The following is a 140,845-nucleotide window of genomic DNA, read 5'->3' as shown; positions in this document are numbered from 1 at the left end:
AGGACTATTTAATAGAACAGAAAAAATATTTTTCTTAAAGTATCTTTTAAAGATTTCTGAAAGATTTCATTGTTGTGCTTCAAGAAGACGAAGATGCAATGCTCACCTACTTTCACACGCACACACACACAACCTGGAATACACGTATATATATATTTTAAACCTGGGTGCTTCACATCTAGAAAAATTTTTTTAACTGGAAAAATTTTCCTAAATTAAAGGCTAAGTGTTGGCCTTAATTTTTTTACATATAGACTTTATATTTTAGAACAGTTTTAAGTTCACAGCAAAATTGAGTGGAGGTTACAGAGATTTTCCCTATACTCACTGGCCACACACATGCACAGCCTCCACCCCCAGCATCAGCATCCCCCACCAGGGGGGAACATTTGTTAAAACTGATGAACCTACAGACACATCACTGTCATTCAAAGTCCATAGCTTACATTAAGGTTCACTCCTGGTGGTGTACATTCCATGGGTCTGACAAATGTCTAATGACAGGTATCTAGCATTACAGTATCATACACATTAGATTCACTGCCTTAAAAATCTGCTGGGCTCTGCCTATTCATTCTTCCCTCCACCCTAGCCTCTGGCAACCACTGATCTTTTACTGTCTCCATAGTTTCGCCTTTTCCAGAATGTCATATAGCTGGAATCATACAATACATACGCATACAATACGTATACAGATACTTTTCAGATTAGCTTCTTTCACTTCGTAATATGTATTTAAGATTCCTCCATGTCTTTTCATGGCTTGATAGCTCATTTCTTTTCGACACTGAATAATATTCCATTGTCTGGATGTACCACAGTTTACTTATCGATTCACCTACTGAAGGACATCTTGGTTGCTTCCAAGTTTTTGGCAGTTGTGAATAAAGCTGCTGGAACCATCCATGTGCAGGTTTTTGTGTGGACACAAGTTTTCAACTCCTTTGGGTAAATACCAAGGAACGCTATTGCTTGCTCATATGCTAAGAATGTATTCAGTTTTGTAAGAAATCACCAAATTGTCTTCCAGAGTGGCTGTACCATTTTGCATTCCCACCAACAATGTATGACAGGTCCTGTTGCTCTGCATCCTCACCAGGACTTGATGTATCAGTGTTTTGGATTTTGGTCATTCTATTAGGTATGTAATGGGATCTCACTGTTGTTTAAATTTGCAATTCCCTGATGACATACGATGTGGAGCATCTTTTCATATGATTATTCGCCATCTGTATGTCTTCTTTGGTGAAGTATCTAGTCAGATCTCTTGCTCCTTTTTTAATCGGGTTGTTCATTTTCTTATAGTTGAGTTTTAAGAGTTCTTTGCATATTTTGCGCAACGGTCCTTCACCAGATACATCTTTTGCAAATATTTTCTCCCAGTCTGTGGCTCATTGGCCTTAATCTTTCAAACAATTAAAACCGTTTCCAGAATTCCCATCATAACAGTAAAAGTGCAGCCCAAATAATTCAATCCTAAAATATAAAATATACAATTAAATTTATTGCCAGTTAGGGTTGAGTCAGCTTCAGAGGGTGGGAGCCCATAGCCAGTCTCTTCATATCTGAATCTGAATTATCTCGGGGTTTTGTTGTATAGCTGCCTGGAGCTTGATGCAATCTCAAGGGTAATAAAATCAGAATCCTACACCTTTCTAAAAACTAATCTTGGGGGAGGGCTTCTTTTGAAGGGAGATCAGGAAAAGATTTTGAGAAAGGAGGGAATGCCCACTAACTTCTATTTGTTCCTTCTGCCTCATGATTTCCCAGACAGAGTTATCAACTGGCTTAGATATTTGAATACACTTACTTAATACCATACTCATTAAAAATCCAAAACTACTTTCCAATCCTACCCCATCTTTTCCATTTATGGTAAAGTAATATATAACAGTGCATAAAAAATTTTTTAAATAATTGCAAATAATATAGGCTTGATACAGACAGCTTGGAATACACAGAAATGCACAGAAGAAAAAGAAACTTACTTAAACCTCCCTTAGGGGCCGGCCCTGTGGCCGAGTGGTTAAGTTCTCGCACTCCGCTTCGGTGGCCCAGGGTTTTGCTGGTTCGGATCCTGGGCACGGACATGGCACCACTCGTCAGGCCACGTTGAGGCGGTGTCCCACATGCCACAACTAGAAGGACCTGCAACTAAGATATACAACTCTGTACCAGGGGAGATTTTGGGGGATAAAAAAGAAAAAAAAAAAAAAAAAAAAGATTGGCCACAGTTGTTAGCTCAGGCGCCAATCTTTAAGGAAAAAAAAAAACCCTTAATGTTGCCGTGTAAAATAACTACTGCTGACGCACTAATAGTGTCATTCCTTCCAGTATTTTATATACTTATATGTACAGTTTTTCTTTAAAAATAGTATAATACTGTACATAGTATTTTATAGTCGACTTGTTAACATAGCACTTTTCTAAGTAAAATTTGAGGTGACCCAAATGTAAGTACTCGAACTGGCTTCATGCCAGATGCTGGAGTTGAAAACTTTGGGAAAAGACACTTAACTCCCAAGACCTTGGTCTCCTTGTCCAAAAAGTGAAGAATTTCTGCATTCTCCTGCCTATTTTTGGTTGAAATCTTGTCTCCATATTTCATCCTAAGGACTCTGTGGAACAGCCCCTCGTTCCACATCCCGTTAGTTTATATGTATTTTTATTTCTTGTTAGTATATTTTTTCCAGGTCCCTATGCAAATCACTTGAATCTGTCTCATTATTTTGGCTAGCAATTTTTGTGATTCAGCTGACTAGACTTTAAAAATAAAGACTAAAAAGTAAATACCCATCTTTTCAGTAAAAAAGGAGCACAAAAGAGAAGCTAAAAAAATCACCAATTGTTGGACTTTACTTTTAATATTTAAAGAAATAAATGTACAAAAGCATAGGATGGAAATTACCATATTTCAATTCAATTCAAACAATTATGATTTAGCAGGAAGAAAAGGTAACAAACTTAGGGACCAAAATAAAGCGACCTCAATAGAAGACAAGAAATGTCTCAAAAGGATGGAACAGGATTTGGAAACACTAAGGAAATCAAACTAGACAGAAAATGACTTTGTCCAACGAAGGGACTTAGAAGTGGTTTTCACTATTTTCAATTATATAAAAGACAGAAGTCCATCACGAGGCTTCTCTAACAAGAACCAACAGAAAATTGGTTTCGTTTGTTTTTAGATTAATTCAGACATTTAAAAAAACTGTTGCTTAAGGGATGGGAAACCAGAAGACAAAATGTACCAAAAACGGAAAATGTGCTTACCTTTCGTACAGAGACTCCTCTTGTATCCTGCTATCTGTTCTTGCCTTCTTATATAGTAATACAATCCCTATTTTTTAGCTGGACACACGGCCCTCTGAAATACTTCCCAGTTAGGAGTAAATGTGATACTAAGTTCCGGCCAAATCCATGTCAAAGGAAGGGTCCGGAGGAAGTTCCTTCTCCCCCCCTTTCCTCCTTCCTGCTGGCTGAAATGTGAATATAACATCTTGAGCTCAAGCAGCCATCTTGGGCTGAAAGGTGGAAGCCACAGGTTGAGGACATGGAGCAACAAGAGAGAAGGAGCCTGGGGTCCAGATGACGGTGGAGCTGCCACACCAGCCCTGGTTGCTCATCTCTGGATTTTGTTTATGTGAGAAAAATAAACTTTATCTTGTTTAAGCTACTGTAGTTTGGAGTTTTCTGTCACTTGAAGCCTATCCTAATTTTAAGTGATACATTCTTAAAACCAGAAATTTACTTTAAAAACTTTATCCTAAGATGAAAAGTGCTCCTTGCAGCATTAAGTAGCAAAAAATTGGAAACAACTCAACGATGTAAAACTAATTAAACAAATTTGTATATCTTTATAGTGAAGCACTACATAACTAGTAAAAAGAACAATATAGATCCGTATTTATTGGCCAAGAAAAATCCCATTAGGAAGAAAACGTCACAAAGTATTATCAGGGATTACCTCCAGATAGAAAGATTATGCTGATTTTTCAGGGGGATGGGAAGAGGGATTTGTGTATATTTTAACGTCTTTCTGCAGTGAACATTGATTTCTTGTGGGGATATTGACACTTTTTTGTAACTGTATGTTGTTGGAATCAAAGGACTTTATGGAATATCCTTCCTCAGAAGTTTTTACAGAATGTTCAAGGCAACCACCTGTTTTTGAATAATTTAGGGCAGCTCTCCTCCTATTCTGGAATTCAGGGATGAAGATTTTTTTTTTTTTTTTTGAGGAAGATTAGCCCTGAGCTAACATCTGCTGCCAATCCTCCTCTTTTTGCTGAGGAAGACTGGCCCTGAGCTAACATCCGCGCCCACTTCCTCTACTTTATATGTGGGACGCCTACCAGAGCATGGCTTGCCAAGCAGTGCCATGTCCACACCCGGGATCTGAACCAGCAAACCCCATTCCGCCCAAGTGGAATGTGCACACTTAACCGCTGCACCACCGGGTCGGCCCCTGAAGATATAATTTTATCGCTATGGCGGCAGTCAAAGGTAAAGGGAATGCTATTCAAGACTTTCATGACATAAACTAATAGACAAATGCTCATTTTATTAAGTAGTAAATAATTGCAAGTGATCTTCCTGCCCACACGTGGCACATTCGAGAGTCAGTTTATATTTGGATCCTTGCAAAATTCTATCAACTAAAACACCACCAATACCACCTAGGTTTGTGTGGGCATGCATGGGGAGGGGGACGCGGGTGCAGCAGGGGCATTGATAAAAATACCAAGTTAACTAACTCATCTCTAATTTGAGACTCCATTGTTAGTGACTTCAAAGAGTTCACAAACTCACAGGATAAGGAAACCTGTATATAAGGAACCACAGTTCAAGGCAGAATGAAGAACCCATAGAGAGGTACCAGCAAAGGATGAAAAAGGTTTAAAAGAAGAAAAACATTTTTCATTATAGGGATTTTAAAAGTTTGAAGACTCTTAGAGGAGGTGGCCTGTGACATGGCCTAAGTAAGTATATCTCAAACTTGACTGTGGATTTTGTTTACATGCAGATTCCGATTCAGCAGGTCTGGGGCGGGGTGTGAGTTTCTGCATTTCTCACAAGCTCTCAGGTCATGTTGCTGGTCCAGGGACCTCTTTTCCAGAAACAAGGGCCTAAAGGCTATCTTAGGATGTCAAAAGGTGGAGTCTGAAGAGAAAACTTTCTGAGCAGAGAAATCAGTGTGAACACCACCACCAGGGTGACAGCATGGGGTTCCATTTTGGGGAAATAAGGAGAGTTTGGGACATAAGCCTGGAGAAATAAAATTTGGCCACACTGAAGCAGGCCTTGAAGGCCAAGTTGGGAAGCTTTTATTTGATTAGAGGTAATGGGGAGCTACTGAAGGCTTTTGGGCAAAGGAATGATATAATGGGTAATCAAAATTCTCATATAAATCTCTATAAACAAAACAAGCTTAATAAATCAACAAATATTTGAAGTTAGTGAATTCGGAGTCCATCAGCAAATATGTCTTCAATTTTCACTTGCTGTTATGAATACAAATTAAGTACGGGGCCTTGGAAGGGGCCATGCCAGTAAGGAGGCCCTGAAGCTTAGGTTTCTGGAGGCTCATGATAGATCCATCTGTGTATCTGTCCTTCTTCCGTACGTGAAGCATTTAAAAGAGATACAAGGCATCTTAAGGAGTTCACAGGAGGGAAAGCGTATTTATTGAAGAAACAAGCTTCATGCAGGGTGTGTGTGAATCTTAAAGTGGGTCCTGGAGGAAGATTTAGAAAGGAAGGAAGTCATTTTTGATGGAAGTTTCAGCACAAAGAGGTGGGGGTAAAAGAGGAAACACTCCCCCTACCTCTTATTCCTCCTCCCCCTCATCCCCACTGGAGTAGCGCGTTTGTTTCCTTAAGAAGGAACAGAATACGTATTAGTCCAGGTTGGGTGCTTACGACCAGGAGCCACCAGAAGGCAGAGCCTGCACTTGCACTGCAGTTAACACTGGGCCGGCAGCAAATAGGCATGGATCAAATCTAACAAATGAACAAGCAAATGGGGGAGAAATAGAGGACACTGAAGAAATGGCAGAGTGACTTGAGTTTGATGTGGCTGGAAAGGCAAAGTCACCGTAGGCCCTGAGATGGAAAATTACAAGGTGGACCCCCAGTACTTCTACCTAAACTGAATCGCTAATCCAGCGGACCCCTGCAGTACTCATGCGACAGACACATTGCCGAACTCAGCAGCACACGGCACAGCCCTCATTCTTGAAGCCCGCTCCTCATTCTTGAAGCACTGCGTTTCAGGCTTCTGTGAGTCCATACTCTGCTGGTTTTTTCCAGTTTAATACATTAGATACTTCTTTTCAATCTCCTTTGAGAACTTATCCTCCTTTTCCCAATCTCTGAATGTTGATATTCCTCTAATATAGAAAACTCTTAAATTTCTATCTCCAGCCCAGAGCATTTCCTCCAACCTCCAGATTTATACATTTGACTGCCTCCTTGACATCTCCACTTGGGTGTGTCATAGACATATCAAACTTACTATCTGCAAAATTAAACTCTTAATTCTCCACTAGAAAAACTCCTCCCCACTTGCATATCTCAATAAATGAGATTGACATCCACCCACTTATTAAACTCAGAAGCTTGGGACTCATGCCCATCTCCTTCCTTTCCCTCCAAGCCCCATATACAATCTATCAGCAAATTCAGTTACTTCTATCCTCAAAATATATCTCCAACCTCTGTCTCCAGGGCCACCACGCTAGTCCTGCAACAACAGCCTAACAGACCTTACCTCTTCCACTCCCACCCGCCTCATTCATTCTCCACATAAAAGCCAGAGCAATCTTGAAATAATGTAAATCAGCTCATATCACTCTTTGTTTGAAACTCCTTGATGATGTTCCAAGGCACTTTGAATAATATCTAAACTTCTCACCACTTAGGAACTTTGTATCCATTAGGCACTCCTGGCCCACTGCCTAGGAGCTGAGCCCTTGTCAGAGACCTATAAGAAATGTTTGAGAAGGGGGAAAAAAGAACTGGCTCCAAAAAATTTCAGTCAAAATTAATAAATGTTTGTGACTCCATAATATAACATGTCAACTAATCCAAAGTTTCAATTCAACTTTTATGTAGTTATTTATATATTTTATTTAATGAAGGATGTGGGTACATATTAATTTGTCAGATATAATGTGGAGTTGGTTTCCAAAAGCTGGAGTATATAAGCCCTCCAGGGGTTCTAAAATGGTCCCTTTTTAGGGCCTAAAAGGTCCTGCATATTCCCATCTGTGTCACCTCTTCACGTTCTCTCTGATGCCACTGTCCTACTTGCTCACTAAACTCAGCCAGCCGGGCTTGCAAATTCCTAGGATGTACCAAAATCTTCCCTGCTGTTCCCCTTCCCCTCAGGCCTCCATCTGACTCCTTCTCCTCCATCAGTACTCAAATTAAATGTCACCTCCTCAAAGGGACCTTCCTGACCAGCCCCTCGGAAGCAGGCACACACAGCCCTCAATATCCTATCTTCCTCCATAACACTACTCTCCATCTGTGGCGCTTTTATTTTGTCTCTATCCTATCTTTCCCGTTAGACTCATAAACTCCATTAAGGCAGGAAACTTAAGTGTCGTGCTCTCTGTTGCATCCTTAGGGCCTACTCCAGTGACTGGCGCAGAACACGTTTCAATAAATAGCTACTGAATGAATGAGAACTCAATCTTCAGCGGAGGAGGGCCAAGCTAGAAAGATGAGTCTTGGATTCCATCTTGAGAAGCTTGAGGCGCTCATGCTCCTTTGATTCTAGGCACGGAAATAGGTTTAAAAAGGAATGTTTAGAGAGTTTTTCCAACAGAAGTTTTGATGAAAGCCCTTGTCACTTACCCTACTGGGGTGGAGGTGGGGAAATCAAATATTGGTTCAAAACGAGGTTGAAGGGAAAGGAAGTGGTTTGGAGCAGACTTGAGGCGCATCAGCCTTGGGCTCCTCCTTTGCACCCTCCCCTCCCCCAGACCCTAACGGCTCCACCCCTTCCTGTCTTCAGCCAGAAGCAAAGGGTGCCTTTGGCCTCGGTGCAGACTCAGAGGACCTCATCTCGTTAATTATTCATCACGTAGGCGGGCCCTATGGGGTGGCACCGGGAATTTTACTATTCATAAGGGGGCGGAGTCTCCCTCCCCGGGGAGCTCTCCAGAGAGGGTTCTAAATATTCATGAGGGAGGAGGGCACCATGGGAGCCGGGGTTCTTGCTATTCATGAGGGGGCGGGGCTTCCCTCCCGCTGGGGCTCCTGGGAGGATTCTAAGCTCTCCGGGAGGCCACGGGGGGCGCCTGGGAACCCGGAACGCGGTACCAGAGCCGGCGGGCGCCGGACCCTCCGTCTTCTCGGCGGGAAAATCTTGAGGAGATATTTTCTTTTTGAAAGATTAAGAAATTGGAGGATGGTGGGGCAAAACGACTAAATCCCATTTTTCCTGTGATTCTTTAGGCGGCAAACTATCCAAATCTGTGGTAAAAAGAGATTTTTTTGCCCCAGTACTTTCTTGAGATAGTTTCATCTTTTCATGGACTGGAGGGGGCGGAAAAGAGACCACAGTGTGGTTTGATTCTTAGATTGGCCAGTTTCGCTGTTCTGGCCTCCCGTAGGTTACCGCTCTGGAGGCGTTCGGGGCTAATACCCGGGCGACGGCGTGGGTCCCTTGAGGGGGCTTTCTTAGGTTCCAGCAGGATAGAAGCCCCGGGGAATTGCTGTTAGACGGTTTTCTCTGGAAGGGGGAAAAAGTTCATCCCGAGGGTCCCAAAGCCTTTCACACAGAGTCAGGAATGAGTGGGGTGGAACGGGGCAGTGAACAGTCATTCTATTACTATTATTTTGGTCTGTGATTCTCACTCTCTAATGGGGGGTGAGAGGAAACCAGCAATCAATTGGGATTACACCTTTAGGATTTTCAGAAAAGTCTGCTGTCTCCCCCCAAAATGTTGAGGTCTCAGTGAGGAAAATAAGGAATTGTTAAGAGGAGATTCCAGTTTGCAAAGAATTTGGGCCACTGTGTTTTAATCCTCTCAGAGGGTTGAAAATATATGTACTCAGTGGTTGACACACTAAAGTGTCCCCAGGTATCAGGGGACAGGGAGTGAAGACCCCACAGACCCCACCCAGGCCCACTTTACACTTTCCTCAGAGAAACAGGACAAATCCTACGCCAGATTTCTATTTGTTATAATGAAAAAGCTTTAAAAACAACCTCGTGGAGGTTTAAATTAAGGATTTAGATTCCTCTGCTTGGGGGTATTACATGCATGTGCTTGTAGAAGTATATCTAATTGCAGGGAGAGAAATTACCATTTTAATAACAAATTACAATGGAAAAAGCAGATTACAAAATGCTGTGAACAGCGAGCCTCCTCTTTTGTTAAAAAGAAATATTTGTATATAGGTAAAATTCTGGCATGATGTAAACCCAAGTATTTACGAGTGAATTTAATTTTCTTCTTCTTTCTGTGTTTTGTAAACTTTTTGACAATGCACGTACATTACTTGCGTAATTTTAACGATTGTTTAAAAATGCCTACTAATTTTAAGTGCTCCGCGAGTGCTGAAGCGCAGTGCTGCGGGATGGTTTGAAAGGAGGTTCACAGTATGCTTTTCGCTCAGCACTAAATTTCTTGGGCATGTTTTCAAATATCTAACTGATTTTAAATTGATGTAAGTCGGAATGTAACCTTTTAGATGAATAAGTAACAATGTGATTTTAGCAATTTTGTGACAAGAGGAGAAAGTGCACTTTGGTCGGATGTATTTGTAGCTCTGATGAAATGTCTTAGTTGCTACTTCAGAAACAGGGAGCCTAGATTGGAGTCGTAGTTATGGTTACGTCCGTGTATCTTTTCTGAATTGGAGCAACAGTGACTCGAAGTCACTGTGTGTGATGAGGAATGTTCTTTTGAAGAATTATTTAAAGAATAATAATTATTATTATTTAAAGAGTAATATTTTTTTAAAGAATTATTTTTTAGTGTAAGTAAATGATCAGTGATTTTGATAAATTCCCTCCAGGAAATGTTCATTTTGAAATCGAGTTGTGTAGGCCCTTTCAAAGACTTATCAGTTACTATTATTAATCAAAAGTAGAATTGAAGGAAAAATTATTATTCATGTATTTATTCTGGTCTTAGTAATTTTACAAAACTTTAACTTCCCTGTTTATTTGTGTATTATACCGCACATAATTGGTAATAGTAATGCAACCTTCGTAATCTGTTAGGGCTAGTAAATTTCAAAAGCTCTAACCTTAAAGTCTATTTTTTATCTCTTTGTTTTATTGTTTCTAACAAAAGAACATGTCAGTATTCAGTTTGAAACAAATAGAAAAACATTACTACAAATTTTTGAGGCTATATTAATACTTTGATTTTTTTTAGAATGTAAAGATTGTAAAAGCAACATACTAATTGTCAGATATTGAATTTGTTATATTGTTTTTTTGTGTTAAATCTTTTACTTTTTAAAATTTTGCATATTTCTCTTCTTAGAATATATCTCAGGGGCTGGCTTGGTGACGCAGCAGTTAAGTGCCCGCATTCCGCCTTGGTAGCCCGGGGTTCATCGGTTCAGATCCCAGGTGCGGACATGGCACCACTTGGCACACCATGCTGTGGTAGGCGTCCCACATAGAAAGTAGAGGAAGATGGGCACAGATGTTAGCTCAGGGCCAGTCTTCCTCAAAAAAAAAAAACCCCAAAACAAAAAAGCAAAACAAAAAGAATATATCTCAGCCAAATATATGTCTCATTTTCTACTAAAACTCTTAATCTAACTAGAATATTTGCCTAAGAGGGAAAATCTTTTTTGGGGAAGGGGGATTGGAACTTTTATTTTTCATTTATCTGTCTTTTTTTTTTTTTTTTTTTTTGGTGAGGAAGATTGGCCCTCAGTTAACATCTGTGCCAATCTTCCTCTATTTTTTTGTATGTGGGTTGTCACCACAGCACGGCTGATGAGTGGTGTAGGTCCATACCCAGGATCCAAACCGTGAATCTGGGCCACTGAAGTGGAGCATGCCAAACTTAACAACTAGGCCACAGGGACGGCCCCAGAGGGAAAAGCTTTTTTAATATTTCATTTCATGCTGAGGCGAATGGATTCTACTGGTGGGAACTCCATAAACTGGACATCATACTGAAAGTTTTGTAAATATAGAGAGACAATTATTGCCCACCCAAATATCAACCTCTTCATTTAAAAAAAACAACAGCTCTTCATTGCTATAATTTCCTTTCTTTTTTGTCTCTTGCACTTTGTTTTTCTAACCAGGATAAATTCATGAGATAAGAAAAAAGGATGGCATCTAGAAGAAATACCAGTTTCACTTTGATTCCCAACCAGAAATATAGACGTAGTAATCGTCGATCCAGCTATTTTTCCAACACCCATGACTCAGATTTTCAGCCTTTATCAACACTTGGAAATTTTAAAGCCTTGCCGTTGGAAATATTCCTAATAATCTTAAGATATTTGTCAGGTGAGGTTTGGGGACTCTGAGTAGGCTACATAGACACTGAAATATTTTAATTTTTCCCAAGAACTAGTTTGCCATCTTAGGGCCTGCTAGGATGTTAATGGTGTTCACATGAAGTTTATTTTCTAAAATTTCGTCATTCTTAGGTAGGGGGTCCAACGAGAAACTATGATACTCAAATTCTTTAAAGCATGTCTTTGATTATAATGACATGGTAACTTGTCTGTTACATCCCAAAATGTTTCTAATTCCTTGAGCACTGGATTTAAAACGATTTTAAGATTTTCCCCTTTTTTATTCACTTACAATGTTTATTTTTATTATTTCGTATTATTCTTAATGAGCTAACTTATAAGTTAACGTGTTGTACTAATAGTAGTGTTCTTGTATTTAAGCCGCTCATTTCATGTGTGTATATATTTCTTTTGGTAGTGAAGGATATCAGCATGCTAAGCATGGTGTCCAAAGCAGTCAGCCAGCGTATTATTAATTACATCTCAACCTCATCGGGAAGCAAAAGACTTTTACTACAAGACTTTCACAACCTTGAGCTGCCTGGCGGAAGACAAGACTCCACGATATTGGAACACTACAGATCTCTAGGTGATTTATAATGAGAGTTCTAACAAGAACTATACTGAATTAAGGGGATTTTATTATACAATTCTGTAAGGCCCATGAGAAATGGACTATTTCCTAAAATGTGCCTATTTCAATGATACTCTTACTCTTCAGTATGAGGACTTTCCCTTAACAACAGTCCCTTACGCTTATCTTTGATGATGAGAGAATGCACTTTAAGGTAAAGTGTCAGTTCTTGTGATTTCACGTGGATATGTCATCAATGCTTATTGTCGAGGTGGCTTAACAGTTTAGGAAATTGATATATTTTCTATACTTTGCTTCCTAGGGATCTAACGAGTTTTATCTCTATACCTCTTTTCCCTTTCAACCATAATCTAGTCCTTAAAATAAAAAAGAAATTTAGATACATTATTATAGAAGATCACTTATTCTTTTATCAGAAAAAACGGTTTTCTTTTCTTTAAGCACTCTACACACTAATAAATCATTATGCTATGATTAAATTAACCTTCTCAAAGGAAATTCTGTATAATCTTTCTTCCCTTGATTTGTAGTCATTTGAGTCTTTCACCCCATTCGTTGATTTCATTCTCTCTAAGAGTGCTGAAATAAAACTCTAATTTTGACTGTCTAATGACACGAATTTAATTATGAAAACACCTTATAATTAACCAAGCATGGCAGTAAAATCAAAGTGACGTTGAGATTTAAATAAAGGCATAATAGTGAGTTAAGTGATTGTTACCTTTTAGTGGCCCAAGGGTGCCTAGCTTTAAGACAATAAGATCATATAGGTGTGTAAATACTCAAAGTGCATTTGACAAGTATATTTAATAAGATTAAATGAATGATATGTAATCTTATTACAATGTTATTGGTTTCAGTATTTATGATCAGGCTTAGTAAATCTGTAACAGAATATGGCAATTACTTTTTGCTACTTGTCATTGTAAACATCTTTTTTCAAACATCATTAGTTGCAGAGAAAACGGTACCTGGGTAAAAGAGATTATTGTTTGGTTTTGATCTGAAAGCATTTTTTCTCCCTAACCAAGGCTCAGTTATTTAAACAAACAAAAAAAGCATTAAGACAATTATGTGGATAATTCAGTTAAAAAATACAAGTATATATTGATCTTAATAGCTAGCTTTCTAAAACGGTTTTATTTGTGTAATGATTTCAACCTTCCATTTAATTTTGCTGCAGACATCTGGCTTATGACTGATTCTTTAGGTAAATGTTTGATGTACTCACCGTTTTCTCGTACTGCCATTCCTATCTGATCTGTTCTTGTTTTCAGACATAAAATAACATTTTCAGAATCCTGCACTCTGAAGATTATAAATTTTAATTTGCTTCTTCATACAAAACAGAGCAGATGGCCAGTGTGGAAAGCACATTACATCTGACTCTGTTTTAGTGGGAACAAAGTTAAAAAGTTGGTCTCTAAAGGGTATAGCAGAGCACCTGTGTTAAAAAAATAAATAAGTCAGCCAATATTGGTTTTTATGGTAAATTGCAACCCTTAAAAATAGGAGTTTTACTTTAGAAAAGGCAACCAGCTTACAATTATAGCTTACAGTTCCCCAGCTATGATATGCCATGGGAATGGATGCCAAAACAGGAAAGGAAAAGAACTCAGCTAAAAACCAAACACTGAAAATGGCTTTTTATGTACAAAAATAAGGAGGGTTTATGTTTAAAACTCAATTCTGGTCGTATGTTACCCAAACATAGCAGCTTCTAAAAATAAGTTAGATTCCCATAGATTCTACAGAGTTATATAAAGTAGTTATTATGTTACATTAAAAAGTAAATGCAGAGAATATAAAAACTGAAGAAAGTCATGATATTCAGGTATTTATTTTCCTACCACATATCTTATTTTTAGTTTGAGGACATTTGCCCTTATAGAAATGTTAACAGTGTATTGCCATTTTAGGAAAACCCAACACTTAAAGTTAGAGGAAACAAGCCTTACACTTCCTGTCACTGTAGTTCAAGTTACGCATCTCACGGGGAAGCTGAAGGGGGTTTTTTTCCTTTCTTAAATATTTGAACACAAAATTCTATACATTCTTAACATGCAAGCTCCATAAAAGGACATATTTGAAGGAAGGAATGGATATTTCATCCAAACTGGCTGCTTTCTGCTAGCAAAAATGACTTCTAACCTCTGAATTTTAAGTATTTATGACGTTAAGGTTTTTTATTGGAGAAAGGAATACAAAATCCCTTTTCCCATTCTTTCCATGTTTTACATTAACAATTCAAAATATTTTCCTTCATGGACATAAGGTTAATTTCTAGAGACATTGGAATATGTTTTCTGTGGAATAAAGACAATGTGAGGGGCCGGCCCCGTGACCGAGTGGTTAAGTTCACACGCTCCGCTTAGGAGGCCCAGGGTTTCAACTGCCTGGATCCTGGGTGCAGACACGGCACCGCTGGTCAGGCCACATTGAGGCAGTGTCCTGCATGCCACAACTAGAAGGACCTGCAACTAAAATATACAACTGTGTACTGGGGGGATTGGGGGAGAAAAAGCAGGGGAAAAAAAAAGACACTGTGAAGTTTCCCTAGTGTATTTTTTGTCTTGTTACTGTATCTTTTTAGATCTAAATACTTTTCCATATTTGTCCTGTTGTATCAATTTCACAATTTTTTTAGAGATTTTATGTCAGTGGCTCTTAGGTGGGCGTCAGAGTCACTTGGTAAACATCATATATTATAAGTGTTTTGCACCCTTCCTCCCAAACTTCCTCTTAAAAATCATATCAGCTCACAGTCCACTATGGTATACCATACTTGACCCTCAGGAAACATTATGCTGTGTTTTATAGATATTCTTAAATTAGTTGCATTGTGGTTCTCATTTTTTCATGTGTCTCTTGCTTTCTCAGGTCTACTGTTTAAAAGATGTACGTTGCTGCTACCCACAAAGGAAAGACTAAAGTACATTCACAAGATACTTGCAGAAGTAAGATCATACTTCTGAATTAGTTCACAATCTTGATTTCCAGTAAAGATATTTTATTATTAATTTCTTATACTCATTTAAAATCTATCTTTAATTAGTATAACCATGAATTAGTACTGAAAAATTGACTGATGATAATCTAATACTTTCCAAGTACTTAAAGATTATAAAACACCAAAATGTAGTATAGTAGTCTTTTACTTATTATAAAACAATTTTTATATATAACTAAGTGCATCATTTAAGTTATTAAGTTTATCAGAGTATAAAAATATTTTTGCCCCACATGGGAATCCTGAGGATGTTTTAAAGTGATGATTTAGATACTTTATTAAAATGAAATAATTTCAAATCTTAAAATCTTACTGTTTAAATATACAAAAACTTAGGAAAGCATTCTTAATATAAAAAGTGACAAACCTTTTATGATAATTTATGACTTGGAAATGTATGTCAGTGTGTTTGGGCATAATCTCTACATAAGACATTGAGTTTTACTATAAAAACTCAAACACACATACAGTGCTGGCTACTCAGTTCTACACTCAATAGTATGCAAACTGTTTCTGCTGCACTGGCTTTTTTCATGTCAGTATTTGCATTGAGTTCAGGTCTGTATTACTGCAGCAGCTTTCCAGATATCTTTCTGCCATCCATTTCTCCACTCCCCCAGACATTCTGTATGCTGAATCAAGGTTGTTCTTCTGAAAGCATCACTTTCATCAGATTAATTTTCTTGCTTACAAATCTTTCAGTGGCTACTCAATTTCAGCAAGATAAGGTCCAAAGTCCACAGCTGGTATTTAGGGTTCTCTTTTACAATGCAACCTTACTTCCTACTGCTTTGAGCCTAATTAAGCTGGTTATATCTTTCTTCCCAAAGAAATCTTTTTTATTCCTGCCTCTGTACAACTTTGTGCATGTTGTTTCCCTCACCAATCCTTTCCATGTGTTATATCTGAATCCTACTTTAAGACGTTGCTTGTTTCACATCCTTCGTAAGCTTTTTTGACCATTCCCAAATTTATCTTTTCCCTGCTTTCATAGTGTCTGATGTAGTGCTTATTCAGTCATTTTAGCATTTATACATATTCTAACCTGAATTATCAAAACAATTTCACGTGTGTATATCTTATTATCCTAAATAACTTGTGAGCTCCTTGAAGGCAGAGAGAATTTGTTTTATTTTTCTTTCATAATTCCCTCCTATATAACACAATGCTAATCAGTTATTTAGTGTATTAGTTATTTTCAGTTAATACTGAAAAAATTCTTGCATATCTCCATTAAATTTGAATGTCAAATCATTGTACAGTTCCATTGAAAAGGAGGAATTAATAGTTATTTTATTTACAGGTTTCCTGTTTTAAATTCAATGGCTGTGCAGCTCCTATGCAATGTTTAGGATTACCATGTTATGGCATGTTTTTACAGGTACATTGTTTTAATAAAAGAAGGAAAGAAATGTTTTGAACTGTTAACAAGTAGAGCATGTAATCTATGTTTCCATAGGTTAATAAAAGTAATGATAATCTAAAAAGAGAACAAAATAAAATTGTAAAAATTTGAGAATGTATGAATCTAATAGTGTGTTGCCACCTCAGATTTTCTTCTCGGATTTCTCCTTGGTAGCACATGTTTAACCTTTATTTGCTCTATACCAATGTCCTCAAAGTTTTCAGCCAATTGTAAAGACTGGAAATAGTGTGGGGTTGTGTGTGTGTGTGTATGTGTGTGTGTATAATTAGTTTTAAATCTTGGGCTAGTATTTAAGATGTTATTTTAGGAATCAACTGTATGAAAAAATATTTGTAACTCTGGGAGGTGATAGATATAACTAACCTTATTGTGGTAATCATTTTGCAATATATATATATATTATATATATATAATATATATATAAAATCACAATGTTGTATATCTTTAACTTATACAATATTATATGTCAATTATATCTCAATAAAGCTGGAAAAAAGAAATCAACCATATGATTTTAAGAACATTTTTGGCAATCTTTTATTGTAAACAAAGAAGATAGCATAATTTAACGTTATTCAATATTAATAATATATTATTAGTATATTACACTATTCTAAGCAGTTTACATGTATTAACTTATTTAAAACTTACAACAACCTTATGAGATTTATAACAGTTTTACAACAATCTTGCTTATATCCCAGCCTGCCAGCCACCATCTGCACGCCCAGGTTCCAGGGGTATAGACTCTTCTACTTGCCATTTTCCAAGATAGATTTTTGCTTTTTGTTTGTTTGTTTTAGGACAGGTAATATGAGCACGTGTATTCATGTAAAATTCAAAACGTACAAAATGACATAAAGTGAAAAGTAAGTCTCCCTCCCAGGCCTGTCCCTCGCCCACTGAGTTCCCCTCAACAGAAGTAGCCAATGTTAGCAGTTTCCTGTATGTCCATCCAGAGAGAATAAGATTAATTTTTAAACTACTGAAGTCCAGTTCAACTATTCTAAGAAAGATTTATGTGATTAATCAACCTTTTCAACATCTAATTATAGTGATATACCATTTGAATTTCCTTTTCATATATGTTTAACTGTACATTCTGGTTTGCCCAAAGATAATTATTAAATTTTGTCCTAAGAAAAAGTTTTTGCTTGTTCACATCCAAATATTATAAATCAATGCTCATAACTGTCACGTTAAAATGAGATCATTATTATTTGTAAGCACTATCATAAATGATAGCTAGAGGGGATCAGAGGGATTCTACTGTAGTCGGAAACTAAGCCCAAGTGTGGCTGTGAGTCAGATGTCTAAAGCTGTCCCCCAGGGTTTGGGCTTTTATTGTTCTCCTCATACTAACAGAGTTCAGGATTCAGTACCATGTGGCAGTTCTCTGAAGATACACCGTTTACAACCAAAGACAAACTGGATTTTGAAGGATTTCTAGATTTTGTTTATGTAAAATTTCTTACTAATTTCGACAGTTCTATAGAGATAAAAATTGCACATCACTTCGCTCATGTGCTATAACAGTTATGCACATAAGGCCATAGTGACTTACATTTTGATTCGATGGTCTGAACATCTGCAATGTTTCCTTTATTTTATCATCCTTAGACTTTAACAGCAGGTTGGGATGAACTTGAGTGCCATCGTGTTTACAACTTCTTATGTGAGCTGAGTAATCTGTCCCGCAAGATGCAGACTGTTGTCTGCAGCAAACCAGGTAAAGAACTACAATTCAGAAATGACATTATACTGAGATTAAAACGGAAAAAAAGCAGAGTTCAAAAGTGTGTTTAAAAATAGGTTGTGGCATCCATTTGTAGTCAAAGGACAAAGAAATGTAAGGGAATGATGAAGATTGAGTTGGATAGTGAGACAAAAGTGGCATGTGATTAGAGAAAGAGAAGCACTCAGAGGGCTTCAACTGTATGCATAATATTTTATTCCTTAACCTGGGTGGAGGATACAAAGGTATTCATTACAGTATTCTTTGATCCTTTATATATACCTGAAATGTTTCATATTTTTAATATTATGGAATCCTATAATCTAGCAGTTTCACTCTGAGAAATTCCCACAGTGTGCACCAGGAGACATGTATCAGAATGAGCATTGCAGCATGTAACCATGACAAGCTGCAAACAACCTAAATGCCCATTGTCAGGAGAACGGATAAGTGAATTGTGGCATAATCATACAATTAAAACTATTAGTAGTTAAAATGAATATCTAGAGCCATGTGTATTAATAGGGATACATCTCAAAATATAACTTGAGAAAACAGATTACCAAATGATACTTTCAATATGTTACTATTTATATACATGTTAAAAACATGAAAAATAATTCTATATATTCTTTATGGTTACATACATATGTAAAAAAGTATAAGAACGTAGTTGAGAGATGTGATAGTTAATTTTGTGTATCAACTTGAGTAGGCCATGGTACCCAGATATTTGGTCAAATGTTATCCTGGATGTTTCTCTGAAGTTACGTTTTAGATTAACATTTAAATCAGTAGACTTTGAGTAAAGTAGATTACCCTCAGTAATGTGGGTGGGCCTCATCCAATCACTTGAAGGCCTTAATAAAAAAAGACTGACCTTCCCAAACAAGAAAGAATTCTGCCAGGAGACTGCCTTTGGACTTGAGCCACAACTCTTCCCTGGTCTCCAGCCTATCGTCTACCCTGCAGATTTTTGGCTTGCCAAGCCTCCACAGTTGTGTGAGCAAATTCCTCAAAATAAATTCTTCTCTATGCATGTACTCTATACACATCCTATTAGTTCTGTTTCTCTAGAGAACCCTGACTGATACAGGAAAGACAAAACCCAATTTAAGATGGTGATTACCTCTGGGGAGGAAGGGGAAGAAGATTGGGAGCGAGATACAAGAAGCTTTAACTGTATCTATAATGTTTTATTTATTTTTAAAAATCTGAAGCACATATAGCAAAAAGTAAAGCTTTGATAAAGCTAGGTGATTGGTATACAGTATTTGTTATGGTAACTCTGCCTTTCTGTCATCTTGAAATATTTCATTGTAAAACAAATTATAGATTAAAAAGACAGATTTAGAAGACCAATGAAACAATAACAAAAGTAATTCATGTCCCTCCTTGATCAAAAATTTTTATTAGCTCCCTGATAGCTTCAAAATAAAGTTCAAACTATTTATACTGGCCTTCACATTCTGATCCCAACCTGCTTTTTCAAACTTATTGTCCATTATTCTGTATATCAGTTTGATATAGACTAGGCATATTGCTCTACCCACTGTGTCTCAGATACCTCTTCTACCTCATACCTTTCATTCATTGTCTTTTTTCCTGAAGTGCTCTCTCTCCTCATCCGTTAGGATCCCATTTGCCTGGCCTCCTCTATAAAGCCTTTTCTGATCTCCCCAGGCCTGCAGTAATCTGTCTTCTCTAAATTTCTGTGTTACTTGGCTTAACAAATCAGGGGTACTTGCTTATATATGGCCTTAGATCATTGGCAGACTTTCCATTTACATTTGTCTTATCTATAAATAATTTGAACATAAACGGTATAAAAATGTAAAATAGTGCCACCATTATGGAAAACAGTCTGGCCATTCCTCAAAAAATTAAATGTAGAATTATCATATGACCCAGAAATTCCACTCTTAGGTATATACCTAAGGGAATGAGAACAGGGGCTTGGACAGATGCTTGGACGCCAATGTTCGTTGCAGCATTATTTGCAATAGCCCAAAAGTGGAAACAACCCAAGTGTTCGTCAGCAGATGAATGGGCCAACAAAAAGTGGTGGATACACACAATGGACTATTGTTCAGCCATAAAAATGAGTGAAGTTTTGATACAGGCTACAACATGCATAAGCTTTGAAAACATGCTGAGTGAAATGTCAGACACAAAAGGAGAAATATTGTATGATTCCACTTATATGAGGTACCTAGAACAGGCAAATTCATAAAAGCAGAAAGTAGATTAGAGATTACCAGGAACTAGGGGGAAGAGGGAGTTACTGTTTAATGGTTACAGTTTCTGTTTGAGGTGATGAAAAGTTTTGGAAATAGACAATAGTGATGGTTGAACAACATTGTGAATGTAATTGATGCCATGGAATTGTACACTTTAAAAATGGCTAAAATAGCAAATTTTCTGTTATATACCTTTTACCACAATTTAAAAAAATGAATAATGTATTTAAAAATATCAAATTATATACTTTAAATGGGTAAATTGTATGGTGTGTAAATTATACGTATTTCAATAAAGCTGTTAAAAAAACACAAGATAGTACTTCATACTCAATAAGATGGTTGAAATTAAAAAATTAGATAACAACAGTGTTGGTGAGAATGTGGAGAAATGAGAACCCTTGTACACTGCTGGTGGGAATGTAAAATGGTGCAGCCACTTTGGAAAACAGTCTGGCAGTTCCTAAAATGATGAAATATTGACTTACCATGTGATTCAGCAATTCCACTCCTAGATATATCTCCAAGAGAAATGAAAACATATGTCCACGCAGAAATTTGTACATGAATGTTAATATCGGCATTATTCATAATAGCCAAAATGTGGAGATAACCCAAATGTCTATCAATGGGTAAATGAATAAACAAAATGTGGTATAGCTATACAATGGAATATTATTTGGCCATAAAAATGAAGTACTGATACACGCCTTATGGATGAACCTTGAAAACATTATGCTAAGTGAAAGAAGCCAGTCACAAAAGACCACATACTGTATGATTTCATTCATGTGAAAGTCCAGAATAAGGAAATCTATAGAGACGGAAAGTAGATTATTTGGTCACTTAGGGCTGGAGGTGGTAAAGGATGGAGCAATAGGATAGTAATAGCCAAAAGAGCAAGGTTCCTTTTTGCGGTGATCGAATGTTCTAAAACTGACTTGATGACAGCTGCACATGTCTAAATATACTAAAAATCATTGAATTGTACGCTTTAAATGGGTAAATTGTATGATAAGTAAATTGTATCTTAATAGAGCTGTTTAAACAAAACAGTCCCTTGATAATCTAACATTTTTACAGAGGAAAATGAAGTAACGTGTCTTTGACCTATCTAATATGCACACCAACCTTTCTAGAAAGAATGGTTTACAATTCTTTTGTCTTCATAGGAGGTGCCCGAAAACTGGAGTTAAGGATCAGACTGTTCTGTAGGAACGTTCTGCTTGATCACTGGACACATCGAAGTGATTCTGCCTTTTGGTTGACGCGTATATTAAAACCATGGCCAATGGTGAATCAGGCAAGATTACTGTATATCATCTTTGGACCAATATCTCCTCAAGATGGTGAGCATCCAGTTTTTAAGGGTGTATGTTACAAAACTGGTTAATTGCTTTTACTTCAGGAAGCGTATCTTTTTGTACCTGCTCGGTTTCATCATTCCTAGTGACTAAACTGTGGCTCATGACTTCATAGATGTATACTACATGAACTTGTATGTAACTTAAGTTTCAACACAGAAACTGTTCTCCTGCAAGCCATTACCAAATATATTCTCATCATCTCTACGGAAATAGCTGCTTTTCATTTTTAAACATTATCTTAAATTTAAACATTTAAGATTAAACATTAACTTCAGATTATGTTTGCTTCTAGAGGGGACTAGTAGTGCCACTGAAGCAAAGTAGTAGTCAGAATTGATGTATTACTTAATTTGGGGTGTGTAATATGATTTTTTGCAATTTTTTGCCTTTCTGATTAAGATTTGCTTAGATTAATGTTTAAATTAACTTGCAGTTCTTCAGTTCACGTTGCCTTATGTAGGAGGTAACCAGTTTACAGTATGTTGAATAGCAGCAGGAAGCCAATCTGGGATTCAATTTCATTGTGTGTAATTCACAAGGAGAATTGGTCATAGCTAAATAATAAAACAATTGACAGGATTACTCTGTTTTGATAGAAATGTTTGGAAGATTCTCAAATATGGTATACCCTCCTTTTAGAAGGACATCAGATTTCATTTATCTTAATAAGATTACATCAGTTGTTTATTCCAATTTCTGTTATAGGGGTAGCATTATCTTTGAACTAGAAGCACTATTTTGCTTGGTGAAACTACCTTTTCTTTCTTTCTTTCTTTTTTTTTGAGGAAGATTAGCCCTGAGCTAACATCTGCTGCCAATCCTCCTCTTTTTGCTGAGGAAGACTGGCCCTGAGCTAACATCTGTGCCCATCTTCCTCTACTTTCTATGTGGGACGCCTACCACAGCATGGCATGCCAAGCGGTGCCATGTCCGCACCTGGGATCCAAACTAGCGAACCCGGGTAGCCAAAGTGGAGCGTGCGAACTTAACCGCTGCGCCACCAGGCCGGCCCCAAAACTACCTTTTCTTTACTTCGTTTAGCTATTGTCGCTGTGCTTCATCACATCAGTGAGAGACATTCACATTTACACTATTATCAGAACTGACCTTTCATTATGAAAGTTAAAAGGAAAGCAGCATGTATAAGTAATGGATTCGATTATGCAATCCAACTTCCTTTTTAAATAATCCATGAAGTCTTTATTACAAAGCCAACTATTCTGTCATAGTCTAGTTTTGTTTCAATTCTCATTCAGGACAGGTGGTTTGGCAGAAAATGATAGAAGATCCTACAGATGATTCCAGTCTGAAAGATTTGGCCGATGCTATTAAACTATTATATGACACAGGCACCAAAGAGTGGACAGCAGATGATGTTATCAGTCTTGTAGATGAACTATCAGGTAAAAATATGTATTTACTATATAGAGTATTAGAAATTTGTTATTAGAATACAGTTATAGAATTGTATGGCTAATTCTTTAGGTAACAAATGACTTACCTTTTGGAAATAACTAAATGATCTAAAATATTTAAAGAATTTGGCACTATGTTTGAAGAGAATGCATATAATAAACTTACTTTTCTTCAATTGCAAATTTTATAAGTATGTATTTGTTACTATTATTATTTGAAAGCTTCATAATATGCTCATTTTGCAAGTTCTCAGAAACCCCCTCCTCGGTTGTGTGAGAAAGCCCTCTCCTGCTGGTACAGGAGAGGTGGAACAATTTTTCCCATTCTTGCATAATTCTTTAGATTCTAAAGTTTACAAGGTTTCTTTCCTTTCGCAGGATTAGACCACTTTCCCTGTTGATCTATGTGTAGGAGAAATGCTCTGTCTGTATTACTAGTACATTTGTAAGAGCTACCATGACTTGGCAGTAATCTAGGTCTCCAGCTGAATCCTTTAATTGAAAAACTAAAGCATTTTCTCCTGAGCTTTTCCCTTGGCACTAATTGTATTTCTAATAAAGTGATATAATATTGCATGTATTTAATAATGTTTACTGTAGCTGTTCTGTAATTTCTAATTAAATAACTGCTCTTCCTCTAATAAAAGTGGTTCCCCGTGAGTGGCTTCTAGAGAATAATGCACGTCTCCTAATCCTAAGTGGGAACAACATCTGTTTCACTTTCATGGCCAGTAAAGCTGTGAATGGACGGGCCATTGAACTGGCAAGGCTGATGGTCTTTTTGGCTTTGGTAAGTAAAAAATAAAATTTTCTCTAGCAAGTTGTTTGACATTATAGTTGACCACCCAGGGAATTGCCCTGAAGGAACTGAAATATATGCAAAACATTTTGAAAAAATAAATAAGTATATATTTTTATAAAATTTTTAAATATATGTAATAAACTATAGTATTTAGAATCATTCCCTATGTTAACCTCTCCTCAGTTCATATCTAGATTGTCACTATACAGCTCCGCCAAGTTATATTCTTTTTTTCAAAATCCATTAAAAAAAATAAAGCATACCATTTGATTTGCTTCAGAATAATCAATGGGAAGCAGGGAGAGGATGTGGAAGTGAATGGTGGTAGAGGTGAAAGAAGATTGGTAATTGTTGAAGGTGGAAAATGGGTACTGGGGGTTCATTATACTATTCTCTCTACTTTTGTGTAGTTAAAATGCTTTTCAAAATAAAACAGTTAAAAATAGGGGCCGGCCTGGAGGCGCAGCGGTTAAGTGCACATGTTCCACTTCTTGGCGGCCCGGGGTTTGCCAGTTCTGATCCCGGGTGTGTACGTGGCACCGCTTGGCACGCCATGCTGTGGTAGGTGTCCCACATAGAAAGTGGAGGAAGATGGGCACGGATATTAGCTCAGGGCCAGGCTTCCTCAGCAAAAAGAGGAGGACTGGCAATAGTTAGCTCAGGGCTAATCTTCCTCAAAAAAAAAAATTTAAAAATATATTTAATATCATTCAGTTAACACAAATTGAGTTTTTACCATAGACCATACACTGTGTGCGATGCTAGGCCTGTGAAAATTAATAGAAAAAATCTCTGACCAAAACCTGCTTTCAGTCTTTTGAGAGATATCAAAGTGTATATAAATAAATTCAGTGTGATAAGTGCAAAACTTGTGTACAAAATAATACAAACAGAGGTAGCAGAAGAGGAGCCAGCCTTGGGTCTGTGGAGAGCACAGAGAAGGCCTCCCCAACCCCAGCAGGTACAGGCTTTGAAAAGTGAACAGGAGGAGTTCACCACACAGTAGCAGGGGCAAATTCTTCAAGCATGTACCTGCATGTGTTACATAGAAATCTCATTTATTTGGCTACCATCACAGATGCCAGCTCAATCAGTGCTTTAAAAGCAATGGAATAATCTTCCATTTGGCTGTTGTGAGGAGTTATTGAATGTAATCCATTTCTTTCTTTCTTTTGAGGAAGATTAGCCCTGAGCTAACTGATGCCAATCCTCCTCCTTTTGCTGAGGAAGACTGGCCCTCAGCTCACATCCATGCCCATCTTCCTCTGCTTTCTATGTGGGACGCCTACCACAGCATGGCTTGCCAAGTGGTGCCATGTCCGCAGCCGGGATCCAAACCGGCAACCCCCGGGCTGCTGAAGCAGAATGTGCGCACTTAACCACTGCGCGACCAGGCTGGCCCCTGTAATCCATTTGTTATGAAGCAGAGACAGTATCTTGATCAACTCAACTGCTAAAACTTGAATGAAACCTCTGTGGCTCTTCTTAAGATGTGAAGATAGCTACTAAATTAACTATTCTCAATGTAAATATTTATTTTAATAATTATGCAGATTCATGCAAAAAAAGAAGAGGGAGAGAACTGGAACTGCATGGCTATATTCAGGGGCCTATAGGCAATTCGGGATTATTTCTGAAGGGTTAAATGTGCAAAAGAGGAGGAGGAGGTGAGTTTAGATAGGAAGGGAGAGGCTGGGTAAGGAAGGGCCTTGTAGACCATTCTTTGGAGCTTGAACACATTCCCTACCAGGGAGCTGCTGAAACATTTTAGGAAGGGAAAAGACATGATCGGTTTTATATTTTTGGAAGGTCACTTTGGCAGTGCTATAGCGAATGAAATGGAGAGGAAGTCACTAGGGGTGGAAAAGCCTTCTCTAGAAAGCCTTCTCTGATTAACATCTCAACTCTTTTTTTTTTTTTAAGTTTTTTTTATTTTTTCCTTTTTCTCCCCAAAGCCCCCCAGTACATAGTTCTATGTTCTTTGTTGTGGGTCCTTCTAGTTGTGGCATGTGGGACGCTGCCTCAGTGTGGTTTGATGAGCAGTGCCATGTCCGCACCCAGGATTCGAACCAACGAAACACTGGGCCTCCTGCAGCAGAGCGCACGAACTTAACCACTCGGCCACGGGGCCAGCCCCCTAACATCTCAACTCTGATCATTAATATTCCCTAAATTGCCTGCTTGTCTTCCCTTTGTTGGCATTTACTAATAATGTTCTTAAGCCATTGTACGTGTGGGGTAAGTCATTTCCCAAAATAGATTGCAAGTTCTTCGAAATCCAGCCCTGTGTCACTCACTTCTTTCATAGTGCCTCGTACAGTGCTTTACACACAGGAAGTAGTCAATAGATCTTTCCTGTCAGATGAACATTATTTAGTTACACTATATAGTTTATTTTCATGCTGTACATTATTTGACTATGTTAGTTAAATTGACCATTTAGAATGTTAGTAAATAAACCTTTTTCCTTTGTCAGTTTTAGCTATGAACATGTAATCTTTACTTTAAATATTTATCTTTTAAATAATAGACAAATAGTCCCTGTAACTCTCAAGATGGAAAGCTGATAATACCATAAAGTTTTCTTGCCTCTTGAAATTGCCTGTTTGTCTGTCACCCTCATTGGACCCCTGGAAAATAGAGGCCGTGTCTTTGTGGCTTACCATTGTATCTCTAGCTCTTAGCATGTGCTCAATAAATATTTATTGAATGAATGAATGAACAGAAGTCTTATTTTTCATATATTCAATAACTATTTTCAATATCAGTTCTTACATTAATAAATGATATTCTACGATAGTCTTGACCCAGTCTTTTATTTACTTCATACTTTTTCCTGATAAAATTGTACGATTGGAAAGCAAAGGAGCATTAGCTATAAGAGCATTTCCCATTTATAGATTCAATATAATGTCACGTGTAATAAGTTATATAAAATTGTAAACCCTCATTGTTAATATCATTTTCAAATTCTACAGCTTTCTTCACATGAAGATTTACCATAATGCTTTGTATGTCTAAATCAGGTCTGCGAGAAAGAACTATACTGCATGGATTGGGCAGTGAAAATGATGCAAAAAGTCTGTAATGTCTTTAGCACTCCAGTGGAAAGAAATAACTTCCTTCAGAGTGTGGCAAATGCATTTGCATGTGTTATAATGGAAATGATGCAGTCAATTATGTCTGGTGAGTATGCATGGAGATAGTGCAAAGATGTGAGTAAAATGCATACTAGTCTTCACTTAAGACAGAGATCATTCTGGGTAGACTTTTATTTCTAAACTAAGAATAAAAGAAACAGACATTTTTTCTTTGTTTGTTTTCCCATGAGATATATTTAGTTCCTGGTTTTGCTACTTTTAAAATTTGGTGTTGGTTTTAGTGAAAAACATAAAGTTGAAGAGTCTGCTCTGAAAGGAACCAATTTCAATGTTGCACAGAAAAAAATTTTAACTTGCTCACTTACCAACTATCATAATCATCATAATAATATCTTGTATTTGTGCAGTTTCATCATATATTATCTTACAGTTTTATTAGGTAGCCCACAAGATACTTAACCCTACTTTACAGATGAGAAAACTAAGGCTTGGAGAAATTCCCTGACTTGCCCGAGGTCATAAAGTTAGAAGCAATAAAGTGCGGACTAGCATCGTTTTCTTCTGACTCCTAATTCAGCGCTTTTATAAAATTCCATGATGTCAGTGGTTAATGTCTGACTTAGTAAAGATCACTAACTAGTTTTCTGTCACACTTTCTTAGGGAAAATTGGAACATGTTATGTTTCAAATAAATCATATATTTAAAAATTTAACTGTCATTTTCTTTTCTCTATTGTCCATTCCTGTGTATGGCATATAGGAGACCATGATGAAGACGACAGAAGCTTTTTGAATCTGTTCCAACTTGTGCATGCTCAGGCTAACTTCCATAAGGAGGTCTTGTATTTGACCATGAATCCTCTCTCTACCTAAATACTCAGAGAGCCTTGCGTTTAGAGAATACCTCACTGAACCAATAATTAAAAGAGTACTACTTTTTCACACTCAAAGAATAGCATTCATGGGACGTTTTTTATCACCTGAGTAACCTAAGAATTCAAAAGCTGCATAGAATTTTAGAAGGAACTGCTTACACCATTATTAAGATAAAAATATCATGCAAACTCAAGAATGTATTGAGTTGTTTTGGAAAATAAGCTGTGCTTCTCCAGCTTTTGGTAAACCTAATACCAAATTAAATGGAACATTAATGTCCAAGAATCTGGGGCCAGCCAACCTCTGTGTGTGTATCTTTGAAGCAAGAGAAAATTCTGTTTTATAGTTAGAGCAGACTCAAATTCACTGAATAGTCTGTATCTGTTCACTTTGCCTAGGTTGTATAGAAGAGCCTAAAATGTTTTGTGAGATTTGCAATATGATGTTTTGGAATATGCAGATATGAATCACATTCTTTATCACCTTCTTGGCATATGATTACAAAGAACATTATATTTTGTTCACATTTTGCCTGAATTAACCAATCAAAAACCAAAAGAAATATGTGTGTGTGTATACATATCCATACATATATATGTGTATGTATATATACATATAAACACGCACACACATATATTTTCTTCTTTAAGACAAATCATACAAAAAGTATATAAATAGAAGAAGACATATATCGTCTTCATACAATCAAATCATCTTTTATTCTTTCCTGGGGATTAGAGTAAAATGTTACAAATAAGAGAAAATACAAAGTGAAAGGAAGTAGCTATTCTGCTGCCAGAACAATCTTCACAAATAATTTTCACTTCTTCCTAAAGCTTTTCTCTCTATCTTAAAGAGTGGAATTTGAAGGAAAAACGGAAGCAGGGATGGTTAGAGAGGCCCATGAGAGTATGGGGGTTTTCTTTGCTCAAGTAAATGGATCCCAAGAAGCTCCAGGACTATTTTCAGTCTGACTAGCATTTGCCACCACTACTTTTACTATTAAATTAGAAAGTAATAGTGTCTAACAGGACTGAAATAATGCTGGAGCCTTCCTGGATCTCCCATTTTCTTCTCCTGGGGTTTGATCACTTTACTTGTGATGAAGACACACCCCTTCCCACTGGACTTCTCAGACTGGTTTTCTTTCCCTAAACCCTTGACTTAACTCACCTCTGGAGGTGATGAAGGGAAGAAACTCTAGAAGATATGGAGATTACCCACAGAAGTGGGGTATAAATTGTGGGAAATCTCAGTAAGAGATTCATGGGATTGAGGAAGAGTGAAAATTGTGGAGAAAATATAAATTGAGGTAAGATTTTACTATATTTCAGTAGCAAAGCACTAACCTTCAATTTTGGTGGGCCAAAAATTAACTGCCTTTCTTTGATGGATTGTCCAGCTATAATTCCTTTGGTGGCAGGAATTTTTTCTCCAGAGTTTAGCCTTTGCATATTTATACAGAAACAAAGACCTTCCTTTAATGCTGGTTTCATTTTCTTCTTCTTAATTTAAGAATTCACTCACAACCAAATTATAAAGATTAAAGTTGGCAGAGGGGGCCGAGTGGTTAAGTTTGAGCGCTCCACTTCAGCGGCCCGGGGTGTCGCCAGTTCAGATCCTGGGCGCGGACATGGTACCGCTCATCAAGCCATGCTGAGGCGGCATCCCACGTGCCACAACCAGAAGGACCCACAACTAAAAATATACAGCTATATACCAGGGGGCTTTGGAGAGAAAAAGGAAAACTAAAATCTTTGAAAAAAAAGTTGGCAGATATCAGAGTACAAAATAACACCTTAATTAGCTTTTGCTTTTTCCTCTCTCACTGTTTTTCCTATATATGCCTTGGAAAGCCTAATCCATTTATTTATCAAAACATCTGTGATTCCAAGTTGAGAATATATGCCCATTAGATTATTTGAGGAAAAAAGAAAAATAAATGAAAAAAGTAAAAATTTTAATATAAATAGTGAATATTTTAATATTTTACTAAATAGATATTTAATTTTCTTAGAGAAAGAAATCTGGCATTGTAAGGTTTCCTTGAATTCCTTTAATTGTCCAAATCTCCACAGCAGTTATTTTCAGCAAGTTTACAAAAGAAGCATGGTTTCATTTAAAACATTTTTGATCTCGATTTTGAAGCTCATTACACACTTGAACTGACACGACTGCTGCTGTAAATTTTTTTTAAATCACATTATTGCATTATTCTCAATGATTGTGAGATTATCTCACCATCCTCAGAAATTTGGAACATAAGAAATGTGATTCATTCTTTGGGTGCAGTAGATAAATGATACCATCTTGCTACCCAGAAGAAGTAAACTGACAAATTCCTCATCAATTGCTAATAGATAAAAATAACATATGAGACCAAATTTATAGTTTCTTCGATTTGAGAGTCCAGTTTTTTGCTGAATACATTTGTCATCAGTAGTAAAGCATGATATCAAATTTTAAAGTGAGAGATTAACTTGCAAAAACTTGTATTACTCTCATTAGTATTGATATTTAAGTGATGTTATAGGCAGTCGTATGGCACAAAAAAGGAGCATTTGCAAAATGAATAGCCTGAAAACCCTAGAAGATTGTTCACTTCTATCTCTGGGACAGTCATAATAACAATAATGTAAACTACTAGCAGGCGAGACAATTTATCCTGTACCTTTTTCTAAATTAGAAGATTAACCTGGGCTTCTAGCTTTTTCTTTCCTTCTGATAGTGACTTCCTCAGTCTCCTTTGACTTTGATTTGTAGGATGGTTTTTACTTCCACTAGAAGGCAAGCTCAACAACACATCATTATATTTATCTTTACTATTGTTTCTAAACACACACACCATACCACAAAAATACTAATAACAAGCTAATGATGCTACTTTTCATAGAAACTAATGTAAAGTTTATATCTTGTGATAAATACTCCGTGCCTTAAGAAACCACAGAACATCTACTGTTAACACTTTTTTGGATAATTCCTTCTCATGCCCTTCTGACCCCTTGACTTGAACATATTCACAATGCAGGCAGTAAATTCAAGCATTCAAGAAGTTGCTGCGGTGGTTGATCAGACTGCTCTCCACAGCAGGAACAATAGGCACCTTATTTCCTGCTTTCCCATCCTCTCATGACTTCGTTCATGCTTTCAGTTCCTCTGTTAATAACAAAGATTTTATTGCCAGGATAATTATTCACCTTTGGAGATTAGAGCAAGCATGAATGTCCCGCAGAAGGTGCAGCTGGAAGGACCATCTTATGTCAACTTAAAAACCATGTGATTATTACTTCAGAGTTCACCTCTTTGAGTGAGTAGTACTCAATTATATGATTACAGATTTTTACGTCAATAAACACAGTGGAGGGTGAAAACACGAAGCTGCTACAAAAGCCTCTTTGGTTATGAATACCTTGTAGCACTGTGACTTCTTTACCAATTCCACTAGCAGGTAGCTGTGAAACCTGTAAGAAAGGCTATGGACATGTATATGCTCCTTGGTTTCCTGAGACATCACTAAGACAGGAAAGACGACCTGAAAGGCAGCTCTACTGGACAGTCTTCTGTAGGTTAAAAAAAAAGTGCCAAAGGACTAAGAACACATTTTTCATCAAGAAAGCAAATATAACTCTAGAAAATCCCTCAAGTAACTAGAGACTTAAAAAAAAAACCGAAAACTTAGTTCCGCTCTTGAAAGGCTTTTAAATTAAAGAAAAAAATAATACTTGTTGACATTCTAAGATCACTACTTTCTTAAAGGCACAAAAACCTGAAAAATATGCACTGTTATTTTTAAAGTATTGTATTTATGGTAAAATGTCTTTTATATTTAAATACTTAATATTTGCTGTTTTATTTACTTTGTTATTTATTCATATTAATAAAATTAAAATTAGAAACATTCCTAACTTGTTCAGAGTTTGTCATTATGCAAATCGAGTGTGTAATTCCTTTAAATTGTTTCTTGTGGAGGAACTTATTTTTATTTAAGCTGTTAAAGCTTTACCATGATCAAAAAATGAAATATCTTAATATAAAATAATGTTTCAATTAGCTATATATTTATGTATACATATTTATGCTTAATATTATAGTGTATAAATAAATTAAATAGTTTCATCGACTAGCAAAAACTCATAAATTGAACAGTAATCTATAAGTAGAACAGTATTCTATACTGTTCTACTATTTATTTGGACACCAAACTCCCAAGCAGTTAATATTCCAATTGGTGCTAAAATAGAAATGCTACAATTATCATAGTTTAAGACCAGTTTCAAAAAACAAAATATGTAATTAAGTATTGTGGATTACCTGCAATTTCTCATAACTACAAGATCTTAACAGTGTTTCTCTAAGAGCAAAGAAGTTCTTAAATATTTCTAAATGTATCTGCCTTAGCATGTTTGCATTTATAATGGAAGTTGTGCTGATGACTTTCTGTTTCCTCTTTTATATGTGACTTTGGTTTTATTTTTGTTTAAAATAGATGGGAGCAAAACTGACTTAGAAGAGGCCATTCTAGGCTTAGCAAATATTTGGAGTGTGATAAAGCCAAAGCATATAATTTACAATTTTCCACTTCACCTCTGCTTAAGTACTTTATTAAGGGAAATTCCCTTTATTTTTGAGTAATATAAAATTAAAATGATACTTTTAAGGGATTTTGAAGTTTGAATAATGCTAATTTTAAGCCTTTTAAAAGCAAACAAATTTTCTGAAATTTAATAAATCATATCAAGCTAAGTTTCAAACTCAGAAAGTTTGAATTTGATTCCATACAACCAGAACAATGAGTCTTAGGTGGCTCTAACTTAGTAACAATTGTCTTTTCACTATTTACCTGTTTCCCAAAATATATCCTTTCTCCTAAAATAAAATATGTCACTTTTCCACACAAACCCCTTATTTTTATCAAGAGACCATACATTCGTGGAATGGTTCTCAGCATCACGCCACACTCATCTCTTTGTAAGTGATCTAAAACTGATGTGAGCCAAGTACAGTTCCTGTTTTAGAGGACAAGATCACCCTGACACGGATTGTAAAATTAATACAAAACTTTATATTATGGAAGTAACTTTTTTCAGTGTTTTATTATGTTTTAGGATGTCTATATACAAATAGTTTAAATGTGAAATTTAAAAACTTTTTATCAAAATGATGAACACAATAAGACTCTGTTATAAACTGGCATAGGCACAGAGTCATGAAATTTCTTCTAAAATGTAATTATTTTTTAAAACCATGCTATTCTACAACTAATTGAAAAGATGGGTAATCTTGCATTCCTTATATTGTGCTGAATATCAGTGTTATATATCACTGGTATATGACTGAAATTGGCTGATTTTTTCCCTGAATTGCTTAGTGGTTTCGACTTTATATGGATACAGACTGAAGAGCCTCGACCTCGTAAAAGACTCCAGAGCAAGCTTGGTTAGAGACTGTACCGTGAAGATCTACACCACCATAATTAACCGTGTAACCTGGACCCCTCCAAAATACTGACACTTGCCCTCGTTACCTAGGCAAGGACAGAGAGCTGCTATCTTGACTCGAAGTAGAACATGTCAGTTTGAGACACGAGGTTATGCCAAAGAGTCAGAGGAAGGTTTTAACGGGAAAGGTCACGTCAAGGACTTCACAGGTAACTGAAGACCATGGCTGAAGGCGTTAGTGCTCAGAGCCATGCTTCTTGCATTAGTGTGTCTGTCAGATTACCCCCATGTAATATTGCATTTGTCAATATTCCCTGAACACTTCAGGCAAATTATCACTGAGATACGTTTTGGATAAATAAATATTGTCATTTTCTCCTCATAATGTGGCTGTTGGTGCCAAAAAAAAGTTTTGCAGTTGAGTTTTCATTATAAAATGTCATTTGGGGAAGGCAGAAAAGGGAACTACTGGCAAACTATTAAGAGTTTGTTCCGTGGGAATTCTGATCTCAAAGATGTAGCTTCCAAAGATAATCATTCTAGAACTGGAGAATTCTTAAGTGGAAAGGGACACTAACAATTTTCTAGTCCAACTCTTTCACTTGTCAGGAAAAAATGAAACCCTGAAGGTTAAATGACTTTTTGAAGGTCACATAATTTGTTGCCAAGACAAATCTCCCAAAACAGTGTTTTTTCTTGGCCAGAATTTATGCAAGTTTTCCATTTTAATTGTGACATATACTGCCTCGATCTTATGTCTTTTTAAAACATGGAAATTGAACATGATGGTATGAATAAAAACTATTAAGTTAATCTTTCTCCTTGTTTATTTTTAAGCTAGAAAGGAGAATCAAATGTATAACAATTATGATAGATTTTTCAAAAGAATAGATACTACAGATTTGGGGCCCAAGTCTACCCTGGCCTCCAAAATACATGGTTTCTTCACCCTAACTGGACAGAAATATGTTGAAAGGTTTTTTTCCAGAAAAGGAACATTTGACAACATAAAAATCGTTTATTTTGGGATAAGAGAGATATTTTTCCCAAATAATAAGATAAGTATAGCCATCTTGTTTCAATAATTTATAATTCAGCCAGGCACAAAGAATGAGGATAATTAACTGTTTCTCTCTTAAAATGAGAAGCTGGGGCAGAAGTGGTATGGAATGGGGAAGATACGATAAATCTTAAAAACTCAAATGACAAGTTCCTTCTGGCTCGAGTGTAAGACAGGGAAACCACACAAGCCCAGAGTGTGCAATCTGTAGAGACAGTGAGTGATAAAGTGACGTCTCATAGATGAACAGAGACAGCGCGCTCTTGAATTTACAGGGGAAACCCTGCGTGTGAGCGGGAAAGGAAGGAACATATTTTAGCATAATATACAGTTGCATTTAGACCTAAGGAAAGCCTATAAAATGAATTCTGAGCAGTTCTCCATGGTAACTTGAATGAGTCCACATTTCAGCTCTGTGTTCTCAACACCCTCTATCTACACTCTCACACGCACACAGTATCTGCCAGCAGGGCCCATGAATTCCTCACGTCCCAGCCGAGCGCCTGTGCCTCTGAGCTCAAAAAGCCCCTTGCTTGACAGGGGTTAACCGTATCCGGGAGGCTCTGGAAGAGGTCTGCTGGGCAGTAGGACTGCTGCTGTTGATAAGAGGCCTCTTGTTGGATTGGAGACCAGGAGCTGTAGGAAACCCAGAAAAAACAAGGCTCAGATAGGAATAGCAGCAAAGGCGTCAGCTCCCGAGTACCGGTCACGGACTAAGGAAAGAATTAGGAGTTTCTCTCCACTCTGCCAAACCCCACAATTGGGAGAGAACAGACACGTCCCCCAAAATCCCACTCCCAAGTAAATTTCATTTGCTATTCCATCCTCAAGTGAGAATGAGTCGCTAATTAACTGTAGACGCAGTTACGCAAGCATAATTGTACACCACTCTGCCGACATACAAAGATGTGTTTTACCTTTAATTACTGGAAGAAAATGGGTAGTTTGGAGTTTGAGCACCTAATTGAAGAAAAAATTAGGAAATAATAGTCCCTCCCACCATGTACACCACTCCCAATCCTCTCTACCTAAAAATCCCTTGCATTGTGGGTTTTACTTTTCGTTTTAAAAACCATTATTTTAAATTAGGTCTCAAAGAAAGAAGGTGGCATTTCTTATTCTTTTCAGAGTGGTTTGAGAAATGCTACATCAATGCATCTGAGAAAAAAATAGAAAAACAAGATCTCTTTTAATTTTGTTTTTGAATCAATACCCGAAATGACGACCAGAAGCAAAAATCCACCGGTGTGTCAACAAAGCAGGATGCTCGGCCAGCCAGCTTCATCCTTCCCCCCTGAGCTGTTCTCCTGTGGGCTCCCCGCCGCAGCTACAGGCCGCTAGAGCAGATAGATAATGTAGGACAGAATGACCAGGCCTATGATGGCAAAGAACATCAGGATGAAAATATCCAGCATTGTGGAGTCCTTGGCCGAGGAGGCCTCTGGATTCCGGGGAAATGTGAGCTGCAAACACAGAGGTTGCAGTTAGTGGAGAGAAATGGCTCCCTCTTCCCTCCACTGCTCAGCCCGTGTTCTTTTCCCCTCCTCCTCCCAGGGCGGGAGACTCAGGGATGCTGCAGCTCCATCAGCAGCCTACCTCCTCCCTGCCCTCCCCGCCCCCACACCACAGCCAACCAATCACAAAGCCCAGGAGTGGGTAACCAAGGAAGTGTCGGTTTAGACCAGGCAGAACCGAAGAGGCTCAATTTCTCCCCAGGAACCCAATCCCACCCCTTAGTGTCTAAGTGGAGTCTGCATGATACGGACGTAGGAGGAGATCTGATCTCTATCCAGATCCCCTGCGAATGAATCTTCCTGACGGCCTTTCTTCTTCCTTTTTCCTCTCACACATCCTTGGCAAATTATCTCAGAAAAACAATGGTTGGGAGTTGGGTGGGCCATTGGCAAGTTGTAAAGGTCATGTTATGGAGGGATGTGGACAAAGGTCTCGTATGAGTGTCAGTTGGCATCTCTGGGGATGGAGCTAACGCTTATGGGACTCCTATACTGTGCCAGATATTGCACGTGTGGTGTAATTTCAACCTCCCTACAAGTCTTTATAGATGAGGCTCAGAGACAGTCAGGAACTTGTCTAACGTTTCATTGGAAATGGCAGAGACCATGACTCAAAACTAACTCTGCACACTCCAGAGACCACACTCCTCTCTCGCCCCAGACCGGCCCACCCCACCAGTCTGAGGCGCCCCCCAGCCCTACCTGCTCTGCTCAGTTTGCGATGCGTTTTGCTCAGAGCACTCCAGTTACAGTGTGAGCACTGGCAGTCTCTCCTCCAGCTAGTCCTTGTCTCTTTGTGGTCGTTACCCACATTCTTGTTCTCTTTTGTGTCCTCTTCAGAGAGCTCAGCATGGTGTTACCCAGAGGGGCACTAAAGACTTCTCAGGCCCATCCCTGTCCAGTAAGAGCATCCAGAAATGCAAATTCGGGTGGCCTCTCCTGAGGGGAAAGGGTGGTGGGGACTCAGTTATGTTTTGTGTTGTTTTTATGCCTTTTTACGAGTCTTATTTCCTGTTAAATTAAAAATCTCCCTGTGGCAGTGTCCTTGGCTCCACCCCAAACAGTTCAGGAAGGTGAACGAAGCCTCCCGGGGAGAAGGGGCTTCAGCTTCACAAAAGGGGGCAGGCCAGCGGGAGGCACAGTTTGCCCCCTCATTCCCTGCTTCTCATTTTCCTCCTGCGAAAATGTCAGGCAGGCAGCGCCTTTGGATGGGGAGCAGGTGTCAGTATTGTCTTTAATTATCCCACCAGCGCTGCCTCCGACACTCCCTACACTGCCCCACCCTGCTGACTCCGCACATCATTCTGCTGACGACAAAGGCTCACTTCAGGGAAAGCCAGTTTTTGCTCCTTGAGCTGCTTTCCTGAAGCCAGAGGACGCCTCACTAGGAACTGCCCCTCCGCACAGAGCAGCTGGACACAAGGCTGACTGGTGGCATAGAGCTGGGGCAGAAGGGTCTGGATTCCTTTACCACTGTCCCCTTTCCAACCCCACAGAAGAGGCGAGGCTACCTGGCCTTCCGGTCAGAGGCCAGACCCAAGGCACCCGGAGCAAAGTGCACAGCACAGGTGATACTAACATGAGAGGTGCAAAGGGCTTGGGTGCAAGGCCCCTGGGGCAAGGTCACATCACGAGGTTGCGAGCATCACAATGGAGGGCCTAAAACCTCCAGCCCTGCCACTAGCTGTGCGACTTCCCCCAGACCACTGCCTTTCTGGGTTTCTGTGAACTTCACCTGTAAGATGGACACCGCGGTAGTTACTTCTCTCACAAGGCTGTTCATAAGATCAAAGAAAACGTGTGTTAAAGATGATCCTAAGGCATTGTGAACACGGCTCTGGGTTGCCAGACCACTCTATAGACAGCTGCATCCCGTGTCTTATCCCACGGCAGACTGCCCCAGTCCTGTCATTTCATTCCCCAAACACGTGCGAGCTCCTGCTAGGTGCAGACACTGGCAGCCAGCTAAAACTGCCCCAAGCTGAGCTTCTTCATTAATTCAACAACTATTTGCGCGGCAGTTATGTGCCTGGCCCTGGTCAGGCACTGGGCATTGAAAGACAAATCAGACCCATTACCTGCCCTGTGAGCGCACTGGCCAGTGGGGAGCCAGGTGCAGTGAAGGAATTCAGCAGTAAGACTGAGAATATGGGAGCTCAGGGAAGCTTCTGAGAGTGTCACCAAGCCGGGCAGGATGCAGCCAGGAGCAGACTTGGGGGGAGTTCTCAACCAGGAGGAAGTAGGTGCCAAGGCCTGGGTCCTTCTCTCCCTGAAGGGCTGCAGGGCTCTCAGGAGGGCGACGGGCCACCGCCCCCAAACAGATAAGACAGACAGAGACAGACAGACAGACACACACACACACACACACACACACACACGGCAGCACCTCAGAGCCAGAGCCCCAAACAGATAAGACACACACACGCACGCGCGTGCGCGCACACACACTCACGGCAGCACCTCAGAGCCAGAGAGAAAACCAAGTCCACAGGTAAAAATTAGACTTTTATTTGAGTCACCAGGAGAAAGATTCACTTGTGGTCTAAGTCAAATGTTCAGAGAGATTTGATCCCAAGCACAAGCCCACGAGGGAGGGGACCAAAACAGACCAAGAAAAGACAACCACCCCATATAAAAGGACGAATGGATGGCTTCACACACACGGATGAAATGTTTGGACAGAGGCAAATTTCACATGGTCATTTCTGTTTCTTTTTAAATACAGGTTTGTGGGGTGGTATTTTTTGTTTCCAGCTATTAAAAAAAAAGGCCCAAAAGTGCATATGTGAGGGGGAAAAGGCAGAAATTAAGCAATAAAGTAGTTTTCCCTGGAGGGACATGAGGAAGAAAACAGGAAGCAGTGTTGAGAATTTGCTTTTCTCACCATTGGGCTTCTTGTATTTTATTACTGGTCCACTAAAGTTATATTCACATTCTAGTTTTGATGCATCTTCTTTCCTGGGATTAGATTGGCTAAAAGACCTCTGCGAACCGTAAGAAAAGACCAGGGACTCAGCCCAGCCCTCAGGTTCTGTGCTCTTCTAGGGATGGAAGGTTCTGGAAAGGAACAAGGACTCCCAGCAGCCCCTGGGTCCCTCAGCACCAGTGTGACAGTCCCTTCTCTCCCTGGGGGTGTGTAAGCAAAGGTCCCCTATTTTAAGGATGGAGGAGTAGAGGGGCTGGTGGCAAGGTCCCTGTGGCTGGCTTGCTTTGTTTCGGATGGAAAATTAAGCTGAGTGAAAACAGGCTGCTTCTTGCTCCTCCAGGCCCTCTTCCTGGCCTCTCACTACCCTCCCAACTGCAGGTCCTCCAACAGGATGTGTCTCTGAACTTTGGTCCCAGAATCAATGTTGTGCTTTGAGATCAAGAGGAAACGGAATGACCAGCGCCTCCCACAAGGCTCCCCAAATTGTTCCCTCTCTGCTCCCTCATCCCCAAATAGCCCAGTATAAGACACTCCACCCGCCCTCACTTCAGCTGGGGCTGAGGAAAAGGGGCTGGTCAGGCCGGGCTCCTCCTCCGGTCATTTCCTCAACCCTCTGATTTGGGGTAAATATTCCCAAGTCAACTCACAGTGAGGACCTGACTGCTGAATGCGCCTACGGGCCCCTCCTCCCCTGCAGGGTACAAGGATGCGAAGATGTCCACTGGGGGCCTGGGTGGACTCAGGGTGACGACGGGAGGGGGAGACCCAGAGGGGTGACAAGAAAGCCCAGAGATGAATGAAGCCAGGCAAGGGTTGTCACAGCCACCACCGAGCAGGAGAAGGGACTTGGAGATAGCACCATCTTTCCCTTCCTCATCCCGGGGTCTGTGGTTCCAGTTTTGTAGCCCTGGGACCCTCTCCCTCTGCGCCAAGGGGGCTTTAAGTAAGCGAGGGGGAGGCCTGGGGAGAGAGGCCCCCAGTGATGCACCACAGTGTGGGTGGCACAGGGGCCTCTGGCCCCTTACTCTGCAGCCCAAGACAGAGATGGGGGAGGAGAAAGTGCCTGGAGGCACGAAGCTGTCCCCCCACCCCGTACTCCAGCAAGTACATCACCAGCCCCCCAACTCCTCAATCATCCCCTTGCTTCTGCCCAGCACACTGGGGGCGGGGGCGGGCGGCTTCCTCTATTTAGGGATGGAAGGAAAGGAGGAATTTTCACTCCAAAGGAACAAGGAACTTCTCTCCCCTAGGGCCCTCCCCTTTCACTGTGGGTTTTGAGGAAGCTATCAGGGGAAGGCAGTTCTGTGCACCCTCACATAAGCCCAGACTCCTGCAGGCCTGTGCCCTGGCCCCTGCTCTCACACTCAGGCTCACACTCATGCTCACACTAGCCTGTCGCAAACACACACGCTCCCACCCCACACACTAAGTCCTGGAGATACAGAGGGTCCTGTGGCTTTGCACAGTTCCAGTCCACTTGGCACCAGGCCGGGGAGGGGAGGCTATAGATGGCCCGAGACATCTTCCCACAAGCAGTAGGGAGGAGTGGCCCACCTAACTCAGATCTCAGGGGCTGGGCTGAAGGCCAAGAGGCCTAAGGCTTCCTTGCCCACCTTTCAGAACCAGCTTCCAGCCAAGGAGGCCAGCCAGGATCCCTGGAGATCAGGGCTGGGGGAAGGGCAAAGGACTGCGGGAGAGAAGACCCTGTTCGCCTCCTCCCTGCAGGGGTCCCTAGAGTAAGAAAGGTGAGAACTCAACCCAAGCCGTGCTCCCGGGGAGCCCCTCGCCCATGCTGCCGTGCGCCTGCAGGCAGGCAGAATCACAGTGTGAGAAGAAACATGCGAGGGAGGATGCAGGAGTCCCAGGCGGGAGCCTCACTCTCCTGTGTTGTCCTTGAGAGCAGGAGGCTGTGAGAGACTCCCTGGAGGGCCCGCGGCCCACCCGAGAAGCAGAGGTGAAGCCCGTCTCACTGGTCCCTACGCCGTGGCAGCCCCCCACCCGTCCCCAGCTCCAGCCCAAGGGCAAGGACAGTGGGGTCTCACTCCCGGGAATGTATGAAGCCCTGCCCTGGGGGCCCTGGGAGTCTGGGGCTCACCCCAGCCCTGGAATGTTTGGCTGTGTGAGGAGGTGGGCAGGAGGGTCTGAGGGGGCGGAAAAGAGAGAAGGCAGAGGCCTGGGGGCCAGCGGGTCTCCCATTCCAGACCAGCCTCACCGGCCTCACCCCCCCAGAGAAGTCCACACCTGTTCCATCCAGAGAGAAAACCGAGAAGCTGGTCAAAGGAAAAACCTGCCCGAGGAAGGAGCCCGCGAAAGTGGCAGAACAAGGCTTCGGTTGGCAAAAGAAGCTGGAGGAGGGTAGGAATAAACAAGCTGTCGCAGATTTAAAAAAAACAGACACTGAAGGGTGGACAGGTCACGCCCAGGACGGATGCGATGCTGGATGCGATGCCATGGAATGCACTGAAGACAGATGGGGGCGCGCGGTGCCCGGCGGGCTCAGATGGCTTCCACGTAGTTGGCCGGCAGCATCCCCGTGTCGCCGGTGCGCTCGACGGTCCCGTACATCCAGCCATCGTCGATCTGCTGCACGTTGACGATGGTGTCCCCATCCTGGAAGGAGACCTCGTCCTCGTCGGCGGCACTGTAGTCGTACACAGCACGGTACCGCTTCTGCAGGGGTGGGGACACAGTCAGCCCAGGGCCTGGCTCCCCAGGGGCCTGCGCCTTTCTCTCTGACTCTCTGGGACCCCAGAGCAGGGCCTGGGTGGCAGCGAACTAGGACCCAGGAGACAAGAAAGGGCTGAGCTCTGCCACGAATTTTCTCACTTCTGTGTGTCACTTTCTGAGAGTGATCACGCTTTTTACAATGTTTCTGGCTTCTACTAAGGACCAGGCACAAGACAGGGACTGAGGTTACAACAGCTCTGCCCCACCTCTCGGAACAAGAATGCTTAGGTCCAACAGACAAGATGCCGGGCCATGTTTAAAAATATGACATGCCCTGTATGCTAGGGGCCGGCCCGGTTGGTGTAGTGGTGCCCTTGCCTGTTGGCTCAGGTCCACAGGTTCGGATCCCAGGCATGGATGTATACCACTCGTCAGCCTATGCTGTGGCAGTGACCCACATATAAAGTAGAGGAAGACTGCCACAGATGTTAGCTCAGGGACCATCTTCCTCAAGCAAAAAAGAGGAAGATTGGCAACAGATGTAGGCTCACGTCTAACATTCCTCAGCAAAGAAAAAAAAAAAGGACAGGCCCTATATGTTATTATCTATATTATTATAAGCATCTGTCTTTTTTTTGAAGCTATGATGAGTCTGGCTTCACTCCTAAGTTCAGGACAAAGACCTATTCTTGGGAGAAAAATGAAAAACCTCCAGGTGACACAAGAGGTGTCTATCAGGTTCACCTTCCAACCTCGGCCAAAGTCTTGTGCTTAAGCCCCAGCTCTAGGAAATGTCCCATAAAAGCACATGAAATCCAACAGTGGTCTTGGAGGCAGGCAAGATTCTAACGTCCTCTGACCCTCACTGCCCTTGACATCAACTTGTCTCTAGGGGTCAGCTCAGCCTTTGTGGGGCCAGGCCCTGGGACCTGTGTGGGGCCCGGCAGTGGAGCCCAAGTACCAACTGGTCCAGGGCTGAACGAGCCCCTCAGGACACTCCTGGATCCGCCCCCCGCTCCACCCCACTGCTAGAACCTCTGCTCCGACCTTCTGTTCCGGCCTCTGGTCGGCCCCCTCCGACGGGTCACCCACGGTGATCTCAGGGGCAACTTTCCAAACTGCAAACCTGACTGTGTTACTCCCCCGGTTTAAGTCCTTCAGAGGCCCCCATCCTCTTTAGCACTAAATTCAAACTTTTATCTTCAAACAGCAGAGACGAGCTCCAGCAGCCCCGAAGGCTGTGGGAGAAGAGGTCACGCTCCTCATGAAGTGAGTGCGGTCTCTCTCACCACGCATGCTGCCTCTGCCCCGGCCCGAGTCCGCCATCTGTGCCTGCAGCCTGCACAGCCCCCTCACTCCCCTCCCTGCCTCTGCCCTCCACCTCCCACTGCTCTTCTCAACCAGCTGCAGAGCAATCCTTTAAAAACCTGTCAAACCCATCACGCTGCATAGCTTCCCAGTCACAAAGGCCTTCCTGTGGCTTCTGTGTCCTTGCCTGACCTGACCTCATCTCCTACCCTTCCCCTCTCTAGTCCCCTCGGCCTTCCTGCTGGTCCTTGAATTTTCCTACCATATGCCTGCCTCAGGGCCTTTGCAATGGCTGTTCTTGCACCACTCACTCCTTCACTTTATTAAGGACTTTGCTGCTCTCTCTCCCCTCACCCTGCTGTCTCTTTCTTCACAGCACGTGCCATGACCTGGCCTTACATTATATACCTACTTACTTATTGCCTTCTTATTTGTCTCCCTGACCGGAAGGAAGCTCCAAGAGGGCAGGAAGGTGGTCTTTCATTCAGAGCCGAATGCCTGCTGTCTGGGACAGGTTTAGTGAGTATCTCAAGGACTGGCTGCTCTATCTGGAACCTCATCCTTCGGACGACCTCCCGGGCCAGCCTAGCACCCCAGACAGCACTGACACTCCCTCACCTGTGTGTCCAGAGCACGAGGCTCCAGCGGGCCGTTTGTCTCAGGCGATTTTATTTCTCTGAGGATTGTCTGTCCTGCTCCTACACGAGCTACTGTGAATTCCCAGGCGCCCGGCACAGAGCAGCTGAGCTTGGACGGGAGCTCAGGACGGGCGCCCAGCGCACCCACTAGTGGGGTGAGTAGCACGACTTATGGACAGGCCACTTCAACTCTAAGGACGGGTAGGCCTGAGCTGGCCCGCTCCCACTCCGCTCATTCATTTATTCAGCAATGCTGACGAGGGCTGCTCTGTGCCTAGCTCGGAGCAGGTGACCCCCAAGGGACGCTGCCCTGCCCGCACAGAGCTTCAAGCCCGGGGGGACACAGACCGAAGTTAACAAACAACAACTGTTTTAAGTTGGAAAAAGTGCTCTGAAGGAAACCGGGGCTGGGGGAGTGATAGAGACGTCAGGGGACACCACGTGACACAGAGCGGTTTGGGAGGGCCCCTCAGAGGCAGGGCAAGCTTAGATCCTAAGCACACAGGCAGTCATCCCCGTGAAGAGCGGGGAGCAGGGCCCGGGTCTGAAAGGCCCCAAGCAGGAAGGGGCGTCGTATGCTCCCAGGGAGCTGGAGTCAGGAAATCTGGGCGGTTGTGGGGGTGACTTGCCCAAGGTAACTCGTCCTGTAACACAGGACCCCGATCCCAGCCTAAGGGTCTGCAGAGACTGAGATCCATGTCACCTGCAAGTGACAATCTGGGGTCAAGGGTCAGGGGAAGCCACGACCTCCAGGGGGTTTCTAAGGACAATCTATGAGCTCTGTCCAGTAGGCCCAGCCACCTCTGGCCTCCTCCGGCCTCCAAACTCCAACCTCTCCCCTCTGGCCAACGCTACTCACCCCGCCCCCGCCTGGGGTGCTGCGCTGTATGGAGACCGGGGCGGCAGGCTCCTTGTACCCGCCATAAGACTGCGCCGCCTGCTGCTGCTGGGGCTGCTGGTAAACTGCGAGAGAGGAGGAGACAGGGCTCAGACACTGTCTTGCCAAACCCGGCCCTCCTGGAGCCCACCCCTTCCTCCGTGGAGCCCGAACAACGTATTTCCACCCCCACGCCCTTGCTCAACCTTCACTTCTCAAAAGCTTACCATAAGTGCTCATTTGCTGGGGCTGCGGCTCCCCCATCCCCGGGGTGCCCAGCACAGGCCTGACCCGATGGGGCCCGAGGGTGTGTGTGTGTGTGTGTGTGTGTGTGTGTAAATGAGGCTTCCTCCACCCTGAAGCTGGCCTGGCCTCAGGTCCCCTGCCCCCACAGGCCTCACGCTCACCTGGGGCGCTGGTCGGGATGTGGTGAGGTGGCTGCTGCTGCTCCTGGGGCCGCCGGTAGCTGCCGCTGCCCTGGGAATCTCGGCGCTCGGGCTCCAGGCCCTCGCCCCCGCTGGGGCCCATGCGGCTCTTCTCAAACTCCTCGTGGTACTTGATCTACAGGGGCAGAAAGCGCTCGGTGAAGGACTCACAGCAAACCAGGCAAAGCTCCCCTCCTGTTGCCACTCAAGATCCGGATGGAAGAGAGTCCTGGAGGGCTCCAGACAGAGAGCTGGGTTCTCATCCGGGGGCTCACCAGCTGTGTGCCCTTGGGCAAGCTACTTAACCTTGCCCAGCCTCAGTTTCCACCTCTGTAAAGTGGGACACTGGTGTCTACCTCAGGTGTTGCTGGAGGAGGCAGTGAGATGACGATGTACAAAGTCCATGCAAATGAAAGCACCAGACAAAGGTGAGCAGTCATTTTTCTGCACCCGCGGCAGGGGCTGGGGGCTGCCCTGTTCTGCCCGTCAACAGCAGCAGAAGCAGCGACTCCTGTTTACCCAGCACCTCCGAGGTGCCAGGCACTGTGCCGGGAGTGCCACATCCTGGCTCATTTTACCTCATCAGCACCTATGGGGGGGGCACATTACAGTCCCCATTTCACAGACAAGACGGAAACTAAGGCGCTGACAAGCAAAGTGAGCTGCCCAAGGTCACGCAGATTCCGGAGCCCACCCTCTAATGGTTGGGCGCTTCTGTCTCTTGTGGGCATGACCTCACAGAGACCAGAGCCCGGGGCCCAGCGACGCTCTGCTGAGGACTCCAGCACCCCAGGACAAGAAATGCCGGGCCCTCCCTGTGGGTGGGTCGTTATCTTTGAGATGGGTTCCTTCTCTTGTCAGGTTCCAAAAATGGGCAAAAAGAGACCCAAGGAAGTCACACACCCCAGGCGCTCAGCAAGGACTGGTTGAGTTGAACACATCAGGACCCTGGAGACCTTCCAGCGTGGCATTTCTTAAAATCTGTTCTTCAGATTGTCTGCTTCCTATCCACCTGAGCTGCTTATGAGAATGCAGGTTCCAGGGCCTCCCACAGAATCTACAACATCAGGGCTGGGGTTCTGGAATAACCTAGCATTTTTGAAAAGCTCCCCAGGTAAGTCCAGAGCCGCCTCAGGAGCAGAGGTTGGCAAACTGAGGGCCCTGGGCTCATGAGCCAAGAATGATTTCTACATTTTTTTAATGTTTGGGGGAGGGGGGCGGAAATCAAGAGGAATTCTCTTTTGTGACCCATGAAATTTCTATGAAATTCAGATTTCAGTATCCACAAATGAAGTTTTACTGGAATGCAGCCACACCCACTTGTTTACCTATGGCTGCTCTTCCATTCCAATTGCAGAGCTGAGCAGCTGGAACAGAGGCCCTGCGGTCCACACAGCCTAAAATGCGTGCTATCTGGCCCTTTACAGAAAACGTCTGCTGACCCCCGCTTGCCAAAATACTCTGCACACTCTGATGGTAAAATATATTTTAGCACAATCTTCCCAAATTAGATCTATTTTATAAATTACATAAATGTATCACTTTATAAATATAGAATGTACACTGTAAAACTTACACAAAAAAATATGAATTAAAAAAAGGTTGAGGGGCCGGCCCCATGGCACAGCAGTTAAGTTGGCACGTTCTGCTTTGGCGGCCTGGGGTTCGCCAGTTCAGATCCCAGGTGCGGACCTATGCACAGCTTATCGAGCCATGCTGTGGCAGGCATCCCACACATAAAACAGAGGAAGATGGGCATGGATGTTACGTCAGAGCCAATCTTCCTCAGCAAAAAAGAGGAGAATTGGCAGTAGATGTTTGCTCAGAGCTAACCTTCCTCAAAAAAAAAAAAAAAATGCTGAGATGACAAAGAACCAGAGCCTGGAGTTCTAAGGTTTTTCTCTGCATTCTCTGCACTCTCAGGGGCACATAATGCCCATACCCCACCTTGAAGGCGGGGTCTACTCACTTTTCACTGGTGGGGAAGGGAGCAACCCAAGAAAGGTGCGGAGGCCATGGTTTGGGTGTTCTAGAAGTGCTGGGCTGGCAGGGGGTAGGGGAGGAGGACACTCGGAAAGCAGGACCCTGAAGGAAACTGTCCTGTCCCAGGCAGGCCCAGGCCCTGCTTCTCTCCAGGCCTCAGACCACCTGACTTGAAGCTGGCTCTCACTTCCTGTCTGCCGGGATCCTGCCTTGCAAGTCTCCCAGTGGAAACAGCGTGGGAGTAGGGGTGAGGGACAGGAGACGGCAAGGCCCGTCCTGCTTCCTGGAGCAGAAGGAAGCAGCGATCCTGTGCTCTGGAAGCCCCTGGCCCAGGTCTGACCAGCACTGTCCCAACCCAAAGCACGACCCTTCGGCCATCCACTCCCACTTCTCTGCTGCCTTCTCTCCCGCTCCCGGGCATTCGCTTTACAAGGAGGGCAAGAGTTCACACTAGGCTGGGCAGGGCTTCCACATCAGTAGCTGGGCTAAAGGTCTGCAGGCGTGGCCACTGGAACACCTGCATCACCTCTGCTGGCTGGATGATGGTTCCTCACTGCAGCCTGGGCGGGAGCACAGGCAGGGCAGCAGCAAAGTCCAGGACGGGACCAGACTGGTGGCAGAGAAGCACCTCACTTTGGGGTTTGGATCAGGACCAGCCCCCTCCTCTCCCTGTTCCTTCCCTTCAAGCCCAAGCAGGGACCCACACCCAAATGGTGAAGCAGGCTGAGCCTGTTCCTGAGGGGGAGGCAGCCAGTCCTGGCCAGACTGAAAACGCACTGGACTCCCCAACTCCCACTCAGAAGGGCACCCAGGGGTGGAGTTCTCAGACACAGGGCCAGTGTCCCGCTCTCATATTCCTAAGACAAGGACATAAAGTCGGTCTCCTTCAGTGACCCCCATCCACCAGTGAGTGTGGGAGGACAAGGAGAGGGGACATCTCTCCTGAGGCTTCCAGGCTCACAAGGCAACCGCCCTTCCAACTTTTGTCTTGAGGTGGCAAAGGTCAGCTTCCCGTGTTTACTTTCTGCTAATGAAGAGGGCTGACCCCAGGAGCCGGTGACCGGAGGAGGGACAGTGCATATGAGGAGGTGGACAGAGGCCTGCACTGGGGGCCCAGCTACCCTGAGTGACAGCCCCCTTCTCTGGGTGTGACTCTATCTGCATTAGTGATCGGGTGATCGCCTATCTGGGTCCCAGGGTGCTATCCTCTGGCAACGTCCTACAGACTCAGTCTTTCATCACGGGCTGCAGCATCCCTCCCATGCCTCGTCCCTAGGAGATAATGAGCCCTTCACTCACTCAGGTGACCTTGGCAGAGTCCCCTTCCCTCTGGGCCTCAGTTTCCTCATCTGCAAATGAGGCCATAGCACCATTTGCTCCCAGGTGGCCCTGAGGCTCCTGACCAGCTCTAGGAACCTAACCAAACTCTAGAATTGAAAGCAAGTATGGACACGCCACCACATGTGGATAAATATTTAAAACTAGGGCCAGGTGGCTGGGGTGAATGGTCCAGTGGCAGCCGAGACACAAAAGAACCCTCCCATCACCAATGCAGGTACCACCTGTTGTTATTACTAATAATCTTCATATTTGCTCAACTCTTCACATTAAGTTCATAAAGGCTCTTTGCACATTACCTCCCTTGGCCCTGATAATAATCACCCTAAAAAATAAGCTGGACAAGTACATTTCAATTCCCATTTTACAGAAGAAGGAAATGAGGCTCAGAAGTTAAATGACTTCCAGAGGCAGAGCTTCCATTGCTCAGTAAGGGCCGAGGCTGGTCACACAAGGACAGAGTCACAGCTGGACGGGCCTTTCCTGAGGGCAGATGTGGAGCAGGGTGACCACGTTCCTAGGCTGAGTTCATGTTGTTTGTTCTGAATAAATATGAACAGCATCCTTTTCACTCTCCAACAGGCACATTAAAGGGTGTTAGCACATCCGAAAGACAGAGAAAGATCTTCCAGACTCCAAGGGCCTAGCTGATCCCTGCTCCAAGCTCACCCAAGTCTGATCTTCTAAGTGCCCTGAACAGGAGTCACCATGGCCCAAAACTGTCAGCAGAGCCCCAGCTTAAGAACGGTCCTGGGTCCCCATGCAAGGATGTCACACTCTGTGCCCATGAGATCTAAGCGCACGTGGTGGGTTGAGGGCCCAGGCCTAAGGACCCTCCCCAAACATCCAGGCCCCTGCTAGCCAGGACTCCAGGTCCATGCCACAGCTAAAGAAAACACATTTTCTCTGCTAGCTGCTGTCCTGCTTTCTAAACCCCCAGCTCCCCTGATTGTGGTGGAAAACAACAGTCTGACTCTCCACACGATGCTCTCACATGATTCTACGTCACAGCTAATGGGTGAGCATCAAGCTTTCAGTGGAATAATCAACTCACTGGACAGAGTCTATTTTTCACAACAATGTGTCCCATTTGCTGAGGGCCTATTTTGTGCCCTGACAGGCATTACTCATTTCCTTTCCTCAGTCAGCCCGAGAACAGCGTACCATCATCATCCCCACTTTACAGATGGGGAAGCCAAGGCTCAGGGGGTGGGGAAGTGGTGGGTAAGGCAGAATCCAGTCCTAACATCAGATCCTTAGTCCTCAACCACCATGATGTACGGCTCCCTATTAAGAGACTAACAGGGGCGGCCCCGTGGCCGAGTGGTTAAGTTCGCGGGGTCTGCTTCAGCGGCCCGGGGTTTCGCTGGTTCGGATCCTGGGCGTGGACATGGCACCGCTCATCAGGCCATGCTGAGGCGGCGTCCCACATAAGAGAGCCAGAGGCACTCACAACTAGAATATACAACTGTGTACTGGGGGGCTTTGGGGAGAAGAAGAAGAAAAGAAAAAAAAAAAAGATTGGCAACAGATAGCTCAAGTGCCAATCTAAAAAAAAAACCCATTTGTTTTTTTAAAAAACAAGAGACTAAGAATATTTTGTTTTTAAAATAAACGTAAATCTGTCCTCAACTTCATTAGTTATCAGAGCAATGCAAGTTAAAACCACAATGAGATACCATGACACGTAGTCAAAAATGGCTGTGAGGAACAAGCCTAAGGACGTAGAGCGACAGGACCTCTCGTCTCTGCTGGCAGAGGGTAACCAGCACAGCCACTGGGAACACAGTTCAGCATTATCTGGTAAGGTTGAAGGAACACACACTCTGAGACCCAGCAACTCCACTCCACATTAACACTAGGAAATATGTATGAGGATGTCCATAGCACGTGGGAGCAATCCAAACGTCCATCTGCACCAGAATCAATAAAATGCAGTATAAGCATTAAACGGAATACTATACAGCAACAGAAAAGAATGAACTGCAGCTACATGCAAACATGGAGATGAATCTTTAAACCCAATGTTGCCCAAAAGGAAGCAAGACACAAAAGAATACATACTACATGTTCAAAATCAGGAAAAACAAAACTATAGTGTTCAGAAATGCACAGTGACATACGAAAAGAACAGCACAAGCTTTCAAAAATTAAACTTCAGGGTTGGCCAACAAGCCTGCCTTCAGGCCATTTGACTCTGGGGATGGAATTTTGTTTGGCTTCTCCATCTACTACTGATTAGGCCCAGACTCAAAGACTGAAGCTAACTTAAGGAATATATGCTAATTATTTTTGACTGAGAGAAACGCAAAGGATTTCTGCCTATAGCAAGCATATCGCCAGAGTTCATGACTTTATGGTCCCGTAGGACATTAACCAGTTCTGTATCTAACTATATCCAGCACTTTCTTTCACTGACTAGACATCACCTCTGCCTGTCGCATCCTCCCGCTGGTTTCCGATAATTAAGTTACATATATGACAGGGGCTCACTACATCAGTTAGGTTTTAACACTTTGGAAACTCTGTTTTGACCGCGGTGCAGTAATGTTCTCCTTCTTGACTTGCAGGGTGAGTGTGCAGGTGTTCACTGTATGTGTTACTGGGTGTTATGTCTCACAGAAAAAGTGAACCGACTCAAAATTATATACAGAAAATCAACATATAAGTAAACATGTTGGTAAATAAAGGCAGAGCTTCTCTACTTGAAGACAGTAGCCCCCTTAAGGCAGCCTCAGCAATTAAAGTTTCCGGCCATCACAGCCATGGGAGCTCCTGACTGGAGGCCAGGATGCCAAAGGGGTAAACTTCACCCCAGAGCGTGTGGCCTTGTCTTCTCACCCCTTTGATGCCTTTAATGAGGACACAATTACCACAGGTGTGTAACTTACAAGGATCTTGCTTCCAAACTTTCTACACATTCTCAGTACTAGACAATGGCCACACTTCACCAAACTTACTCCACGTCCCTCCTTCAGCCACAGTTAGAAAGCAGACAGGTCTGCCTTTAAAGTAACAATCATGGAAACCATTTAACAAATGCCAAGACCTGACATTTTCCTCGCAAGCATGTTTTACGGTACGGCCGAGGGTCCTCGTTTTTACAGATGAGGAAACCGAGGCTGAGCGAGGCCCACCCAATCGCTGAAGGACAGAGGCTGGGATCCCTCCAGTCACTGGCTCTATCCGCTCACCATCTCACCTCTGGGCAGGACTGAGGACAGATCACAGACACCCAGTGCGCTGAAACACCACCCAGGGAGACCAGATGCTTGTTTTTTAAATACTTAAAAAAAGAATTTTTTTTGAGGAAGATTAGCCCTGAGCTAACTGCTGTCAATCCTCCTCTTTTTGCTGAGGAAGACTGGCCCTGAGCTAACATTTGTGCCCATCTTCCTCCACTTTATACGTGGGACGCCTACCACAGCATGGCTTGTCAAGCGGTGCCATGTCCACACCCGGGATCCGAAGCAGAGAACCCCGGGCTGCCGAGAAGCAGAACATGCGCACTTAACCGCTGCGCCACCAGGCCAGCCCCAGACACTTGTTTCTAAAATGCTCTCGCTGGTAAACCCTCTAGTCTGCGGCATATTCCTCCAGGGAGGCAAACCTTCATCTCTTTGCAGGATGGTCTGACCTCTGGGAACTGCCAGGAGTCATTTGGTGCTAACCTGGGAAGTGAGTGACAAGCTACATACAGGAACACTATTTTGGACACAAAACAAAAAGAGTGGCTCTCAACACCATCTTTCCCACAACGGTTCTGGAGGTGGGACAATTTAATGGCTCTCAGTGTGGCTTAAATTTCCCTGGGGGTTCTGAGGTGCGGCCAGGCCTGGCGCCTCTCACTCAGGGCTTGGGGAAGCTTTTTCGGACTCTTAGGTGATGATTCTCAAACTTCAGTGAGCACCACAGCGACCCAGGGAATGTGTTTAAAATGCTGGTTCCTGGGCCACCCTCCCAGAGATGCTGATTCAGGTGGCCTGGGGAGGAGGCCTGCGAGCCCACAGGTTCAATAAACCTTCCCCAGCGATTCTAGTCCAGTCGTTTGGAGGCCCGCGTTCAACAGACTAACTGCGTTCACTAAACCCGAGCCTTCCAGCTTTGTGGTCACACCTCACAGGCCCGAGCTGAAGCTGCAAAAGCAGAAGCAGGTCAGGTTCAAGCCACCTCCCCCATCTCCCAGCAGAGGACAATCAGCTAATTGCAGCCCTGTGGTTAAGGAGAAGATGCTTATCTCCGGAGGTGTGGATGTCTCAGCCGCACTGAGTTCTGTTACTAGGGCTCCTCAGACAACCCCTCCAATAACCAGTGCGGGGGAGGGAAGAAGAGAGGGTGCAATAGGCTGGAAGTGGAGTATTCCGGAAGCCTTCCTGAAAGGGAGGCAGGGATGACTGGGTTTGCTTGTCTCCTCCCCCTCTAAAACCCACAGGCTGGAAGCAACGAGCGAATGTAGGGGGATTGGCATGGTAGGCGGGGAGCAAGCATCCGATAAAAGGCAAGTCTTCACAGTAAAAAGCCACAGAGGCGGAAGAGTCAAGATCCCACTTTGTGAGCCATCCCAGGTTCTCCCCATCACCCAAGGCCTCCCCTCCCTCCCAGTTTCCTGCAGACACAGACCTCTAAGGTCCTCCAAGACACAGAACGTCCTTTACCCCTTCTTTACCCCTGGGAGGTCTGGGCAACATGGGGGAAGCTCCAGGGGTGAGGCCAGGCCCAGGCTGACGAAGAAGCAACTGAGACAGGCTTTTGTTTGGTGGGGGGGAAGGATTACAGCCCTCAGGGACATGCCCTCCCAGCCCAAGGGAAGCACTCCATTTCCTCAAGCAACACATTTCAAACTTCGGGTCAACAACCTGGTTGTGAAACCGTTTAGCTGAGGCTCAACCAGCATCTTTACAAAACAAAACACAACAGAAAATATCTGAATGCACTCCAAGTAGTAGGGACTCCTTCACCAAAGTTTTGATCCTGTTTTCTCTCTAAGTGAACAAACACGCCTGTTTGGGGGGTCCTGGTGTAAAATGTATTTCACATTGTCGGTTGCAGTCAAAGTTCGACAGCCACAGACTGGGCCATGGCTGGTTCTACTGGCTTGGGCCCTGGCTCACGAAACCCCCCTGAGCCACTGCTGGAATCCACTCTAAGCAGAGCCCAGCCAACTTCTAGAAGGAGCACCCTACCAAGGAGGCTGGGTGGAGGGGTGGGGAGGGATGTGGAGCCCAGGGGGCGGATGCCAGGTGGGCTACCTGAAACCCAGGCCCTCTCCCAGCCTCCATCCCGAGTCCCTGAGCTCAGAGTGACACTGCGCAACTCACCAACCCCTTCTTGTTACCAACATGAAGACAACTGCTTGCCTAGTCCTTCGTTTGTAGGACCTCATAGCCCAGGCTGGTTGGGCACACCTTGCCGCTCTGTGCCCAGGACCCATCCTCTGGCCTGTGGCCCATATCCTGTGCTTGTGGCTCACAGCAGTGCCCTGCCCCCACATACCCGAACCCTCTAGGCAGCCTCCCCACAAGCCCAGAGCCACAAGGCTGCTGGTCTGTGGCTCTGCCAAGCAGGAAATCAAGGCCTATTCCCTGGCCACAGGTGCCATGGGGCCTGTGGATCCAGCAGCCACTCTCCACACCAAGCCCTGCCACAGCCAGTGCTGACTGTCCTGGGCCCAGGAGGGCCCAGGCCAGGGCGTGCGGGGCCAGCGGGCAAAGCTGGCTGGGGTTTTTACACAGGAAGGAAGAGCAAGCGAGGTGGGGGAGGAGGCTGGGGGAGAGCGGAAATGACTACAAGTCAGCACCCAGAGGCAGACAAGGGGGAGGCCGGCCCCTCCCCACCTCTGCCACCCAGTTTTGACCTTTCTGCTCAGACAAAACAGCCAGTCTGTACCCTAACACCCACCATAACCAGGAAAAAAAAACCTTCAGAGAGTGGGGGAGGTTGATTCGGCACATAAGACCCTCCCTGCACCCCCCACAAAAGTACAGTCCTTTCAAGGTGGAAATGCCATGTGGGCGGAGGGTGGCAAAGGGGAGTCCGGGGGTGCACAGAGAAAGGCATGTGGGAACTCCAAACCCTTCCCTTCCCTCTGCTCAAGCAGCCGCCAGCCAGGCCCGCCCAGGAGAGCAGGGCCACAGAGAACTGGGAACTGGCCTTGTTCATGTCTGCCAGACTGGTAGGGAGGCAACGGGAAGGGAGGGCAGTGGTCAGCGTGGGAAGCACGGGGAGCAGGGGCACTTACGTTGCTGATCTGGTCCTGGGTCTTCTTGATTCTCTGGAGTTCGGGCGTGTCCGCCACCACGCTGAAGCCTTTGCCCTTGTTCTTCTCAAACTCCTCCTTATAGCGCACCTGGAGGGCCGAGGAGGGGGCTGGAGTCAAGCCAGCAGGAGCAGAGGGGGCCCCGGCCTGTGGCCACCTCTGAGGCAGCAACTGGCCAGGAGAGAGACCCTGACGGAAATCCCCCCTGTAGGGACATCCACTTCCCAGCTCAAAGCAGAAGCCTTGGCCAAAAAGAGTCAGACTAATAATAATAACCCACGAGTATGTATACAGTACAATGGGAGTGGCAGGCCCCACACCAGATGCTTTACACACACTGTCCCATTTGAGTCTTACTATACACCATCATTAGCTCCATTTTACAGAAAAAGACACTGAGCCACAGAGGGACAAAGTCTCATGCTCAAGGTCACACAGCTTAGCAGCCAAGGTCCAGAGCCCCAGGATGCAAACCCTTGCCTGCCTAACTCCTGATCCCTCCCCGCCGGCCCATCCTGCCTGAAAGCTATAGGAAGAAGATTCTTTCCAGAGCTCCAAAGACCGCCCGGCCCTCACCCTAGGCAGGATGCAGCCCTACCCGCGGAGAGGCCGGGGGAGTTTCTAAGCGACCAGCTGAGTGAGAGCTGTGCCAAGGGACAAAGTTGGCGTCCAGAAAGGAGGGCGGTGAGACAGCCATTCTGAAAACTCAATCAATGAGCCTTTGACAGGCCCCAGTGGCTTCCTGGAGCCTGCCAGGCCAGCTTCTGAGGTCAACGCCACGGGAGGGGATGAAATTGGTGGGGGACAGACAGCACTTCAGAACAGGGTTCCAAGCTCAGGGGAAAGGCCCTGCCACCCTACCACTGCCCGTCTCTTCCGAGAATTCCACCGAAACTCGAGTACTCAAGTCAGACATCAGAAAGGACTTCTGAACTCTAAAGAAACTGAAATACGAGGACTGTCTTGTCCTCCCCTGGGTGTTCTGAAGAACAGAATGGAGGCTGGAAATGCCCATGAGACAGAGAAATGTTCCTTGGCTTCCAGAGCCTTCACTGTCCACCTCGGCAGCCAGCTGTTCCAAACCCCACCAGCTGCCTGGATTTCCTCCATGGGGGCTGCACTGTCCTGGAAGCAGGTCAGCCCAGGACATGAGGCCTGGGACCTTGGGAATTTCCAGGATGACAAGCCCAGGCAGCTCCCAGGCATGGAAGCATCTGGCCGCAGCGCTGAGCTGTACTCTGACCCGACCGACAGCACACACGAATGTAGCCATGGCCACACCTGTCAGTTCCTCTGTACATTGCCAGGGGTCAGGGGTCCTTGTTCATCCCCTGGAGCCTTGGCTCACCCATCCATGGGGTTCTTCTTCCTAAAAGGTTCCAGAACCTCCTTTGTTCTGATCCAGACTAAAAACAAAGGCCTGGATCTGCCAGTTCCCACCAGACCAGAAGTTAACACAGTGGGTACAGGTACCAACCCACCCAAGGGCCCAGGACAGCCCAGCATCAGCTCTTCCAGGAAGGCCTGGCCAGCAGGCGACAATTAGTGTTGGGGGGAACCCTGGGAAGGGGGCATCAGGGAAGGCAAGGCACTTAGAAGCAAAAATACGGAGCTCCAGATGCAGAAGCCCCAAATCCAAAACCTCCCACCTAGGTTTCCTCAACTGTAAAACGGTTGCCATAAGAATCAGTTAAAATATGGGGAGGAGGCTTCCTATCACCAAGCATGGGCAAAGAGCCAGAGGGAGCTGGTACTAAGCCAGGCTCAGTCTCCCCGGAGACCCTTGCTAAGTGATCTTGGGCCAATAATGTAATCTCTCAGGCCTCAGCTTCCACATCTGTAAAATGGGGATCACAGTACCACCCGTTCCAATCAATGGTGCAGACTTCAGCGGCTCTGAAGCAGCACACGGCAGGGCTCAGCATGTACCGATGCCCAAGTGTGAAAGTGCTCTGTCAACATTAAAGTGCTGAAGAACTGCCAGTCTCCACTCCTTCCTCCACTTCCTGGCCTCGAAGGGTCAGGCCCCTAATCCAGGGGAATAATCACCATGGCAACACTGCAATGACATCAGCTGGTTCCCAGGCTCAGGAGCTGCCTCTCCCTCCCTGCTGGGGAAGGATAACTCATGCCACTCCTGGCACAGGGGGCCCAGAGACGGCAGGGCAGAGCTGGGTGGAGTGGGGCCGAGAAAGGGTGGGAGCCTGGGCTCAGCACCACTTTGCTGTGTGTCCCTAGGCAAGTCAGTCTCCTTCTCTGGGTCCCCTGATCAGCAGGCTTTTCAGCTATCTCTAAAAGCCCTCCCAGCTCTGGAGTTGGTGACCATTTTTAAGCACCTGCAGGCCCTGATTATGGAGAATCTAGGTGGGGAAGACTCTCGAGAGGCCGTTTGGTGCTGGAGCAGGTGGCAGGGGTAAAGGGTGGGGAGCCAGGAGCGTGGGAAGGGCCCTGCCCAGAGTCCCTCCAACAGGGCTCCCTTGTCACCCAAGCAGGAGTGTTGGCCCTCATGTGGGATAGCTCACCAGGAAGTGACAGGGGTCTCTGAGGCGGGAAGGGACCTGCCCAAGGTCACTCAACCCAGTTGTTGGTAGGGTCTGGGTGCAACTCAGCGCTGTGGTCGGACGACTCCCTGCCTGGGAGCCGCCTGGGCCTCCCACCCTGGACGCGCCCAAGGCAGGGCCAGGACTGACACCTGAGGGTCCTCAGGCCCAAACCACCCTGGCCAACAAAACTCTCCTTTTTATACGTAGATCTATTAATTATTCTCCCTGGATCTCTCCTGTTTGTCAAGCAACCCAGCAAACAGCAGGTACAAATAAGTATTTACTGGGCAAACGATGAATGAATTGAAGAGACAAAATCCCCAAACAAACAGGCGGCAGAATTTGGAAAATAACTGCCTCGCTGACCCAAGAGAAGCGGGAAAGGTCATGGCTTTAAAAAAAATAAATTATTGAAAAAAAAATACTATACCAACAATTTCCACTTATTAGTGCCTACTATGTGCTGGGCCCACACACTAGGTAACCTGCCCCTTCTACCAAACAAGAAATCAGTCTTACAATTAGACACACGCAGATGGGGAGAAGAGCTAATGAAAATGGCCAGTTCTGGGAGCCATCATCAAAAGGTCCATTCCTCATATGGCCAATAGACACATGAAAAGATGTTCATCATCGCTAATCATCAGGGAAATGCAAATCAAAACTACACTAAGATATCACCTTACACCCGTTAGATTGGCAAAAACATCCAAAACCAAGAGCGACAAATGTTGGAGAGGTTGTGGAGAAAAACGGAACCCTCATACACTGTTGGTGGGAATGCAAACTGGTACAGCCACTATGGAAAACAGTATGGAGATTTCTCAAAAAGTTAAAAATAGAAATACCCTATGACCCAGCCAGCCCATTACTGGGTATCTATCCTAAGAACCTGAAATCAGAAATCTCAAGAGTCCGTTGCACCCCTATGTTCATCGCAGCATTATTTACAATAGCCAAGACGTGGAACCAGCCTACATGCCCAGAAACTGATGATTGGATAAAGAAGATGTGGTATATATACACAATGGAATACTACTCAGCCATAAAAAAAGACAAAATTGGCCCATTCACAGCAACGTGGATGGACCTCGAGGGTAGTATGTTAAGCGAAATAAGCCAGTCAGAGAAAGACGAACTCTATATGACTCCACTCATAGGTGGAAGTTAGTATATTAATAAGGAGATCTGATCAGTGGTTATCAGGGAAAAGGGGGGGGTGGGGGGAGGGCACAAAGGGGGAAGTGGTGTACCCACAACATGACTAACAAAAACGTACAACTGAAATCTCACAAGGTTGTAATCTATCATAACATTAATAAAAAAAAAAAAAAAGGTCCATTCCTCAGCTTCATCATGCCCAAGTTGCATTTCCTCTCCTTTCCAGAAGAACAGCAATAGCAAACATTTATTGGGTGCCAGCTCTATGTCAGGAACTGTTCTAAATGCCTCATATATACTAACATCCTCACAACCCTTGGAGAGAGGTAATCCCCACTTTACAGATGAAGCATTAAGGCTCAGGGAGGTTAAATAACTTGCCCAAGGTCACACAGCTAGTGGTGGCGGATCTAGGATTTGACCTTCAGCCAGCTCAGGCAAGAGTGACATGGGTATGCCTTGCTGGTCACAGGATCCAAGATAGGAGAACGGGAACTCTGTCCCAGGGCATGGCACGGGGCTCTGCTGCACTGTCCTGTCCCCTGTGGCATTTCCCACACTGTGCTGGGACAGCACAGGACGGTAGAGGTGTGACGATGAGGGAAAAAATGAAAAGGAACATTCTCCTTGCACTTCTGCCTGAGCAGAGGTGCTCAGACACCCCCAGCTCAGCCCCAGCCCAAAGTTGCTGCATCTACTCAGCCTGGGGCTGGGGGGTGGTGTGGGACAGCTGCGGGGGGGGGGGGGGGGTGGCGGGCAGCTGGGCCCCAGCTGTCAGTTCCCTGGCTCAGCCAGGCCTGGGCAGGACCACCCAGAGGGTCATTTCTGGTCAGCGCTGTGGTTACCTCCCCCGCAGGGGAGGTTCCAGGTGTCCCAGACACCCAAAGTACCATTTTGGGAACCAATCTAGAGATAGGAAAACAAAGTTGAAATAGCACAGGCAGCTTCCCAGAGACTGAGAGGGGCTGAGCCGCATGATGCAGGCCCAGGAGGGGACCCTGGAAAGACAGCAGCCAACGCCCTGTGGGTGGGGCAGGGCTGCAGATGGGCTCCCACTTCCCTTCCTGCCAGCACAGGCGGCTCCAGCTGGCCCTGCCCCCACAGGGGCCTCGGGAACCAGAACCTGTCACCACCCCCAGCCAGGCCCACTCAGCCCTTCCAAGCCTCAGAGCATCGGGCCCAGCCCCAGCCCTCCAGGCAGCTGGGCATGCTGTCCCCATTTTACCAAGAGGAGAGACACTGCGAGGCGGGTGGTCAGGCATAGACCGCACAGCTTGGGGAGGCAATGGGAGGCAAAACCAGGCCTGCAGGTGGGCAGGGTCCCTGCCTCTGCTGTCAGCCTACCCCAGCCCCAGCCCCAAGGAGTCCGGGGTCCCACCAACAACTGCCAACCAAAAGCCCCTTGGCGGAGACTGCCTTCTACAAGCCCCCAGACCCACTGGTGATGTGTGCACCTGCGGCCCGAGAGCCAGGGCTTGGTGCTGTGGCTGCAGAACCGTAAGAACCAAGAGCTGACGTCCGCCTCAGGGCAAGTGGCGTGGCCTCTAAACCTCAGTGTCCCCCTCTGCACAAAGGGGATAACCATGTCCTCCTTCCTCAGGAGGATGTGAGGCTTCACTGAGGTCAGGGCCTGGCCCTGAGTGAGGACCTAAGGAAGAGTGACTGCCACCGTCATGATGTCCCCAGCCTGCCTGAGAGCCAGGGGCCTGGAAACCCAGGAGGCGAGCAGGGGCCCAGGCCCCCCAAGGAGCAGGAAGTGCAGGGTGCCCAGGAAGCCTTCAGACCCCCTGCAGGAGGGGCTTCCTCCCACAGACCCCGCCCCTCAGGGATCGGGTTCCAGGGGCAAAAAGAGCAAAGGGGGAGAGAATTAGGCGGTTTGAATTCCCCCTCCTGAAAGCAGGGCTGTGGGTCTGTGTCTCCTGCCCCTGCCTGAGCGTGTGCACACAATCCCACACCTCTGGGCCTGCACCTTCCCAAAGACCGGCTGCCCCCCCCCCCCCCACTGCTTCCTCCAGGTCCCAGGTCCCAGCACTCAGGGTTCTGACCGCCCTCTCAAGCTATGGGGTGAGTACAGGTTACCCTGCGATGCTCTGGCCTGCCTGCGCTGTGAAGCCCCCTCCACCCCTGGCCCTAGTGGGCTCCCTATAGGATGGGGAGCCTGGGCCGGTCTTCCTTGTGCAGACCAGGCCCAGGCCCCAGGCTGTCTCTACCCTCTTCCTGCCCACTGGGCCACCCGGCCCTCCTCTTGGCCAAGGTCTGGTATCTACACCCGCTCCCCAGGAACGGCAGCTTTCCCGCCACAGTGTGTGTGTGTGGGGGAGGGGGGCCCACCCGGGCTGACATCTATGAGCTGCTGTGAGGGACAAACTAGCTTTCCTCACTTGCTCCCCATCACTGTGGGACACACGGGAGGCCTGAGCCTCAAACCCCACCCCGGCTGCACACGGTCAAGGTCACTGTACTTGGAAGCAAAGACCTCACTTACTGTGTGTGTCTCTTGGCCTCAGCTCCCCAGAGCAGGGTCAAGGACAAATGAGGCAAAGGAACCAAAAGCACTTGCTAAGCTACAAAAGTTCTCACCAGCTTAAGGGACTATCGTGTTTATTATGAAGGTAGAGACAGTTCTCCTTAGGGAGCTGGATGGAAAACTGGAAAGAACGCAAGTCCCAGAGTTAGACGGACGGCCATTCAGCCATCAGCATCCATTTCCTCTTCCGTGAAGTGGGGATGATCCTGCCAGCTACATAGGGCCGTTGCGAGGACGACTGAGCTGATATGCTCAGAGCATTAAGCAATTACTACGTCAGCTGTCAATACTGCTATTATCTCTGCTGCTACCTCTATGATCTTAGCAAGTCCCTTCACGTCCACAGCCTTGGTTTCCTAATCTGTACAATGGGAAAAACAGCCCCTCCCCTCACAGGGTGGCTGGAGGGTTAAATGCAAGAATGCATGCGAAGCCCCAGGCGGTGCAGGGCTGGCTCACCCTCATGTGACCTACTGGGAGCCAGGGACCCAGGGAGGTGACATCAAGATCAGGCAGTCGGAGCCCCGCTCTGGAGGCATCAGATCCCCTCTGTGGCCCAGGTGGATCCTCCACAACACTTTCCTGGCCCTGGGCGCCCTGCCCTCTTGGTTAGGCTCCCCAGGAGTCTTTGCTGAAGCCCCGCCCCACCCCACCCCCAGTCCAGGCCAGGCTTGTCCCAGAAGCCCCCCCAGAGCCCTAGGCAGGGTTAGCTGTTCTGGTCTCAGGGCTCTGGACCTTTCTCTTGTTCCTCACGGCCTCGGCAGGACAGGAACCCCGACTCCTCCCCAACTGCAGCCGTGTCCACCCCACCCACCCAGTAGGCACTGAGGAAAATCAGGCCCAAGGAAACAAAGGCACGAGAGACCCCCAGGCAAGCTCCCCTTCACAACCTACCCTCTGAGGCGTGGAGGGGCTTGGGGAGAGGACTGCAGAGCGGGGCTGTGTGGCCTCAGACCGGCATGAGCCTGGAGAGGTGGGTTCCCTCCTTTGAGGGTGGGTGTGAGCGGAGAGGAAGAAGGGAACAGCTTCCTAGAAGAGGTGGTCTTCAGGAGCCCGAGGTGAAATCTCCCAGAGCAGAAGGAATCAGACACCCACACCCCTCAACCCACTTTAGGTAGGAAGGGGAGCATGCTCTCCCACGCTCCTTTGATAAAGTCAGGAAATATGAAGCAACCGGGGGAGGGGAGGTAGGGCAAGTGCTAGGATTTCCGCATCCTGGCCTTGCTGAGTAACCACAGAGGGAGGGGGCCCTTGCCAAATCCAGGGGTTACAACAGCCCCCCTCCCTGCCAGGCCACGGCGCCAGCCCCGCCCCCTCACCTGACTCTGGAGCTCGCTCTGTTGCTTGAGGCGGAGGTTTTCCGGGGTGTCAGCCACCATGGTGAAGGACTGCTTGGGGTAGTGTCTGCAGGACAGAAAAAGCAGAGTGGGGGTTACTGTGGCGAAGGGGCATGAACCTCTAGGCTTCTCATAGACCTGACTCTCTCCTGGCAACTTCCTCTTAGCTGTGGGCAGCCCCTGGCCCTGCCCCGGCAGCAGGACCACCATCCATGGCCCACGGCCGAGGGGAAGCAAGCATTTCTCAGACTCAGCCTGGGCTGACCTGGGAAGACACATCAGGCCCGAGTGGCTGGCCGGCCACGGAGAACTGTCCTGAGCCAAAGGGAGGCCATGGGGACACTGTCTGTGGGTTTCAGATCACCCTTGTTGAGGATAATCCATGCCTTAGAATCTACCGCCTGGAGAGGCTGAGGGGGCCGGGACCCCCCAGGAGGGCCCAGCCAGACTGGGGAGAATGGGCATGGGGTCAAGACAAAGCTTTAACCTAAGACCAGACAGGGAGACCAACCAGGCAGAGGAAGCCAGGAGGGATACAGAGACAGAAGTAAAGGAGAAAGGGACACATGTATCCAGGGGGGCTTCCTGGAGGAGGTGGTGAGAGAGAGAGAAAATGAACACATCCAGTTGTGTTTCAAACAGCTAACAAGGTCCAACTTAACTGGAGGGGAGGCAAGAGATCAGCTTGAGGTCAGAAAAGAGGCCACGCTCGGGTGACAGATGACAACACTGTAACAACAGTTGATATTTGCCCTGTGCTAAGGGCATACATGTCTTACTTCATCAAATTCTCAAAACTGCCCTATTATCTCCTTCGACAGGTAGGAGAAGTGAGGCTCGGAGAGGTTAAACAACGTGGCCAAGGCACAGGCCAGTAAGTGGTGGCATCTAGACTCGCACCCCATCCCCCCAGGGCCCAGGAGCCTGAACCAAACCCTCCAATCTCCAGACACAGGACAGACCAGGGGTCTGTCCCCCAGAAAGAGGGCTGGCGTGGAGGTAGCAAGAACCAGAGCAGCCCTCAGAGTTGGGCCTGCAGGGACCTCCAGGACCGTCCGGTCCAAGCCCTCATTTCCCAGAGGAGGGAACAGCGGGCTGGCGCCGGGCACCTCACTGACTTCATAATTAACTTCTTCATCACATCGGTTTCCTGTCTTCTCTCTCCACTACTTCTCTATGAGCTGAGGCATTTTTTGGTCTCTTTTGTTCACTGATTTATCCCAAGCTCCTCTGGTTCACTGATTTATCCCAAGCTCCCAAGCTGGTATTCAATAAATATTTGTTGAATAAACAAATGTCACGCCAGGTGTTGAGGCTGGGCTGGGACTAGCACTGGGACCTCCTCCACGCCCCCGGGTCTCATAAAGTCCCCCAGCAAATCAGCCGGAGGAGAGGCAGCCTGAGTCACTGCGGTCTGTGTGTCTCTACTGGCATGTGAAGCGGCTGGGGCTCCACACGGCTCTCAACTATTTCAGGGACTGGTGGGCGGCTTCTCTGAGCAGGAGCCGAGCTCTGGCCATTTTTAGCCCTAGGTGACCACACCCCATCACAGCTGTGACCACCGGCAGAGGCCTGGTTCGCAGGCTGTCCCCAGGTAAGACATGGACGGCCTCCCTCCAGGCATGTGCCGTCCTGGCCCTGGAGCTGGATGTGAGCTGCCCTCCTGCCTCTGAGCGCTCACCAAACCTGGCGTGTTCTCCAGCCGCCTGCACCACCCTGAGCCAGAGCTACCCGTTAACACAGCCCTCGGCCACCACTTACGAAGGGCAGGACGTGCGGTTTGGTGAACTAAACTAAAGGGGGGTGTGACTAGAAAGGGCACAGGGCTAGGCTCTGGCCCTGCCACGGAGCCGCTGGGTGACTTTGGCAAATCCTTTTCCCTCTGGGCTAGTTTCACTGTCCTGGACCTAGGTGATGCCAGCTGTGCCCCTCCCTTTAGCCTCCACTGCCCACCTGGGTCCTGCCTCCCAGGTCAGTCCGGGCCCGCAGCTCCTCCAGCAGAGGGAGAGAGAGAGGGAGGAGACTGAAAAGCCAACACAGGTGCCTGCAGCTGGCAATGGAAATGGCCCCGGGATGAAGGTGAAGCTAAGGCTGTGGGCCCAGCCCCCAGGCTTGGCCTGGGTCCACACAGCCAGGGCACCCACAGCTGAGGAGCTCCATTCACAACTCCTTTGCAGTTCCAGAGAAAGGGAGGATCAAGCAGGAGTCTGCTCCCAGAGACCAGAAAGAGACTAGCAGGAGAGATCTAAGTAAGATCTCCAGCAGAACTGGCTGGCCCAGAGGTCCTAAGAGGGAGGGTTCAGGGATGACCCTCCCACCAAATCAGAGCATTCTGAAAGCATCGTGGGGTGGCAGGTGTGGTGAGGAGAGCGTCTGTAAGTAGAGACTCGTGGCAGAGGGAGGTTAGGTCCTGAAGCAGGGGATGGAGGAGAAGACCTCCAGGGCAGCTCTGGCCCCGAGCCCGAAGGGTCAATTCTGAGAAGATGGCGCTGGGGAGCATCTGGTGGGGAAGGGTGGCTGGCCGGCTTGGCAAATACATGTGCTCGGGAGCCAGTCTGCAAACCTGGGGTTTCCCACTTGCCTGATTGTACAGGGTGAAAAGGGAGTGACAACTCCAGTGGCCCAAGGACAGCCACACGCATGCACCCGACACGCGCCCCTGCCCTGCTCCTACACACGCTGTTATCCCTCACACACGATGAATCTACAGACGGGCTCTCTGCAGCGACGCATGTCTCCTGCACTGAGGCCAGCAAGTCCACACGTGACAGTTCACATTACAGGCCACATTCACACACCCCCTATACTCCACCAGAAGGGTCTCAGGAGACCCCCCTAAATGCAGTGCCTCTAGATGGGGTTGGCGAATATTTCACCCTCTCTTTGGAGCCTCTGTGACCCCCCAGATCTCAGCCCCCTACAGCCAGAACACTAATTCCATCAGAAAGGAAGAGGGGACCAGCCTAGATGTCGACTCGACTTAATCCGGCAGGAGGAGGAGGGGGGCGTTAATCCTGCATCAGATTAACCAGATTAAAGAGGAGATCCAGAGCCTCCAGTCTCGTACCCCCGCTCCTAAACCCCAAGCCCAGGCCAGCAGAAGGCAGACACGCAGCACCAGCTATGTTCCTCCTGCTAGGTCAACCCTGTCCCTCCCCACAGTCCCCAGCCCTGGCTAGACAACCCTGCCTTTCCTTCCCCTGCTCGCTGCGCTTCAGGTTCCCATGGCAACCTCATCTTCAGCTCCAGGCAGGAGAGCAGCCAGAGCAGCAGAGAGAGTCTGTGGGGGTGGGGGAAGAGACACAGACAGCAAGGGTGTCCTCAACAGTGGAGGAGCCCACGAGGGCAAAACCAGGAGACTGTGTCTGTAGGATGCTCGCAGACAATTTAGATGAGGCAGACAGGTGCCACGGTTTGTTTTTAGCAGGGAGGAGACAAGAATATTAGTGCTGGGCCCCTCCCCCACCAACATGACTGCCCTTGAAGAGGGCTCCAACTGATTTGACCCCTTTCCAGAAACAAGTGCTGGGAATTTTACCTTTTCCCTCCCTCTCTGCCCTCGGGGTGAAGCTGCCCCCTCATCACCCTCAGATCCCAGGTGAGATGAATGGATGCATGTGTACGCCAATGTAGGCACTGAGACAGACGAGGGGCCACCTGCCCCGGCTAGTGACCCCACTGGCACCCCAGCCCCACGAACAGACTGGGCCATGGTGAGAGAACAAGAGGCCAGGGTGGGGAGAAGCGGGCGTCCCAATCCTGGCCTGGAGCTCGGTCCAGAGCACAGCTGTTCTTTGTCCCTTCTGTGGGCCAGCCTGCACCCACCCTTGTTAATTATTCCAAGGGGTGGGCCCTCTGCTGATACCCCTCCCCACCCTTGATAGCTACTCTGGGAAAGAGAGAGGCATGGAGAGAGCCCCCAGGACAGGAAGCCTGGGGGCAGCGGAAGGGATCTGGCATCCTTGAGGGCGAGAACAAGGATGGGGCAGGGCTATCAAGCAGCTGTTGGCAGCAGCCTAGGCCTCTGGGAGAACTGACAGGCACAAAAAGTGACTTCTTGAAATACTGTATCCTGTGCACATTCTCTCTTGAAATCCGCCATAAGGCTTTGGGCTAGAAAAGACAGGCGTTATCACCGTGCCTGCTTCACAGATAAAAAAACTGAGGCTCAGCGTCAAGGACAGAGACCTTGCCCACTGCACCCTCCCCTACACCACAGCTGTGCCGCCAGCTAAGGGCAGCTGACATCTGTCTCTCAGGGGGACCCCGGTACACCCCCAGCCGTCAGGGCTCTAGGAAGGATGTGCGTGGCAGGGTGGGTGGAGAACAAAGTCCTTCATCTTCCAAACCCAACCAGTTTCCAAGCTCGGCCATTACAAAAGAACCCCCAGTCAGAAGCCACCTACTCCCTAAACCTTTTCTAAAGCAGGTGTCCGAAGAGTCCAGACAATGACCTGTGGGGACGCAGGAGAAGGGCCCCTCCCCTCGTGGGTTATCCCTGCAGACTTCGGAGTCCCCTTCGTGCTCTGAGGGACTATGAGGACAGGGAGGAGGTGAGAAGCTGCAAGGCTCTTGCTTAGGGGCTTCCTGGTGACAGGGACAACTTGCAGGGCACTCCTGGCGCTGCCATCAGCTGCGTCCCAGAGGCAGAACAAGAACAGACCAGACATCCTGAAAGCCCGGCTCCCCCTTTCGACACGCAACCTCGCCCCTTCCAGCCTGGGACCCCTTCAAAAACCACAGCTTTTTATTCAAGGAGGAACAAAACTACATCAACAAAAGCAACAAGGAGTCTTTGGTTTTACCAAAAGGGAAAAAAAAACAAAACAGCCCCTACATCCTGCCTCTGGAAGGAGCTGCTGATTCCCCTGCTGGGAACACTGCCCACGGGCGGGCAGGCGGGCAGCGGGGAGGGCTCCCTTCCAACCCAGCTTCTCACCAGTCCCCAGGCCTGAGGGGCTGAAATGGTGGGGATAGGAAGCAACAAAGAGGCATTGTTTGACTAGAGAAAAAAAATAAGCAGCCAGAAAGATCAAGGCTAGACGTGAAGAAGAACTTACCAGCCCTCAGGGGTTGCAGACAAAATGAAAAATCAAAGCCGGCACCTGCCCCTGATGACAATACATAAAGAGAAATGATTCTGCCAAGTTAAGTAAGGCATGGAAACCCTGGGCCTCAGTTTCCTCATCTACAAAACAGAGGAGTCAGGAAGCAAAGTGAGGCGAGGTTCCTTAAGGCCCTGACATCTCTGAGAGTAAGGATTTTGCAGTGGGAGGTGCAGGGGCTGCCTAGAGGCCACATCTGGCCACTGTGGATGCCCCTTTGAGCCTGCCTCACCCATCCCAAACACAGACCCCTCCACTCCCACTCCAGGTGCTACCCCAGCTCCTGAGGACATCTGATCCCATTTTTCCCAGACAGAGGCAGAGAATTCTGGAAAGGCAAGAAAGCCCCAGGCCCCAGTCCTAGATTTGCCCATTACTGCCCCAGCCCCTAAGAGCAGCTGGAATTCAAGACAGCTGGCTAGAATCCAGAGACATTTCGAGCACCCAGCCCCACCAGGCAGGGCCACAGCCCACTCTCTGAGGCCCAGGGGAAGGAGCAGGACCACAGCCCTGGTTCACCAGAGATACCTCCATCCTCCTCAACCCCTCAGCCTGCAGCTCAAGGAAACTGCAGGGCAGACCCCAGATATCCACAGTCAGCAGAGAGGGGCAGGCTGCAATTGAGGATCCCTCTTTCTTCTTCGGCCCATGTCCACTCCCCAATTGACACCCCAAAACTGGTTCCCTGGCCTGTAAAGCCACCTCAGGTCTGCAGCCTCCGATGATTCGTGCCCAGGCCCCCCACACTGATTCATTCGAGGAGGAGGGAACTGGCACATATCTCCCATCCCCACTGGCCCCTGACCTCCAGACTCCCAGACCATCGGCAAGGAGACGAAGGGGCAGGTTTGTCTGTGTGGACACATCTGCCCCACTTTCACTTTCTGAAAATGTAGCTTATGAAACAAATAATCAAGGGCATGAATATTCCTCTAACCAATCAAGCACCTCACCTACCTAGAAGCCTCAAGAAAGAATGAGATTAATAGTGGTTCTTCCACTGCTGGCTACTGTGCCAAAGCAGGCACGCACACCTCCAGCTTGCCATAGCAAGGCCTGGGTGGCTCTGGCCTAGGAAGTGTGAACACAAACACAGCGCACTGAATTCGACTCTCGGGCACTTCTCCCCATCCCCTGCCTGGCGGCACATGCGTCTGGGTACGCACCAGGAAAGGGAGTAAGCGCCTGTCTGTGGAGGTTTACCATGGGCTGGGGGGCCCAGCTGGGAGCTCTGGTCTGTGTTCTCTCCCCTGCCTCGCCCCAAAACAAATCTGGTGCAAGGAGAGAAATAGAAGAGGCTTTTTTTTTTTTTGAGGAAGATTAGCCCTGAGCTAACTACTGCCAATCCTCCTCTTTTTGCTGAGGAAGACTGACCCTGAGCTAACATCCATGCCCATCTTCCTCTACTTTATACGTGGGACGCCTACCACAGCATGGCTTTTGGCGAACCCTGGGCTGCCGAGAAGCGGAACGTGCGAACTTAACTGCTGCGCCACCGGGCCAGCCCAAGAAGAGGCGTTTTTGCTGCTTACGGTCACTTTCCACAACTTAAATCTGTCTTGAGAAGCCACTGGGGAAAGACAGACAGCTTTCTTCTCTCTTGACCACCCCCTGCAAGACCCTGGCTCAGGGACCAGCCAGAGACAGGCAGAGCGCAGAGGCCTCCCTGCACATGGAAGCCACACGCTCCTGCCCCCGGGGGCCCAACTCCCTGGCAAAGTGCAGGGAGACATTCCCTGCTCCTCAGGGTTCTGAGCAGGAGGTGCTGCCAGGAATGAAGCAGACATGAGGTCCACAAAGCAAGGCCAGAATGGGAATCGGGACAAAGCTACACCCTGCAAACCCCAGGATTCGGGAAGCTGAATGTCAGTGGAGATTGGGGCCGCAGGCAGGAAGAAACAAGAAGGCATGGGAGTGGACACTCAGCACGGGGCCAAGCACCCAGCAGGTGCTCAGTACTCTTGGGTCTAGGGTCCAGCATCCCTGGGTAGGATTTCATAACCATGGGGAAACTGAGGCTCAGACAGGTCCAGAGGGCGCTCCTTGCAGGCCGGGCTTGCGTCTGGTTTACCCCGGAATCCCATGTCTGGCGCGCCGGCACAGACCAGCTGCTCAGCAGACACTGGCTGAGGGAGTGTGAGCGCCTGGGAAAAGGCACTACTACAGCTGGAGACACAGCCAGGCCACAATCCCCCAAGCTTCAGCCCTCATCCAGGCTCCTTCCCACAGAACATCCCAGCTGGACCGAAGGTCACCTGGGCAGGCAGAGGCTATCGGTGTAAAGGTGGGGGCGGGGGGGAACAGAGAGGGGTCAACCTGCCTCGGTGGCTGGGGGCCAGGGGAGAGAGAGGGGAAGCAGCCTTCAGGGAGGGGCGCGACATCTTCTGCCTCCCCAGGGCTCCCAAACCCTGCTCCCCACCCCCACTCGCTGCAGCCTCCCCAGAAGAGGGTGGAAAAAGTAAGCTGGGACTTTGGCAGCAGGCTGAGAAAATGCAGAGAAAACAAGGACAAGCCTCTGATTTCTTTCTCCAACTCCCAGTGCTCACTGAATTCTAGGCTACTGGAGTCTAAGGAAGGGACGTGTAGAAGCATAGGTCCCTGCCACCCACCAGGCTCAGGGCTCTGCCAGCCTTCTGCCTGGAGGGGCAGAGGGGTGGAGGCTCAAGAAGCTGTCCCCTAAGGAGCCTTCATGCCCAGAACATAGCCTGAAGTGGTCCAGCAATCAAGGGGTTAACTGCCCTGGCCTCTGGCTTTGCTGAACCCCACCCCACTCCCCAAGGGAAAGCGGAAGTGGCAGAGAATCAGGACTCCTGTTGAGCCCTTAAGAATTCAAAGAATGTCCCATTTCCCTTGGGGGGTGGGAGGGGTTGGATGGACGGGGAAGAGGACCAGTGGAAGCTAATAGAAGGGGCAGCTGAAGGACGAGCCAGGACAGAGCAGTGACCCTCCTCCTACCCCAGGCAACCTTCCCAGCGTCCCTAATCCCTCCCAGAAGGGACAACACTCCGTGCTGCTTCTTGGGTGTGAGATTTTATCAGAAATCTGTTTCCCCAGCACCTGGCACAGGCTGGCAGGCAGCAGCCGGCAGGCAATAAATGCTGACAAATGATCAAACCCCCAAGGAGATGAGGGTGGGGTATTAGCAGGAGAGCGGGATGCAGTAAGGGAGAAACTGCCTTTCAAACAGGTTTAAGCCCCAATCCCTTTTAGACAAGTCCCAAATTTTTACTCCTGGGTGAACTTCAGCTGCAAAGAGCCTCCGGATGGAAAATTTTTAAAAAACAAACAACCTGGACTCAGGTCAGATACCGAACTGTTTTGAATACTGATCTGACCACCTACTTCAAGTGACTTGACCTTCCAAAGCCCCCACCTGCTAGGACGGCTGTGAGGTCCTGTACGTGCTTGGACTTGCCTGGTTTGCACTTGCTCCGCTTGAGCTCAGCCCGAAGATGGAAGGTGCTGCCCTCTCTGGAACTGCATGGGATGTTATGGGGGGACCCCCCTCCCCACAGCAGGCTAGGCTGCAGGTCCCAGTGCAGAAGGAACAGAGGCCAGGACAACTCCACAGCCTCCCTCACAAGGTAGGGAAGACATTTGCCCCAGGCCAGGCCACACCTTCATGCTGCCCTACTTCTCAAAAAATGACCAGGAAGGGCTGAGGCCAGGGGCCCCCAAAGCCTAGTGCTCAGACCCTTGGGGAGGAGGCGGGTGAGGGAAGGAGAGAGTCTACAGCTTTATGGGGAGGGGAAGGAGGGAGGGCGAAGCAGAGAACACAACTGGGCAGAAACAGGGCAGGTGACTTATTCTTGACAGACCCCGCAGCAGGTGCAGTGGAAAGAACCTGCTCCCTTTACTGGGTTTGAACTAGCCTCTCACTAGCCATGTCATCTTGAGACAGTCCCTGCCGTTCCCCAAGCCTCAGTTTCCTTCCCTGTAAAATGGGAATAACAGCCCTTGCTTCAACCAGCATCGGTGAGGACGAATGTGATTAATACTTATCAGGCAGCGTGTGGAAGCGCTCAGCAATGTCAGCCGGTGGTTATGAGAATGGAAGGAAGAAGCGGGGAGGGAGCCGAAGTGCCCGCCCAGCCCCTGCCCGAGGCAGGACTCACGCGTTGCAGTAGGGCTTCTTCTCATAGCCCTTGTAGTTCTTCATGTTGAGTGTCATCTTGCAGCTCTCGCAATGGAAGCATGCTTTATGCCAGAACTGGGGACAGAAGCAGAGGGAGGACATCATCAGACACCAGGACGTCAGGAAGCGGGGCTCAGGCCCTAGGAAGGAGCACTCCATCCCGGGGACTGCCCCAGACGCGCGGCTGTGCAGAGAATGTAGAACCACTCCGGGTGAGCCGGGGACATCTCAGGTCACAGGCTCTGGCAGCTGATGACACGCCCCTTCCCTTCCCCACTCCTCCGCAGTCAGCCATTTGAATGTCAGGAGGCGGAGAAGAGCAGACACGGAGGTGAGTGGGGAAGAGGCCAGTTATAAGGAGTGGCGAGCAACCCCCAGAAGGTCAGCTCCACCTCCCCCACCACTCCTGCCCCAGGCTGGAGAAGCCTCATTGATTATGCAAAGCGGCACCAGGGTTGCTAAGAAGCCACTGCTCTAAGCGCTGGGGCAGCTCCTCAGCATTAAAAAGGCCTAGAGAAGAGGAGGAGGGCCCAGCCCCCACGCAGCCAGGCCCGGGACCCAGACACTCCTGGCCTCTGGACACACATGAGCCCGGATGATGCTCCAGCTCTGACACCTCCCACTGCGGGACCTTAACCAGAGGAGGGGATGGGTGCCCCAGCTCTAGCCACCACTCCCACCCCTCAGCCAGATAACAGGTAAGAGAGCACCCAGCAGGTGGTCACCGATGCACTGAAAAGCTCTGCTTAAAAGCCTTAGAGTGGACCCCCCATAGTGGACATCAAACCTCCTCCCTGACTAGCTGGGTGACCAAGTCAGGGCCCACACCTCTGAGCCATTTCCATGTCTGTTAGAATGGAAATGATACCCACCCCTCCTGGACTGCTGAGGATTAACGAGAAATCACCCACCAAGCCCTTAACACAGCACCTGGCACCTCTACGGACCGAACATCAGGTGCTGGGCATGGCAGGTAGGAACCTCAGCCTGAGCCAAGGGGCTCAGCAGCTCACACTGGAGGTTTGTGTGCGTTGGGGCGCAGGCGGGGCATCACTGTGCCCAACCACAGCTACAGCGCGTGTGAGTGAGAATGTATGACAGGAAGACTTCAGCAAGGCCCAAGGACCAGGGAGGGAGCAACCAATCCAGGATGGCTGATGGAGAGGAACAGAGTTGAAGACCATGAGGGAAAGGGAATTGAGGCAACAGAGTGACCCCATCCTGAGAAACGTTGATGTTCAAGCAAACCTATGTAAATGAGATAGAAATCTGCCCCTGGCAGCCCAGGACAAGGCCCTGGGATCAGCACCAAATGAGCCCAGCTTCCAGGACTCCCAGAATCCGGGCCGCCTGGATGACCTGGCTGGCCTGTCTCTGCCCTGTTTCCCAGCAATCAAAGGAGACACTCTTGATCTCTCAAAGAAGGAGCCCAGAGGGGCCAGCCCCGTGGCTGAGTGGTTGAGTTCGCACGCTCTGCTCCGGTGGCACAGGGTTTCGCCGGTTCAGATCCTGGGCGCGGACAGGGCACCGCTCATCAGGCCATTTTGAGGTGGTGTCCCACATGCCACAGCTAGAAGGACCCACAACTAGAACATACAACTATGTACTGGGGGGATTTGGGGAAAAAAAGCAATAAAAAAAAAGGAGACCAGAGCCAGGCAAGGGCCCAGGGAGACTCTCAAAGGGACCCAGCTCAGGGCTGGTTCTCAGCCATCTGTCAAAGAACTCCCCCAAGGCAGTGCTTTTCAAAATGTGTTTCCCAGCCAAGGGATGCTTCTGGGACACTTGGGAGGAGGGGACAGAAAAAAGAAGCTGAGAGGTTGGGATACCATCTCCTCTTTCCCGGCCCACTTCATCCAGAGACCATGGGGTAAGTGGGGGTTATCGCTTTCTAACAGGGTACTGTCCCTGTCAAGGAGATCCAAAGGAATCTCCAATGGTGGAATAGTAAACGAAGTGATAGGAGAACCTCTCTTTTGGGAAGAAGGCCACCTGGAAGTCTGGAAGCAAAAGGATGACTGGCCTAAGCTTGGCCCCCGCCCACCGGGGCCTATCCTGGAGCCCAGCCCCAACTCCTCCCGGTGCAACACCCCAACACATACAACCCACCAGAAAACTCAAACAGGGCAGTCCCCGCCCCCACAAACCCCCAAAACGACAGCCCCTCTCCCTCCCCCAATGCCTGGGAGGTGCTGGCAGAGTGCCCCAGTGCTGTCACCACCCAGTCTGCTGGCCTCTGCCTGCTTAGCTGCACATGCCCCTGCCTGGGCCCCCGCCTCCCCTACCCCCGCAGGGGCCTGCCAGGAAAAACATTCTCTGGAATCCAGACCATGACCCACTTTCACACACACATACGCAGGAATACGCACTGTCCTAGGACTGGGGACCTCCAAAACTGCCTGCTGATTGACTTGGGGGAGACAAAGAGAGAGACACTCCCTATCCTAGCAGAATAGGCAGGTCCCCACCCTGGAGCCAAGCCCCTTGGGAAGAAGGGCAGGGTATACTGACAAGGCTGGGGTAGAGGCCCAGAGCCCAATCCAGGGGTTCCACAAGATCCCTCCCTGCTGCCACCGAGAGCAAGGAGAGCCTCCATACAAGGGGATGGTGCACGTTTCCATCAGTAGCTCTGACCCCCCATCACCCCCAGAGAGGCCCTGCTCTCAGTGAGACACATTAGAGGCTGGGGTGGGGGTCACCTATTCCCTTACAGGGGGATCCGGAGCAGAATAATGAAAACGAGAGTGGACCGACTGCCTTCAGGGGAGCTACCGAACTCAGTCTCCCCATCTGTAAAGTGGAGCCAAAACTATGGTCCCTCATGGGGGGAGTTATGAGACATCAAAGGCACCAAGCCTAGGATAATGCCTGGCACCCCTGGCTGCTTCATGTCACCTCCCTCTGCTGTCTGGAGGAAGGTTCAAGGTTCAAGAAAATCCAGCAGCTCCAGCCACTGTGTCCTCTTTGGGATAGGAAAGCTGGGGGAGGTGGAGGAGCAGAGCATGGTGAGTCACTCAACAGCCCCTGTGGGCCAAGCCTGGGCCCACCTCAAGATGAAACCCCATCCCTGTCTCAGTTGGCTCTGGGGAAAGGCACAGTCAAGGAAATAAGTCAATACAACCCCAAAGGATCCTGTCTGCCTCCTCTCCTGCCCCACAAGCCCTATCCCAGAGCAAGAGTCCCCTCTTTCTTAGAGGCCCCAGGTAAGATTTCAAAGAAGCATTCCCGGGATGCGGAGCTCAGGGGAACAGAGCACACCTCTGGGCACGCAACTCTGATCCTTCCAGAACGCTGCTCTGGAAGGCCATCGTTTCCCTATTTGCAAAAAACAGACCTCTAGTGCCTGTTCGAAGCCTCTCAGCCCACATCCCAGGCCCAGAGTCGCCCTCAACTCCCTTGCCTGCAGCTCCAAAGCTGCAACCCATTCCACAGACAGGCAAACAGAGGCTGATGGGGGCAGAAGCAAGAACCCAGGAATCACCGTGGAGGTGGGCGAAGCGGCTCCTCCCAGCTCTGGCTGAGGGGCTACAGCGAGCTTCAGGTCACTGTGTGGCAGCCTGGCATCTTGCCCTCTGCACCCCGGCTGCCTGGGGTGACCATGACTCAGGGTTGGAGTATGACACCCTCCCCTCCCTTCCTGTCGTCTGGGGTTACAGTCTCTCATCCTTCAGGGGTAACACCAGCCCCACCCCGGCCAGGTCACCAGCCAAGCTCAGCTGGACACCTGGGCCTCTGGCTGAAAGGCACAGACCTTGGCTGTACCTCCACAAATTCCCAGGGGCAGAGGATTATTCCTAGTACCCCAGTTCCCCACAAGACCCCAGGGCCAGGAAGGGGTGGACCACTTGGGACACTCATGAGATAGTGTAAGTAAAAGTAGTTTTTGCAAACACACCAGGTAGAAGAGCGGAGCACAAAGAGCTTTAGATTTTAATTCCAGCTCTGGCTGAGAGAGGAATGAGCCACATGACCTGTCTGAGCCTCCGTCTATGGGGTTCATAATTTACAGGAGCAATCACATCTGTCTTGCGAGGCTGCCATGAAGACTGAGCCTGGCACATCGCCATAAGTAGTCGCTACTATGAATGGATGGTCGCAAGGTGATCGTGAGGTACTCAGCTTCGGCTAGGAAAATGGGACGTCCCAGCTGTCCCCTTTGTTGTGTCCAGCCCAGCCTCCTGCTACCTTGCTACCCACTGTGGGGCTGAGGTGGAAGGTGGCTCAGACACCCAGAGGCAGAGAGCCCTTCTAATGGGGGGTTCCAGGGGAAATGGCGGCCCACCAAGCCTCTGCCCTTCCCGAATGTCTCTACCTGTTTCAGGAGCCCGGGAAAGCAAGCCAGGGCAGGAGGCCACGGCAAGATTCTTGACAATACAGGTCCCCACATACAAATGCTTCCCAACAGGGTGTGGGACAAAACTTCACCTCTTTCAGAATGTAGAGGACATTTTGAGACAGCCTCTCTCCCCTCCCAAGGGCCCTGCAGCAGCTCTGCCGAGGGCCTGGCACAGAGTAGGTGCTCAATAAATATTTGCCGAATGAATGAGTGAATGAGGTCACCCTGTTTCTCCCCCAACTGCAATCCCAGAAGCCTGTGGGAAAGCAAATCTCGGCCTCCTTCCTCCAACTCTGTCATCAGCAATACATATTTATTCAGCATGCAGAGCACACTGGGTATTGCAGGTTGGGGGCAGGGTGGCCATCAGAGGTGACATGGCCTTTACCCACCTAAGCCTTTGGGAGATAAGGCCCAGGGAGGAGAAAAGGCTAACACCAAGGACGTAGCTTGTGCTCTGGGTCACATGGTGAGCCAGCTACATGCCGTAGGGAAATCATAGTGAAATGGGTGAGGCTAATTTGACTCTCTCCTATTGTAAACGGGAAGCCTTGGGAAGCTGGTTAGCAGCCACACCTACGGGACTTAATGTTCCCCCCCCTCCCAAGTCTCAGTCCTCCAGGCACCAGGTCCCCAGTCCAAGTGCCTGTCCTTACTGCCTGGAGGAGGTTGGGACCAATAGTCTGATATCTGGATATTCCAAGCCTCCTGCTCAGTGCAGGGGTCAAGGTCTTCCCAGGGCCACCTCCTATAGAGAGAGCTCTATAAAGAAGGAGAAATCACCAACTCCCACTTCCCAGGGCAACCCCCCCTGAATGTCCTCTTCCAGCTAGGACAAGAGAACAGCTGGGGGGAGGGCACTTTGCAGGAGCCCTGCCCCCTTCCCCTCTGACATACAGCATCAAAGGTCCTTACAAGGGGAGCCAGGTGTGGGACTGGACAGAGTATCCCAGAGAGGTAGGGAGGGCACAGCCTATACCACACCCACTCCTGGGCACTTTGGAAGGCACTTTAGTGCACTGCCCCACCTCCAAGGAAGTGACATCACCCTACCCATATGACGGAGCGAATACCGAGGCCTAGAGCCATTCATAAAGCTAGCAGGAGCAGACCAGGAACTAGGACCAAGTCTTCCAACTCCCGGGCTAGCAATGCCTCCATCATATATTGTTTCTGCCTTATATGGATGAAAGTGCCCACAGCCTCTTCCCAACTCATGACTGCGGAGAAGGGGGGCACAGGGAACTCAAGACGCAGAGGCCGAAACCCCTACCACCAGAAAAGGGAAAAAAAACCTAGTGTGCAAGGACAGAGAGTCCTTCAGCTAGTGCCTCCAACTCAAGTTCTGCCCTCCAGAGGCTGGCACGGTCATTGGGAAGGTCAGCACCCACATCCCTTGTGCCCACAATATGGCTCTCCTCTCCTCCTGCCCAGCCAGGGCCAAGAGAAGCAGTGAAACAGCAGCAGCCCCATAAGCCCCCTTCCTCCAAGAGCAAGTTCAAATGGATTTCTGAACCTCAGAACACCACCCCCTCACCCTGACTCAGAGGCCAAAGGTCGCTAAGGAAGCTCCAACGCCCAGGGGGAGGGGAGAGACTAAAAGTATCCAATGAACTGTCCTTTCCCAAACAAAACCTGGCTCCGGGTGGGCAGTGAACCTGGTCTCAGGGCTCTGCACCCCTCTTCCATCCCATGGCCCCCACCCCTGCCAGTTCAGATGCAAAGGAGGGAATATTCGGACTTGGAGGCAGCTTTGGGAGGTAGGGGAAAGGTAGGACGAGGAGGGGGCAATCACAGAGGCCTCTCCTCCAGTATGGGGAGGAGGCGCAGAGAGGGGGCAGACTGGCCTTAGGATCTTAGGGAGCTTAAAAGAGGACTGGATCCTACCCCAAACTGCTGGAAACACCCAGTTCTAACTCTCCGCCCCCCTCCAAAAGTATAATGGCAACCAGATGAATGAGTCCAGCAGGGGAGGGGAGACGACGCTTAAGGGCCCCCAGGGGACACTGAATTTGCAGAAGGCCACCCTCCCCTTCCCCCCACACACCTCCTCCTTTGCTTGGCTTCCCCCGAACTCAGCCAACCCCACCCTGCATCGGGGAAACCTGCTTTGAAAAGTTAGCTCTTTGTTCTACAAGCCGGTCTCAGGCTCTGAGCACAATTTCAGGAGGTCTCTGGGAAGCGGCCCCCGCCCACCCTACTCCAGCACCCGACCCCGCCCCGCTCCGGCTGGGCGGCCCGGCACCGGGAGCTGGTTTCTAAACTGAGGTGGGGGCTGGGAAGCTCCGGAGGAGGTCTGCTGGTCCATTAACCGCTAAACCACCAAGGGGGCTGCAGGTCGTCCAAAAACAGGGGTCTCGCAGTGGGGCTCGGGTCCTTATCCGAAGCTCAATTCACCAGACGCAACGCTCGCCGACTGATTAGCCCCCGCCTCGCAGTCTCCAGGCCAGGAAGCCGGGCCATTCGGGGGCACAGCAGACGGTTTCGCGGGGCCCCCCAGCCACTGCCCCGCCCCCCCGCCGCCCCGCGCTTCCGCCTACTTGGCGCTCGGCGCCGCGGGGAGAGGGAGCGGCCGTCTCCTCTCACTCTCCAGGCCCTAGGGGGCGGGACTGCCCCCCTAACCTTCCCCACCCCCCACCCCCAACCCCGGGGCCTGGCTTCCCTACTCCTCTTCCGTCCTCCGAACCCCGGGGCACAGAGCCTACTCTTCTCCAGTAGTGGCTGCCCGCCACGCATGGACTCCTCGCCTCGCCTCGGATCTCCTGGCTTCCACACTGGGGTCTCTCCTCACACCCCATGACACCGCCCTCCTTACTTCCTCCCGGGATCGCGGGAATGAGCGGCAGAGACCCGGCCCCTCTCTCCTCCCTCCATCTGGATCCCTGCTCAGAGATTGCAAAATCGCTTCTCCCGGTTCCGGGGCTCACCTTATCCAGACAGTTCACCTTCTCCGTGGGGTACACGATCTTGCCGCACCGGGCGCAGTTGGGGTTCATGGCTCCGGGAAAGGCTGGGGCGGGGATGCCCGAGCTCGCGCGCGTTCTTTCCCCGGAGCGAGCTGGCGAGAGACGGCCGCGCCTGCAGCTACACAGGCGGCGGCGACGGCGGCTGAAGCTAGGGAACTGGCCTCCGCCTCCGCCCTCCTTCCCCTAATAAACACAGTGGGGAGGAGGGGCTGCACCGGGGCGGGGACGCGCCGCAGGCGCGGGCAGGGGCGCGCGCGGCGAGGCGCGCTCCCCGGGCGACGTGTGGCTGCGCGGGGGCGGGTTCCGGGGAGGGCTGCGAGGCCGGGGTGCGCGCCTCGGGGGTGTCCGGAGGCCCGCTGCGCCTCTGCGCTCTCAAGCAGAAGGTGACTTGGAGAGGCGCGCCCGGAAGCCAGGCGCGGGCAGCCGGCTTTGCCCAGGGCCTTTCCCGTGCTGGAGGCGGCGCGAAGCCAGTCTAGCCGCACATCTGGGGCCCCCGGACTGCGGGAGGCGGCCAAACCCTACACACCCATCGAGGGTGGGGTTGGAACCCTCCAGAACGCCCAACCAGATTCACCAGATTCGAGGACTTTTCTTTGTACTCGTCGGTAACTGGCGTGAACCTGCGGACCAGACGGGAACCCCCTGCTCCGCCCCTCAGTTAGCTTCCCTTCCCCCCTCATCCTTTTCCACATTTGTAGGGCGGAACGGGTCCCTCCCGCGTGGACTCAGCGCCTCGCAGCCCGGGATAGTTCTTCTCCATCCCCCCCCCAAGCCCCCGCCGTACAACTTCCCGAGGTTCCCCGGATCTGGGCGCCTTCTTTCCGCTTGGCCCCCTTGCCTCCTTCATTCCTTTCTCCTTAGCCTCAGTGTAACAGTGTCTTAACACCCAAAAGAGCCGTCTCCAGGCGCAGGAGCTGCGCGGGGGTATAGCTCAGTGGTAGAGCATTTGACTGCAGATCAAGAGGTCCCCGGTTCAAATCCGGGTGCCCCCTTGGTGGCTTTGCCTTCCTTCCGTAACCAGTATTTTAACATTGGGTCCTAGGTTAAAAGAAAACAGAAAGACAATTTTTTTCAAAATCCCTTCCTCGTTTTCCAACCTTAGCGGAAGCTTTCGATTTTGCTTTATACTCAGCAGACGGAGGAGGGGTGGGTACGTGCATAAATCATGTACAAAAGCTGCGCGTCGCCGTTACCTGCTCCAGAGGTGTCGGAATTTCCGCGGCCGCCGCCAGCAGCCTCAAATGTGTCAGGCAGTTCGAGGCGCCAGGTTCAGGGGACAAAATGACTCCCTCAAGTTGCCGTTCCGTTTCCAGTGGGGTTGGGTTTGAGTCAAGAGAGGGAAACCCACAGACACAACCTTTCTCCAACTTCAACTTTCTTTATTACCGGTGATACGGACTTGCTGTGTTCACCCTTCCCTATTGCTCATGACACAGGCAGAGTGAAAGCATTTCGAGAACGTTAAAATGGCCAAGGCACACCTATAAGCTCATTTTAATTGACAAAAATAAAGTTAGATGCTGATGCAAACTGATATAAACTAATGTAGTGGTTCTCAAACTTGAGCGTACATCAGACTTACCTGGAGGGCTTGTTAATACACCCCCAGTTTCTGATTCTGTAGGCCTGGAGTGGGACCCCGAGAATATGCATTTCTAACAAGTTTCCAGGTGATGCTGATGCTGCTGGTCAGGGGACCATGCTTTGAGAACCACTGAACTAGTAATACAAGACCATGGAGTTTCATAACCTAAAGGTGGGGGAGTTATCTGTTGGCTGCGTGACAGTGTCACTGTAGGGCCAGAGGAAAACGATAAGTGTGAAGAGAGCAAAGGCATCCCCCTCTACTACGTTTTGCCCAAAAAAAGGAAAAAGAAAGGAGAAAGGGAGAGGCATGCTGCCTAGGTCAGGGGGCAGCTGCGATATTTTAAACCAGGAATCTGGTTGTGTCATCCCTCCGCCCCGGGGGAATACTCCAACGCATTCTTTCCCCCCGGCTCCCATTACTGTGAGATGTATCTCGAGGCTGGACATGGAGATTGAGCAGAGCCGCTGTCTCGTGCAAAGCCCAGACCTGAGAAATAACCAGCTTTTCACTCCTTTCCTGCACGCCAGGCCTTAAACTTATACCTGTAGGTTTATCAGGCCAAAGCCCTGGCGTTGAGCTAATATAAAGAAAAAGAAAGCCATCCACTTTTCACCTTCGATCTTATGTCTCTGCTGTGTACTGTTAAACTTCGCGTCTACATAAACCTTCTGAACTTCTGTTCTCCTAGTCTTCCCCGTCAGAGTATGAACTAGGCAAAATAACATTCTCCCTCCCCGGCACTCCATTTTTACCCCCAAAGAAACTATAACATTAAATCGGTAGATCTCGAACATCTTGGAGGTAGGGTTACAGGAGTTCTGCACCTTCTTTCTACCTATTGGTACAGGTGGGCTTTTCACCAGGGTTGGGGTATACAGTTCAGACGCAGTCCAGTCATCCCAGTGCAAACTCTAGGGTGTTGCTCTCTACTTCTCCGGTACTAGGAACACTTGAGGGAGGAAAACCGGGCAGGGGGAAGAGCAAGAGGATCATCCAAGGAGTTTTGGGTTCAGAACTGGCAGACATCAGGGCTGTTTTGAGTTATACCTGAGTGGATCTTCCAGGGAGTTTTGGATTCGGAATCAATCTGCAGACATTCAGATTATTTGGGGTTCTGCCTAAATGGTTGTGGAAAACGTAAAGGCAGATGAGGGGGCACCCGGATTTGAACCGGGGACCTCTTGATCTGCAGTCAAATGCTCTACCACTGAGCTATACCCCCTCTGCTGGTGAGCTTTTGATAAACTCTTTTTATATCAGTCAAACTTTTCATACTAAAACTATTCAAAATCAGTCTTCTTGCTAAGTGATGCTGAATTTACTAATAAGGAGGAATAAAATAAAAAGACTAGCTGAAGAGATGGCATGTGAACTTGGATACCAATCTGCCTTTTCTAGGTTCAATTCTTTATCCAAAATCCCACCCATCTCTTTACCCGAAGAAGTCAGAGAACAACCTCTTACAAAACTGAATAGAGAATCCTTTCCTCTGGTCTCTCTAAAAAGAATACAAACACGAGCTAAAAAGACATCTCCACTGAGAGACCTTGCCTAGCTATACTATCTACTGGTCCCTCTCTCTTTTTATGGAGCAACTACTATGTGCCCCACTCTAGGTGCAGAACATACTTTCAGCAGAAAGACACAAAGGTTCTCACTCTCACTGAGTTTAAAATCTAGTAGAGACAGACTAGAAACAAATGCACAAATGAATAAACAAGGAAATTCCCAGTCGAGAAGGGAAATGATTAGCAAAAACCCCAAGAGGATGTATTAGGAAGCTTCCAGGGGGCTATTTCAGGTTGGATAGCCATGGAGGATTTTTCTGTGCAGGTGACTTTAGAGTTAAGACCCGAATGACATGAAAGAGGCAGTCATTTGGCCATCTGTGGAGGGTGGGCATTCCAAGTAGAGGAAGCAGCTACTGCAAAGGCCCCACGGCCCAAGTGGCTGAAGGAAAGTGGACAAGGGGAGAGAGATTCAAGAGAGTTGGAGAAGTAGCCAGGGCTGCAGAGGGCCTTGTAGGCCAAGGTAGGGGGGTTGGATTTTATTCCAAATGAATGAAAAGCCAGACATTGGACAGTTTTGAGCAGAGGGATTTGAAATCATCACCCACACTGCTGTGGGGAAGATTCACAGGGAGTCAAGAATACATACATACAATGGAATATTATTCAGCCTTAAAAAAGAAAATCTTGCAATATGCAACAACATGGAATATTATGCTAAGTGAAATAAGCCAATCATAGAAGGGCAAATACCGTATGATTCCACTTAGATGAGGTATCTAAAGCAAACTCATAGAAACAGAGAGTAGAATGGTGGCTGCCAAGGATGAGGAGAGAGAAATGGGGAGTTGCTAATCAATGGGTATAAAGTTTCAGTTATGCAAGATGAATAAGTTCTAGAGATCTGCTATACAACATTGTGCCTATGTTGACAATATTGTATTGTACACTTAAAAATCTGTTAAGAGGGTAGATCTCATGTTGTGCTCTTTTTTTTTAAAAGACTGGCACCTGAGCTAACAACTGTTGCCAATCTTTTTTTTTTTTCTGCTTCTTCTCCCCAAATCCCCCCGTTCATAGGTGTATATTTTAGTTGTGAGTCCTTCTAGTTGTGGCATGTGGGATGCTGCCTCAGCATGGCCTGACGAGTGGTGCCATGTCCGTGCCCAGGATCCGAACCAGCAAAACCCTGGGCCACCGAACCCTGGGCCACCAAACCAGTGCGCATGAACTTAACCACTCAGCCACAGGGCCAGCCCCTCATGTTGTGTTCTTACCGCAATAAAAGAAAAAAAAGCGTGGACAGAGAGAGACAGGTTACGATTCTATGGCAGTAGTGCAGGTGAGAGATGGCGGTGATGTCTTAAACTACAGTGGTATATTAGTTTTCTATTGCTGCTGTAACAAATTACTACAAATTTATTTGCTTAAAACAACATAATGTATTTCTTACAGTTCTGAAGTTCAGAATTCCAAAATCAATCTCACTGGGCTAAAATCAAGGTGTTGGCATGCCTGCATTCCTTCTGGAGGTGTTAGGAGAGAATCAGTTTCCTTGACTTTTGTAGCTTCTAGAGGCTGCCTGCATTTCTTGGCTCACGGCCCCTTCCTCCATCTTCAAAGCCAGGGTAGCATCTCCTCACCCTCTGATCTCTGCTTCCATCCTTACATCTTCTATCTCTGACTCTGATCCTGCTGCCTCCCTCTTATAAGGACCTGTAATTACATTGAACTCATCCAGATAATTCAGGATAAGCTTCCCGACTCAAGATCCTTAACTTAATGACATCCGCAAAGTCCCTTTTATCATGTAAGGTAACATATTCACAAAGGGATTGGGATGTGGATGCATCTGGAAGGCCATTATTTAGCCTACAGTGGAAACAGCAGAGCTGGAGAGGAGTGCACGTGTCCAGATTGACAGAGGCCGGGAGCCATGTGCTTCCTGTGTGCTGGATGGCTCAAGGAAGGTGAGAGAAAGAACCAAGAAGGACTCTTATTTTTTGTCTTCACTATCTGAGTGGATGGTGGTGTGGTTTCCTAAGATAAAGAACACTGAGAAAGGAGTAAGTTTAGAAAAAAAGATCGAGTTTCTTTTTAAAACTCTTAGAAAGTAATAAAGTACAGCCCCCTATCCTCATGGACTTCACATTCTAGTACGGGGTCAACCTGTTAAGTTTAAGGTGCTCCACAGACTTTTAAGAGGAGATGTTAAAAAGGCACTTGGAGATCCAGTTAATTCTGGAGTTCCGGGAGAGTTTAGGGTTGGAAATATAATTTTGGGAGTTGTCCATGTATAGCTGGTAATTGATGGAGATAGTCGATCCAAGCTAGATTTGGCTCATACCAGCTTGTGAGAACTGATGGTTAAATTTTCAGGAATTTTTAAAGCCAGTTGATTTCATTTTGGTAGTTTGAAATTGGCAAGTGGGAGTATTTGTACCGTGGGAATTGGCTACAAACCAGGTCCCCTGGAACTAGTTGTTAGCCATTTACCAGTGCACCACTGCTTCTGACTGATTCTGATTTTCTTCAAAAAGGAAGAGGCCAGCTCTTCAGCTAAGAGAGTGAGGAGGAGAGGTAAGGTGTGGGAGGTTTGAGATAGGAGAAAGTGGTGAAATAATCCTTTTGGAGAGTGAGAAAGTGAACCTAGTCAGCCAATGGTGTAGGAGTACTAGACAGAGAGCCTGTTTGACATTGTGGAGTGACTCAGACTTGTGAGCTCTTCTCCAACAACATTCACCTGCTTGGGTGCAGGCCTGGTGTAATGCGATAGTTGAATTTAATTAGGATTGTGGTTTGGCTGGCAAGTACAACCTACGGCTTACAGTGAACCAGAAACTGTGCCAACTACCGCGGGGAGTACAAAAAGGAATGCAATATGATCCCTGCCCTCAAGGAACTTACAGTCTAGTTAGAGAAACAAGATAGAAACTCCAAAGGGAAAAATAACTGACAGCGGAGAAAGCAAAAGAACAGAGTAGCAGAACTGTGGAGATAGGTAGTTGATAATGAGAGAAATGAAGTCACAGACTGTCTTAAAAATTAGTAGTGAGAAAGAAGAAATGGACAAGTGATCACAGCTAAAGGAAGGATTTTCCAATCTAGGGGAAACCTGTTGATGTTTGAAGGAGCCAGGGGAGAGGAAGTGACTGAAGATGCTGGAGAGAATGGAGACAATGGGGGCACATCTAGTACAGGAGCAGAGAGGGTCTTGGGAAGGACAAGGGAAGCAACTCCTCTCGTGCGCAAAGCCTTAGGCTGCGGATTCAGTGCTGCTCAGGTTGCAGGCAGGGAGGATGGAAATCAGACAAAGAATTCCCAGGTGCTAGAGGCAGAAAAGGCTGTTGTTGATGGAAGAGAGGAATCCCACCGCATACCCCCACAGGACTTCAAGCCTGGGTCAGTATGGATGTCGCCCTTCTTTCCCATCACTTGGGTCTGAATCGCCTCTGTAATCCTCTTTTGGTTCTTTAGTATCTCCTTCAGGAAACCTGAAACAGCTGATCAGAAATAACAAACCACTGTTAATCACCAGAGGCAATGGCTGGTCAGTAAATACTACAATTAAGCTGTAATCTCTTTCTTTCCAGCAGAGGGGGTATAGCTCAGGGGTAGAGCATTTGACTGCAGATCAAGAGGTCCCCGGTTCAAATCCGGGTGCCCCCTGGTGTCTTCACTTTTAAGCCATAACACCCTCAAGATGGTCCGAAAGAAAAGCAGTAACTGAGTAGTAAGTAACCCTGTCCATTCTCCAGTGTGTCCCGGGAATACAGAAAGCAATCAAGTACAGTGTCACGAATCTCACCTTCTAATACTGAAGGCGAATTGAATAGAGAGGAATTACTGTACAATATGGTATCTGCAACATTTCTGGTGTCCTGTACATCTGTGTGGTTCTCAAAGTGGGGTCTGGCTATTGTTGGATGTCTCTGAGACTCTTACTAGCAAGAACAATGAAGTTAATAATATTACATTATTTCATTTCACTTTTGTTCTTTCATAAGTATAAAGTGGAGCTTTCCAGAGGCTATATGATGTGTGACATCACAACAGATTAAATGTGGAAACATGAAAATCCAGCTGTCTTTCGTTAAGCCAGATATCAAAGGGATTTCCAAAAGAATGTAAAGCAAAGCCACTCTTCTCATTCAATTATTTTTGTTTGGAAAAATGTAGTTATTTTCCATTTTAAAATGCTATGTATTTTAACAGGTAATGGGCTTATTATCTTAAATGAATTAATAAATACTTTAACATTTCACAATTTAAATTTCTAATCCACTCAATGTCAATAGATACAACCTATATAAGCAAAAATTCTTTGAGGTCCTCAATAATTTAAGAATGTAAAGGGATCTTCAGATGAAATATATTTGGGAATCACTGTTCTAAGTAAAGAGGTGGCTAGGGGGAGAGCATGTTGGGGTTGTGAAATGACATACGGAAGAGATGACATTTGAGCAGAGTTTTGAAGGACATGTAGTGGATAACGCAAGAGAGAGTCCTGAAATCCTAAGCAGTTTGGTGTTGCTGGAGCGTGAAGTGTAAGAGGCAAGGTGATGGGAGATGAGACCAGGGAGAAGGTAAGCCATTTCAGGAAGAGACTCCAATGCTGTTCTAAGGAGCTTGGGCTTTATCCTGTAAGCACTAGAAGGTCGTTTCCCAGACCTTTGGTTTTCATGAACCCTTGAAATTACGCAACAACAACAACAACAAAAAATGGTGGCATTGGGAGGGTGGAAAGCCAATATAGGATTAAAAGCAACATTTAAAATTTTTTTTTTGAGGAAGATTAGCCCTGAGCTAACATCTGCTGCCAATCCTCCTCTTTTTGCTGAGGAAGACTGGCCCTGAGCTAACATCTGTGCCCATCTTCCTCTACTTTCTATGTGGGATGCCTACCACAGCATGGCTTGCCAAGCAGTGCCATGTCCACAGCCGGGATCCGAACCGGCAGATCCTGGGACGCTGAAGCAGAACGTGCGAACTCAACCGCTGCACCACCAGGCCGGCCCCAAAAGGAACATTCTTAACACCAAAAAAGTTGAAAGAAGATAATTCCAGAATAATAGGCAGTCCTTTAAATTAAGCAAATGTAGCTTTATAAGAAACACTATATTTTCCAAATATTTCTAATTTTGCCATAGATGAATGAAAACTTCTTCATGCAAGGATGCTGACATATGGAGACGACTGAGGTCAACTTCTTCGTTTGTTCAGCAATCAATCAACATGTATTTATTGAGCCAGGCCCTATGATAAGTGCTGAGGATATACTACTGAACAAAAAGGACACGGACCCAGCCCTTATGCAGCTTATAGACTAGTTACAGATGAGTTGGGGCGGGGAGGGGAGGGGGGAGGTCATTCAACAAATAATCATCAAATATATATCTAGGAGTTGTAATAAATAGTATGAAGACGGGCCGGCCCAGGTGGCCTAGTAGCTAAGATCAGCGTGCTCCGCTTCAGCAGGCAGGGTTCAGTTCCCAGGCGCAGACCTACACCACTCGTTTGTCAGTGGCCATGCTGCAGCGGTGGCTCACATACAAAAAAAAAAAGAAAGAAAGAAAGAAAATGGGCCGGTCCAGTGGTGCAGCAGTTAAGTTCGCACATTCTGCTTCTCTGAGGCCTGAGGTTCGACGGTCCAGATCCTGGGTGCAGACATGGCACCGCTCAGCAAAAGCCATGCTGTGGTAGGCGTCCCATGTATAAAGTAGAGGAAGATGGGCATGGATGTTAGCTCCGGGCCAGTCTTCCTCTGCAAAAAGAGGAGGATTGGCAGTAGTTAGCTCAGGGCTAATCTTCCTCAAAAAAAAAAAAAGAGGAAGATTGGCAACAGATGTTAGCTCAGGGTGACTCTTCGCAAGAAAAAAATAATAGTATGAAGGAAAAATACAGCATGTTAAGAGAACTTATAAGAAGGGTATCTGACCTAGTATGGGGGTCAGGGCAGATTTCGCTAAGAAAGAGACATTTAAGCTGAGATCTGAAAAATCAATAGACATGAAATACATGATGAGAGTAGGCAGGGTAGCATATTCCAAGAATGTGTGAAGCCTCTGGGTATTCAGGAACATGTCCAGTATCTAGGACTAAAAAACCAAGCCTGCAGAGCAAGAGAGAGCATGGTGCAAGATGAGGTTGACAAGGCAAGATGATGCCAGATCAGGAGTTAGTAGGAAATGATATGGATTTTAACTTTGGTTCTGAGAACAACAGAATTTTTTGGAGGATTTTCAGGAGAGTGACATCCTAATGTTTATATTTCTCAAAAATTATTCCTGGCCATTGTATGAAGAGTGAGTGGAAGGAGTGAGGAGAAATAGAGGCCAGAGGCCAATAGGAGCCTTCAGAAGTAGTTTAGGCAAGAGATGGAGGTGGCTTGGACCAGAATGGTAGCAGAGGAGATGGAGAGAAGTGGATAGACTTGAGAAACATGTAGCAGGCAGACTGAAAAGAACTTGAAAAGGAGTCTCAGATGGACACCTGGATAGATGATGATTCCATTTATCAAGAGAGACAAATCTGGAAAAGAAATCATACGTTCAGAAACGTGTGGAATTTGTTTAAGAAGTGGAAAGAGAAACTGGTAGCCAGAGAAGCTGGCAGAATGAAGTCAAGGCATTTTAAGAGTGATAGGAGAGATTTATAAATTTATAGACTTTTTTTTTTTGAGGAAGATTAGCCCTGAGCTAACTGCTGCCAATCCTCCTCTACTTTATATGTGGGATGCCTGCCATAGCAAGCGGTGTCATGTACCGCACCGGGATCCGAACCGGCGAACCCTGGGCCACCGAAGCAGAATGTGTGAACTTAACCACTGAGCCACCAGGCCGACCCCTAAATTTATAAACCTCTTAATGTTGAAGAGCCCCAGAGCTTCGTCCATGGTTTTCTTTATCTACCCTTACTTCTTTGTGATCTCATCCACTATCATGGCTTTAAATATACTTATTGCTGACAACTCCCAGATTTATATCTCCTTCTCTCCAGAACTCCAGGCTTACATGTCCAACTTGCTATTTGAATCTCTTGTCTGACAACTAACTCAACGTGTCCAATACTGAACTCCTACTCTTACCCCCCAACCTGTTCCATAGCTTTCCCCATCTCGGTTGATGGCAGTACCATCTTCCACTTGCCCAGACCTAAAGCCTTGGAGACATCTTGACTCCTCTCTTTCTTTCACACCCCACATTTTTTTGGCTCTACCTCCAAAACACATCCAGAACCTGACCACATCACATTACCTCTACTGCTATCACTCTAATCCAAACCACCATCATTTCTCTTCTGGGTTTTTTGCTGATTTTTTTTTTTTTTTTTGCAGGGGAAGATTCACCCTAAGCTAACATCTGTTGCCAATCCTCCTCCCTTTTCTTCCTTTTTCCCCACCAAAGCCCCAGTACATAGTTGTAAGTTTTTCTGGTTCTTGTACGTGAGCTGCTGCCACTGCACGACTACTGACAGACGAGTGATGTGGTTCCACACTGGGAACTGAACCCAGGCCACCTAAGCAGAGTGCATGGAACTTTAACCCCTGGGCCATCAGGGCTGGTTCTCTTCTGGGTTTCTGCAAGAGCTTCCTGACAGATCTCCTTACTTGCATCTGTGTCCTCTCCCAGTCTAGTCTCAACTAGAGTGATCCTTCTGACATAGTAGTCAGATCATGTCCCTCCTCTGCTCGAAACTGGCGATTGTTCCCCATTTCAGCCCATAAATGCTGAATTCCATAGTGGTGTACAAAACCCTACACGATCTGGCTCCTCTTCCCTGAACATTCCTATTCCTAACTCCTTCACCTTAAAGTCTCTGCTCTAATGTCAGCTTCTTCCATGAAGCCCACACTGAACATTCTATTTTAAATTGCAATCTGCCCCTCCTCCCACTTCCTGATGCCTGTTACCTTGTTCTACTTTTATTTTTTCATACTGCTTATCACCATCTAACATACTATACACCATAATTATATCTATTGTTTAGTGTCTAATATCCACCTTCACCACCACCCCAGCAGAATGTAAGCTCCATAAGGGCAAGAATGTCTACCTGTTTTGTTCCCTGATGAAGTCTCACGTATGCCCAGGACATCTGGCATCAAGTAAGCGCTCAATAAATATTTGAATGAACATATCGACAGAAGGAAAGAAGCCAGAAGAATGGGGGAGGTTGAAGCTGTGAAAACGGGTCATTAATAAAGCAAGACATCTAAAATACAGATGGATATGAGATCAAGCACACATCTATGGAATTATGTCTGGCGCTAGATTGGAACTTCTCGATTACATGACATCCTAAGGAAACCGTTTAGACCTCTTTCTCCCTCGGCCATCCACGCCCTGTGTTCTCTGGAAGCCTCTACACAACACAGACCGTTTTAATCATTTCCGAACCTCTAGTGTCCTGCGAAGTCCCCGCCACATACTAAGTGCTCAAACAAGTTGTTGGGCAAATTAACAAACCAATGTTTCTGTGTCCCCAACTACTTTCGAGCTCGTAAAGACAAGACACGCTGTCATCCGCTTTTGCAGCCACCAAGCCCTCGCCCTCCCACTTGGCAGCGAGAGCTCAAGCCAATGTCCACGACTTACTGCGTAATAAGACAGCGACCTCCGCTGAGAGGCGCCTGGAGCGAGCTCCGGGTCACGTGATGAGAGTGGGCGGGGCGTCAAAAGTTCATATCCCAGCGTCCTTTGTACCTGCTTCCTTTCTGTCCTTTTTCGGGTTTCAAAATGTCAAAGCGAGGTGAGCTTTTCGGTCTGGGGGAATCCTTCGCCATCTGTCGCGAGGTGGCTGCTAGCCTCGCGGGGAGTGGCAGCCATAGGCAGCTGGGGTGCTTTGCTCTCCTCTAGGCCGGAGAGGGAGAGGTAGGGGCACCGCGAGAGCACTGGACGGGGCCCCGAAAGTGGCGGGGGTGCCTGGAGAGTTGAGCTGGCAGGATGCGGACATGATTGTAGACCGAGCTCCGCAGGATCGCTCCGCGCCAGCGCCGCAGTGATGGGGTTGAAGTTGGACTGGCTTAGGCCGCAGAGCGGGCGACGTGTGTGGTCTGCCGCCTTGCAGGGAGAACTACGTGGTGCAAAAGTTGGAGCGAGGATTGAGTCTTCCGGGCCCCTTAGTCTCCACGTAAGGGTGGTGATAGGACTTGGCTGTTTGGCAGGAGAGCTGGGCGGCACATGGGGAGGGAGTGGAGTCCTAGAGACAGCGAATGTATACCGTTTCCCAAAGCATGGGCGGATGAACTCAGAGCTTGAGAGTGTGAAGGCAACTCGCAGCCATGACCCCTCCTGTCTCCCTTCCTCCCCACAGGACGTGGTGGGTCCTCCGGTGCGAAATTCCGGATTTCCCTGGGTCTCCCGGTAGGAGCCGTGATCAACTGCGCTGACAACACAGGTGAGACCTACGGCCGCGCCCTGCCGACCCCCCCTTTTAAAAGCACTCGGTGGGCCTTGGCTGATGACCCACTGAGCCGTCAAGAAGGGGCAGAGGAAAACACCGCTTTTGGGTGAAGCGGCAGCGTGTGGTGTTGTTTCGCTTCAATCGGCGGTGTGACAGCGTGTTCCACCGTGGGACTCACTGGTTGCGAGTGTGAGCGGAGTGGCTTTGGAAGGTGGGGGGGGGGGGGAATGCTCCACCGGCAGAACTGCCGAATAGGCCCTCAAGAAAGTTCGTTTTTGTTTACATCCTTTTCTAGGAGCTAAAAATCTGTATATCATCTCTGTGAAGGGGATCAAGGGACGCCTGAACAGACTGCCTGCTGCGGGTGTGGGTGACATGGTGATGGCCACGGTCAAGAAAGGCAAACCAGAGCTCAGAAAGAAGGGTGAGTAGAGGGACCGAGTTTTCGTTATCGCCTGGTGGACAGTTGAAGGACTTCTTCATTGGAAAATGGAACAACGATTTTACCATTCTCAAAGCCTCTTACAGCTTTATTTCCTTTGAGAGGCAGCGGGACAGAAACACGTGCAGTTGAAGTTCTGCTCTTGCTGTCTCAGAGACCGTTCTCTCACTGCCTGATCTTAACTGTGTTCGTCTTGCCTTCTTACTCTTTAAGTGTAATTGCCACACTGTGGCCATGGCCCAGCTTTCAAAAATGTAAATCTTGTCTCTTCTCTACTTAAGTTCTTCACTGGGTTCCAGTGTAAGCTGGCGGCTTTGCATATCCCTGCCATTTCCCCCAGCAAGTTCAGCAGGTAGTTATAGACCACCTCAGGTACCTAGAGAAGCAAAAGCCCTGTCCTGGAATTTACAGTTCACCCTAACGGCGCCCTCCCCAGCTCTCTACTCGTTTCAGTTGTTGGTATCTCGCTCTCACCTATACCCCTTTTTTTGTGCCTCAGATCCTTTGTGCATCCTATGCCACCTGCCTGGAAGACTCCGATCCAGTCTTCTTCAGCTCACTTGCTGACACCCTCCCTCCCCACCCCTCAAAGAAATCCTTAATGTGGGTGGTAATTTTTGTGTGCATAACATTTACCTAAGTTTTGTAAGAGCAGGTAACTGGCTTTAGTTCATTGCTGATTTCCTTGGCTACAAAAGAACATGGTGGTACTTAGTAAATGTATTTTTTTCATAGGTGGTTTAGAGCTCAACCAGGTGAGATCATAGCTTTAAGACTTATGTCACCAAGGTTCCTTTTCTGGAACTACTAATTTGAAAGGGAATAATGATACTTGAATACTTTCTCAGGCGGCTGTGAGATTCAGGTGATGAGCATGTAGAGCGTCTGGCCTATTAACTAGTGCAGAGTTAGAGGTGATATTTTTCATGCTTTACGGCAGGTTCTTTTTATAGAAGAGATTAATTCAAGATCGTACTTGTCAAAAGTTTGGCATAGGTACTTCCAAATCTCTTCTGATGGAATCTAAAACAGGGAGGTGCTCATTGCTTAATTGTGGGCTGCCCCCCAAAAGTTTCCCCACTAGGTATATGAATTAAAAGGGGAGGCCTCGGGGCACTTATGACTTGTGTCCTTGCTGGCTTTAGAGCTGCTGATACTCAGTGCACTTGAACTTTTCAGCTCCTGAACTTACTCCTGTGCCTGCTTAGTGTTGTTCTTCCTGAGAAGTCCTCGCCTTTCCTTGATGTACAGTGCAAATGTAGCAGGGCTCAGCCACGTATATCAGTTACTCTTGTAGGCCTGCGTCTGCTGCCCGTCGCCCCACTACCCAGTTTTTAGCCTGTTGGTCAGAAGTCTGACTGTGTTCACCTTTAATATCCACTTGAGGACTTGGTGGGCAAGGAGTAAGTAGCATTGTGGTTAAGCATTGATGAATCAATGTGTAGATTGGGGTCAGCATGCAGTGGACAGGCTCCCCTCTTAGAACGCTTGCTGGGTCTGATCTGTGGCCTCGGGAGCCGTCAGGGAAGGGCAGAGCAGTCCGCCATCACTGTGGGTGAGATGGCAGCAGGATGTGCTGTCTGTCTCAAATCAGTGTGGGACAGACCAGAGAACACTCATGATTTTAGAAATAGTTGTGAGTTTCCATCTCTGTGTCTTCTTTGGTCCTTGTTTCTGCTAAGTGAATACATCCCTTTACCTTAGACATATATAACTTACAGAGATGTAGAAAGGGACAGGATCGGAAGTCCAGAGACCTGGATTTGTGTGGCCTTCTTTATCCACTAGATTCATTTGTGAGAATTTAAATGGTTCTAAGTAGATGAGTGTCCAACAGAGGAGGCACTCATGAATGTTAGTTACCTGTGTCTTAGTGTGTATCCCGTTGTTAAAAACTTGATCAGAGGCTGGCTGTGTACGTAGATACATAATACTTGCCTCAAGCATAGCCAGGATCCCTGTCCTTATGAAAAATCCTGTATTTCCATGGTCTGATTTTGAATGTAGACATATAACTGTTAGCCCTGTTTTAAAAGAGGAAAACTTGAACTCCAGAAGATTAAGTAATTTGTTCGAGGTTTCCAGGTTAGTCAGTCAAGATTTCCATCCAGGTGTGTCTGGCTCTAGTTCTTTCAAGTGCAGTGGATGCTTTGTCTTGAAGGTCTGGGAAACTTCCCTTCAGTGCAGGTAGGTTTTAAAAAGTTACTTCTGACCCTAGAAAACAGTTCTTCAGAAATTAAACATAAGGGTTAATTACTGAAGAAATGCAAGTTGAATTTCAGTTACCCAACTCTCAGACCTCCAAAAGATGATCATTGTTAATATTTTGTTGTATGTCCTTTTTTCCTGACTTCTCTGCAAAAAATTAGCTTCTAAACTTTCCTCTGTCAATGGGACCATTACGTTCCCATAACCAGTTCTTGCTTTACAGATGATTATCTTACGAACAAAAAATTGCAGGTGTACATAGCCATTAAATGATTCTGTTCTGTGCATGTGCCATGACATTATTTAGGTTAATTCCAAGTTTTTGCTCTGTTAAAACAACCTATGCCCTGCAGTTAGAAAGGCATTTGAGATAGGGTAGAGTGTATGGCCGAGATCCTGGGCATACTCATGAAGTTCAATGAGTGTGTATGTACATGTGCTCGCTAGCAATGGCAAGGTTCCTTTGGGTAAATTAGTGTGTAAACGAGTTTATATTTGTAAAACCAGACACATGGTACACATTTAATTCCAACAAATTCTTCAAAGCAGTAGTTTTTAGATCGAGGTATGTACTTTCTTGGAGATTTTGATATCTACTGGGCTGGAATATTGCCTAATGAGGAGTTAATGCTTGGCCTCTCCACTCATTCAGTCTGGGGGTGGGGTCCCATTCCCGGTTCTGTGATTAGGATCTTAACAGTGCCCACCTGTTGGATGAAGTGGGGAAGAGTATAGAAAGTGCTTAGCAAGGTTTCTGCTGGTGTGTTGCTAATTGTCCTCCCAAAAGAGTGCAAACTTACACTTGCAAGGAAGTGCAGGTAGTTTTGACTTGGAGTAAGGTCTTTACTTAAGGGATGATTGGTGTTTCCACTGTCTCTCACACTTGGTTTTAGGAAATGCAAAACTAATGATGCGTATACATTATGTCCAAAGGGACGATGTTTGGGGAACTACGAGGTGTGAACTGCTTTTTTCCGGTGGCACTGGGACCTCACAGGTTAATGACTGCTGTTCTTTTTTCCCTCTTAGTACATCCAGCAGTGGTAATTCGACAACGAAAGTCATACCGGAGAAAAGATGGCGTATTTCTTTATTTTGAAGATAATGCAGGGGTCATAGTAAATAATAAAGGAGAGATGAAAGGTAAGGAGGGCTCCTTGTTGTCCCTCAGGTCTTTAAGATTGCAGGATGACTTAGCTCTTGGGTCTAGGAATGCGAGCAAAGGACCCTCTAATCTTATCGATCACTTCGTTCTTTTTTTTTATCCAGGTTCTGCCATCACAGGACCAGTTGCAAAGGAGTGTGCAGACTTGTGGCCCAGGATTGCATCCAATGCTGGCAGCATTGCATGATTCTCCCATGTATTTGTAAGGGAAAAAACGATTAAAAGTTATGTGCTCCCAATGCTTGCCTTCCTTTTCATTTCCACATGTCACTCTTACTGACACTACCTAACCCTTGTCTCCTTTGTAAAATGAAACTACTCAGCGCACACTTTCTGTGGGCATGTGTAAAAAAGAGAAACACAGTCCTTGCACTTTTGTGAGTGTCCAGAACTTCTGGGACTTTCCATTTCTGCTATAAAAACTTCAGTTATTTGGGCTTGGAATCCTTAAAACAAATTGCAGGGAATGGATGCTGCTTAATGACAGGTAACTGCTCTGCCGTTAGGTATTTGAGATAAGGTAGAGTGTATGGTCAGATCCTGGACACACTCGTGGATTCAAAGAGTGATGTGAGGGGGACCAGGTACACGTGTGTATGTGCACACTTTTACAGTTAGTTTTCTTTGAGTAAATTGGTGTGTAAATGAGTTTATATTTGTAAAATCTAATGTGGTAATTGCCATGTAAATTTGCTCTCATGGAAGATGATTAAGTTGCTAATAGTATCTGCAGGTTTTTTGCTATCAAAATGTTGTGACAAGATGGCCATATAACGTATCTCACAAACCCTAGTTTGAGAATACTAAGAGATGATATAATTATGCCAGCACAACAGGTGTGAACCCTGGCAAATTCTGCCTTAAGAGATGAACATTGCAGCTTTTTTCCCCCGAACTGTAAGAGTGACATTCAGGGTCTGGGAAAAATGAGTACTCAGCTGGTTTGGGTCAATAGTCTGGTGTAAAGATGTTAGAGCAGGCTTTTTAGACTAAAGTTTGTGTTCATATGTCTAGTATCTGAAAATACTCGGCCTTCAGTGTTATCTGTAAGTTGAGTATAATGCAAGGCTGAAGATTAGAGTGTACACGAAAACCAGCACATAGTTGCTTGGTGAGATGAGTTCTTTTTGTCCTTCAGGGTTTGGAATGGAATATACCAGAACTAGAGAGCAGAGTGCTTCTCAACCTGAGGAGTTAAATGTGTTCAGGCTATTGTTGGTGCCTCTAGTCACTTCTGACTTCTAGTCACCTTGTGTACAGCAGAGTTGAACCCTATCTGGTCTTTTTTGCACCCTTTTCTCACTTGCTGGTGCAGTATCAGACTGCTATTCATAGGGTTTTCATGGCTAGTTTTTTCTTTCACAAGTGTGTGGCCAGGTCTTGCCTCGTCTTGTCTGTAACCTCTGTTGAAACCTGTCCACCCTGCTCGTATTTGAAATACCAGTGGCATAACAGAATCGCAGAAACATGAGCTATCACAGAATGACAGCTGGCAGGAAGGTTCCTTGACCTGGAAAGGAACCTGGGTTGTGGTGGTGGTGAGAGTGCTGAATCTTTTTTTTTTTTTTCTTTTGCTGAGGAAGATTCATCCTGAGGTAACATCTGTTGCCAATCTAGTTTTTATATGGGTCACCACCACAGCATGACTGTCAAGTGGTATAGTCCACACCTGGGATCTGAACCCATGAACCCATGCTGCCCAAGTGGAGCTGCAGGGCCGGCCCCAAGAGTGCCAAATCTTAACCACTAGACCACCAGGGCTGGCTGTTCAGGCCATGTCCCAGACCAATTAAGTCAGACTATGGAGGTAGGACCCAGGCATCTGCACTTTTTAAAACTCCCCAGGAGATTCCAAGGTGCAGCCAAGATTGAGAATTGATGCTGTCTAGCCAGCCAGCCTAGGTTTTAAGAATATTAAAGAAATCCAGAAGTTTCTAAAACAGAGCTGTCTTCCTTTACCCCACCATCCAGCCTGGTAAATTTCAAGTCTTTAATGTGACAAGAAGCTCCCAGGCCCTCCATAAAAATGAATCCTTTTTATCCTGTTGTGTGACAGATGTGTATGAAATTTCTCACCTTCCTACTTCAAATGTGAGATGTTAGGGCTGGGCCTGTCATTTTTCCCCTTTACTTGTCCTCTTATATCCTCCAGGTTCTTTCTAAGGTTCAACAGAGTGGACTCAAGCTGTAGACTTATTTCCTATCATTTCAGATTTGATTTATAGGCGCTTGTCATAGAGTAGAACGATTAAGCATGCTGAGTATTTAATTACTAGGATGAGTGATTTTTGTGTATGGATATAATGCAAACTTTTTCTAATAATGTGCCTTCATATAATAAAAATATTGATAGTGAATATAAAAGAATCCTTCCCTGAGCCTGTGGCCTCATCTGTGAAGGAGGGTAACAGCACCTGAGAGTTGGTTTGAGGAACAGAGGAGTTTGTATAAGGCGCTTTGATACGGCGGCCCAGGTTCAGTTCCCTGGCACAGACCCACACGTCTGTCAGTAGCCATGCTGTGGCAGCGGCTCACATAGGAGGACTAGAACGACTTACAACTAGAATATACAGCTAAGTACTGGGGCTTCGGAGGGGAAAAAAAAGAGGAAGACGGGCAATAGATGTTAGGGCGAATCTTTCCCAGGAAAAAAAGTTTATTACTCAAGGGGAAAATTTGGGAAGTAGAAAGTATAAAGAATTAAAAATCACCTGTAGTCACAACAGAGAAAATCGTTGCTCTTATCTTACTGTATATACATAAAATTAGAAAAATATAGTAATGTTTCAACCTACTGGTTTTTTTTAAAAGAAAAATTTAAATTTTTTAACAGAAAGAGGAATACTAGCTGATGAAAAGAATGGGCAGGGGAGAGTGTTCTAAATGGACTTCCTAGAGGTCGGGAGACCTGAATTCTGGTTCTGCATCTGCCACTAAATGGATTTAGGAAATACTCCATTTCTGAGCTTCAACTTCCAGTTCTGTTGGACGTAGAGCTATCTGAACTCTTCCTGATCCATTCTGGGGACAAGCTTGTCAAGGAAACCGCGTTAGGGAAATGTATATAATATGGTGGGAGCAGAGAACCTTGCTCTTCAATGAAAACGGGGAGCTGGGCCCGATTGCCCTCACATGACCCCCCATCAGTAATGCCCTCCTCTCCAGCCCTTCAATTTCTGATTCCTCTTGCATAGTTTCCTCCTGGTCAGGCCTCCCCTCAGGGCTACGCAAGCTCCTTCCCCCATAGCCCTGAGAACCTACCCCACAATAGTGTTTGTGTCACAGTGGTCGTTGACACCACGTAACAATGCGCAGGGGAGCCCCCGCCTAGGACCCTGCACTCCCACCAGGAAGGCCCTCAGAGGCTGCAGCTGTTGGGATGGCGCACTGCTGTGATTGTCCTCTGCGGCTGGAGAAGAGTTTCATCTTGGATGGGGTGGCCGTGAGCACCATGGCCCGCACCTATGAGCGCTTGAGGCCCAAGCTCTGGTCGGCGATTCCACCCTACAACGCACAGCAGGACCACCACGCCCGCCGGTACTTCCAGAGCCACGTGGTTCCGCCCGTTTTGCGGAAAACTGAGCAGGTATAGGAGCGCCCCAAAGGACCCAATGTCTATGCCCGCGGAGGTGGGCCCGGGTGGCGGGGCTGACTTCCCAAATCCGGGCGTCTCACTCCAGCGCCCTCGCCACCAAGGATGCCCCCCACTCCCACCCCTTCAGTTTTCTTAATGAAAACTCGGAACTGGAGAAAGTGGATGACAGGTGTTGAGCGCCAGATCACTGAGCTCACAGGATCGCCTTCCACCCCTGAACGGGAGAATGATCTCATTTTGAGTTTCTGCAAGCCTTCCGAACCGGGCTTAAAACCCGCCTCTCCTGGGGCCGGTCTGGTGGCCGAGCGGTTAAGTCCGCGCGCTCCACTTCAGCGGCCCACGGTTTCGCCGGTTTGGATCCTGGGCGCGGACGTGGCACCACTCACTGGGCCATGCTGAGGCGGCATCCCACATGCCACAACTAGAAGGACCCACAACTGAAAACATATATATATACAACTATGTACTGGGGGGCTTTGGGGAGGAAAAGGAAAAATAAAAAATCTTAAAAAAAAAAATAACCCGCCTCTCCCATACAAATCAGTTTCATTGTTCTTTTTGACGTCATGGCCCCGCCCTTTGGGGGTGATCTCCCGCCGCAAATTCTCTGAGAGCGCGAAAATCCGTGTGACGTCCGTGAATAAGACACAGAGAACTGCCTAGACGCGCAGGAGCGGCGCTTTCTGTCTGGTGACGTCATAGAGAGGCTCGCTCTGGACCTGTGAGCTGATGCGAAGGAAACCTGCAAAACTCCTTGGGCCCTGCCTTCTCCCCAGGCCTTTTCCCTCGTGGGTACTTCCCCGGAATCAGAGATTCTGAGGCTATTTGCTGATGGCTTCAATTTTTTCCCAACACTTTTGCCTCCAATATTTGTACCTATGTATGTCAGAGTGGTATGAGAAGGGGAGAGAAGGGCTTAATGGAGGTTATTCTGTGAGCAAACCTTGGGTTTTTTTGTGGTCCCAGATGTTTGTATGTGTGTGTGCATTACATGTATAGGGACACCCTTCAGTGTGTGCCATGCTTGAGTGTGTACTTGCTGTCTACTCAAGTAACTTTTATGACAGAAGGAGCCAGAGTCTGGGGGGAAAAAGAGAGAAACTCAAGGATTTAAAAACTTGAAGGCTGGGGCTGACTGGTGGCACAGCGGTTAAGTGTGCACGTTCAGCTTTGACGCCCGGGATTCCCCGGGTTTGGATCCCAGGTGCAGACATGGCACCGCTTGGCAAGCCATGCTGGGGTGGCGTCCCACATGCCACGACCAGGAGGACCCACAACTAGAATACACAACTGTGTACTGGGGGGACTTTGGGGAGAAGAAGGAAAAATTTTTTTAAAAAAGCTTTGAAAATAATATGGTGTACACACTTTTGAAACTTTCTATGTTCCATTTTATAAGTATTCAATCATCACAACCACCATTTGTGGTAGGTATTGCTTTCATTCAAATATAATGTGTTTATTAAACTTTTACTAGGCCGGGTCGTTTGTTTGAACTATCTCAGTTAAATCTCACAGCAACCCTCCTTTTACTGATGAGGAAATTGAGATCCAGAAAAGCTGCGTCATTGGCCCAAGGTCACACAGCTTGTTAGTGGCAGAGCTGGGATTGGAACGAGTCTGTCTGGCTGCAGACACTGGGGCCTTAACTGCCAAGCTCCGCTGCCTGTCCCTGAGAGGCAATAGGTCCATGTGTACATTTATATTTAATCTGTCTGGCCCTGTTACACCTGGCTGTGACCACCTCACCCTCCCCTCAGCAAGCCCCAGGGGAGCTAGCGCTGTGCACCTCTCAGCATCATGGCTGACAGTCCTCTGTATTTTCTCCCTCACTCTCAGGATCACTGCGGCACAGGAAGAGACGGCTGGATAGTGGATTATTTCCACATCTTCGGGCAAGGACAGAGATACCTCAACAGGAGAAACTGGGCAGGGGCAGGCAAGTGCCACCTTGCTTTCCAGCCTTACCATGGTCCCACCTAGAAAGAGTGGAGTGTGTCCCTAAGTTCAGAGAGAGAAACTGGGCCATAAAGAGACCTGGTTGGGGGAAGAGGATCAAGGACGGCATCCTCCAGCTTTTCTTCTCATACATGAGCAGATGGTGTCACAAGGCTACCTATATTTAGTTATTGAGCACGTACTGTATGGCAGGTGATTTTTACCATCACGCTATCCCCCATGTTACAGCCGGGGAAACTGAGGTTTGGGGGGTTAAAGTGATTTGCTAAGAAGGGCTGAGCTGGGATTGGAATTCCACTCTTGCCAGCTCTGAAGCCTGTGTTCCTCTCATTGCTCCCTGAGCAGGCTGTGTCCTGCTCATTTTCCAGGCCCAATTTACCAGAGCAAGAAAGAGTTGAGAGATGTTGTTCTGACAGGGTGAACCCTCCTCCCACTCCAATTCCACCACCCTTTGGCCATGCTCTAGTCACATGACCCTTTGTAACACTGAGCCAAATTGAGCTCATCAGTTTTCTCCAGATGGGTCAAAGTCAAGGGTGAAGTATTCCCAGTTCTCCTGGGAGCAAGGCAAGTTCAGGCAAGCCCAAGTTTCTGGCCCCTCCTGTCCTAACACATACCATTCACACTCCTCCTGCAAACTATTCCTGGTATGAGATTTGGTTTCTAGAAGCCATCTGTCTCCTCGACTTCACCAACCCTTGGCATTTCAGTCAAGAGGCTCGAGATATTTGAGGATTGAGGCTTCTGCTGGGACGTGGGGAGCGTGGTGACTGTGGCTGGGTTGGCATCCTATACCAACCCTATGGGAGTGGGGAAAGCAAGAAGGGGCTGAATGCAGGCTCAGGCCTCTCTGTCCGCCCCCAAGGGCATTCCCTCCAGCAGGTGACGGGGCATGACCACTACAATGCTGATCTGAAAGTGATCCAGGGGTTCAATGGCCGGTTTGGCTATCGCAGGAACACCCCAGCCCTCCGCCAGCGCCCGTCCGTCTTTGGAGAGGTCACCCAGTTCCCTCTCTTCTAACAGCATCTCTTCCCTTCACAATTCTCCACCGGAATATCTAAGACAGATGTTTAGATGAGCTCTCAGTGTTTCTTTATATAAAATATTTTTTACTTGTGCCTCCAAGTGTGCTGTTTCTTCCCTGAGGCTGAGGGAGGGAGCAAGGCGGTTTCTCCAGCCTCAGCTTCCCTACCGTACGGAGAGGAGGTGAGAGGAGAAGAGGTGTCTCAGGCCTGTGCCCTCACACTCTGTGCCAACCAGTGCCAGCTTGAAAGGAGAGGACTCAGTTCCCCCCTGCCAGTATGATAAGGGGGACCCATGCTACCTAGTCCTCAGCAAAGCTCTTCCCCAGGCATGAGCAGGGCCCCAGGTCAGAAGCTGGCTACTGTTTCCATCGAGAACAGAGCAGGCAGTGCAGCCACAGGGATTGGTGTTTGCCCTGAGAAGGATTTCCTGATTTTCCTGAGAGAGTCATCCCATCCAAAAGGACTGACATCTTCCTTCTCCTTTTCCCCTTCAGTTCATCAGGAGGCAGGGTGTAAGCAAGGTGCTATCTGGGGGTAGTGCTTCTTAAAGAAGCCCAAGGGTTCTGACACAGTGATACTGTGCTTGTGGACGCTTTCTCTATGAGTGCTGTGTCAGTTTCCTTTTCAGCTATTTTCCAGGATGTCATTTGTCAAGTGCCCCCACCCAGTTTATTGGTGACCAGGAGAAAAGCCAAAGCAGATGGTGGATACAAAAGAAGGTGGGGTTTTTGGACACAAAGCTTGTCAGAGCTCTAGTGTGGGTGGAACCTGATTGTATTGAGTCACCATAAGTGGACAAAGAAGAAACCCACAGCAGGCCACGGGGGTATAGCTCAGGGGTAGAGCATTTGACTGCAGATCAAGAGGTCCCCGGTTCAAATCCGGGTGCCCCCTTCTCTTCTTTTAAGTAAATACCTCTTAACTCCTAGCCACAGAGTTACTAGAGAAGAGGAAAGTCTCTCAACTCCTTGTCCTCAAATGCTACTAGTTACTCCTACCTTCCAAAGGAGCGTTTAGGAGAGACCCCTGGAGGACCCTGCTGGTGTACGACAGCAAAGATAAAGGTGTTCATGCACCTTGTATTTTTGAGAGCTTATTACATGCAAGGCTGAGGTGAATTAAAAGATGAAAGAGGGACCATGTCCTCGGACCTTTCAGTCTAGTGGAAGTTGACACATTCACACACACCTGTCAGAGGAAGAGCATAGAGAGAGATATCCTGGGTCAGCCCCGTGCCTGAGTGGTTAAGTTCACGCGCTCCGCTTTGGCAGCCCAGGGTTTCTCCAGTTCGGATCTTGGGCACGGACATGGCATCTCTCATCCGGCCAGGCTGAGGTGGTGTCACACTTAGCACAACCAGAGGGACCTACAACTATGTGCTGGGGGGCTTTGAGGAGAAGAGTATTAAAAAAGAGAGGTATCTTTTAAAAATACCTATCTATTGAGCCAGCCCTGATGGCCTAGTGGTGGAAGTTCTGCTTGCTCTGCTTTGGTGGACCAGGCCAGTTTCCGGCGTGGAACCACACCACTCATCTGTCAATAGCCATGCTGTGGTGGTGGCTCACATAGAAGAATTTAGGACTATATACAAGTATGTACTGGGGCTTTGGGGGAGTAAGAGGAAGAAAAAAGGAGAAAGATTGGCAACAGATATTAGATTAGGGAGACCCTTCCCCTGTAGAAAAAAAAAGAAACCTACCTACTTTTCCTAGACAGTTTCTAACCAAAGCTTTCCTACAATTTAAAGGAATTTTCTGCCTGATCTGAAGAGTATTATTGACCAGTTGTTTGCGACACTGTGCAATCTCCTCTCTGCATGGTTAGGGGCCCTTTCTTCATAGTTGTTTATTGTGCGGGTCAGAGTTCTTAGAATGGGACAGATATCCACGCTGGCCACTTGAAGCAGAAAAGGAGTCTACTAGAGGCATGGTGAAGACTCACAGAGTTGATGGAAGGTTGGAGAACCTAACTCAGAAAGCGATTAACTATGAGGGGAGGGGGAGGAGGGAAATCCAGCTCAGGTCTTGTCCCTGGAAGTGTCTGCTGCTGGTGCCACCAACCCTGGGCACTCATTCCTACCCTGTAAGTATTGTTCCAGCTGCACCTGCCTCTTCAGAACAATTCCTCAAGTTTCAAAATGCCAAACGGAAGCATTTGATTGGCTGAACCATGATGTGATGCATGTGCCATTTCCCGCCAGGAAGGGGAGGAGATAATGTTGCCTCACCAAGTTTGACAACACAAGTTATTCCCCCAGAATTGGAGGTGCGTTTGGGTGCAAAAATGGATATATCACTACTGCATCTTTTGTTCCTCCTGGAAGAAACTTTTGTAAGGAGAGAGCGTGATAATTTATCGGTTTCCAATTTTAGCGGTCAAGGATTTGCTCTCTCTCACCCTTTTATTTTCCATTTGCTAAAATTATTGAGGTCAAAATTTTGTATGTCAATTAAGTTCACATTATCGTGATCGTGTAAATATGATTTACTATTGAGTCTATGTATACTGTGATAGCATTTCCTTTTTTTTTTTTTTTTGAGGAAGATTAGCCCTGAGCTAACCGCTGCACCACCGGGCCAGCCCCAAACATTTCCTTTCTTGAAAACTTTTTTCCCTAAAAATAGTTACCTCATTTTTTCATTTGTGTATTTTTCTTTGTGTCTGTGGATAATTACTTTCAAATCCTTAAACAGCCTCACAGTGTGATTATTCACCTGGTCCAAACCTATCAAGTTAATTTTTTCAGGACAGTCTTCCTGACACCCATCATCCTTCTGCTTCAGGCTGTTTAGACCTGCCACCCAGCTGGTGCCTTGGAAATTCCATTTGCCCCTGTCCTCTGTGTGGGATTCTCTCTGTTTGCTGGGAAATGTCTTCCTTTTTCTTGCTTTTCTTCTTTATATGGTGGAGAATAACCCCTAGGAGCTTCCTGAGAAAGAATAGATGGGAGGTAAAATGTTTGAGTTCTGGCATGTCTGAAAATATTATTTTACCTGAATCCTTGAGAGAGAGTTTGTCTGGGAATAGAATTCTTGCTGAGAAATATTTTTCAGAGGTTTGCAAATCATTATCTCCTAGATTCTCTTGATAAATTTAATGTCATTCTTTTTGCTGTATGTGACCTGTTTCTCTCTGTAAAATTTTAGGATCTTTGTTTCTGATGTTCTCAAGTTTTTCACTGATGTACTTGGTGATCCCTTTCAATCTGAGATTCAAATCCTAAGTCTTATTTTATTTTTTTTTGAAAAGCCCCCAGCTTTTTTTTTAGGAAAATTAGCCCTGAGCTAACATCTGCTGCCAATCCTCCCCTTTTTGCTGAGGAAGACTGGCCCTGAGCTAACATCTGTGCCCATCTTCCTCTACTTTATATGTGGGACACCTACCACAGCATGGCTTGCCATGAAGTGCCATGTCTGCACCCGGGATCCGAACCGGCAAACCCCAGGCTGCCAAAGCGGAACATGTGCACTTAACCACTGCACCACTGGGCTGGCCCCTTGTAGTTGTTTTATATGTATTCAATATTTACTTAAATTTATTTGAAAAAAAAATTTTTAAGAAAATCAATGCTTTGGAAAACAGTCTAGCAGTTCCTCAAAAGGTTAAACATAGCTACCAGATGACCCAGCAATTCCACCCCTAGGTATATACTCGAGAAATGTAAAGATAACATCTGTACAAAAGCTTGTACATGAATGTTCATAGCAGCGTTATTTATAATCGCCAAAATGTGGAAACAACCCAAATGTCCATCAGCCTTTGAGTGGATAAATCAAAAGTGTTACATGCATACAATGGAGGAGTATTTAGCCATAAAAAGGAATGTAATATTGATACATGCTACAACGTGGATGAAGCTTGAAAAATAGTATGCTAAGTGAAAGAAGCCAGTCACAAAAGACCCCATGTTGTGTGGTTCCATTTATGTGAAATGTCTAGAATAGGTCAATAGATAGAGACAAAAAGTACATCAGTGGTTGCCTAGAGATGGGGAGGTTGGGAGGAAATTGGGAGTGACTGCTAATGGGTATGGAGTTTCATTTTGGGGTGATGAAAATGTTCTAAAATTGATTATGGTAATGGTTGCACAACTCTGTGAGTATCCTAAAAGCCATTGAATTGTGCAGGATTGCATCCATAAATTATATCAATAAAGCTGTTATTAAAAAAATCACTATCAATTGCCGTAAATAGAATGGAGAGTCAAATGCAATATTATTAAACACTAACTAGCTATTTATGTCTGCTTTCTCTGATTGTAAAAAGAGAGGGTTCAAAAGTGTTAGAGAGCCGACACCAAATAAAACTTTTCCCTTAAGTTACTCAGGAATGAAAAAGATTGAAAAGGGAATAATTTTTTCACCTGTGGTTCAGTGTTTCTCCTGACGTGTTTGTGAGCTGCTGTCAAACTGCGCACCCCTGCAGTTCCCATCCGACACTCGGGGCAAACGGAGGCGCAGTCCGTGAAGCCGGAGCACGGCACCAGGAGAATGGCATGTGCTCTCTCCATTTAAGTAATTCTTATTAAGTGGCATAAAACCATTTCAGATATCAATTTTGTACATTGTCTGACAACAAACAAGCCTCTAAAACTGATGTCAATTCGGTTTAAGTAGTCTCTTAGAAATAGAGGGGATAGTTTCTGGGAAGAACACTGCATTGAAGTAGGGACTAGCTGCCTTGTGGTGAAACACTCCACCACAGAGTTCTCAGCGCCCCCAGCCTGTTCGGTTGCCATTCCCCACTACTAGACGTTCCTCAGTTCATTTGTGACCTGTTCTCACCTTCTGAATATTGTAGCTAGGGCACTGTGAGAGCAAAAGGAAGGGAAACTAGAATAGCAAGCCCCTTCTTCCGAACTTCAATGATTAATTTGTGCTAGATAACTTGCAAGAGTTTCAGCTGACCGTTCTCAAAAACTTCCTCAGTAACATCAGGTAGAATTGGATCCCAAACCACCAGGGTTCCTATTGGGAACGAAGGAGACTATTAGGAAACAAAAAAGATTGATTGATTCCATGAGAAACAGTAGGACTTGAGGTTGGGACTCTTGCTGTGTGATAAAAGGTTCTATTCCTGCTGCAATAAGTCTAAATTGTGTTAAGTGTTGCAACACTTAATTAAAAGGGCGGTCTTTTAATTACTAGGGTAAAAAGGTGGAGGTGGCTAGGTGTGTTGAAAACAACTTTAAATATTGTCCTGGCATCTGTCTGTCAAAACAGAGACACCACAAAAAGGGCAGGAAACAAGAGACAGCTTTCATTTGACCAAATGTGTGTATTGGTAGAATTACGTCTACTGTTCAGCAGACAACTGCCATCTTATATGGAGCATCCAGTGTGTGCCAAGCATGTAGTGGGCATTCTGTATGAACAAGTTAGTAAATGAATGAATGCAAGAAAATTCTTTCCTGGCCACTATAAAGAGAGAGCAAGCACTCCAAAGCATTTGCTTCTAAGGAATTCCAACCCAAAAGATAGGTCACATGTATGTACATTTAAAAATTCATGTACAGAGGCCGGCCCCGTGGCAGAGTGGTTAAGTTCACACGCTCTGCTGTGGCGGCCCAGGGTTTCACTGGTTCAGATCCTGGGTGCGGACATGGCACCACTCGTAGGGCCATGCTGGGGCGGCGTCCCGTGTCCCATGTGCCATGATTGGAAGGACCCACAACTAAGGTATACAACCATGTACTGGGGGGGTTGGGGAGAAAAGGCAGAAAGAAAAGAAAAGAGAAGATTGGCAACAGTTGTTAGCTCAGGTGCCAATCTTTGAAAAAAATTTCATGTATAAATAATTGTCATAGAGAAACAAGGCCTATGCAACATGTGTATTTATCTCCACTTCCTCCCAAGACTCAGCCAAAACAATAGTAGTGTATAACTCCACAAAGACAAAGAGGACTGGAGAGGGAACAGAAGAACCATGTCAAACAGTTTTCAGAGATAGAAAGGAATAGGGGAAGAGGTGACTCAGAGAAGAGGAAGTTGAAACCTAAGTGTTGGCTCTGGCAGTGGTTCTCAATCTTGGGTACACATTAAAATTACCTAGGAGATAAAGAAACAAATATGGACGGCCAACCCCAATGGCCTAGTGGTTAAGTTCAGCATGCTCCACTTTGGTGGCCCTGGGTTCAGTTCCCTGGGTACAGACCTACACCATGCATTTGTCAGTAGCCATGCTGTGGCAGCAGCTCACATACAAAAAGAGGAAGATTGGCAGCAGATATTAATTCAGGGAAAATCTTCCTCAGCATAAAAAGAAAAAAAAAAAAAGGAGGCCTGGATCTTACTAGGCATTAATAGTTTAAAAATCTCTCCAGGTGGGGGCTGGCCCCATGGCTGAGTGGTTAAGTACTCGCGCTCTGCTGCAGGCAGCCCAGTGTTTCGTCAGTTCGAATTCTGGGCGCGGACATGGCACTGCTCATCAAACCATGCTGAGGCAGCGTCCCACATGCCACAACTAGAAGGACCCACAATGAAGAATATACAGCTATGTACCGGGGGGCTTTGGAGGGAAAAAGGAAAAAAATTAAAAAAGAAAAAAAATCTCTCCAGGTGTATGGCAGTTCCTCAAAAAATTAAACATAGAATTACCATATAACCCATCAATTCCACTTCTGGGTATATACTCCAAAGAATTTAAAGTAGGGACACATATGGATGTTTATATAGTCATGTTCATAGCAGCATTACTCTCAATAGCCAAAAGGTGGGAGCAACCCAAGTATCCATGGATGGGTAGATGAACAAAATGTGGTATATACATACAAGAGAATATTGTTCGGCCTTGTAAAGGAATGAAATTCTGACACATGCTACAACATGAAGGAATTTTTAAGACTTTATGCCACATGAAATAAGCCAGACACAAAAGACAAATATTGCATGATTCCATTTATATGAGGTAACTGGAGTAGTCAAATTCACACAGATAGAAAGTAGAATGGTGGTTTCCAAGAGCGAGAGCTGTGGAGAGGGACAGAGAAGAGAACTGACTAATGCTTGGGGGACCTGGGAAAGTGAACTTCCCTGGGAAGACAACTTGGCATCACCAGGAAGGGCTAAGGGGTGGGCTGCAAATAGGGAATTTTGGTGAAAGTCTGCATAAGGAGCAGTTAAGGTCCTTAATCTTTATCTCCAGTCCCAAAGGAAAGATCTGTTGGAGAAACTGAAACTGTGAGACCCCTCCATTTCCAACTGGGTCGCCAAGGGCTTTCAGAAGGTCAGTGGGGATTAAGTGAAAGTCTGCTTATTGAAAAGTGGGGTCTGGGGCTGGCCCTGTGGCCGAGTGGTTAAGTCGGCCTTTGGCGGCCCAGGGTTTCACCGGTTGGGATCCTGGGTGCAGACCTAGCACTGCTCATCAGGCTGTGCTGAGGTGGCGCCCCACATGCCACAACCAGAAGGACCCACAACTAGAACATACAACTCTGTACTGGGGGGCTTTGGGGAGAGAAGAAGGGGGAAAAAAGAAGATTGGCAACAGATGTTAGTTCAGGTGCCAATCTTTAAAAATAAAAAAAAAGAAAAGTGGGGTCAATTCCCTTCTTCCTCCTTGTCCTGCTCCCAAAATGCAAGCATCAAGGCATATATCCCAGGTGAGAGATCTCAGGATTTTTCTACGGAGAAACTAAATGGCCCAAGGAGTGGGGGGATGGTGACTCATAGACACTTCCATAGACATTAAGTTCCCAAATGAAAACTCTGGGACTACCAATAAGCAAGTCCACCAGTCAGCAAGCCCTTTCCAAGAACATAGAGCTTCCAGGGGCCTTTACCCTATGGAGGGTCAGTTATTTGGTGAATGTCTTCAACAGGAGTCCAAACCAAAGGAAACAGCAGCAAAAAAACATGGAGGGGGCCGGCCCAGTGGCACAGCAGTTAAGTTCACATGTTCTGCCTCGGCACCCCAGGGTTTACTGGTTCGGTTCCTGGGTGTGGACCCATGCACTGCTTGTCAAGCCATGCTATGGCAGGTGTCCCACGTATAAAGTGAGGAAGATGGGCACAGATGTTAGCTCAGGGCCAGTCTTCCTCAGCAAAAAAGAGGAGGATTGGCAACAGATGTTAGCTCAGGGCTAGTTTTTCTCAACAACAACAAAAACAGAACAGGATGTAATAACAAAGGAGCAACTGAACACATGAGAAAAGTGAAATTAAAAAGCCGACAAAAAAGTTGGAAGGTCGTATGAGGAAATCTCCTAGAAAGTACAGCGAAAAGACAAATGAACAGTAGGGGAGAAAAGATAAGTCCCCAAATGAGCAAATGACGGAGAAGAAATTAGCAAAAAAATAATAGGGCCGGCCCAGTGGTTAAGTTCACACATTCCGCTTTGGTGGTCCTGGGTCTGCCGGTTTGGATCCCGGGTGTGGACATGGCACCGCTTGGGAAGCCATGCTGTAGTAGGCATCTCACATAGAAAGCAGAGGAAGATGGGCACGGATGTGAGCTCAGGGCCAGTCTTCCTCAGCAAAAAGGGGAGGATTGGCAGCAGATGTTAGCTCAGGGCTAATTTTCCTAAAAAAAAACAACCAACCACAAGAATAAGTGAATTTAGCAAGGTTGTAAAATATAAGGTTAATAAACAAAAAATTATATTTTTATATATGAAAAGAAAACACATGGGGCTGGCCCCGTGGCCAAGTGGTTAAGTTTGTGCGTGCCGCTGCAGGCGGCCCAGTGTTTCATTGGTTCAAATCCTGGGCGTGGACATGGCACTGCTCATCAAACCACGCTGAGGCAGCGTCCCACATGCCACAACTAGAAGGACCCACAATGAAGAATATACAACTATGTACCGGGGGGGCTTTGGGGAGAAAAAAAAGGAAAAAAATAAAATCTTTATAAAAAAAAGAAAAAGAAAAGAAAACACAGTTTCTTCCTACTCACAGACTCAATTTTTCTGAGCACCAAAGGTGTGAGTTTTTTTGCCCACACCAAGCAATTCTCCAACTCTCTGTGGATATCAACTGGGTGTCCCACAATTCAATTCTGACACTATTTACCTAGAGCTGGCATTAGATCCCACAGGTTGAAGGTTCAGGCCCACAAGACTGCCCCCACCCCCCCTTCAGATGCCAATTGCAAGTCCAGATTGTCACCTGTGCTTCTGACCACCAACTACAAATCATGGGTTCACATGACCCCTTCCACAGGTTTGACAGTTTGCTAGAATGGCTCAGAGAACTCAGGAAGTTTACTTACTAAATACTAGTTTACTATAAAAGGATACAACTTGGAAACAGCCAGATGGAAGAGATGCAAGATATGTGGGAAGAGGTGCTGAGCTTCCACGCCCTTTCCGGTGGTCTACCCTCCCGGTTATCTCCCAGCATCTGCACATGTTCATCAACCAGGAAGCTCCTGAACTCTTTGAGTTTGGGGTTTTTTATGGAGGCTTCATTACACAGGCGTGATTGGTTAAATCACTGGCCACTGGTGATTAACTCCAACTCCAGCCCTTTTCCCCTCCCCTGCAGTCATGGGTGGGGCTCAAAGTTCCAATCCTCTAATCACATGGCTGGTTTCCCTGGCTAGGATTCTCTGGATGACAAACTTTAGACAGACTCTCCTGAGTTGTTTTTCAACTAGGCCTTGACTTTTTGACTTCTGTGTTCCTGGATGCATTGCCCACTTTTAGCAAGAATCTTGCTAAGTCGGTTTTGCCAGAATCAGAATCCCCATCCTCCATATCTGATCACCCTGAATATCTGATCGGGACCCACATCCTCCATCATCCCACAGGTGATGTCTGATCACCCTGGTCTGCCTTCAGTAAGAATCCTACTAGGCTGGTTTAGCCAGAATGTGAACCTCCCTTGCCCCTGATGTTTCCTCTTACTAATTTCCCATCCACCAACCCCCACCCTGCTGCTTGGCTAGAAAATCCCCACTTGCTCCTGCTGTATTCAGAGCCGAGCCCAATCTCTCTCCCCTGCTGCAAGACCCCACTGGGGTGGTCCCTATACCTATTGCAATAGCCACTCCTTAAATAAAATCTTCCTCACCGTTGTTCTTTAACAAGTATCAGGAGTAATTTTTTCTTTAACAAGAGGACACAGAAAGCATAAAAATAATATTTATAAATTATTCTTCACCACAATTTAAAATATCTGCTTATGAAAAGGCACTGTTAAGAAAATGAATAGGCAAACCACAGACTAGGAGAAATTATTTGCGAAATATATATCTGACAAAGAGCTGGTGTCCAGAATATATAAAGAACTCTTACAGCTCAAAAGTAAAAACACTGTAAACAACCCAATTAAGAAACAGTGAGAAGATCTGAAGAGACATTTCATAAAAGGAGATACAAATGGCCAGTTGGCCTGTGAAAAAGGATCCAACACCGTTAGTCATCAGACAAATGCAAATTAAAATCACATTGTGACACCACACATGCATCAGAGTAACTAAAATTAAAGAGACTGACAACATCAGACACCAACTCTCAATCAAACTGGTGGGAATGGAAAATGGTATACCATTTTTGGAAAAGATCTGACAGTTTGTATAAAACTAGCATATACTAACCTTACGGCAATTCCATTCCCAAAATTTCACTCACGATAAATGAAAACACATGCTGTCAAAAAGACCTATATATGAATGTTCATAGCGACTTTATTCATAAGAGGCAAAGCTAAAAACAGACTGGGGCGCACCAACAGGAAAATGATTTTAAAAATATGTGGTTTAGTCATACAATGAAATACTACTCATCAATAAAAAGGAGTGAATTACTGATACAAGATGGATGAATCTGACAAACTTGCTGAATAAAAGTCTTATATAGAAGAGTATATTTTGTATTGTTCCATTTGTATAAAATTCTAGAACAGGCAAAACTAAGCTCTGGTGGAAAAAAATCGCAAGTGGTTGTCTGTGGGGTCGGGGCGGGGGACAGAGAATAACTGGGAAGGGGAATGAGAACTTTATGGGGATGATGCTAACGTTCCATTTCTTGTTGGGGGTTTGGGTTACACAGATGTACGCATCTGTTAAACTTAGTGAATGTACACTTAAGGTTTACGCTTTCCATTTTACATAACTTTAACATCAAATGAAAAACAAACACTGTAAACAAACATTGAACTCTGGTTAATGATATGCATGCTGAAGTATTTAGGAGGAAGTGTACTGTTGTCTGCAACTTACTTTGAAATGCACTGAATGGCTTAATGGATGGAAAGCAAGTCTATGTGCCAGAAATTATGCCAGGCATAAGAGACACAAAGGGGAACTAAGGTCCTTGCATTATGGAACTTACAAGGATATAGACAAGTATACAGGCAATTACAATACAGAGTAATAAGTGCTATAATATAATTCTCCTAATTAATCTATAAATCTAATACATCGCTCAATAAAAACACAAACAGGATTGTTTCTGGAACTGGACAAGCTGACTTTATTTTTTGCTGAGGAAGATTTGCCCTGAGCTAACATCTACTGCCAATCTTCCTCTTTTTGAATGTGAGCTGCCACAACAGCACAGCCACTAACAGATGAATGGTGTAGATCTGTGCCTGGGAACCAAACCCAGGGCTGCTAAAGCAGAGGGTGCCAAACTTAACCACTAGGCCACCAGGGCTGGCCCAGGACAAGCTGACTTTAAAGTTCATTTGGAAAAATAAAACTGTAGGGGCTAGCCCGGTGGCACAGTGGTTAAATGCACACATTCTGCTTCGGCAGCCTGGGGTTCGCCAGTTCAGATCCCAGGTGTGGACATGGCACTGCTTGGCACGCTATGCTATGGTAGGCGTCCCACATATAAAGTGGGGGAAGATGGGCACGGATGTTAGCTCAGGGCCAGTCTTCCTCAGCAAAAAGAGGAGGATTGGCAGCAGTTAGCTCAGGGCTAATCTTCCTCAAAAAAAAAAAAAAGAAAGAAAGAAAGAAAAAGAAAACTGTAAAAAGAGCCAGGAAATTCCAGGAAAAAAAGAGAGTGAGAGAGAAGTAGGCCTACCAGTCACTAAAACAAAGCTATAACAATTAGGACAGTTTGGTACTAGCACATGAATAGATGGATTAATGGAATGGAATAGAGAAGCCAGAAATGAGAATATAGTATATGATAAAGAAGTATATAGTATATGATAAAGAAGTATTTCATACTAGTGGGGGAAATATGAAATTCTGTAAAGGTGTTGAGGTGAATGCATAGCCAACTAGAAAGACAATACACAAAAATAAATTCCAAATGGACCAAAGACGTAAACATAAATATTTAACATAAAATTATAAAGGTACTTGAAACGTGGGATAAATGAACTCTGAGTGAGGAGGATATAAGGATGGAGGGAGACTTTTTTACTGCATTGCCTTCTGTTTCTTTTAAAACATATTTACAATGTACTACCTATTTAAAAAATGTTTTTGTTAAGAGTATTTGGCCAAGGAAATAGAAGCTTAGCTCTAGTGCAGTGAATGAGGGGAAGGAAATCTTATATGAGGCTGGAGAGGTAAGAAGGGTTGGGTCATGAACGGCCTGACATGTTAAAAATGTGGGCTTTATATTATGAATAATGGGGAGCTATTAAAGGTTTTGAAGCAGGGGATTAATACAATCAGATCTGCATTTTAGAGAGATCACTCTTAGCTATAAAGGACTGCATAGATCTGTAAGGGATAAAACTGAAGGAAGAGAAATGAGACTCCTGCCAGGTGAGAGATTATGGTGGCCTGACCAGGCTGGTGGTGAATGGTGACGGAGAGGTGGATAGATTTGAGAGATGGTTAGCAGTCAGCGTCTTGTTGACTGATAAGATGGTGAGGGAGAGGTCTAGAATGATGCCTAGATGGAGAAGTGGGCGTGATAGGGGAGAAAAGAGCTGGATGGGGGGTGGGGATATTGAGACAATTTCAGTTTGTGTGCCTTCCCAATGTCCACCTGGAAAGGCCTAACAGCCAGGCTTAAAACCCTGGAGCCTGAAAGAGGGATATGACTGGAGACAACAAATTTCAGATGCATCAGCATATAGATGGTATGGTAACTGAAGCTGGGTGAGTAGATGAGATCACACAGGGAGAGCACAGAGTGTGAGAAGACCTAAGATAGACCCTAAGAGACAGGATGAAGAAGAAAAAATATGCTCCCTGAGATGGGTCAAGAGAAGAAAAGCAAAACCTGGAGAGTGGTGGAGAGAGGTCAGGAAAAAGTGTTTCAATAAGAAGAGAGTGGTCCTCAATATTAAAGGTTAGGGGTGGTCAACATGAGGATGAAATGTGTCAGTTGATGTAAATACAGGGAGATTACTTAGGATCACAGGGAGAGTAGTTGAGTGGAGGTTTGAGGTTAAGTGGAAGATGAAGTTGGAGGCATTTTGTCTTCTGAGTGGAGACAACTCCTTTCAAGTTTGGTCAAGACGGAGAAGAGAGTGCAGCAGCTAGGGAAAGACATGGGATTTCTTTTGCTTTTTTAAAAAATCAACTGAGCGTGTCTAAAATGTTGATGACAAAGAGCTAATACTGAGGGAGATAGACGAGAGAGAGAGAGGAATCGAGTAATACCAGAGGTGAGGGGTGGGGATCCAGAGCAGATGAACCGCCAGGCTTTAGGTAGAAGGAATGACTCTTCCATCGCAGACGAAGGGAAAGGATCTGGGGAAGCTGGCGGATTCTAGGTTTGGTGGAGGGAAGCCGACGGAATTTCGGTTCCATGGTTTCTACTTATCTCCGTCAAACAGGCCTGGAGTAAGGAGGTTGGCCCTCCGTCGACGTTTGAGGCGGGTGCTAGCTTGGAAAGAGGTTTGGAAAACCAGGGTGCGGGGTGTGTGCGGGGGCAATGAGGCCTAGGCTGGTCCACGCTGGGTCCTCGGCTGGGGTGGGGGGTGGGGTTGGGGGTGGGGCATGCCGTGCTGTGTTGCCATGGCAACAGACCAGCGCGCGAGCCCCAAGGCCGACTGGAACCCGGCAGAGCTGCAGCGTTTTAACACACCTTTCGGAAAATCTGACGAGGTGCCAACCTAAGGCGTCCAAAATGAGACCACAGATGCCGCGATATCAAACTGCCTCAAACTGCGAAACCGCACGTGACGCGACCGCCAGGCTGCGCGACAGCTAGTACTAAACGTCATCGTCCCGCGACGCCGACGCGGTAATAGTACGCCCTCCCGGAAGTGGGCTCTAGATCCGACGGTGAAATTGGCAGCCGGTGGCCCCCGAGACCAGATCTCGGGAGGTCGCCCCTGCACTATTTCTCTACGCTTCCTCTGGATCCCTCCTAAGTCTTCCAGAACTGTGTAGTGAGGAGACGTCTCCACCATCATGGGGGGCGGAGATCTGGTAAGGGGGTGAGGACCTGGGCGGGGAAGGACTGAGGCCGGAGACGGACTGGGGCTGGGGACGGAATTTGGAGGGGTGGGAGTCGGTCACCATGGCAACGCAGGCTGGCTTTCGGCGGGAGGGAGCCGTAGTTCTGGAGAGGGGACGGGTCACTAAGGCCACGGAGGGACCGGGCGGAGACTTGAGAAGGTGTACGAGATGTGTCGCCAAGGGTGGCAGGTGGTGTTTGTGTGTTTGTTGGCGGGGGCTCTCCGGGCTGGAAATTCTGGGAAGGCCCGGAAGTGGGGCGGTTGGAACCATGTCTGGGAAAGGAGGGAGATATGGAGGACGGGTCACGCACGCTTTATTTTGTACGTCTTGTCTGGGGATACATCACCCTTCCTCAGGAGTTCAGAGTCATGTCCTGGGGCAGTGGTAGGCGTGGTTGGTGCCCCATTCTCCTCTTTCCTGAGCCATGTCCTGGAGTCCATTTTAAGCCTGAAGGGGTCTTCTTCATGACTGCCTTTCTGACTTCTGCTTCTCCTTCAATGCTGCATTCTGATCTGTAGTGACAGAGCTTTCTTCTGAATTCATAACACTTAATATAAGTTATATGGCAATTTCTCTTAAACTGTGTAGTTCATTTGTAGGGGGCTAAGGCCCCAAATAGGGCAAATGTGCTCACAAGAGTGTGGTGCAAAGTCAGAAAAATGCTAACCTTTTGAAAGTGTAGCTAATTGAATTAGTAAGTAGATCAGTTTAGCCATCTGTCCAGTAGCTCTATTACAGTTTGTAGGTGTTATCAATGAGAAGGAGTTCCAAGACTCCCTCAGGGTTTGTCTAATTTAGCGTACTCTTCGAGTAGCTTCATTTAGGGACAGGAAAGCTTTAATTCAGGGTTTCTCAACCTTAGTGCTATTGACATTTTGGGCTGGACAATTCTTTGGTGTGTGTGTCAGGGTCGGGGGGGAGGTCCTGTGCATTGTAGGATGTTTCGCAGCATCCCTGGCTTCTAGCCACTAGATTCCAGTACCACCCTTCTCCTCTGGTTGTGACAACCAAAAATATGTCCAGACATTGCCAAATGTTCCCTGGGGGGCAAAATCAGCCATGTTAAAGGAGGGAGAGGAGGACTAGTAGGACAAGTTTGGGGTGGGAAGAGGGAAGGAAGGAAGGACTGAACGACCCAATGAGGGGAAAGAAAGGACAAGAAGTGGGAGAAAAGGTAGAAAAGGGAGACCTCATTGACTGAACACCTTCCACATGACATCGAACCTGAAGTGAGTTTGCTCACCCATTGCGCAGCAAGTCAATCTCTGACACCGGGTGTAGTGGAAGAAAGTGGGAATTTTATTATTGCACAGCGCTGAGCAAGGAGAAAGGGGAGCTAACGCTGAAATCCCAAACTCCCCGAAAAGCTAAAAGGAAGAGTTTTTATTTGGGGTTTTAGGTAGGGGAGGGGGAGCATATGGCCTTGCTGGTTGGAACTTTCCCACCAGCCTGTGTTTGGCTTTGAGACTACTTGCAGAGAGGAGGGAGCCCATGACCTTGCTGGTCAGCAGCTTTTTTACCAGCCTGTATCTCTTTGTGGGGAGGAGATAATGAATCCAGGTGCTTGTCCTTGGTGATGTGTGTCTCTATGGCGGATAGTGGATTCTGGAGCCAGGAAGCCAGGGAGTAAGCAGGGAATGAGTGTTTTGGTTTTAACTCCACATATGTTGGGTTTAATGTGGGGGAACTGATATCAGGGTTGATATCACAAATGCCAGGTACCTTGTGTACATTTTCTCACTTAGACTTCTTAACTGGTCTCCTGGTCTCCAATCTTGGTCGCCTCCAGTCTGTTCTTCACCTGCTAGCTAGTCTTGCGCTTCACCTGCATATGACTGTTTAGTATTTCCTGCTGTCAACAGCATAAAGTCCAACTCCTTAACGTGGTTTCTAAGTCCCTTAATCTGTTTCTTAGCTGGCTTCATCTTGAGCCCCTTCCCCATCAGCTTTCACTCCATCTCCAGCCACACTGAATTATTTGTGCTGTGTTCTTTCTCACCACTGGGCCGGCAGTTGTGTGCTGTTCCCTCTGTTTGGAAATCTTCCCCTCTGCTCGCCTGTTCCTACATCACTTGGCTAATTTATAATTGTCCTTAAATGTCACTTTCTCCAGGAAACCTTCCCTGATTGGGAAGCTGAACTAAAGTAGTGGTTCATGGGGAGGAAGAAAGGGAGAAGCATACTTTGAGGGTGAAGGAGAGATCAGAACCAAGGGGACATTCCTGGGAAGGAAGATTGAAAGAGGTACTAGGTAGAGTTGTACACCATTTGAGTTTAAGGCAGGTTAAGTGGACTCAAAGAAAAGAAGGTTGTGTTAATAAGAATGAATGTCTAGTGACAAAGGCACTGCTCTGTTGCCTTTCGGAGTCTACACCTTCCCAGCTTCCTGCTGCATTCCTCCTGTATTGTCCTCGCCAACTGTTACTTCAGGTGTGGCCAGTGGAAGACAGACTTATATGCATTTCAGGTTAAAAGTATTTAAAGGGAATCCAGGAAGGGCCTGTTCTATCCTGAAGCTTTATGTACTTGAACAACAACTCCCCTGGTGTGTGAGAGATTATTGGGTGCCAACCTTGCCATTGTTAAAGACATCTTGCCCTTACATGCCTGCCTTGGCGGGAATAGGGTATAGAGGGGTAGGTGAGGCAAGGCCAGTTACACTCACCGCCCACCCACTCCCTGAATTGTTTCTCCCTCCTTTCATTTACCACAGAATCTGAAGAAGAGCTGGCACCCGCAGACCCTCCGCAATGTGGAGAAAGTGTGGAAGGCTGAGCAGAAGCATGAGGCTGAGCGGAAGAAGATTGAGGAGCTTCAGCGGGAGCTGCGGGAGGAGAGGGCCCGGGAAGAGATGCAGCGCTATGCAGAGGATGTCGGGGCTGTCAAGTAAGTGAGGAGCTGAGGGTGCAGTGGGGCGATTTGGGCTGGGGGTGTCCTAGTGTGTTGGGAATTGCAGGTCTGGCGCAGGTGCAGGTGTGTCGTCCAGTTGTTGCGTAAAAGGTGGTTAAGAGCATGGGTTTGGAGTCAGACTGACCTGGGTTCTAAGGCTGGCTTTGCACACATCAGGCTAACTGTGTAGCTGGGAGCAAGTTTGGGAGCGTTGGTTACCTCAGTACAACCAGGAGAGTGAGAGTACCCAGTTCCTAAGGTTGGTTGAGGATCAAATGGGATAACGTGCAAAGGGCTTAGTGTAGGCCAAGCTTGTGGTAGATGATTGACAGATAACCATGACCGAGGATGGTGGCCTCTACCCTGCCTCTCACTGTGTGCCCAGCCCTCAGTCCTGCTTTTGTTTGCTTATGTGTTGCAGGCTCATTTTAGGAGGGCAGTGAGGTCCCGTGGAAGGAGATGGATGGTGTGTCTGTCAGTAAAAGCTGTGTGACTGTGGACGGTCACCCTTATTTTACCTTGCGTCAGTTTCCTCTTGTATAATATAAGATAGGAGGGGCCGGCTCCGTGGCCAAGTGGTTAAGTTCGCGCATTCTTGGTGGCATGTGGCACACTTCTCCCATTGGATGTACAGGGCTTTTCCTTAATCATTTGATGACAGGAGGATTTGTGACAGGGTTGTGTGTGTGTGAGACTCAGCTTCAATTCATGGAAATGGCGTTTTGGAACTTAAGCAGGATACAGATCACATTCTTGCAGGATAATGGGTTAGAGAGAAGGCCATTCTGACTTAAGGATGAAACTTGGAATATTTAAAAATAAACTGAGGGGGCGGCCCGGTGGCTGAGTGGTTCGCATACTCCGCTTCAGCCACCCAGTGTTTCCCTCTTTCAGATCCTGGGTGCGGACCATGCTGAGATGGTGTCTCACACAGCACAACCGGAATATACAGCTATGTCCTGGGGGCTTTGGGGGGAAGAAGAAGAAGGAGGAGGAGGAGGAGGAAAAAAAAAGATTGGCAACAGTTGTTAGCTCAGGTGCCAACCTTAGACTGCTTTTTCTTCCCAAATCCCCCCAGTACGTAGTTGTATGTTTTTAGTTGTGGGTCCTTCTGGTTGTGGCATGTGGGACACCGCCTCACCGTGACCTGATGAGTGGTGCCATGTCCTCGCCCAGGATCCGAACCAGCGAAACCCTGGGCCGCTGAAGCAGAGCGTGCAAACTTAACTATTCGGCCACGAGGCTGGCCCCCTTAGGTGCCGGTCTTAAAAAATAAATAAATAAATGGAGTTTTAGAATTTTTAAATAGAACACAATATATTTAGGGCATTCATACATAAAATGAGATAAGAGAATGAAATTTTATACTTTTTTTTTTTTACCATAGACACACATTGAATTATTTTACTTTATATACTTTATGTATATTATATAGTTTACATTATAAATTAAATAAATTTCACACATTTGAATTAATTCCTGGGCAGCTTATAAGGTGAACACACATTGTTATATGTGAAGTTTTAGATTTTGTGAACCCTTGATTTTAAAAGAGATATCAATTTTAGACTGAATACCCATTAGTTATAAGAGTTTACTTTCCCACTACCAAAGATGAAAAGTTATTTTTAAATTTTTATTTAGCAAAGCATTACGCATGATATGCCAGATGTGTCAGAAATGTGGGCTTTGCAGAGTCTAATTAATGAGGTCAGAGTGTGAACGGATTCAGAGCTGGGCATTAAACGTTTACCCTGTTACTGACCCTCATGCCTGCTTGTCTGTTGTGAATGGGAGGAAGGTGATTTTATATTCTTTGGACTTTTTTGTCCCCCCACAGATCATCCAACCTTACAAAACACAAAGGTCAGCATGTAGGTCTTTTTCTTGGTCTCTGCTTGCAGATGCGTTAGATCTGCTTGTCCGTCTGACTGCTTGTCTGGTTCTCTGCACGGTGTCATGTTTTTAATTTGACCCATGAAATACCAATAAAAGCCTTTTGCTATCTAATGATTCATTTCTCTGGTTCAGATAATCTTTTCTATGTTTGTAGTGCATCTCTTAGAACAAATAAAAACCTTAATACACATATTATCCTGGATCTCCAAATCTCTCTTTGCAGTAGAGTGTTGCTTTAGTACTTACTGATAATGTTAGGAAATTGTGTTTTTTCTAGACCGTGGCCTGTTCCAGTGTTTCTCAGCCCTGGCACTCTAGGGTGTTCTTGGAAGATTAATAAAGAGGGGTGTCATTACCACCCAAGCAGATGCCCTAAGAGTAGCAGGGGGCATGTGGGGCAAGGGCATCTGTCTGTTTTAAGAGCCCCTTGGGTGATCCTAATGGGCAACCTCAGTTGAGAACCTGATCCATATCCTTAATGATGGCAACAACAAAAATCTGTAGATCGTTTTGGTTTTATATGGCTTTTACCCCAAATGTTTTCTCATTTTAAAACTCACAGTAACAGTGAGAGATGGTGGTTCCTAGCTCCATTTTAGACAGGAGGATATGGCAGTGCACAGAAGGGACTTGCGCAGTTACCCAGCTGGTTAGTGGTAGAGCCAGGCCAAGTCCTGTGGCTCTGGATCCCAGCTGTACACCATGTTCTCTTACTAGAAGGCCTGAGTGGGACTGACATTAGTTGAATCCTTTTAAGACTAGATGGAGCTGTGAAAATACTAGTTTATAGAAGTATCTGTCTTTGTTTTTCGTATCCTTTCTTCTGTATTTGAGCCAGTTGCCCTTCCCCAGGAATGTTTGGTTCTTTGCCTACAGGTTCCTGGTCTTCCTACCTCTTCATATCATCTCTTCTCTTTCCTTCACTTACTTAGCTTCTTTTCTCTCCGTCTCCTAACTGCTCGTGCTCCCCGAGCCTCACTGCTTTCCTCCCTTCTTTCTCTAAGAGCTCCTTCATTCCTCCAGCGCCAGTTGTCTGCTTCATGCTGATGACTCCCAGATTGATCCCACACAAACTCCTGTATCTCTGTGTGTTCAGCTGTCTACCAGGCAGTTCTACTTGAGTGTCCCAGAGTCACCTCAACACATGCTTAACTCTCGATTGGCACCCTTTGGTAATTTGTTGACCTATGTGCCTCAGCCAGTAGCCTGTGAGCAACTCAGCTGCCTGAATCTTTTTCATTCTTCTGGCCTTACTCGACTGTCTGGCACATAGAAAATATGCTGAGTAAATGTTTACAAATGAATAGATGAATATTTATTCCCAACGTCCCTATCCCTCTTAGTGTCAGGCATGCATAGGCATGATCTCACCAGTCATCTTTGACGTGTCCTTTTAAAATCCTCCCTACCCAATCACTACAACCTGCTTTTCTTTCAAAAACTACTGCCTAGCTCAAGATCCATTGCCCATGAAATGTCAAACATTGAACACGTGATCATTAGGTTACTGTCTAGGATTCACAGGTGAGTAAACTGTGGTCCCAGCTATCTGGGAGTTTAAGAAAACCTGCTGGAGAGACAAACACATACATAGATAATAAAAACACCAGCTAGCGTTTATTTAGTACTACTTTGTGCCATACACTCTTCCGAATGCCTTAAAAATCCGTTGACTTATTTAATCCCCAAGAATCCTGGGAGGTAGGTGCTGTTTTATCCCCATTTTACAGATGAGGACACCAAGGCTTAGAGAAGTTGCTTGGCTTTAGTGCATGTTGCCTGACTCCAGAGCTAGTGCTCTTTACCGTTATGTTATCCTCCCCTTCAGGAAAATGAGCTCAGAATATTCTAGTCTCACTGATCTTCCTGCCCAGACCTCCTTAAGATCTGGTGTAGTCTGCCTTTCCCAATCAATTCTTTTTTCCCCCTCCAGGAGTTTTTGTTTGAATAACAGAACACACAAAACCCGGCAGAGAAGTTCCCAAGGAAATGATGGTTATGTGTCTCTGTTATTTGCCTTTTGGTCCTTCATCTTGTAAGCGCTTATTATATTTTCTTTTAATGCTATTAGATGTATATTTTGATCACAAATATAATCCAATCTGAATAAATAAATGTATTATCTTTTCACACCTCCCTGTCCTTCCCCCATGTGACTTTGAATAGAAAAATGTGCTAAAAATCTCTTCGTTTATATATAGCCTATTTGGCCATAGTTGTCCTATGATTGAAAAACAGACTGTACCTTGGTCTTCCAAAAATCCTTCTTGAACTGCAGCTCATTCTGTTAAAAAAACTCTTGAGAAAGAAATCCTGTTGGTATTGTCCATAGTCTCTAAAAGGTGAGGGTGGTAACTGGGTTGAAGGCAACCGGGAGGGGTCTCAGTAAACTAAGGACCACTGGGAAAGTGCGCAAAGGCAATTCTTGTCAACAAGGTACCAGCTCCTCCAGTTGAATCTAGGAGAATGCCACCCATCACAGCTGACCCAACAACCATAGCCACTCGTCCATTTCTTGCTGCCATTGTGGTTCCTGTTGAGGCAGACTGGTGATGGAGTTCCACAGATCTTCTTTCTCTCTAACCATACTGCAGTCAGTCATGGAACACAGACCTCCCCAAACTGCAAAGCTACCTCCCAACTGTGGAGACCTGGTTTTAATAGCTGTCAAACTCCCTTGTAGTCTCTGGTTCATTCCTACTGGAGAATGACAAAAACCTTCAGTTGCTTGAAAGACCCCGCCACCTATGGTTCCCATGGTAAAGGCCCATCATGGTCTTCCATAGTTCACCAGGGCACGGCTCTAGCTCATACTCCTCCATCTTGACTCCTGTGGCGTGAGAGAGGCCGGGCAAGCCGGATGGAGCCTGACCCCAGTGGCCCACAATCAGTTCTTAATGATAGACAGTAATGTTTCTGAAACTGATCCTTTTAATAGGAAGAAAAATTCTAGGCTGGCCCAGTGGTGCAGCGGTTAAGTTTGCATGTTCTGCTTTGGTGGCCTGGGGTTCGCCGGTTCGGATCCTGGGTGTGGACATGGCACTGCTCATGAAGCCATGCTGTGGCAGGCATCTCACATATAAAGTAGAGGAAGATGGGCATGGATCTCAGCTCAGGGCCAGTCTTCCTCAGCAAAAAGAGGAGGATTGGTGGCAGATATTAGCTCAGGGCCATTCTTCCTCAAAAAAAAAAAAAGAAAAAATCTAAAGAGTTATGACCCTCCGTTATTGGTTTAAATTATTCTTATTAAAATGTCCAAAGACATAACTAGGAAGACATTCTTTATCCTCATAGTTGTTATAAAATCTTAAAACAAAAATAAATATACAAATGAAACAAAAAAAAGTCATATTCAGAAACATTGAATTGAATGTTATAGATAATACCATTTTGATGAAGCCACTTTGCTGCTTGTGGTGCGAATGTGGTATTGGCTGCTTCAACATTTGCTGTTATGAATCCAGCTTTACTGTCTGTTGTGTGATGGTTCCATTTTTCTCACCATTTTTTCCTCTCAGAACCACAGGGCAATATTTGTTTGGCAGGATACTGTGACATAATTTGTCCCCCCTCTTTTGGCTTGAAAGCGTAATTTACTTATTAGATTATCTCTGGTCTTTTCTCATCATCCCCTCAAATGTAGTATTCCTGCTTGTGCCAAAACACGGTTAACACGACTGCATATGTGGACACAGAAATTGTTCTTGGTGATGAGATGATCCAGAGTATGTTTATTGTTTCAGATTATCCTTGAAATGGAAGCGTAATATAAAGACTTTGTAAAGGAGACTTGAGAAGCCCTGAGCAAAGATCCATGCCCTAGGTTGAGGAGCACTGTTTTTCCTTATAAACTGCTGTAGGTGTGGAGAAATGGTCTCTTCACTAAATGGTGAGCTCCATGCTGGCAAGCACCATTTCTTCCTGTGCGCCACATGGAGTGCCATGTTTAGTCCATGCTGGGTGCCTGTAGAATGAGTTCTCTGACCAGCTGTGGTTATTGATCCCTTGTGTTCAGGTTTTGTGTGTAGGTTTGCAGAAGTCTGCATCGTCTTTGATTGTATTTTTTTTTTCTTGAACTAGGAAAAAAGAAGAAAAATTGGACTGGATGTACCAGGGTCCTGGTGGGATGGTAAACCGTGACGAGTATTTGCTGGGACGCCCCATTGACAAATACGTTTTTGAGAAGATGGAGGAGAAGGAGGCAGGCTGTTCTTCTGAGACAGGACTCCTCCCAGGCTCTATCTTTGCCCCGTCGGGTGCTAATTCTCTTCTTGACATGGCCAGCAAAATCCGGGAAGACCCACTCTTCATCATCAGGTACTGATGAGGGGCTGGGAAGGGGGTTTTGCTACAGAGATGCTTAGCAGAGGTGTTATATACCCTCTCTTCACAGTCGGCTTCCTCCTGGCCTTTGTCTGCTGTGTAAGAGGACTTGTCTCCGCTTGGGCTTCCTGATGTTGGGAAGGAGCTCTGTTAAGGGTGCCTCTATAGGCCATAGGGGAAGAGAGAGGCAAATGGACCAGCCCAGGCTTCTTCATTTACCTTTGGCCCTTAAACAAAAGTAGGAGATAGAAGCAAGGTGAGAAAGGCTGGCAGCTTCTTGGAAATTTGGGATATGTGTAGAGTTGGTTAGGTGGGTGGCCTTCTCCACACACCCCTTTTTTTGCAGCAGAACACTTTAAAGAGAAACTTTAGAATCTTACTGAAATCCTAATATGTAACAGACCAAAGTAGAGCTGCACTTTGGGTGCTAAATGAGATCATGCTGTATGTATTTTTTTTTTTGGCTTAATTTGCATCACCTTATGTCAAGTATGTAAGGTTGAACATTGAAAAATCTTTGTTATTTATATTTCTTCTTTTGAAATGCTTTTAAAGTTATTTATATATTAAAGATTTTGCCTATGTATCTATAAAGATATTGTATATGTACGTACAAATGTTTTTTCCTATTTTGTTAGCTTCTTAATTGTGGTAAGGTATGGGTATGTATAACATCAAATTGACCATTGTAACATTTTTAAGTGTATGGTTCAGTGGCATTAAGTACATTCATGTGGTTGTACAACCATCAACGCCGTCCATCTCCGGCTTTTCCGTCACCCTGAACTGAAACCCTGTCCTCATTGAACAGTATCTCCCCATCTTCCTCCTGCCCCAGCCCCTGGCAGCCGTCATCCTGCTTTCTGTCTCTGTGAATGTAATTACTCAGTTACCTCATGGAAATGGAATCGATGGTAATTGCCCTTTTGTGTCTGGCTTATTTCACTCAACATAGTGTCTTCAAGGTTCATCTCTATTGTAGCATGTGTCAGAATTTCCTTCTTTTTAAAAAAATTGTGGTGGAATACATATAACGTCACATTTACCATCTTAACCATTTTAAGCGTACACTTCAGTCGTGTTAAGTGTTTCCACATTGTTGTGCAGCCAATCTCCAGAAGTTTTTCATCTTGCACAACTGAAACTCTGTACCCGTTAAACAATAACTCTCCATTTCTCCTTCCCCCTAGCTCCTAGGAGCCACCATTCTACTTTCCATTTCTATGAGTTTGACTACTCTAGGAACCTCATATAAGTGAAATGATACAGTATTTATCTTTTTATGACTAGTTAATGTCACTTAGTATAATGTCTTTCAGGGTTCATCCATGTTATATCATGTATCAGAATTTCCTTCCTTTTTAAGGCTAAATAATATTCCACTGCGGCTGGCCCTGTTGCCTAGTGGTTAAGTTTAGTGTTCTCTGCTTTGGTGGCCTGGGTTCAGTTCCCAGGCATGGACCTACACCACTTATTAGAGGCCATGCTGTGGTGGTGACCCATATACAAAATAGAGGAGGATTGGCACAGATGTCAGCTCAGGGTGAATCTTCCTCAGCAAAAAAAAAAAAAAAAAAAAAAAAATCTATTATATTCATTTTGTTTATCTGTTAATCTGTCAGTGGACATTAGGTTATTTCCACCTTTTGGCTATTGTGAATAATGCTGCTATGAACATTGGTGTACAAGTATTGTGCGTATTATTTTATAAACCTCTTCTTTTCACCTAATCTGATATATTGAACATCTCTCTATATTGATAACTATGCTTCTATAACATCGTTTTTTATTCTATATTGTATGGATATACCATAATTTATTTTATTAATATTCTCTTGTTGGGTCCCTAACTTGTTTCCAAATTTTCACTGTTATAACATGAACAACTTTATAGTGACCTTCCTTGATTATTTCCTTACAGTAACAAATCCTTAAGAATTTGTGAGGTCAGAGTATGTGCAGGCTGTTGTCAAATTGTTCTCCAGGAAGGTTGACCAATTTCCCCTCCTGTGAACAATATGTGTATAAGGGTAAGACTTCTTGAAAGAGGAATCCATTCTCATTTCCCAGGCCATTATCATGCTAAACAGTGGAGGTGGTATTGAAATGTTGCAGTCAGTTGATACATAGCAACCAATTGATGCTCATAGTCGGGGAAGCTGTGAGCATGAAGGCTAAGAAGAAACTGACCAAACTCACTTTTTTGAACCCCAGGGAACCAGTGTGGACTTTCCCACAATAGTCAATCCCTTATGCAGATTTGGAGAAGATTTCCGCTTCCACACCATCATGTAGATTGTGACATAGGGCCTGTCTGCGTGCAATTGCAAAAAATGTTGCTATGTAGAATTGTAGAGAAGAGAATGAATGACTTAATCCCCTTCCCAAAAGAAATGGTCATGATTTTTATAATTTCCTCTCTTTCTTTAGGAAGAAGGAGGAGGAGAAAAAAAGAGAGGTATTGAATAATCCTGTGAAAATGAAGAAGATCAAAGAATTGGTAAGTAGTGTATCAAATAAGCACCAAGAGTAGCTTTTAGCTGCTTAACACAAGAACTTCTCTCCATTTACTCCTCCCTTCCAAGAAGGAAAACAGAATGGCCTTTAAAATTGTTCTCTTTTAGAGATTTTTTATTTTTCCTTTTTCTCCCCAAAGCCCCTTGGTACATAGTTGTATATTTTTAGTTGTGGGTCCTTCTAGTTGTGGCATGTGGGACGCTGCCTCAGCATGGCCTGATGAGTGGTGCCATGTCCACGCCCAGGATCCGAACCGGCAAAACCCTTGGCCACTGAAGCAGAGCGCACGAACTTAACCTCTCGGCCATGGCGCCGGCCCCTAAAATTATTGTCTTTTAGAGACTTCTGGTGATCTTACACAATCTTAAATTATCAAGCTTAATTAAGCTTGATTTCCTCTTTTATGTTGGAAAAGATCGGTGTGATGTCATTTTTCCAGGAAAAAAGGGGAATGGGGTATGCCTGTGGAAAGCATGATCATACAGTGTGTTCAGGAGATCAGGTAGAATCTAGCCTCCTGGGCCCATTTATCATTCACGTGACATATTATGTGATGCTTTTTCAGATCAGTTGGGAAGGAAGATTTAAAGATTGATCTTGCAGGTCCTGATTGCTTTCTCTGGAGTTGGAGTTTTTGTGTCAGAATGGAAATTCCTAGGCAGTGGTTCTGGGGACTGTTTAAAAACACAAATTCTGGGCCACCCAGTGGTGTAGTGGTTAAGTTCGTGTGCTCCACTTCAGCAGCCTGGGGCTTACTTGTTCGAAGCCTGGGCGTGGACCTACACACCACTCATCAAGCTGTGCTGTGGTGGCATCCTATACATAAAGTAGAGGAAGATTGGTACAGATGTTAGCTCAGTGACAATCTCCCTCAAGCAAAAAAAAACCTAAAAAAGCGAAAACACAAATTCCTAGCCCCCCAACCAGAGATTCTGTTCAGTATTCTAGGGGGCGTTTGTGCACAACCAGGGTTAAGACCCTCCCCCTCTTGTTGACAGGGAACCTCTGATAGGGTCCTGGACCCTCATAGACCCAGAGGCATGGGGTCTGGTAGTTTGTGATGCAGTCCCCTCAGAGGGATTGATGGGTCTAAATAGTCTTGCATGGTTATGTGGTTATGTTCTGGGCATTTTCTAGTTACAAATGAGTCTGGAAAAAAAGGAGAAGAAGAAAAAGAAGGAGAAGAAAAAGAAGCACAAGAAACATAAGCACAGAAGCTCAAGTAGCGACCGTTGCAGCAGTGAGGATGAGCGTAGCCGGGGAAGGTGAGCGCGTGTGGGCAGGCTTCCCTCATCACTGGTGCATTCACTCATTCATTCCACAGATAGTAACTGAACACCAGCTCTGTGCTGCGAACTGCCAGGTCCCGGGGTCTCAGTGGTGAACACTCGGACCTAGGCCCTGTGTCCCCAGAGCTTGCCATCCAGCACTAGAGTTCCTTAGAGATCGTCGCATGACCCCTTAACAGAGCTGACTATAGCCTTGTAGGTCTTGGGTCAGACATCCTGGATGTGACTTTCATTTCAGCTTGTGATTCCTCCAAGACCGAAGTGGCTTTTATGTAGGCTTTTTTCCTCTTTTAAATTGCATTAATGGGCCCATCTGGGCCCCTTCTGTGTGTCTTCTCTGTGGGAGCAGCCAGCATTGTTGCTGCTGACTCACTGTTAGTCCCTGGAACAGCAGCAGGAGGTGAGAGGAGAATGTGTTCAGGCATTGGGGCTGAAAAGCTGGGCCCACGGTTTTTCATAGGAAAAAACATGACTGTGCTGATGCATCTTCCAGCAAAGACAGTGCAGATAGAGAGACACGCTCCTAAGTGAAACCTAGGAGGTGGGCAAGGTCAGGTTTGAAGCAGGAAGCATGTTTCAGCACAAAAGATTTAAACTGAACCTTTATGCATTTTCTTTTTAAGTAAGTGTGTGTTTTTATCTCTTAGATCTCAAAAGAAGATAGTAAATTCTTCCTCTGTTTTGCCCAAAGTCCCTGGATATGGCTTACAGGTAAGCATGTGGGCTTCTCAAAGGGAGTGACTGGGACCATGGAACGTGCCGCCCTTGACAGCCTTTTTGGAAACAGAGCATTTTTAGCAGCCAATCAAACATCATGTAGGAAGAAGGGAGTTTGGACAGCAAAGACTGGGGCTGCTGGGGAACAGGCCCATTCTTTATCCTTGAATCTGACCATGGCTGAAGGCCCTCTGAGCAGAGAGGCTAAGCCAGTGGGACATTTATGCATTCTGCCCATCCCTCTGCAAATTTACAAGAAATGCATACATTTTAAGTGTACAAGCTGATTGCTTTTGACAAATGTACATCCCTCTGGTTCCTTTTTTTCCCTCAGTATGTTTAACCATAGGTCCTATCCTTCACGCTCTGCATCTTGCTCCTCTGTGGGCTGCAGCAAAGAGCCAAGCCAGTGTGCAGGGTTGGGTGGGTCCATTCTTGTAGGGGATTCTGAAGATCACTCTTCTAAGTTTGTTCGGTTCACTGTGGTAACTGTGTGATGGGATTGGTATACTCGGGTGGCTCCTTACAGAACCTCAGTGCTCGTTCATTTCCTGTTTCACTGCATTTTCTCCTGAGCTGCTAGATTTTTCTATGAATAGTTTCTCTTCCTTTCCTTGATATAGATCAGGAACTCTGACCATGGCCAGGGACTACAGGGTCCTCTGATGGCTGAGCAAAAGGGAGTCCACGGGTTGAAAAATCATTCCAGATCCAGAAGCTCCTCCCACTCACCTCCCAGACATGCCAGCAAGAAGAGCACCAGAGAAGCAGGGTCCCGGGACAGGCGGTCTCGCTCCCCTGGCAGAAGATCACGGTCCCCAAGGCCAAGCAAACCGTGAGTGTGGGAATTCACTGGGAAATGCCTCGTAAATGGAGGGGCCTGGTCACAGTGGATATTTGCTTTTCGTGATGTCTGTTTATTAATTTTTCCAAATGTCTTTGTTACTTCCTTTACATCATTTTTTTTTCCACCTCAATGTAAAGCTCAGGCCCCTGGAACTACATAGTTATATATGTGGAATCTCTGGAATGAGTTTACTATCAAATCTGATGTATCTTTATGCCTTTGTTTTTCTTCCGCTTTTGCCCTCTGTTCTCTTCGATTTGGATTATAATTCTAAGATTGTTAGCTCTTCTTCCATTGTTTGAGGGACATGATAAAAGCCCCTGTATTAAAAAGGCTTTTCTCTTCTCTGCCCTGTGTCTGTTATAGGCACAATTCTAAGGTAAACAGGAGAGAGAGAGGCCGGACTAAGAGCCCTTCACCTAAAAAGGAGGTCTACCAAAGGCGGCACGCTCCTGGATACACCAGGTGAGGCAAGAGCCCAGGAGGTTCACTTCAGACTCTGCAGGCCTGAGTCTAGGAGTGGCTCCGTCCAGGGCAAGTGGACAATCTGTATCACCTTTCTGTCCATCCAACTTTTCTTCTTCTTGTCAACTTTCAACAGTCTGCTCCCACCCCCCCACCATGCGAGGCACATTGAAAGGACAAAGTAAATAGTTTGACTTGATAAACAATTGATGAAATGACTTTCTCTTGATGTCTGTAAACACGCTAATTCTCACAGAGATTTCCATAGAGAAGTGTTTCTCAAGAGAATGTTCCTTTCTTGAGGCATCAAGCTGAAAGGGAAGCAGAGTGCTTTCTTTGAAGGCAGACACCCTAAGACAGACTCTCTGTTTGAGTTGGGTGTGGTGTGGGTCAGATGGAACACGGGCCTACAGTCTTGGGACCTGAGGGGAGTTGGCTGTGCCCATGAAAGGCTGTTTCTAGGGGTCTCGGTTGCTCTTAGTAGAAGTTTAGCTGCGATGGGCAACTTTTGTGAACTTCCTTTTACTGTCCAAACAAATTGGCTGTACGTTAGAATCACCTGGGAAGCTTAAAAATAAATCCCCTTACCCAGCCCTATTACGTCATAGTCTCTGGGGGTGGGCCAAGACATCGGTATTTTTAAAGCTCCCCTGTAATTCCAAGGCGCAGCCAACACTGAGAACCACTGAGAGTCTACCCCTCTTTTATTCACTATGTTGTTAGGAGAGAGGCGGACTCTCAGGTCCCTTTGAACTCCTGATTGCCTGATGCTCTAAGTTTCCAAGGAACAGAAACTTTATTAAAAGGTTTAGTTTCGACTGGCAACTTTCCAAAATATGTTGCAGATTTCCCTGGCTTCCCAGACAGAGTAGGTTTTGCATAATTTAATCTTTTATTGGTGATGCTAGGTCAGTTCCTCAGCGGTGCTGTAGTTCATCCTGCTCTTGGGGATGGGTGCTTGTGAGTGTATTTGTGATATATTTTAAGGCTCTTGGTCAGCAAAGGACTAAGCTTTTTCAGATCCTGGGTGGTTTTTCTGTCTCTCTTGCCGTCTGACATCTCTTGAATCTGTCTTACTTTGTCAGCCTTTCTTATTGCCCTTAGAATTTTTGTTGAACTTTGTGATGTAAAATGTTAGAGCCCTCAAGAGCTCCCCCTCCCGAGAGTAAACACCTGGAAGCTTTAATGCATGGATTTTGTGATAGCTCTATGTTTTGCTTTGGTGTTCCAGGTAATTGAGGTTTTTTGAATTAACTAAGATGATGCTGAATTAAGACAAAAAGAGAAAAATTATGGCTGTGAAACCTTTATTAGCACTGTTTAATCAGTGTTTCTCAGATTGAGTGTCACAATATTTCCTCAAGAGCCTGAGAATTCTGTGAAAATTAAATTTTTTTTTTCTTTTGCCAAGATTCACCCTAAGCTAACATCTGTGCCAGTCTTCCTCTCTTTTTTAGTATGTGGGCCATCAGCACAGTATGGCCACTAACAGAGCCGTGTAGGTTGGTGCTCCGGAATCGAACTCGGGCCACCAAAGCAGAGCACGCTGAACTTAACCACTAGGCCACTGGTGCTCGCCCTAAAAATTTTTGTTTTCTTTTGTGTGTATGTTTTCTTTTAATTAGTGACCTAAAACAACTTTTTTGTCAGGTGAAAAGATGAAGCTTCTCTTTTGCAATAAGGTTCTTAATTTAAAGCAATTCTTGTGACTATATTTTTTCTCTTAAATTTTTCTGGGTGGACCTATGGGATTCCTGTTTAATTTGTATTATTTTTCAGTGCTTTCCCTTCTTACACTCAATGTAACACTTTTATAATTAAAAATTATATATACTCAAAACAAACAAAAAAACACTACTCTAAAGTCACACCCTGGAAGTGGCTGAAATTCCTTCTTATAGGGCTTGTAAATTGCCCAGAATAAAAGTGGCAATAGGAAATACAAAGTGGGGTTATTATTCTTGCATTAGTTACCATCATTATGGAGGCACAATTTCTTAAGTTGTTTTGATCAAATAATATAGACACATAAAGGTCAAAAGTTATCAAAAGTCTTAGAATGAAAACCACCCATTCCTTGCACTGCCTGATCTCACTTCTAGTCATGTTGCCCAGTGGCAACCACTTTCAACTTTTGAGCTGTTTCTTCTGGCAGCTCCCTGTTTCTAAAAAATATGCATATGTTGCTGTCTCTTAATTCATCAATTTTAGATATTAGATTTTTTTTACTATTATCATAAATGAGGTCAGAGTAAATGAGTTCTCATCTACTCCCATTCCCATGTTTCTTCTCCCTCCATTTTTCTGTTATGAGTATATCACAATTTTTGGTTTAACCAGTATGTAGAGTCATGTTGTTATGATGTGTAAATATTGTTCACTGATATTTTCATTGCCAAGCAGAATACTGAGGTTACATTTCCTTTCTTGTATGACTTTTACATTTTTTCTAGGGTGAATATTTGCCTCTTTAAATCTCACCTATGTTTTTCAGTTCTGGGAAATTTTCTTGTACTATTTCTTTGCTAACTTCTTCTTCTTTTGTTTTTCCTGAAGAAGATTCACTCTGAGCTAAGATCTATTGCCAGTCTTCCTCTTTTTTTGCTTGAGGAAGATTAGCCCTGAGCTAACATCTGTGCCAGTCTTCCTCTATTTTGTGTGTGGGTAACCGCCACAGCATGGCTGACAAGTGGTCTAGGTCAGCGCCTGCGATAAATCTGTGAACCCCAGCCACCAAAGCAGAGTGCTCCAAACTTAACTGGACCTACCCACTAGTCTTTGCTAACTTCCTTGTTCTCCCTAATTTCTAAGACTCTTTCATGTTATCTGATTGTTCCTTTTTAAAAGCCTCCTATTCTCATTTCAGTGAGGCAGTATCTTTCACCTGTTATCTCTGAGTGAGATTTTTAATTGCAAAATTTTTTAAAGTTTTGTTTTGTGCTTTGTCCTCTTTTCTCTGAGGTCCTTTGTCCATTTGTCTTGTTCTCTATCTTTCCCCTTAGAGGCTTTCCTGAAATGTTTGGTGATATTTCACCATCAATCCATATTTAAGAGCAAGGCACTAAACAGCTGAAATCACTGTATTATGTATGAGCATGGCTTGTCTACAGGTGGGAGATTGGGTTTGAACTGGTTTTTAGCTGGGGACACTCAGACGTCAGTATCTTTAGTTCTCTTGTCGGGAACCATTAAGTTTCTCCAGAGAAAAATACTCCGGTTGCCTGAGCAGCATCTGTAAGTCTGCCTGCTGGCATTCTGGGAGACAGCACTGATCCCACAGGGGCTTGAGTCTCAGTGTTGAGTATGTGGACATCCATTTCACTCTGGTTTGCCCTGGTGGCCCTGCCAGCTTCCTCTGCTGTGCCTGATGCCTCTGCATCTTCTGATCTCCTGACTGGTTTAGGTCTCCAAAAATTACCAGGGGAGTCTCGCCTCTGGAGGGTCTCCGCAGATGTTTGGAAGAGCAGTCACTGGCTTCCCCGAGTGAGACATGAGTACCCCAGGGTGTCTTAATTGCTTCTTCCGCAGACTTTAAATAGTCCTTTTGTTTTCAGCCCTATCCTCGCTGCCATCCTCCGAAGTACTTGGTACCTGCCCTCTCTGAGGCTTTCCCGGGTTTTGCTTCTGATTAGTATCAGGCACTTAGGACTCAGGTTCCTCTAATCTGTTAAAGTAGTTCCACTCCTTCATCCACTGCCATCTTCTGATAATTTGTTCACTCCCTTATCCAGTGTTATCTGCTCTTCCATTCTCTTTGTGACTTTATATATTTTATTTAGTGAAGTTTTTTGAAAGAGGGTGTTGTCATTCTACTACGGATACTAAATGTCAAGTCCTAAGGTGGTATACTGATGGCTGCATCCATGAATTTCTAAGCCTCTCCAGTGGGTAGGTGGTAGATGTGAGCAGTCACATGGATAATAGTCCTCTGTTCTTCTGTAAGTTGTTGAGCAAACAATTGGAATATAATTGCTATAGATTTAGGCTCCTGATTAATTCTCAATTTATTTCATCTTTAATGCTTCAGAATAATCACTCCAGAGATTATTGAGTGAGAGTGTGGAATCCTTTACTAAAAGTCGTTGAAATTTGGATGAAATCCCCTGACCAAGATGTTAGGAAGGAAGGAAACTCGTGCTGAGGTCGGCACTGGTTTCGGCATTTCTGTGGGAAGAGAGCAATGAGCTGGAGAACCTGGAGACCCACCTGATTTCTGTTCTCCCTGGGGTGTTTCTGTTTTTTTGCCGGGAGAGAAGTAGCCCTGATAGGATGGTTTTTGTGTTCAACAGAAAGCTCTCATCAGAGGAACTAGAGCGAAAACGGCAAGAGATGATGGAAAACGCCAAGTGGCGGGAGGAAGAGAGGCTGAACATCCTCAAGAGGCATGCTAAGGACGATGAACGGGAGCAGAGGCTGGAGAAGCTGGACTCCCGGGACGGGAAGTTTATCCAGTGAGTGCATCTTCTTCCTGCCTAACGGCTTTCATGGCAATGGTCCCAAGGAGGCAGTCAGGCAGCTGGTTCTTTCATTGTGTTCCCAGTGTTTCTGTGTCGGTGCAGAGAGAACACGGAGCTCAGCCTCCAGATCTCCTTTGTTACTACTCCCAGCTTCTGGCCACACAGTTTGATTGGAGGGGGGGAGTGAATTGGTATTTTCATTGAATCTCCTTGGCCTTCCTTTTAAATAAGAGTACATGGCTCAGGAAGCTTTTTTCCAATGAAGTTTTGACTTATTTTCCAAAAGAGATACATTTTCCTTTATGGACATTGATTTAAAAAGTTTAGTTCCAGATGGAATCACTCGAAAGTTATCTATGTGGGCTTAAAAGAGCTGCGTTTCTACAGCTGTTTTATGGCTAGCAACCTGTTTCTTCTAATTCTGCCAGATAGTTGACCGACCTTACCCTCGCCTGTCCTCTCTTCCTAGCCGCATGAAGCTAGAGAGCGCATCGACCTCCTCCCTGGAGGATCGGGTGAAGCGGAATATTTACTCTCTACAGAGAACGTCAGTAGCTCTGGAGAAGAACTTTATGAAAAGATGAAAGACCGTCCCCTCTCTTGCTGGCTTTCCTGAACTTTCCAGGGAGGCTGCTGACCCCTTAAAAATTCTCTTTATAAGAGTTCAAAATGGCTTCTTCTACAGATGTCAAACCACCACTGTTCAAAGTGACTCTCCTCCATCGATTCTGGAAACGGCTCCTTTGAGAACCAGTGTGACTTGCTCTGTGGGACTCTCAGTAACTGTTACTGGGTGCAGAGTGGGTTTTGACTGCGTTTTTAATAGGTGGGCACTGGACCACTGGGTGTGAGCGCTCATCCTGTTCTGGAAGGTTGCTTCCTGTGGTTGTAGTACTTACTCTGCCACTTCCCTCCCACCTGTGTGAACAGACCTGTTCTATAGTCTCAGTGTAGTCTGGACATTTCAGAAATCTCTCTCTCCAGAGCCGCCCAGGTAGATTGTGCTTACTGGGGTGAATGAACATTTACTTGATTTAGTAGATAATGTGACAGAATGATGTCAGGTTAGGGCAGAGCCAAGGGAATGACAGAGAATCCAGAAGGAAAAACAATACAAAAACGTCCCAAATGAACTGTTGAACTATTGGGACTATCTTTTGAACTGTAAAAGTGTAGTGTGTATATGTACAAATGTATAATTTTTACCTGCTTTTTAAAAAAAGTTTTGTGAGAATATCTTGTTTGGTAGGTACTATGTAATGGAACCACATTGTATCTTGTTCCCCGGTAACACAGTAGGGCAGGTCACCATTTTTTTCTCCCTTTGCACATCCAGCTAGTTTAGGAGAGACCTAGGTTTATTGATAGGGTCTATGGTATCGATCCTTTTACGATGCTTAGAGTCTTGGACTTGGACAGTGCAGTGGTGAAGTCAAAGGATTTTAGGAGTCAGGACCAAATTGCCAGTATGCTCCCTGGCTCTTAAAATAAAATGGAAGCTGTTTATTTCATGGCTTCCTCTTTATCATGTAGTAATCTTATTACACGTCTAGATTTTCAGGAGTCGTTTGCTACTATTTTTTAGTCAGGTAATAAAAAAAACCCAAAAACTCATGGGACCAATCTCCTGTCTTTACTTTTTCCTTTTCTATTCTTTCACCAGAAGCCCTCATTTGACCTATGAATTTCTAGGCACTCTCGACCCACACATTAGCTGGGCTAGTTCCTTGTTCTGCTGATTCCTAATTCTGCTTAAGACAAATTTAGGGTGGCTTAGTGGTTAAGTTTGCGCGCTTTGCTTAGGCAGCCTGGGGTTCCCTGGTTTGGATCCACTCATCAAGCCATGCTGAGGCTGCATCCCACGTAGAAGGACTAGAAGAACCTACAACTAGGATATACAACTAGGTACCAGGGGACTTTGGGGATTAAAAAAAAAAAAAGAGGAAGATTGGCAACAGATGTTAGCTCAGGACCAATCTCCCCCCCCAAAAAAATTGGATCTATATTTTTGAGCACTTATGCCAGGCACTGTAATGCTTAAAACCCAGTCTTTCTCCAGAGAGAAAGTAACATACACTTGTTATTCATTTAATCACCTCATCCTGCTTCCCTATGTTAATTATCTTTTATTATATTACTTGGTAATAAAGTCTCCATTTATTTTTGTAACTGTTTAAAGAGCAACCATGTGCTGAGTACCGAATTTACGAATTCCCACATAGAACAGTATTGACCCGTAATTTGTGTCGAATATCTGGAGATCCTTCGTCCAAGAGGAATTATGTAACAAAGCGTAGGCAGTTACTCAAAGATTTCCTGAAGTGAGCCAGAGAATAAGACGATTACGAGTCTCTGCTGTAGGATAGGTGTCTTAACTTGCCAGCCGTCTCTTAACTCGACCCCTTGGCGGGAGGCGGCGACGCAGGTAGGTGGGTACAGGACCCATTCATAAAACCCTGGGCTCCCGGCCTGCTCCTCCCATTGGCCCTGGGGGAGAGGGGCGTGTCCCGCGGGTGGAACGCGCCCGAGGCCCTGGGGAGTGGGAAGATCCACGCTCGGGTGGAGCGAGGGGGCGTTCCTTGGTTTTCCCGGCAGGACTTCCTTTTTCCCTTGCTGCGTTCCTCCTCTCTCCCCCGGGGTGGGGATGGTACGTCCCACCCTCCTCGCATTCCCCCCCCTCCTCCTCTCCGGAGCAGTGGCGCCGCCGCCATCTTGGCACGTCAGGTTGAGGGAAAGAGCCAAAGCCCGGCTGTGAGGGGCCGGGACAGGGAGGCCCGCCCGCGGTAGACAGCGAGCCCTTCCCCGCCCCCGCCCCTCCCCGCTTCCGCGCGGGGCTTCGCGGCGCGCAGAGGCGGGCCCGGTTCCTGTCAGGCCCGGGGAGGAGGGGCGGGCGGGCCAGCCGCTGCCTCCCCGGGACGGGCGGTACCACCCAGGCGGGGAGGCGAGGGCCTGGCGACGGCAGGGCGGTGGCAGCGCCCGGGGGTGGGGTGCGGCGCGGGCCGGCCGGCTCCCTGGGGCGGGGCGTGGGGCGGACGGAACCACCGGGGCGGGGTGGGGAGGTAACGGGACGGGCGCGACCATGGCGCGCTGAGGGAGCGGGGGTGGGGATCGGTCCGGGGGAGGCCTGGGGCCGCTGGCTTGTGCGCCGTCTCGGCCGCCCCCCCTTTCGCCGCCGCCGCCGCCGCCGCCGCCCCGGGCATGTCGTCCAACTGCACCAGCACCACGGCGGTGGCGGTGGCGCCGCTCAGCGCCAGCAAGACCAAGACCAAGAAGAAGCATTTCGTGTGCCAGAAAGTGAAGCTATTCCGGGCCAGCGAGCCGATCCTCAGCGTCCTGATGTGGGGGGTGAACCACACGGTAACCAGCTCCCCCGCGCGCGCCCCTCCGAGCGCGGCCCCGCCGCTCGCACGCCCCCGGCATCCCCCGGCCCTCGCCCGGCGGGCCCTGCCAGTGACGCCTGCAACCCCTAGCCAAGCCACTTGCACGCCCACCCCACCCTTGCACGCCGTCCCGGCCGCGCGTGCACTCCCGCGCGCCACGCGAGGCCTGGTGTCGCCGACGGTGGTGCGCTGTCGTCTCCTCCCCTTCCCTCCGGCCCCTCGAGCGTCCTGCGACTGGCGTGCTCGCTTCGGGCAGCCCGTGGAGCGCAGAGGGAAGGCCTGGGCGCAGTGGAATCGCTTTCATCCCTTCTCCCTCTCTTCTCGCCTCACCCTCTTTGCTGGAGGGGTTTTCCCCCTTGTTCCTTCGAACTGGCTACCAGCCCCCTGTCCAGTGGACAGAGCAAGTGGCATCGACCTGCCTGAATATTCCTCTATTTCTGGTCGTTTGGTTGGTGTGACTGCTCAAAGTTTCCCATCCTCCAGCCCTCCTTACCCCTGGCTGTGGAAACCTCCCTGGGTTTCCTTTTTTCTTCTTGAACAAGATGTATCAACTGGAGCAGCACAGGCTTCCTTGAAACACACTTTGCCAGGGGTCTTCTTGGGTTAGGGAGAAGAGAGAATGTAACCATTTGAAAGAAGGTGAGGCCTGATCATAAGGAGGACTATTCATAGTAGAAATAATGTGTCTTCCTGCATTCTCCTGTGGTCGTCAGAGACGTTCCCTTCTCATTTATTGAGCTTTCGGTTGTATGGTCAAGAAAGGCATGATGATGGATATGATTAACATGAGAAAGAGGTCCCCTGGATCCTTGGAGTGCTTTGAGATTCTCCAATGGTCCCTGTCAGGAAGTTGGAACCTAGCACAGTGTTTGAGCTGGACGACTCTGTTTATGTCCTGTTTGTTTAGAGTCTTTCTTCTTCTTCCTCCAACCACTTGCTCCTTGCCTTCTGACCCTTTCATTGTGAGTTCCTGCGCCAGGAATGAGCCGAAGAAGTAAAAGGACCTGAAACACCAACTTCACCAACTAAAAGTTTGGAATGAGGAAAATGAAGCTGTTGGCTTGGGTTTCCTGTGGTTTCCAGTTTTTTAGGCTCCCTGACTTTCCTGATCACTTGAAATTGCCTCCAAGACCAAATGATGCCAGAAGGACCTGGGGTCGGCAAGACTTTTTGTTTTGCTTTGGTAGAGGAGCCTTTGGCTGGAGATTGATGAACTTCATAGTCTGAGCCAGGATTTTAGATCTTTATCTCTAAAGCACTTGGGTATGGTGAAGTCTTTGTTGGTTTCTTGGTCTTGGGTGGGTTACTGTTTTTAGTAACCTCACTGAAGTGAGGGTCATGGCCAGGGTAGAGAGTACCACTGGTTTAATGCCCAGACCTCTGGGGGCTGCTTCAGGCCAATAGTCCAGCAGAGTTTCTTCCTCCTGCTGCCTCAGGGTTCATCTGACAACATTGCAAAGGAAACTGGGTCATCAAAATGTGTGCCCTGTGTCCCTGTCTGGAAGTCAGTCCTTGGTTTTGTTCTGCAGCCTGCTTCTCCCTAGAAAGCATCCTGTCTGTAAAGAACTGGTACAGGTCCGAGAGTCAGGAATATTACAGTTAGCCAGAAGGGACTTTGGGTCCCTTATTGTATACATAAAGAAATGGAGTCCCCTGCTGGAAGATTAGCTCACCTGTGGCCACAGCAAAAGGGGCAGCTCGTTGTCCAGCACCGTGGGCTGTGGTGGCCAGTGGTGGTGCGTGAGTAGCAGGTCTCATTTTCTTTGACTCCCGTTCCTTGTTCTCTGTCTCAGCCAAGTGCCAGGATAGATGGGAGTTATGGTCTTGTTAGAGAACCTGAATGTATGCTCAGGAGTGTGTATGGTGCTTGGTTTTCTGATAGGCAAGCAATGAGTCTGCCCAAATGTGGGCATCAGATGGAAGCCTCTGAACGGCAGGTAGATAGATATCTTTGATTCCTACTCTCTAGGACTAGGTGGTCACCTTCTATTTTGCTAACGTTAAGAAAATTTGTTTGAGGGCTAGCTGGAGAGGCACTGACTTTCAGCAAGACCCATCCATGCCTCTGGGAATAATGAGCGAGTACCTCAGGGGACCACTGGGCACTGGACCAGGGGGCACTGGGCACCACTGCCCTGGACAGGCTGAGATTCAGAGGCCAGTTCGTCCCAGTTTTATTGCTTCATCTTGACCTGCAATAAGGTCTAGCAGTTAGGGTTCCTCATCTG

General features: G+C 46.4%; 6 protein-coding genes and 5 non-coding genes across 14 annotated transcripts in view; 9 read left to right on the top strand and 2 right to left on the bottom strand.

Moving 5' to 3' along the window:
- Positions 1 to 8,330: 8,330 nt before the first annotated feature.
- FBXO47 (F-box protein 47) lies at positions 8,331 to 28,181 on the top strand. 4 transcript variants are annotated; one of them, XM_046676371.1, is made up of 12 exons: positions 8,331 to 8,488; positions 10,511 to 10,599; positions 11,292 to 11,499; positions 11,929 to 12,099; positions 14,986 to 15,062; positions 16,419 to 16,496; positions 18,162 to 18,270; positions 21,689 to 21,865; positions 23,140 to 23,286; positions 23,946 to 24,088; positions 27,127 to 27,286; positions 27,962 to 28,181. In XM_046676371.1, exons 3-12 carry the CDS (start codon positions 11,319 to 11,321, stop codon positions 28,072 to 28,074), a joined length of 1,356 nt encoding a protein of 451 aa, XP_046532327.1. In that variant the 5' UTR covers positions 8,331 to 8,488; positions 10,511 to 10,599; positions 11,292 to 11,318; the 3' UTR covers positions 28,075 to 28,181. The 4 variants fall into 4 exon arrangements, with proteins under 4 accessions (XP_046532327.1, XP_046532329.1, XP_046532330.1 ...); XM_046676373.1 differs by having other exon boundaries at positions 10,511 to 10,635; XM_046676374.1 differs by lacking the exon at positions 27,962 to 28,181 and adding an exon at positions 27,674 to 27,854.
- A 10,397-nt stretch (positions 28,182 to 38,578) lies between these two features.
- On the bottom strand, positions 38,579 to 78,846 carry LASP1 (LIM and SH3 protein 1). Its single transcript, XM_046675074.1, has 7 exons — positions 78,582 to 78,846; positions 71,299 to 71,393; positions 62,061 to 62,145; positions 54,493 to 54,600; positions 44,916 to 45,069; positions 44,491 to 44,594; positions 38,579 to 41,688 (listed from the first exon to the last, which is right to left on the bottom strand). The coding sequence occupies exons 1-7, from the start codon at positions 78,648 to 78,650 to the stop codon at positions 41,515 to 41,517; spliced, it is 789 nt and encodes a 262-aa protein (XP_046531030.1). The 5' UTR covers positions 78,651 to 78,846; the 3' UTR covers positions 38,579 to 41,514.
- A 694-nt stretch (positions 78,847 to 79,540) lies between these two features.
- Positions 79,541 to 79,612, top strand: TRNAC-GCA (transfer RNA cysteine (anticodon GCA)). The gene has a single exon. It is a non-coding gene; the product is annotated as a tRNA-Cys (tRNA).
- A 1,746-nt stretch (positions 79,613 to 81,358) lies between these two features.
- TRNAC-GCA (transfer RNA cysteine (anticodon GCA)) lies at positions 81,359 to 81,430 on the bottom strand. Its single transcript has one exon. It is a non-coding gene; the product is annotated as a tRNA-Cys (tRNA).
- Positions 81,431 to 85,313: 3,883 nt separating this feature from the next.
- On the top strand, positions 85,314 to 85,385 carry TRNAC-GCA (transfer RNA cysteine (anticodon GCA)). The gene has a single exon. It is a non-coding gene; the product is annotated as a tRNA-Cys (tRNA).
- A 4,984-nt stretch (positions 85,386 to 90,369) lies between these two features.
- On the top strand, positions 90,370 to 95,175 carry RPL23 (ribosomal protein L23). Its single transcript, XM_046677864.1, has 5 exons — positions 90,370 to 90,467; positions 91,032 to 91,115; positions 91,417 to 91,545; positions 94,801 to 94,914; positions 95,041 to 95,175. The coding sequence occupies exons 1-5, from the start codon at positions 90,455 to 90,457 to the stop codon at positions 95,121 to 95,123; spliced, it is 423 nt and encodes a 140-aa protein (XP_046533820.1). The 5' UTR covers positions 90,370 to 90,454; the 3' UTR covers positions 95,124 to 95,175.
- Positions 91,146 to 91,279, top strand: LOC124247989 (small nucleolar RNA SNORA21). The gene has a single exon (XR_006890877.1). It is a non-coding gene; the product is annotated as a small nucleolar RNA SNORA21 (small nucleolar RNA).
- Positions 95,176 to 98,315: 3,140 nt separating the features above from the next.
- On the top strand, positions 98,316 to 101,513 carry C11H17orf98 (chromosome 11 C17orf98 homolog). The gene is made up of 3 exons (XM_046677425.1): positions 98,316 to 98,522; positions 100,371 to 100,470; positions 101,356 to 101,513. The coding sequence occupies exons 1-3, from the start codon at positions 98,316 to 98,318 to the stop codon at positions 101,511 to 101,513; spliced, it is 465 nt and encodes a 154-aa protein (XP_046533381.1).
- Positions 101,514 to 102,340: 827 nt separating this feature from the next.
- TRNAC-GCA (transfer RNA cysteine (anticodon GCA)) lies at positions 102,341 to 102,412 on the top strand. The gene has a single exon. It is a non-coding gene; the product is annotated as a tRNA-Cys (tRNA).
- A 13,204-nt stretch (positions 102,413 to 115,616) lies between these two features.
- On the top strand, positions 115,617 to 136,851 carry CWC25 (CWC25 spliceosome associated protein homolog). The gene is made up of 10 exons (XM_046677424.1): positions 115,617 to 115,804; positions 118,548 to 118,720; positions 124,703 to 124,939; positions 127,376 to 127,445; positions 128,600 to 128,727; positions 129,399 to 129,462; positions 130,092 to 130,303; positions 130,682 to 130,780; positions 135,070 to 135,231; positions 135,707 to 136,851. Exons 1-10 carry the CDS (start codon positions 115,787 to 115,789, stop codon positions 135,819 to 135,821), a joined length of 1,278 nt encoding a protein of 425 aa, XP_046533380.1. The 5' UTR covers positions 115,617 to 115,786; the 3' UTR covers positions 135,822 to 136,851.
- A 1,415-nt stretch (positions 136,852 to 138,266) lies between these two features.
- PIP4K2B (phosphatidylinositol-5-phosphate 4-kinase type 2 beta) overlaps positions 138,267 to 140,845 on the top strand; it is a 27,167-nt gene continuing 24,588 nt past the window's right edge. Inside the window, exon 1 of the mRNA XM_046675123.1 lies at positions 138,267 to 138,594. Within this exon, the coding sequence (XP_046531079.1) occupies positions 138,436 to 138,594 (159 nt within the window). The 5' untranslated portion in view covers positions 138,267 to 138,435. The remainder of the gene's footprint in view (positions 138,595 to 140,845) is intronic.

This window comes from Equus quagga, chromosome 11 (assembly GCF_021613505.1).
Source record: "Equus quagga isolate Etosha38 chromosome 11, UCLA_HA_Equagga_1.0, whole genome shotgun sequence".
NCBI classification, from domain to species: Eukaryota; Metazoa; Chordata; class Mammalia; order Perissodactyla; family Equidae; genus Equus; species Equus quagga.
Note: the sequence above shows the minus strand (reverse complement) of the source record. Positions and strands in the feature narration are given on the sequence as shown.

Excerpts from the sequence above, each read along its gene's own strand:
- FBXO47 (XM_046676372.1), top strand. The coding sequence starts at position 11,319 with ATGGCATCTAGAAGAAATACCAGTTTCACTTTGATTCCCAACCAGAAA. Across the intron at positions 16,497-18,161 it reads GTTATGGCATGTTTTTACAG|ACTTTAACAGCAGGTTGGGA; the intron begins GTACATTGTTTT and ends TATCATCCTTAG. Across the intron at positions 18,271-21,688 it reads TGTTGTCTGCAGCAAACCAG|GAGGTGCCCGAAAACTGGAG; the intron begins GTAAAGAACTAC and ends TTGTCTTCATAG.
- LASP1 (XM_046675074.1), bottom strand. The coding sequence starts at position 78,650 with ATGAACCCCAACTGCGCCCGGTGCGGCAAGATCGTGTACCCCACGGAG. Across the intron at positions 54,601-62,060 it reads AGAGCGAGCTCCAGAGTCAG|GTGCGCTATAAGGAGGAGTT; the intron begins GTGAGGGGGCGG and ends TCGGCCCTCCAG. Across the intron at positions 41,689-44,490 it reads GCACCCCAGGCGGGGGCGGG|AAGCGGTACCGTGCTGTGTA; the intron begins GTGAGTAGCGTT and ends CCACCCCTGCAG.
- RPL23 (XM_046677864.1), top strand. Across the intron at positions 91,116-91,416 it reads CAACTGCGCTGACAACACAG|GAGCTAAAAATCTGTATATC; the intron begins GTGAGACCTACG and ends ATCCTTTTCTAG. Across the intron at positions 94,915-95,040 it reads TAATAAAGGAGAGATGAAAG|GTTCTGCCATCACAGGACCA; the intron begins GTAAGGAGGGCT and ends TTTTTTATCCAG.
- C11H17orf98 (XM_046677425.1), top strand. The coding sequence starts at position 98,316 with ATGGCGCACTGCTGTGATTGTCCTCTGCGGCTGGAGAAGAGTTTCATC. Across the intron at positions 98,523-100,370 it reads TTTTGCGGAAAACTGAGCAG|GATCACTGCGGCACAGGAAG; the intron begins GTATAGGAGCGC and ends CCTCACTCTCAG. Across the intron at positions 100,471-101,355 it reads GAGAAACTGGGCAGGGGCAG|GGCATTCCCTCCAGCAGGTG; the intron begins GCAAGTGCCACC and ends TCCGCCCCCAAG.
- CWC25 (XM_046677424.1), top strand. Across the intron at positions 118,721-124,702 it reads GAGGATGTCGGGGCTGTCAA|GAAAAAAGAAGAAAAATTGG; the intron begins GTAAGTGAGGAG and ends TTCTTGAACTAG. Across the intron at positions 130,781-135,069 it reads CACGCTCCTGGATACACCAG|AAAGCTCTCATCAGAGGAAC; the intron begins GTGAGGCAAGAG and ends TGTGTTCAACAG.